The 123,793-nt window shown below is 39.3% G+C and overlaps 2 protein-coding genes across 9 annotated transcripts; one reads left to right on the top strand and one right to left on the bottom strand.

Annotated features, from left to right (window-relative positions):
• Window positions 1–3,356: 3,356 nt before the first annotated feature.
• LOC131937848 (protein lev-9) lies at window positions 3,357–17,541 on the top strand. The gene is made up of 13 exons (XM_059295525.1): window positions 3,357–3,498; window positions 4,111–4,177; window positions 4,742–4,872; window positions 6,701–6,898; window positions 8,008–8,187; window positions 8,429–8,614; window positions 10,455–10,631; window positions 12,042–12,215; window positions 12,980–13,064; window positions 15,377–15,468; window positions 15,742–15,918; window positions 16,622–16,798; window positions 17,221–17,541. Exons 1-13 carry the CDS (start codon window positions 3,357–3,359, stop codon window positions 17,508–17,510), a joined length of 2,076 nt encoding a protein of 691 aa, XP_059151508.1. The 3' UTR covers window positions 17,511–17,541.
• A 5,163-nt stretch (window positions 17,542–22,704) lies between these two features.
• Window positions 22,705–80,947, bottom strand: LOC131937814 (retinoic acid receptor RXR). Of its 8 annotated transcripts, none has more exons than XM_059295462.1 (7): window positions 80,624–80,947; window positions 26,947–27,319; window positions 25,244–25,401; window positions 24,888–25,045; window positions 24,474–24,573; window positions 24,116–24,340; window positions 22,705–23,292 (listed from the first exon to the last, which is right to left on the bottom strand). In XM_059295462.1, exons 1-7 carry the CDS (start codon window positions 80,841–80,843, stop codon window positions 23,039–23,041), a joined length of 1,488 nt encoding a protein of 495 aa, XP_059151445.1. In that variant the 5' UTR covers window positions 80,844–80,947; the 3' UTR covers window positions 22,705–23,038. The 8 variants fall into 8 exon arrangements, with proteins under 8 accessions (XP_059151445.1, XP_059151443.1, XP_059151444.1 ...); XM_059295460.1 differs by having other exon boundaries at window positions 24,474–24,600; window positions 80,624–80,944; XM_059295461.1 differs by having other exon boundaries at window positions 24,474–24,600; window positions 24,888–25,036; window positions 80,624–80,942.
• Window positions 80,948–123,793: the final 42,846 nt, after the last annotated feature.

Below are 123,793 nucleotides of genomic sequence, written 5' to 3'. Positions count from 1 at the left end.
ATGATGGTATTAAGTGAGGTGACGGGCTAATTTAATCAAGATTGGGAAAAGATTAAAAGATGACTAACACAAAATAGATTAAATTAGGTGATTAGCTGACAAAAAAAAAGCACATCCTAAAATATTTTTTGAACACCCGACGGAATTGATTGTAGCTCATGGTAAGTTCGAAATTCTGAATCGACCAAATGTAGCTTACGGTTGGAAGCTTGAGGTAAAACTGGGTCCTACCACCTCCCCCCTCCCCCTCCCCCTCCCCCCCTCCCCCTCCCCCTCCCTCCCCCCTCCCCCCTTCCCCCCCCCCTCCCCCACGGTGAGACGAGTGTCAGAAGCAACAGTGGCCTGAGATCATACACGGTCGACCAATCACCGAGCGTGAAATGGCCGACTGGAGTTAGCTGGCCTGTCATAAATGACTCAGACCTCTCTGACCCCGACTACCGCTCAGATCATCTGGAAATGATCTTTACGCTCGAGGCGATCGAGCTGAAATGATCTAAAGATCATAATCATTTATTCCCATCCGCCTGCTCCTCACAGAAGGCGTTCATCTGCTGCTCTTTCAAATCTCGTTTTGATTTACTTCCGGTTCCGGACATTTTTTGGGTCAAGTTTTTTTTTTTTCTTACAGCAAGGCTAAAGGCGCTGTAGTTACACTAGTGGACTAGAGTTGCTGTGGTACACTGGACCAACCTTATACGATACAACATCAACCAACCCTGTACAATACAACATCACCAACCCTGTACAATACAACATCACCAACCCTGTACAATAAAACATCAACCAACCCTGTACAATACAACATCACCAACCCTGTACAATACAACATCACCAACCCTGTACAATACAACATCACCAACCCTGCACAATACAACATCACCAACCCTGTACAATACAACATCACCAACCCTGTACAATACAACATCACCAACCCTGTGCAATACAACATCACCAACCCTGTACAATACATCATCACCAACCCTGTACAATACAACATCACCAACCCTGTACACTACAACATCACCAACCCTGTACACTACAACATCACCAACCCTGTACAATACAACATCACCAACCCTGTACACTACAACATCACCAACCCTGTACAATACAACATCACCAACCCTGTACACTACAACATCACCAACCCTGTACAATACCAGAGCAGTGTTTCTGACCAACCCTTTAAACTACAACATCCACCAACCCTTAGGTTACACCATTGAACAACCATGTACGCTACCAAAGCAGTGTTTCTTTCATACATGTTTTTTTCTATTTAAATTTACATTTTATTTCCTTCGTGTGGGGTGTTGGGCATTCTTCTCCCCCCCCCCCCCCACCCATAGAGATGCCTGACATCCATAGGCTGACAGAGATAACACGTCACACATAAGACGTCACTTCCTGTCACCCCCCCCCTCCGCAAAACGACACGTCACACATATTCCACTAGCAGACGTCCGTGTATCCAGCACGGCAACCGTTTTCTCACCCCCCCCCTCCACAGAAGCATTTAAGTATCACGTGATCTCGACAAGGGAATGACGCGACTACTGACATACTCTGCTCATAGTAGTGCCTTACTCACTGCCCCCCCCCAACCCCCCCCCTAGGTGTTCTTTCCCTCCTCCCCCCCCCGTGTACTTTAAGAATTACTCTTAATTTACCCCTTCTCTCCATCCCCCACCCCTCACCCCACCTCCATACAATCTCTTACTATCTAATCACATGACCCAACTACTACGGTAGAAAAAAAAACCGATTCCCTCCCTTAGATGGCTACATGCAAGCAGCTTCACCTAATGCTATGTTAATTATCTCCCATTGGCCTTATTCAGTGCGCTTATGTCCCTTGTATAGCTCAATAAATGCCAGCCCGCGGGTATGAAAACACGTGTTGGAATAGACGACACTACGTACATTTGATCGTCTGCTGGTGGCTGGGGCGGGGTGCAGGTGGGGGTAGAGACGGAGAGAAAGATGGGGGATGAATGAAACTTGTTCGTGGGGAGGGGGGGTAGAGACGGAGAGAAAGATGGGGGATGAATGAAACTTGTTCGTGGGGAGGGGGGATGCGCAAGGGACGGATAATGAAAACTGGAGCAGGGGAATTAATTCCTGGAAAAATAGCGTTACTTAAATACACCGCTGTGTCTAGAGAATCCGTGAGGGGAGGGAAGCTATTGAAAGACAACCAGCCAGGGGAGGGAAGCTATTGAAAGACAACCAGCCAGGGGAGGGAAGCTATTGAAAGACAACCAGTCAGGGGAGGGGAGCTATTGAAAGACAACCAGTCAGGGGAGGGAAGCTATTGAAAGACAACCAGTCAGGGCAGGGAAGCTATTGAAAGACAACCAGCCAGGGGAGGGAGCTATTGAAAGACAACCAGAAACCTGTTGCTCGGAGTGTGAGAAAACTGTGACCGGAAAGATGCGCATCGTAAAGTTGCGCAACTTAAAGTTGCGCAACAGAAAACTGCGCAAAAAGCAAGGGCAGTTTTTGTTCTTAAATCGAGCATTTATAGACATTAACAAAGAATGGCTACTCTATAGCATAATAAAATATATTTCCACGAAATATAGCAAAATTAATTTGTATTATACATTTTTCTATAAACCGTGCTGTGTCCAGTAAGATTTCGATCTCTTCTAAAGTTGTATTTTCTTTGACGCTTTGTGATTCAAAATACTGGGTTTTACACTTACCATTACAATGACCTTTGGGGTCGTCCATAAATGACATCACACTCTTAGGGGGAGGGGGGTCCGTAATTTTGTGATGGTGTGTGATGAGGGGGAGGGAGGGGGGGTTCAGATGGTGGGACGTCACACTTTTGCATTATAAAAAAGCAATGTTTAGCCGTTATTTCGCGTTTTAGAAAACTGTTTTAATAAATTGTAATAGGAGTTCAGACAAGATTTTGGAAAAATATCGATGTTTTAAGAAAAATTAAACAGCAATTTCGAGGGGGGTTGTAGGCTGAGGTGTGACGTCATTTTAGGGGGGGGTCTGGCTTTTTGTGGCGACGTGTGACGGAGGGGATGGGGGGGGGAGGTAAAAATCGTCAAAAAAAGCGTGACGTCATTTATGGATGACCCCTTTTACAATGACCTTTTACAAAGACCTTTTACAATAACCTATAACAATGACCTTTTACAATGACCTTATACATTAGCCTACCTCGGTAAAATTCTAATATGTACCTGTCTAGAGGCCAGGCCACGCCTCAAAAACCCAACACAAAATCGTCATTTAAAAAGTGTTATGGTGGAGGGGAGGTAACTGAATAAATTATGCTGGTATTAGTTTGACATGAGTTTTTTCCCTTGAACATCTCAGCTGGAGAGACGATGAGCTGCGAGCAAGAGAGGAAGACGGACGAGCTGGGGTCCAAGCGCTGCTCCAAGAGATGCACGTCTGATCTCGACTGTATGAGTGCCAGGAAAAAGTGTATGTGTGACGGCAGGTGCGGCAAGAGCTGTATCAACCCCAGTAAGTCTAGTCTGTCACGTCTAGTCTGTCACGTCTGGTCTGTCACGTCACGTCACGTCTAGTCTGTCACGTCACGTCTAGTCTGTCACGTCACGTCTAGTCTGTCACGTCACGTCTAGTCTGTCACGTCTGGTCTGTCACGTCACGTCACGTCTAGTCTGTCACGTCACGTCTAGTCTGTCACGTCACGTCTAGTCTGTCACGTCACGTCTAGTCTGTCACGTCACGTCACGTCTAGTATGTCACGTCACGTCTAGTCTGTCACGTCTAGTCTGTCACGTCTAGTCTGTCACGTCTAGTCTGTCACGTCACGTCACGTCTAGTCTGTCACGTCACGTCACGTCTAGTATGTCACGTCACGTCTAGTCTGTCACGTCTAGTCTGTCACGTCTAGTCTGTCACGTCTAGTCTGTCATGTCTAGTCTGTCACGTCGTCTGTCACGTCTAGTCTGTCACGTCTAGTCTGTCACGTCGCCTGTCACGTCACGTCTAGTCTGTCACGTCAAATCAAGCCTGTCACGTCTATTCTGTCACGTCTAACATGTCACGTCTAGTCTGTCACGTCTAGTCTGTCACATCAAATCAAGTCTGTCATGTCACGTGTGTCCACAGATCTCAGATGCTACCCTACCCCACAAGACATCCCACACGGTCGCGTAGAGATCAAACCTTACAACAAGTGAGTACTGTGTGAGTGTGTGTGGGGGTGTGTGTCAGGGTGTTTGGGGTGTGTGGGTGTCAGGGGTGTGGGTGAGTGCGTGGGGTGGGTGAGGTGTGCGGGTTGGGGTTGTATGGTGGGTGTGTGTGTGATGAATGAGGTTTGTGGTACGATTACTGACATGATGACAGTGTGACTGACATGATGACAGTGTGACTGACATGATGACAGTGTGACTGACATGATGACAGTGTGACAGTGTGACTGACATGATGACAGTGTGACTGACATGATGACAGTGTGACTGACATGATGACAGTGTGACTGACACGATGACAGTGTGGTGGTGTGACTGACATGATGACAGTGTGGTGGTGTGACTGACATGATGACAGTGTGGTGGTGTGACTGACATGATGACAGTGTGGTGGTGTGACTAACATGATGACAGTGTGGTGGTGTGACTGACATGATGACAGTGTGACAGTGTGACTGACAAGATGACAGTGTGGTGGTGTGACTGACACGATGACATGATGACAACCCACCCCCCCTAACCATCAGAAGTCCCTGTACGACCTGCAGATTTGAAGCAGTCGCCGCCTACACGTGCAATGAGGGCTACACACTTGTGGGTCTACCTGCACGTGTTTGTCAGGGGGACGAGACCTGGATGGGACCAGAGCCGCACTGTGAGCCAAACCACGGACTTATGGGTAATGTCATTTCTTTATGGCGGCCAATGGATGGGTGAGAACTAGAACACACCTAGAACACACCTAGAACACACCTAGAACACACCTAGAACACACATAGAACACACCTAGAACACATCTTGAACACATCTAGAACACACCTAGAACACATCTAGAACACACATAGAACACATCTAGAACACATCTAAATGACACCTAGAACACGTCTATAACACATCTAGAACACACCTAGAACACATCTAGAACACACCTAGAACACACCTAGAACACGTCTATAACACATCTAGAACACACCTAGAACACATCTAGAACACACCTAGAACACACCTAGAATACATCTAGAACACACCTAGAACACATCTAAATGACACCTAGAACACGTCTATAACACACCTAGAACACACCCAGAACACACCTAGAACACATCTAGAACACACCTAGAACACACCTAGAACACACCTAGAACACGTCTATAACACATCTAGAACACACCTAGAACACATCTAGAACACACCTAGAACACACCTAGAACACACCTAGAACACATCTAAAAGACACCTAGAACACGTCTATAACACATCTAGAACACACCTAGAACACACCTAGAACACATCTAGAACACACCTAGAACACATCTAGAACACATCTAGAACACACATTGAACACATCTAGAACACATCTAGAACACATCTAGAACACACCTAGAACACACCTAGAACACGTCTATAACACATCTAGAACACACCTAGAACACATCTAAAAGACACCTAGAACACGTCTATAACACATCTAGAACACACCTAGAACACATCTAGAACACATCTAGAACACACCTAGAACACACCTAGAACACGTCTATAACACATCTAGAACACACCTAGAACACATTTAAAAGACACCTAGAACACGTCTATAACACATCTAGAACACACCTAGAACACATCTAGAACACATCTAGAACACACCTAGAACACACCTAGAACACATCTAGAACACACCTAGAACACACCTAGAACACATCTAGAACACATCTATAACACATCTAGAACACACCTAGAACACATCTAAAAGACACCTAGAACACGTCGATAACACATCTAGAAAACACCTAGAACACATCTAGAACACATCTAGAACACACCTAGAACACATCTAGAACACATCTAGAACACACCTAGAACACATCTAGAACACATCTAGAACACATCTAGAACACACCTAGAACACACCTAGAACACATCTAGAACACACCTAGAACACATCTAGAACACACCTAGAACACACCTAGAACACACCTAGAACACATCTAGAACACATCTAGAACACATCTATAACACATCTAGAACACACCTAGAACACATCTAAAAGACACCTAGAACACACCTAGAACACACCTAGAACACATCTAGAACACATCTAGAACACGTCTATAACACATCTAGAACACACCTAGAACACACCTAGAACACACCTAGAACACATCTAGAACACATCTAGAACACATCTATAACACATCTAGAACACACCTAGAACACATCTAAAAGACACCTAGAACACACCTAGAACACACCTAGAACACATCTAGAACACATCTAGAACACGTCTATAACACATCTAGAACACATCTAGAACACACCTAGAACACATCTAAAAGACACCTAGAACACGTCTATAACACATCTAGAACACACCTAGAACACATCTAAAAGACACCTAGAACACATCTAGAACACATCTAGAACACACCTAGAACACATCTAGAACACATCTAGAACACACCTAGAACATACCTAGAACACACAGATCATATTTTTTCTGTTTCTCACAGACAGGAACAAAGACTGCGGGCCGCCACCCCCCGCCCACCACGCCAAACACAACGGCTCCCCGGGCCAGCTCCGGTTCCAACTGGGCACCTACCTGCTCTACATCTGTGACCAAGGCTTCACCCCCCTCAAAGACAGCGTCGACAGGGCGTGGTGTGTGGGGGGAGGGGTCTGGGTGGGGCCAAACCTAACATGCACAAGTAAGTTGGTTAAGTTAAGCTTTGGAAATGACTTGCCTTTATAGGTGAAATTGAAAATAAGTATATAGGACACTAGCCGTCCCGGCCAGGCCCTGCACTGGCCTCTATGAAAAACCTATAAAGGTCCATGACTTTTGTGTTTAGTAGACAAACCCAATATCCAAACGAAAAAACAAACACAAACGCAAACCCAAATGAAAACCCAAACACAAACGCAATTACAAAAGCAAACGCAAACACAAACGCAAACTTAAACGCAAACTATAACGCAGAACATAAACACAAACTTAAATGCAAATATAAACGCATAGTGCTCGCAGTCTAGCCCGGACGCCAAAATCGCACCCTGTCGGGGCACCGGCGGAACCACCTGATTCAACTCAGTAAACGACTGTAATACACTGTAATACAGCATCTTATCCATAGTCTATTGCACAGTTTAAACCGAACGTAGGCGCTAAAGCGCTCAGGAGGCGCCAAATAGCACTCTGGTGGGGCGCCGGAGGAAGCATTGCTTTCGATTTAGTGAAGGACTATGCTAAAACCATGAATTTTAATATTTTCTTTTAAAAATCACAAATTTAGATAATAAACACTTTAAGAGTATTACACTATGGCGATCGAGTTTTTTTTACTACATGCATGTCTACCACCGGTCCGTTCGTCACACAGCAACAGAATCCGTTTGAGCTTTATATTTTAGATTCGGAAGAATATATTAGTGATGGAAAAACTATTTAAAATAGTGGTAGAACTAGCGGCCGCAACCGATGACGGTTCAAATGTGACAGCATAACATAGCAATAAAGTGGGCCAGAGCGAGATAACAGGTATCGGTATTGTGATTTCTATATCGTGGAACCCTTGACGTCACGACACACATACGTCACGAAACATGTTAACGCCACCTATACAGGCGCGCGTTAATCGTGTATGTACGTGCTTTTTATTTGTATGTCGTAGCTTCGTATCCCAATATCAAGCTCATGGGGTACAGTACATAAATTTATCCGAGTCATGTTGGGTATTCTTTAAAGCTGGACGGACTCGACGACTTGTCCTCCTGTTAGTTCCAGAAATATTTTAACCTGGTGCCCCCCCCCCCCCAGCTGCCGGCTGTACCGTGCCCCCAGACATCCCCAACGGCTTCGTGCACATGGTGGGGCAGAACGTGATGGGCAGCAAGATCAAGTACTCCTGCAGGATGGGCTACTACCTGGCTGGCATCGCCGAGAGGACCTGTCTCAAGGACGGCACGTGGGACGGGACGGCACCCACCTGCGAGCAAGGTCAGTCACGTGACGATGACGTCAGTGTAAATATACAGGTCACGTGTGACGTACATGAATAGTTGTGACGTAGATGTTTAGTAGTGACATACATGTCTAGCTGTGACGAATGTGATTTTGCAAGTAAGATGTGTATTTATGAAGATGTGTAGTGGTGACGTAGATGTGTAGTTGTGCTGTGCTGAGTTGTGACCTAGATGAGACACACCATAAAATGTAAACACCTTCCATCTTCTATTAGTGGTGTGCGGCCCCCCGCCCTTTATTGAAAACGCTTACCATGACCTTCCCAAAGAACAGATGACCTTCATGACCGGAACTCAGCTGGTGTACGAGTGCTCGTTCGGCTTCTACAGGGAGGGGGCGCCCCGGGCCATCTGCAGCGGTGCCGAGGGCAAGTGGATAGGGCCCAATATGTCTTGCAAAGGTGAGTCTATGGGAATATCTGAGGTAAACATTTGCCGATACACTGTGGTCTAGCCACAAGATACACTGTGGTCTAGCCACAAGATACACTGTGGTCTAGCCACAAGATACACTGTGGTCTAGCCACAAGATACACTGTGGTCTAGCCACAAGATACACTGTGGTCTAGCCACAAGATACACTGTGGTCTAGCCACAAGATACACTGTGGTCTAGCCACAAGATACACTGTGGTCTAGCTGCCTAGCCACAAGATACACTGTGGTCTAGCCACAAGATACACTGTGGTCTAGCCACAAGATACAGTGTGGTCTAGCCACAAGATACACTGTGGTCTAGCCACAAACACAAAACAAAACGAAACAAGATAATCTATCCCCATATATAAAGCCCGTTTACGCACCTCTCTCTCTCTCTCTCTCTCTCTCTCTCTCTCTCTCTTTCTCTCTTTCCGCAACATATTTTCCGAGGCTATGAGATCAGTATGTTAAGCAATACATGGGGAACTTAAAGATACGGACTTTGTTGAAAATAATATATTGGTTGTATTAAATGTATAAACTAAATTTTATTTTAAGACAGACAAAAAAATAGAGGCATATTCAAAATTAGAAACACATTTTTAATAATGGTACTGTAAAAGTTTTATCGTTGTGACAAGAACGCTGTAGAGATTATATAAGTAGCACAAAAACTATCACTGGCAAACAGAATGACGTCACATAAAACTGTAGTCAGGATGTAGAGCGATCGACAGCTAGCCCGTAAGTCTCGAGTTCGGGAAAATCAAACTGTTTCTACAATCAGGAGGAAAGAATTTGTTTCCTGACTTAAGTCATCTTGACTTAAGTTTCAGAATTTTTTTTTTTGACTGGTTCACGTCTTGTCATTTAGAACCTGGGTCAAATGTCCCATGCTGCATCACTTCCCACGTGACCGCGCATGTGCAGAAAGCACCAGCCAATCAGTGATGATGTATTCTATGATTTTATTCGCCATGTTTTTATTCTCCAGAATAGTTTTATGTTGCCATGGTTACAGTGTAAATGAACTACTGACGGCGGTAGATAGAAATAAACTAAAGATAGTACACTGACGTTTGGTAAAGTTTAGCTTAGCACCAGAACAACCAAACTAACACAAGTTTGTGTCTCACACGCAGCTAGCGACCCTCACGGGACCTACTCACACCCAGCTAGCGCCACCCACAGGACCTGGCTGTTCCCACCCACCCCCACACCCCCACAGCCAGACACACTGATCTGTGTGCAGTGTGCACAAGTGTACACCTGGCCGCTGCAAGCAAAAGGTAGTTAGATCAGATGGTTCTTAAATAACCGCGATCTATTTGAGCTGACTGGTCACATGACGTCATGGTACAGCAAGATGACGTCATCCTACAGCAAGATGACGTCATCATACAGCAAGGTGACGTCATCCTACAGTACGATGAGGTCATGCATTTAGTGGTGTGGGTTCGAGTCCAAAATGGTCCTGCCACCTGGTGTCCTCTTGAGTTGTTGAAGGTCAGGGTTCAAGTGCATTAGGCGGAGGTCAAGGTAAGTCTGTGTGGAGGTTAATTCTAATCAGCAGTCGGTCAAGGTCACACGGATTCAATCAAGGAGGGAGGTGAACTAAACAACGTCTCATAGAAAAGGTTGGATTTTGTTGGCCTTGACCTATCAACATGACCTTGTCAGCATAACTTGCTTGTGACCTTGTCAGAATGACCTCTTGGTTATGACCTTGTCAGCATGACCTTATAGCCATGATATTGTGGCTACATCCGGCTAAGCGTGTCCGGACCGGATGTTATGTTTAACCTTTGACCTTGACTTTCAGCCCGAGACTGCGGGGACCCAGGGGAGATCGCTCACGGCTGGCGTGACCCAGGCTACAGGTTCGTGTACCCCACCCGTGTGACGTACCACTGCTCTGAGGGCTACGAGCTGAGGGGGAGGCCCTACAGGGAGTGTAAGGCCAACGGCGAGTGGTCGGACGGGAGGCCGGAGTGTGAACGTGAGTAGGGGCAGATGGGAGGGGCAGAGGGGGAACGTGAGTAGGGGCAGATGGGAGGGGCAGAGGGGGAACGTGAGTAGGGGCAGATGGGAGCAGAGGGGGAACGTGAGTAGGGGCAGATGGGGGCAGAGGGGGAACGTGAGTAGGGGCAGATGGGGGCAGAGGGGGAAGGTGAGTAGGGGCAGATGGGGGCAGATGGGGGGCAGAGTGTGAACGTGAGTAGGGGCAGATTGGAGGGGCAGAGTGTGAACGTGAGTAGGGGCAGATGGGAGGGGCAGATGGGGGCAGAGGAAAACGTGAGTAGGGGCAGATGGGGGCAGAGTGGGAACGTGAGTAGGGGCAGATGGGGGGCAGAGTGGGAACGTGAGTAGGGGCAGATGGGGGCAGAGTGGGAACGTGAGTAGGGGCAGATGGGAGGGGCAGAGGGGGAACGTGAGTAGGGGCAGATGGGGGCAGAGGGGGAAGGTGAGTAGGGGCAGATGGGGGCAGATGGGGGGCAGAGTGTGAACGTGAGTAGGGGCAGATTGGAGGGGCAGAGTGTGAACGTGAGTAGGGGCAGATGGGAGGGGCAGATGGGGGCAGAGGAAAACGTGAGTAGGGGCAGATGGGGGCAGAGTGGGAACGTGAGTAGGGGCAGATGGGGGGCAGAGTGGGAACGTGAGTAGGGGCAGATGGGGGCAGAGTGGGAACGTGAGTAGGGGCAGATGGGGGCAGAGGGGGAACGTGAGTAGGGGCAGATGGGGGCAGAGTGGGAACGTGAGTAGGGGAAGATGGGGGGCAGAGTGTGAACGTGAGTAGGGGCAGATGGGAGGGGGCAGAGTGTGAACGTGAGTAGGGGCAGATGGGAGGGGCAGATGGGGGCAGAGGGGGAACGTGAGTAGGGGCAGATGGGGGCAGAGGAAAACGTGAGTAGGGCAGATGGGGGCAGAGTGGGAACGTGAGTAGGGGCAGATGGGAGGGGCAGATGGGGGCAGAGGGGGAACGTGAGTAGGGGCAGATGGGGAGCAGAGTGTGAACGTGAGTAGGGGCAGATGGGGGGCAGAGTGTGAACGTGAGTAGGGGCAGATGGGGGCAGAGTGGGAACGTGAGTAGGGGCAGATGGGGCAGAGTGGGAACGTGAGTAGGGGCAGATGGGGGGCAGAGTGTGAACGTGAGTAGGGGCAGATGGGGGCAGAGTGGTTACGTGAGTAGGGGCAGATGGGGCAGAGTGGGAACGTGAGTAGGGGCAGATGGGGGCAGAGTGTGAACGTGAGTAGGGGCAGATGGGGGCAGAGGGCGAACGTGAGTAGGGGCAGATGGGGGCAGAGGGGGAACGTGAGTAGGGGCAGGTGGGGCAGAGTGTGAACTTGAGTAGGGGCTAATAAAGAACCCTCCTACGTTAACCCCCCCACCCCCTCCTTATGTCCCCAGCCATCCGCTGTAGTGAGCTGAGTCCTTCCTACCTGGCTACGATGATCGGGACAGGCACCAGCTACGGCACGGTCATCAGGTTCGCCTGCCCCAGCGGCTACAAGATCGTCGGCTCCAGCGAGAGGTCATGTCAGGCGGACAGGACCTGGAGCGGTCAGGACGCCACGTGTGAAGGTGGGAGGTGGGGGGGGGGGGACTGGCATGGGGGGGGGTAGAACTATGGGGGGGGGGCATGGGGGTGTTGAGCTTTAGAAAACTGATGATCAGAGACATCAACTGTGTGGGTCATTATTTTATCTAGACATCAACTAATTAATTATCTAGACATCAACTAATTAATTATCTAGACATCAACTAATTAATTATCTAGACATCAACTAATTAATTATCTAGACATCAACTAATTAATTATCTAGACATCAACTAATTAATTATCTAGACATCAACTAATTAATTATCTAGACATCAACTAATTAATTATCTAGACATCAACTAATTAATTATCTAGACATCAACTAATTAATTATCTAGACATCAACTAATTAATTATCTAGACATCAACTAATTAATTATCTAGACATCAACTAATTAATTATCTAGACATCAACTAATTAATTATCTAGACATCAACTAATTAATTATCTAGACATCAACTAATTAATTATCTAGACATCAACTAATTAATTATCTAGACATCAACTAATTAATTATCTAGACATCAACTAATTAATTAATTATCTAGACATCAAGTAATTAATTATCTAGACATCAACTAATTAATTAATTATCTAGACATCAAGTAATTAATTATCTAGACATCAACTAATTAATTAATTATCTAGACATCAAGTAATTAATTATCTAGACATCAACTAATTAATTAATTATCTAGACATCAAGTAATTAATTATCTAGACATCAACTAATTAATTATCTAGATATCAACTGCGGAATGCCAGAGCCTCTGTGGAACGGGAAACTTGACGGCCACCGAACCAACGTAGGCGCCATTTACTTCTTCACGTAGGTACCAGCTATTTTTACAAGCTTTTATTTAACTCACTTCCTCGTCAGTCGTCAGTCGTCAGTCGCCAGTCGTCAGTCTAGACCGAAACGCAGGAGAGAAAATTCGGAAACTTCTACTTGACCGATACGATTCACACTTGGCACGTGGGTCAAGACATGAAGACAATGCAATCTGAAACTAAATTTGACTTAATTGGATGCCTAATTAATTTTTTATGAATTAATTAAAATTTGGACCGAATCAATAGGCATGTCTATCCAACCACACCACACGCGTCATCGCATTCCATAGCTGCGCCATCACCTTCAGTAGGCGCGCCATCACGTTCAATAGACGCGCAATAGTTTTTAGTCATGTAACACTATTGTAAATAAAACATGTAAAGTACTGAAATTTTTTTTCATAAAAAACGTTTTAATAACAAGCTTTTATGTAATGATGCACTAAAAAGTAGAAAATAAATTATACACTAGTATTTAAATTACTATAAAGAAAAGCGTGGGTCTCTTCTCAAATATTAGTAAAGGTATCCAATAGGCCTAGGTACTAAAGTACTAAAGTGACCCACGCTTTTCTTTATAGTTATTTAAATAGTAGTGTATAATTTATTTTCTACTTTATAGTGCATCATTACATAAAAGCTTGTTATTAAAACGTTTTTTATGAATTTTTTTTTACAAGCTTTTATTTAACTCGCTTCCTCTGTCGTCAGTCGTCAGTCGTCAGTCTAGACGGAAACGCAGGAGTGAAAATTCGGACAGTTCTACTTGACCGATACGATTCAAAGTTAGCACGTGGGTCAAGACATGAAGACAATGCAATCTGAAACTAAATTTGACTTAATTGGATGCCTAATTAATTTTTAATGAATTAATTAAAATTTGGACCGAATTAGTCTAGCCAACCACACCACACGCGTCATCACCTTCAATAGCTGCGCCATCACGTAATGGCTGCGTTCAAAAACCATTGCGCGCCTACTGAACGTGATGTTCAGTAGGCGCGCAATGGTTTTTAGTCATGTAACTCTATTGTAAATAAAACATGTAAAGTACTGAAAAAAAAATTCATAAAAAACGTTTTAATAACAAGCTTTTATGTAACGATGCACTAAAAAGTAGAAAATAAATTATAGACTACTATTTAAATAACTATAAAGAAAAGCGTGGGTGTCTTCCTTAACATTAGTAAAGGTATCCAATAGATACTAAAGTGACCCACGCTTTTCTTTATAGTTATTTAAATAGTAGTCTATAATTTATTTTCTACTTTTTAGTGCATCGTTACATAAAAGCTTGTTATTAAAACGTTTTTTATGAATTTTTTTTTTTAGCGCAATTTCCATTCTGGAGAATTGCGTTTATTAACTCGTCTTTTCTGGGAATGAATGGATGAATGGATGGATGGATGTGTGTCCGGGCTTTAAGTCGTATCTCCTCCTCAACGAAGCAATATCGAGGACTAGTTCCAAAAGCAATTATGTTAAGCAAGTTACGAGGATGAACATAGGCCATAAAAATTCCGGGTTTCTTTCATGGATTTCCCGGAAAAGCCAAAAAACCTCGAAAAAATGTAGTTTTTGGCCCATAACTCGGCAACCAGACCACTTAGCGACTTGAAACATGTACCAATCGATTCCTGCCATAATTTAGAACAATATTGCCGAAGAAAGTTTTCAAAAATATCCTTTCGTTTGGTCACAAAATTTTTTTTGAATTAATTAAAATTTGGACCGAATTAGTAGGCATTTTATGCAACCACACCACACGCGTCATCACGTTCAATAGCTGCGCCATCACGTTCAATGGCTGCGACGTCACGTTCGGTAGCTGGGCGCGCAATGGTTTTTAGTCATGTTACTCTATTGTAAATAAAACTTGTAAAATACTGAAAAAAAAATTAATAAAAAACGTTTTAATAACTAACCAATGGTTTTACTAACCCTGCTCTTGATTTACGCTACGACAGAGCTATTTTTAGATAACACAAGGAAATTGCGCTAAAATTGTCACTAGACTTTTTTTAATTACTTGTTTTAATAACATCATTTGGTTTGGTTTTTCAACAATTTGTTCAGTAGTCGTATCTAAAGAAATAATACTGATTCTGAACGTTATTTGTCGAGTCTAAAAGAAAAGAAAATCCACCTATAACTCATATCGGGAATTTAGATGTATTCGAACTTATCATAAATTTTATTGTAATTTTTTTTAAATAATGGAAAGGAGATAACTGGAATCATTTTAATACTGCGAACAAAAAATAGAGTTACTTCCCTTTATCTATAAATTATTTCTCGTTGTTTTAGCTGTTTTGACAACACCAAGTTCGTGGGGACGTCACAAACGACGCAGTGTTTAGAGACTGGGCAGTGGTCAGAGCCCACCCCCAAATGTTTAAGTAAGTTCAAACTTTTATCAACATAAAACGTTTACCGACTTTTTTCTAAGTCTATAAACATATTAAATGTAGGCCTAGTGCCAAAAACTTGCATTAAAAAAAGTTTCCCGACAAAATTGTTTGCTTATAACTGAAAAAATTTCGACCTACATCACGATTTGAAAGAAAATTATAAATAATTTTTTTAAAAAATCCGTTGGCAACCTTATCTTCACAGTTTTAAAACATTTTTGAGAGGTCCCCAAGATATTGAATGTAATATATCTACCCCAGGGCATTGTCCCCTACCGACGATAGCAAACGGCACCATCGCAGGTGTCGGGGGTCGGGCCTTTGTTGAACATGGCACCGTGGTGGAGCTGAGGTGTCTCCACGGTCTGGTGCTGAGTGACCTGCGTCCAGTCGAGTGTGACAACGGCAGCTGGGCACACATCCCGCGCTGTGTACCAGGTGAGTGAGTCGCTAGTGGTGTATGTGTGTGTCTCTACTGGTGTATGTGTGTGTCTCTACTGGTGGATCTGTGTGTCTCTACTGGTGGATCTGTGTGTGTCTCTACCTGTGTATGTGTGTGTCCCTGTGTGTCGTGTGTTGTGTCTCTGTTTACTATGTACCTAAGGTCACCTGTTTATTGCGTAGGCTACATACGGTCACCTGTGTATGACGTAGTACATTACGTACATACGTTCACCTGTGTGTGACGTAGTTCATGACGTACATACGGTCAGAGGCGTAGCGAGGGGGGGGGGGCGGGGGGTGCGGACCGCACCGGGTGACACCATTTAGGGGGGTGACACCAAGGGAAGAATTGAAAAATATATAGAGAAAAACTTGAGGGGGTGCAAATCGAAAGTTTGAGGGGGGGGGGGGGGGTGCAAATCGAAAACTTGAGGGGGGTGCAAATCGAAAGTTTGAGGGGGGGGGGTGCAAATCGAAAGTTTGAGGGGGGTGCAAATCGAAAATTTGTCCCCGTGAAGGGTCTCTACGCCTCTGGGGGGGTGACACCATTAAGTGCCGCACCGGGTGACACCCGACCTCGCTACGCCACTGCATACGGTCACCTGTGTATGACGTAGTTCATGACGTACATACGGTCACCTGTGTGTGACGTAGTTCATGACGTACAAACGGTCATCTGTGTATGACGCTATTCCAGCCCCCTGTAAAGACCCCCCGCCCACCATCGAGAACGGACACCGGACATTCTTCGAACAGAGCCACGGCACCCGTGTCCGGTACTTCTGTATGGCCGGCTACAAGCTGGCGGACGGTCACCGGTTCATGGTGTGTGAGAACGGCCTGTGGCAGGGGCAGCTACCCGTGTGTGTAGAGAGTGAGTACACAAGTGGTCACGTGAGAGTATAATTTTTTTTTTTGCAACACATTTACATAAGGTTGCATTTTCTGCATTAATAAGGAAACAAGTTAACCTAGGCCTAGAGTTCAACCATAAACGACGTCACGTTTGTTAAACGATTTTACCCCCCCCCCCCCCCCCATCGTTACACAAAGCCACCCCCCCCCTTTAAAATGACGTCACAACTCCGCCTACCGGCCCCCTAAAGATTTCAAACTTTTTTGTTTTTTTCGATCACCACCCTACAACGCCATATGTAGATTCATTTTAAGTTATATGTGCACGATCTCTAAAAAGGGCTACAAGGTCAAGAAATCACCTTTAATATATAAAGCCTTTAGAAAAATTAAAAAGGCCTACAACAGTGAAGCTAAACTATTATTTTAACATTTGTCCAGATTACTGCGCAAATCCTGGCAGCCTCCAAAATGGCAGCGTGTATAAAGTGGGTAAACACGGCAAGTTCCTGTTCCAAGACTACATCACCACCATCAAGCACGGCGACAGGCTGGTGTATGAGTGCAACAGGAACTTCAAACTGGTAGGGCCTAAGGGCGCAGCTTGTGTCAATGGAAACTGGAGTCCCAAGGAAAAGCCCGTCTGTGAAAAATCCAGTCATCCTCTCTTTAGGAAGCTCTGGAAGCCGTATGAGGAAAATGGGAATTCTCGAGGAAATTTATTTTATTGATTCGCATCTGCATTTTATTAAATCTTATATTATAAAATAATATATCTAAAAACATCTAGAGGTCTAGGAAAATCTAGATCTAGATTTCTAGATCCTAGACTCCAGGTCCAGACTTTTACAGTAAAGGTTTTACTGTTTATAATTTCAATGGACACGAGCGAGAAAACTCTCAAAGGTATTTGAGAGGTGTATAAATTAGTTTAAAAATCAGGCACGGCGTAGTTACAATTAATATGGTTATAAAATCCTGTCTGTCTGGTTTATTTCGGACTTTACTAAAGAATAAAGATTGGGTCTATTTGATGTTTTAAAAATTTTCGGTAACTAATTGAAAATTTAAAAACAAGCCAAAACAATTTGGTTTTCACGTGTAATGGCGACATAAACAATGGCATCCTGCTATTGGATAGGCCGACATTGATTTTATTGTACACATTGTAAGCTAAAAATAGAAAACTAGGTCATGGGTTTTTTAATTTGCATTGTTATTTAAAAACTTGATCTGCAAAGTTTTGTAAACAAATAGTTATCGATCACTAAGTTACTGTACAGCCAATCAATATTTGTCTTACGAAAGTGAAACATCCGGTTTTAACTTAGGCTTGATGAAAATAAATAGAAATGTAGCCTTAAACTCAACAAATTATTTTCAAGTTCTCTGGATTTGCAACTTTTATAGCATTTATTCTAAAAATATAAAATTTCTAAATTAATTTTAGGCTTAAGTTTTTATTTTTTATTTTTTTTTACGGTCTAAATCTAAAAAGCACGTTTTTATTCCATGTCAACAATATTATGGAAGGAATCTCGTCAACTCGCTCGCCTCCATTGCTAAACTTAATTACTAAACTAAGATAAATTTAATGATTTATGGTAAAAAAAAAAACATAGAAATTAGAAATAACCAAAAAAACATAGTGGAGTAATTGCCAGTGACATTCAGAATTTCTTTTTGATAAGATAGACTTTTTCAACATATGAAAAAATCAAATGTCAAATAGTTAAGTTCTGATCCAGATCTACCTGTATTCAAACAATTTGGATAATGTGAGTGGTGTGATAAAAAATGCATTCCGCTCCAGACTTTGATCTTTATTGGGTGAGCTTTTGCTTACATTTAGTTCTAGATTCTATCTGCTTGAATGTAAAATGATCTAATCAGCTGCGTAGCAGGGGGGGGGGGGTGGTACATATGTTCCTGAGCGCCGACCTTAGGGGGCGCCAAAATGGGTTGTAAAAACAAATTAAAATTTCATTTTAGCTGCAGTTTTGTATTATAAGTATAAAAAGTATATGGGGGGCTGCAAATTGAAAATTAAAAGGTTGTTCCCGAGGGGGACGCCAAATTGAAAGTTTGTCTCCGGGAAGGGTTGCTACGCCTCTGGATCTAATACTTTATTAATATTTAGAAGTTATAAATATGATGTTCACATCAGTGTGAAGTGGCATATGATGTTTACAATGATGTTCACATCAGAATGAGATTATCTCTGACTTAGTGGTTTTGTTTTATTTTACTAAAGCTACAAGACACATCATTCCATACATAATTTTTGTCTCTGCTTTTTTCATCACTAAATAGCTTTCATCTAAAAATGATTTCCTCACTTTTACTTTAGACTGGTGGTGAGTTTTGGTTCTAATGCTACTGAGTAGGGCCTAGGTTTACTATGCAAGTCATTATTGCCTTCTGTTTTTATGATACTTTCACTAGAGTACAGACCCAGCTATCTGATGTTCTCTTAATAAATAACTGGGTTGTTGGTTTAGTTAAGAAGTGGTTTGATTAGATTTCTTAGACACTAATGGCTAGGCTAAATTTCTTGGATTAGACAGTAAAGACTATGCTCAAATGATGATTACAAAGAATGCAGTCCAATCAGTAAGATGGATTTAAATGTTTAAAACAGAAGATACACATTTTTGTTGTTGAGCCATGATGGAACTTTAAAGACATGCAGGGAGAGATGACTAGTGTTGTACACAAAGGCAGAGGTGTACTTAGGGAGAATATAGCAGCAGAATTATATCAAGACACTGACAGCACTCAAGAAGGCAGGCTCCAGTTATACATTCTATTTATTTATTTGTGTGTATCTAAGTTAGGGTACTTAAAGGAAAATATAGACAGGGACATATAGACATACAACAGGCACTCGGTTGAAAATATAGTTTTAATATTAAAAAAAAAACTAATATATTGATCCTTTTTTTTTACTAACACTAATAGTCAGCTGGCTAGGTTTTGTAATGGAAAATGTTTTAGAAATATATTTTGGATTTTCAAAATTTGGTATGGTGAAATACCATTAGAATTAATGCTAAATTTAATGGTATATCAACATAAAAAAAACTTATAAAAAATGTTTCTAGTGATTTTACAGTGCTTAGGGACAGTGTATCATAATGTTGACCACTGGAATAGTGGGCCAACCCAATATCCTAGTGACTGTTTCGGCCCAACTCAATATCCTAGTGACTGTTTCGGCCCAACTCAATATTCTAGTGACTGTTTCGGCCCAACTCAATATCCTAGTGACTGTTTCGGCCCAACTCAATATCCTAGTGACTGTTTCGGCCCAACTCAATATCATAGTGACTGTTTCGGCCCAACTCAATATCCTAGTGACTATTTCGGCCCAACTCAATATCCTAGTGACTGTTTCGGCCCAACTCAATATCCTAGTGACTGTTTCGGCCCAACTCAATATCCTAGTGACTGTTTCGGCCCAACTCAATATCCTAGTGACTGTTTCGGCCCAACTCAATATCCTAGTGACTGTTTCGGCCCAACTCAATATCCTAGTGACTGTTTCGGCCCAACTCAATATCATAGTGACTGTTTCGGCCCAACTCAATATCATAGTGACTGTTTCGGCCCAACTCAATATCGTAGTGACTGTTTCGGCCCAACTCAATATCATAGTGACTGTTTCGGCCCAACTCAATATCCTAGTGACTGTTTCGGCCCAACTCAATATCCTAGTGACTGTTTCGGCCCAACTCAATATCCTAGTGACTGTTTCGGCCCAACTGTAAATAACTGGTGAGGCAGCAGAGGGTCCACCCTGGTCACTTGCTTGGTGTATTTATTCTTGTTTAGATTTTAGAAACATTTCTTTTTCTGCCACTAGATTGTGAAGGGATGAAGCTGAAGTCTTCACATTGTTTTTTTTTTTGTTTACTGTGTATATTTTAGTGTTAGCTACCATTTTAACTCACACATTGTTTGAAATTTGGTAGAGCTATCAGTCATTGATATTTGGTATCTTAATTTTGTCCCCTCATTGTAGCATGTAGCCAAACAATCTTGGACCTGGGTTTAGTACTAACATCCACAATGCTGTCTGTAGTTTTCTCTTTGGTGTAGCTATGACTCCAATTATCTGTCCTCTGATTACTTGACATGAAAAATCTTCCAAAACTTGGCCTTAAGTCCCCACTAGTGATAGTCTAGAAACCAACAGAATATGGTTGTGATAGGTTTTCATTGTACTTGCATGTCTTTCTCCATTGTGAAATATTCCTGTTTCATGTATTATGTAAATAAAATAGTGGTCACACAAGCTGCCAAGCTACAAGTGTTTGATCTTGTATACTCACTACTCAGTCAATCTGTTCAATGAGTGAGTAAGAAAAACTTTCATATGTTGAAGTTTAATCAGTTACATTCTACTTCCATCATTGCCATCATTAAAGGTACAAGCACTGTATTTTATTCAACAACAGAATAATGTTCAATTTACAAAGCAAATCATATACAGATGAAATAAAGGGCAAAAATATGACACTATGATAGAAATAAGACAGCCTACTGCTGCCGATGACACAAGTAGGATCATCTGACACCAGATACAGAGCTAAGTTGGTCAGTTGATGCCCAGGTTAAAACAAATCTGTCATTCCCACAAGTTGAGATCAAGTCAGACAAACACAGCCAACAACAACAATGTGACAGACCCACTAGAGGAGGGTGTCCATTTTGTCATTCAGGACCAACTCAGACAGTTTTGTACACACATTCACATGCTTAAACAAACTACACAGCTGACAATGATATTGCATTCTTTTAAAAAGACCACCGGATCAGAATATATGAATTGTTTTTTCCCTTGAATTTAAAGAATCTGCTAATTAAAAAATAAAGGGTTCAGTATAAGAATAAACTTAGCCTTCTTTCAATAATTCAGTCATCATTTAGCATTAAAAAAAAACCTACATCTAAATACATTGCCTTATAAGGTTGTCTCAACTTTATGTTTAGCTATTTATTTATCCAGCTGAGCTGGGAAAATATGGATGGAGCCAACTAATCATTCAACACCACACATCCCACATATTAATGTTGAATGATGCTCAGTCAACAAAAACATCCCACATGCTGAGATGTTCCAATAGGTAAGTCTAATGTGTACAGAGTTGAACTAATATGTTTTAAAGTTTAACAGTACAAGACTTCCTGAACAGATCAAATGGTGTTGCAAACAAAGCTGCTTCAATATATGTACAATGACCACAGAATACAATAATTAAAAAAAAATTAGGTTTATATTTATATAGAATTATTAGAATGGTATGAACTTTAGACTTGTACGCCTATCAAGTCATTATGTTGAATGATTGGTCAACTTCTTCATGTACTCAGTTGAGCCAGGCCAACACAACCTGATCAAACATTTACCCACAAGTCATTGCTACGGAGATCAATATAGAACTGTGTGCTTTTTTAAAACAGTTCCTCTATGTACAAAGCATCCAGTCCATCCACACAACAGGTCTTACTAAACACTGAGAGCAAGAAATTTAACCAATTGTAAACATTGTGTGCAACAAAATCTTGGCCACAACTTGTTATAAAATAAAGCAATATAAATTTTCACCATTATAATTTAAATAAATGATTTAAAAATTTCAACTGTACATAATCCAGGTACAACTATATACACTTGTGCTGGCCACACTTGGGAGATAGGTGGGCCATCATGCTAGCGAGGTGGCCCACCCCTCCAGCGTGGTGGCCCACCATCCTAGAGTCCTGGTGAGCTGAGAAATCTTCCCTGTAAATATTGAATTTCAATTGTGTTTCACAAAACCAAGTCTCTGAACCATGGTCGTTTCATTGATTAAAAAAATGCAGAAAGTGAGTGTCACTGTTAAAAACCAGTTTTTAAAAAATGGCAGCTGTTTTTAAAAAAAAAAGTTTTCCCAAGTAGTCAACAGCCAGAAATTTTATGTGGTAGTAGCTGCACAATGACAGTCCACTTGACACTGCTGCTGGTTCCCCCCCCCCCCTACCAATGATAGAGACTATCACAGTAAAACCATAGCAGCTGGTGTCAACTAAAGACTGCCATTAATACTTTAAAGAACTGCTATGTATAGCACCTGTCTGCCCCACCTGCAGCAAGCATGGAGTGACAAAGAAACCAGCCAGTGAGGAAATAAACAGAAGAAGCGCCCTGATATTTTCCTGTCCAGTAGAGTCCTAGAGCTGAGCCTTATTACAAGAGTTGTGGCAGTGAGTTGTGCTATGTGCTGGGGCTAGGGTTCTCCAGCATCTCCATGAGGAAAGTGTCTATAGGCTGGTCACCAATCAGCTTGAAGAAGAACAGGTGTTCCAGGCACTTGAGCCCAATGGAGCGAAGTGCTGGCAGTCGTAGAAGCAGCTTGGCAAACCTGCCTGGCTCCTCTGGGTACCTGGTTTTTGTGTACTCCTCCAGGGAGGCGTAAACTTTCTCCCTCAGCTGCTCCACCTCCTGGACAGCGGTCAGACCTTTGGCATCTGTGGACACAATTTTAGTTGTCAACAAACAATGCCAAAACAAAATAGGCCTACATGGTAACTTTTTTTTTCATTGGAAATAAGTTTTCTTTAGGTAATTTCTTATTAGCTATAGCAGGGGTCTCCAAACTAAGGCCAGCGGGCCGGATGCGGCCCGAAGTCCTATCATCCGGCCCGCTGAGATCTTTTTGTCCACGGAAAAAACGTTTGTTGGTGATGGCTGAGGAACTTTGCCAAGAAAAATCAAAGACATGCCTGGAAGAAACTGGCCCCCGAACTGAAATTTGATAGTTAATGCGGAGACCCCTGAGCTATAGCAATAAATTTTCTATGTATTTAAATTTTTGTTGTTGTGAAATTACAAGTGATTAAAATTAGTTGGGCCTTCAATTATACTTAATGATGTTGGAAATAAAACTAGTTCACTTGTTGAATTGGTCTTGGCAATTTACATTTTTTGTAATGAAGTAACTTTTTTGGTATTATTTATATATCATCAAGTGTATCTAAGCTGCATAAAATTGCCTTCATCTAGTTAGTTAACCTATAACAATGTAGGTGATTTCATCAACTTTAGATAACCACATACAAAATGAAGTATTTAAATTATACAGGGCTTGTAGAATTGAGGGACAGCTTGAACACTACTATGTTTGTATGGTCTCCTCAATGTGAGAGTGACCAAGGCTAGTAGATCAGCTGTAGGCTAGGCTTAGGAGACTTGCATCTGGCTGTAAAGCTAAACTAATAGCACAAGAACTGTGCAAGCCTTGGTACTTCTGTTTCATACTTGAAGAAGTCCTACTTTGTTACCAAAAGTTACCTGGGTTAAAGAGGACAACTGCCCTGAGACATCCCAGCTCTGTCTTGTCCATCTTCATCTCTCTCATCTTAGCAACAAGTTCTGTCAGGACTCTGTCAAAGATGGTGCCAACACCTGCTTGGTGGGCACTGCTGCGGTGGACATGGAGGCCAGTGGCCAGGAGAATTCCATCTTTGGCCATAATGGAACGATGGGAGAAGCCAGCGATGAGAAGCTCATTCCACCCTGAGGAAAATGTTTTTTTTTATCAACATACCCTACTCTCACAACAAGAGAAAAACTTCCTAGTCTATTAATAGCTAGAGGGGTACTCAACAACATAAACTTTTTACTTGTGGCCAATGGAAGTAAGACTTACCAGCTCTCAAGAGAATGACTTGATCCTCTAGGGGAAGTTCTGTAAAGTGCGGGATCCTTTTGGCCCACTCCACCAGTGTGAAGAGCTGCTTGTCTGCTGCCTGACAAATGTTGGTAACTGGATCTTTCTGTTAGTGCCACAAGGAAAATATGCGCATCTGGGTGTTTGTTTACAACTCATACCAGTACGTGTGGGTGTTTGTTTACAACTCATACCAGTACGTGTGGGTGTTTGTTTACAACTCATACCAGTACGTATGGGTGTTTGTTGTTCAATTGCTAATTTATACATGTGGATGTCAATACTTGTTTAATGAAAATTACTCCTATTTGTGAATGTGAGATGCTTACTACTGATTCTACCAATATAAAAAATTAATCAATGGACAGTACAAAAAAATAATTCTTAACTTACCTGGGCATCGATGTAGGTGTCAATCTTAGGGTCTACAGCTAGCTCCGCCTCTAGAATTTGTTCCACTGGCATGTCATTATTGGCGCCACTGGTACTCTCCACCTCACCATCCCCCTTCTCTTTCACTCTCTGCCTCTCCTCTTGGACGGCTGTAACAGCTAAAAGAGTGTTAGGGGCAGCTATCAACATTACTTATCCAGCTAGCTCAGCAGAAAACTGAAACCTTTACTGCAGGAACTAAAGCCTGAGTAAAGATTTCATTTTTCTAGTCTTTCAAGGGAGCAAACACACAATGGTTAAACAGCATTCAAATCTATTGTTAACTAGAAATAAAAAAATATTTTTGAAATATTCACCTTCTCTCTTCATGCCCATAGAAAGACACTTCATGTAGCGACAATACTGGCACCTATTGCGCTGTCGTTTATCTATCATACAGTTCTTGTCATCTCTACAGGCATAGGTTAGATCTTTCCTCACCGTCCTCTTGAAGAAACCTTTACAGCCTTCACAGCTGTGGACACATGCATAATTAATTGTAGCTTTAACAAGGATCAGTTTTTATAGGGCCTATCAATGCATACACAATTAATTATAGCTTTAACAAGGATCAGTTTTTATAGGGGCTATCTACACATACACAATTAATTATAGCTTTAACAAGGATCAGTTTTTATAGGGCCTTTCAACACATACACAATTAATTAGTAGGGATATAATTACATCCAGTATTTATGGTCTCATTTACACATACATTAAGTACTTCCATTCCTAGAATAAAATTTTAATAACATTTAAAATATATTTTATTGTTTCATAACTGATTAAGAAATAATTTTTAATTTAGCGACAGAGTAAAGCAAGTTTTTATATTTATAGGTAGATGTAGATTTATATAGATGTAGCCCACATGGATACAGTACATATGTTGAGAGTGGATCAAATTTCAGCACAAACTATTTTCTGATAAGCAGAAGCATAGGTTTAAGAGAAGCTGACTAGAGGCATATGTTGAAACTCTAGGTGCTATCTGTATGTGACTTTATGTGGTGGTGTTGTGTTTCTGCTACAAGGTTTACAGCATCATCACATTTTTTTACAGGGGGGGGGGGGGTGGGGTGGGTGGGGGGTGGGTGGGTGGTCTTTATCTCTAAACACACTGCTAAGTATCCACACACTAGCAGAGATTTGAAGAGAGATAAGTAAAAGTTTTAACTGTGTCTAGAATCTGGGCTTTAGTGCGGGCTGTAATAGTTGCACTTTCCAGGCCAGCAGGGGAAGAAATCAATAGGCCAGTGCCAGACACATCACCCACATCAGCCCAGCTGATCAATACTTCTTTGTCTCCTCTATCACAGCCCCCCCCCCCTCCATCCTGTCCTCAAGGCTGGGGACTTTAAACACCAGTGTTCATCTACCAACAATGGTTTCATGTACTCAACACATTTTTCTAGTTTTATTGCAATACAATTGTTTAATCAAGATAGAGATGGATACCTGAACCAAAGTTTAGCCCTTATAAAAACAAATTGCTAAGACTAATTAAAAACAAATTATAAAAAATTTATCAAAAAAAATTTCCACTAAACTTCAGGAGCTAAGAAATGAATTCATTTAGATTTGTGATGATATTTCTTAGTTACACTATGTGACAATGGCTATCTTTAACTATAAGATATTATTTGAGGTCACTAGTACCCTAATGATAAAACTTGTAAGCATTCAATGGAACAGAACAAAATCTAAACAAAAGATTGTACTAAACAGTTATATGAATGATGTGGTACTTAACTATTGGGTGTCTCGTAAATTCTTGATCAAACAATTTTCAATGACCAGATGAGTTTAAGTTAGTATGGTATTTTTAAGGAAAAATTGCTTCTTGTTCTTCAACATAGTACATATTGAGCTTTATGTCAGAAAGGCTTTATCCTAACTTACAGTAACTAGTCACTTACCCATGTACATGGTCTAGATCAGAAAGGCTTTATTCTAACTTACAGTAACTAAGAGCTCATCTAAATTGGTCAGGTAAAAATCGTAGTAAGTATCAGCTTACCTATAGACGCCATAGTGTTTGCCTGAGGCCCTATCCCCACATATAGCACATATGTGCTTGGTGTGTAGAGATGAATGTGGTAGACCAGGGGAGGGGCTGGGGTTGGTGGGGCTCAGGCACAGCATGGGGGGTGAGCCCATGGATGAGGTGGGGGAGTGCATGCCGGGGGAGTGCATCTGTTGAGCACTGGGGGACTGCTGGCTGGAGGTGGCCATGCCTGGCATGCCACCAAAGCCGTAGTAGCCTCCGTGGGTGGAGGTGGGGGAGGTCAGGGAGGAGATGTCTGGCTTGATGTCTGGTGGGGGGTGACCTGGATGGCCACCCATGGACATTCCCATGGACATTCCACCTGGCATACTGTTCTCAAGAGTGTCTGCCAAAGAAAAAAAAAATAGGCTAAAGGTTACATACATTCAAAGCTTAAAGGTTACATAAACTAAAAGCTTAATAAAGGGTACATACATTTAAAAGGTTATATAAATTCACATGAGTTAAACAAGCATCAACAGGCAAGGTGCCAGTCTCAAGAAAAGTGATATTCCCACATCTAGTCAACAAAAAGTTTGACACCAATAAGCACTCATCCAATCAACAAGTCCAAAAGTTTGACACCAATAGACCAAATGTGTGACAAGTCACAATAAGAAAAGATGGCTTCAATGAGAGACTTGTTATTTAAGCAGGATGGAGCAGCTTTTTATTTTAATACTCTTTAGGCCTACATATAATTATTCAAGCACTAGTAATACAGTAGAGAACCAAAGTATACACAAACTTTACATTACACAGACATGTGACACTTTAGAATAGTCACCCCCCCCCCCCCCATCTTAACAAGGACTACCCCCCATCTTAACTACAAGGACTAACCCCCCCCCCCCCCCATCTTCCTTAAGCAGACCTTCAGCCTACCGTCAATATTTTGGCCATCAAAGCCACAGCGTTATTTGCTTCAACAAAATCTATATTTACACGTCTTCTCAGTCCATCGGTTTTCTTCATCTAAGGCGGGTCAATACGTGTGGGTGAGGGTATGGTGGGTCAATACAGGGTGGGGGAGGGGGTGAAGAATGCGATCACGAGGGTAATAATCTGTTTTTAACCAGGCCAGAGCCTGTGAACACCCCACGCCTGGGTGAACACGTGAGCCACGGGACAGCCAGCGCTGTCAACAGTGGGACGGTTCTCAGCTGGGGGTGGCACGTACCCCAAGCCGTTCATCGTAATCTTTAGGCGATGTGTACTACTGAGGGACGCGTCATACAACAACGGTACCACTGGCTCGCGCTACGGTAGCAGACGGTCCTCTGTACACTGGCCCCACACATGCACAAAGACCACACGCACACACCACGATTGAGAACCACTGTGCACAGTGAACATAACCTGGGACGGTGGTATCCGTAATGGGACCGCAACAAAAAAAAAAACCCAGCGATTTTTATGTCGACTTGCCGCAACTATGTACTAACTAGGTCACAAGCATGCGAGCGACTGATCAGCGAGACGATTCTATCGTCGTAACTAGGTCACTATACACACCTCGTCGTGGCTGAATTTTTTAAAGTGGTCCAACAGACTAACGGGGTGGGGTGGTTTTTAGAGGATAATGGCAAAGAGGGTTCGTCCGGGTGGACGTACACAAGCGCAGAAAATAGCAAGACGGCTAGCCAGCGCAATACTAGATCTAGGCTAGATGTAGAATCGAAAGATCTAGCAACAAACAAATATGGTGACCTTACACATTGAAAGTTAAAAGGCGAAAAAATACATGTACTTTTAGTGAGCTAGACAGCAGTGTTAACGTCACTGGTAGAGTCCGATCGATACAACGAAACAACATGAAATACAGGACCGGTTCGTTTGGAAAAACAATTCATGTATGTGTTCTGTACATACGAAAACTTTACTCGCCATACTAAGTGGGTGAGTGGTACGTTATTAAATAAATTCTGAATCGAAGAAAAAAAAAGAATGTATCGCCTACCTACAGGATGTCTGGAGTTAGTAGACCTATCACGTGACATGCAACCAGCAGACCCCACCAAACCCAGCACTCACCCATATCGTCGAGAAAATCCGCCATGGCCAGTAGTGAGCGGTTCTAGTCCCAGAACATACAGACGTGGGCCCGAGGCTACAACACACAACCCAAAGGTCAAACCAAGTCAAATCATTCAACCCGCCCGACGTATGGCAGCCACACACAATGTCAACTGCCAGGAAAAAAAACAGCTCAAGAGGCCAAGCTTTCAAGAGTAAATACAAGCCAGCTAGCCTAGACAAAAAATGGTACCAAAGTTTTCAAGCTATCTCCCCTGTGTACACGACAAGAGCCCAAGGAGCATCAGTGATGAGAATCTAAAACACTGGTCGGAAAAACCGTTAGGGTTACAGTTAAAGGGAAAACAAAACAGTACATGTTACACTTTGGTGTGGGGGGGGGGGGGGGGGGGAGAAATGTAAAACATGTCACGGATTTATTCCCCCCCCCCTCGCTCATCGATTAACTGCTTTAAGACTCCTGTATCCAGTTGTAAGGCCAATGTAAGCATATGCCATTAATCCTTACAGATTGGACTATTTGCTCGACACTTTAAAACTCATGTAATACTGGGATTTAACAAATCGATAACTACTGAGACAATCGATAACTACTGAGACAAATGAATGCGAATATTGATTACTAGCCCACGTGACCACATTTTTCGCCTCATCTGGCTATATCAATTTGATAACTGTTTTGTTCAGCTGAATATATGCAAACATAGTATTTGTTTCAGATTCGTGTTGTTCAGTTGAATATATACATACATAGTATTTGTTTCAGATTCCTGCCAGACAAACTACCAAGCACACAACGTCTATTCACAAGAACGTGTATAATAAATGTGTAGATTTAAACCCAAGACGCCAGGCAAACATGTGTCATTAACTAGGCTGTAGTGGCCCACAATACCATGCAACACCAGCGTACGTCGGCCGGAATGTTTTTACAATACCGTCGGAAAACAAGACAAACGGATGCCTTCGGGAGGGAGTTGGGGAGGGTGGTGTATGGACAAATAAACCGCGCAAATCGGATCAGCAGGAGAGACGCGTAAGTAGGTCACGAGAAACACGGCATGTGTTCACCGCTTGAGGCGTTAGAGTACACGACACTGATCCCAGCGGGAGGGTGAGGGGGAGAAAATCTCGCAGCCGAGATCTTGTGTAACACAGAGCGTAATGTCATTGTGTGACTACTTGTACATTAGCCGTACCCACAGAAATGTTACCATACACCAGAACATGATACGGTGCATCGTTATGGATGCTGTCAGATTTATTCAGATAAGGAAAATATTGAATATGTAGGCCCTATACACCAGTTTCTTCCAGGCATCTTTCTGGGAGGGGGGGGGGGGCTCTGTCGTCCGTCCCCACCCAAGAAAACCTACCGCCCAGCCCCCCCCCCCCCCCGAATGAAATGGAATTTATATAGAAAATATAAACTTTTAACAGTGTCCACCCCCCATCCCCAGGGGAAAGTCTGGAAGAAACACTGCTATAAACACCGATCATGTATTAAACAGGTCCCTGGTATAGCTGGTGCTAATGAACTAAGTGCAGCTAAACTGCTAAAGGTGTTAGTTTACATGATCTAGTAGAGCTGCAGGTTCAATACCCACAAGGAACACATTTCTCCAGTGCTCTACATACAGTGGCCTAGAATTTTTTTATGTGGCCAAGTGATTAGGAAGAACTGGTGCAGGTGGGGAAGATAGACAAACCAACTAATGACTTTCAGCTCATTGAAATACCAGAATGGATATATTAGCTAATGACTTTAAGCTCAATAATATACCAGAATTGTCCTATCAAAAATATAAAAAAAAAAATATTCCCCATTTCAAATTAAATATATGTGGCATTATGATGCCATACTATGTCCACATATGTCAAGAGGTGGCAATATATGTCCGGATATTAATGGTGTTGCCAGGTTGGGTGCCCCCCACCATCCAAAGATTTTTTTTTACATATACACATGTGTGTGTAAAGGCCTATAATTTAAATATATGCCATATACATCATACATGTAGATGTGTATGAGCATGTATTAATTTATTTTTATATTGTTTGTTTTTTTCTTCTTGATGTATTTAAAATTAGTAATTGTATGCACTTTTGAGCTGAATCTATGTTTGTATTGTATAGGTAAATGAATTGCATGGTGACCAAGGAGATTTGTCCAACGTTTGAATTCACTAGGAGTTTTACCTTTTTTCATTTTGTTTTTACCAGCAAATTGCTTGTCTGTGAAAGTTGCAAATGGAGCCACCCCCTCCCATTTGGCTTAAAATGGCATCAGTTTATGCAAGTAATTATATTAATCCACCTATTAATTAAAGTAACAATGTTTATCTATAGGCGGTTATTAATACAGCATTGTCTTCTCAATGGTTAAATAATCTACTTCATCGTGTCACCCCTCCCTCCTTACAGGGTTTGTCAATTTGTACTTAAAAGACTGTTTAACTTTAATTAACCATTAATTTAACATGCAAAAACCAATTTTCTTCTGTGGACTTTGCATTTTTTGCCTTGGTGTCACCCGATATGACTGCATCCCCTGCCCCGTGACACTTCTGTCACATTTGACAAGTGGTAGCATTACATGATGCCATGTTATGTCCACCAATAACTAGTGGTGGCATTATGATGTCATGCAATGTCCACATATGACAAATAGTAACATTATGCCATATCAACATTATATAGAAGAATGATGAGTGGTTATGTATGAAGTGAAACTTAAAGTAAACAAAGTTTATATAACAGAACTGTATTATATTAAGATCTTCAAAACTATGAATTTCAAGAAATCAGTTTCCCACCCCCTCTCCATACATCAACACAAAAAGCCAAACGCTCTACACACCTCAGCCTACAAACTAAATCCCCTTCAAATTTTTTTTAAAACATCTATTTCTTTCTAAAACATTCACAGAGCTTCATGAGTATAGGGCCTATTTAACCAAGTTTATATAGGCCCTGTGTATTCATTTCTAATCCAACTAATACAAAAATAACTTCCTAAAACCCAAATTATTAAAAAAGAATCTCGTAAAAAAAAGAATTGCACACCAAGTGAAGGTCAAACAAAATGTGTATAATAGTGCGGGATATTATTAGTACTTTATAAATTCACATGCCTTTTTTTTAGAAATCGGAAATAGCATAAAGACAAAATTGCAAAACTTTGTTTTACCGACTCATGCGTAAAGAGTCGAGATATGTGAAGATCTCAATTTTTTTTTGCACGATTACAATACTTCCTCTATCAGGGATGTGACCAGACCAGGAAAAAATATTAGGAAATTTTTCTTCAGACAAGAACTCAACGTTTTATCTATTTTTTTAATCGCAGTTAAAAGCAGTCTCACATCGTTACTGTACTAATTAAATGTTTAATGAAGCTAATATTTTAAATACAAGGAGTTGATGTTACTCTTACACTCTAACATAACAATGAAAGTCTTGTCTAATTGCAATTTAATGTTTACCTTATAAACAACCTTTAAAAAATTTACAATTTTATTTTAACATTTAGCTAATTTAAACTGTACTAATCTAGTGAAGTTGTACACTTGTTTTCAATTTTAAATTATGCCTTATATTCTTTTAAAGATTGGCATGGTAAAAATGTTAGTCTTCAACAGTAAACAGCCTAGATTTAGATGAAACCATTTTAATAGCCAAACCACATCGTTATTTATGTTTTTGAAATAGCTGCACATCGTTAGGGGGTCATCTATAAATGACGTCACGTTTTTTTGACGATTTTTACCTCCCCTCTATGCTCCGTCACAAAAGACAGACCCCCCCCCCCCTAAAATGACACACAATCCAGCCAACAACCGCTACACCTCACCCCTCCTCAAGATTGAATTTTTTAATCACCGATTTTTTTTTCTAAAATATTGACTGAGCTCGACCAACACAGGGTATTTCAATCAATTTCTATTAAACTTTTTTAAAAGCAGTTTTCTAAAACGCGTAAAAGCGACTAAAATTAAGTTTCTACTGTTACTTTTATTAAAAACATAAAAATAAAATTATGACGTCACACAAGCTGAACCCCCCCCCTCCCCTACGATTGTGACGTTACTTATGTAATCGCGTTGGGTTCAGTTTTTTTTTTAAACTGTTAGCCTACAGCTATTAGAAATCGACTGTGACGTCATTTTTATCCCCCCCCCCCCCCCCACAAGCAGCACCAAACACGTACACGGGGTCATGGTGAGGTCACAAGAGCCACCGTTGCTACAAGCAAGGGCGGGTTAGCCTTGTCCTCATAGTCACCTTTTGCAAGGATTTCAATATTAATTTGAGATTACTAAATAAAATAGAATCAGAGAGAAACTAGATTTGGGCAGGTTAAAATACCAATAGATAAATTATGCAACATCGATAGCTAGATTACCAGGCTTGGGCGATGCAAGTTTCATTTGAGCAACGGCATTATTTTAGAGTACTTTTTCCAGTGTTTTTTTAAAATAAATATTTAACTGACAATATCAGCGGAAAATTTGGACTAAAAATGTGCGTTCTGAAAAAATTGTAAATCCGCCAAAACTCTGAATCTTGACCTAGATCTACATTTCATCTTAATCTAGCACCATCACACCAGTCACACATAGCGCATATTTGAGTGTCCGTTAGACCTATGTACTGAAAGTTACTTTAAGTCTCGATTTAAATACGAACTTGTGGAAAACGCACGTCGGCCTTTTCCGTAGAGGTCGTTTCCGTTTTTTTCCTAATTTTTAAAACTTCGTACAAAATCGGCAAAAATCGAAAATCGGCGGAAAAATTCGGTGAAAATGAAATCCTCGGAGGAAAATTGCAGCTGAAACGGAAAAATCGGATTTCCGATAAAATTCGGAAAAGTCACATCCCTGCTCTATACTTCAAATACGAGAAAGTAAAAAAACCAAAACAGTATGACGTCACATTTTCTAGACCCCACTCCCTCTTGTCACTATATTCTTAACCCTCACCCACCCTGAATGCAATGTCACTTATAGACCAACCTTACAAAATAAATATCATTCTGCTCATTAGTAGGAGAGTCATGAGTTTAAGAAATTAGATCTAAAAACTAGAAACTCTAGATATTTAAGTTCTAGACTAGACTACCACTAATTAACTACACTCTAGAATTAGATATATTATAGAATCTAGGCCTAGAGATCTATAGAATCTAGGCCCTATTCATTTCTAGGTCTAGCAATGAATCTTGACTTGGATGAAGATTAAGGGGTCAGCCATAAATGACGTCACGCTTTTTTTGACAATTTTTACCCCCCGCCCCCCCATCCGTCACAAAAAGCCAGACCCCCCCCTAAAATGACATCACTCCTCAGCCTAAAAGCCCCTCAAAATTGCAGTTGTATTTTTTTTTAAATCGATATTTTTTTCTAAAATCTTGTCTGAACTCTGTCAAAATAGAGTATTTTAATCAATGAAGTGACTACTCGGAAGAAGATTTTTCTCCTCAACGTCTTCACTTAGTCGGCAAAAGATAGCTCTGCGCATGCGCAGTGACCTATGGCTAGGGCTAGAATTAGGATTACTGGTTAGGATTAGGGTTGGTGTAAGGGTTCGGCGGTTGTAAACACGCATGCGCAGTACCATAAAAAATATCGCCGCGATGGCCTAAGTCGTAGTTTCTCTCCATTGCGCATGCGTATCTTTTTCCGGCTAGCATCGGCCTTTAATCAATTCTTATTACAATTTATTAAAACAGTTTTCTATAACGCGAAATAACGTCTAAAATTAGTTTTCTAACATTGCCTTTTTATAACGAAGTGTCTACTCGGAAGAATATTTTTCTCCCCAACGTCTCCACTTAGTCGGCAAAAGATAGCTCTGCGCATGCGCAGTGACCTATGGTTAGAGTTAGGGGTAGGATTAGGGATAGGGATAGGATTAGGGCTAGAGTTAGGGCTAGGATTAGGGATAGGGTTAAGGATAGGATTAGGGTTGTTGTTAGGGTTCTGCGGTTGTAAACACACGCATGCGCAGTACCATCGAAAACATCACCGCTAAGGCAAGTTGTAGTTTCTCTCCATTGCGCATGCGTATCGCATGCGTATCTTATTCCGGCTAGAATCGGCCTTTTTATAATGCAAAAGTGTGCAGTTGCACCATCTGAACCCCTCCCCCCATCACACATCGTCACGTCACAAAATTACGGACTCCCCCTCCCCCCTACGAGTGTGACGTCATTTATGGACGACCCCTAAGTGCAATAAACATAATCTACATTTTTTTAATTCTACATCCTAATCCACTAAATCCAGATCCCTAGATCTAGAAATCTAGAAGATTAGACCTGTAGATCTGTTGCATAAGGCATAAGACAATTCTTAAGGACTTAAGACGATTAAGTCTAGATCTAGATATATTATATCTAAATAATAAACTTATAATAAACTAATAGACTAATACTAATACTAGTAATAGGCCTACCTAAATCAAATAAAAACAGGCAAAATGGCGGCACGTTTAGTTTTTCTTTTACAAATTTTTAGCGATACAACATGGACGCCGCTGCCAATGTAATTTAAATGCATAGATCTAGATGGCCATTAAATTAAGAAATGCAGCAAAATGTAGTTACCCATTCCTTCAGAGCGATCCATTCATGGAGCTCTCTAAATGAATGATAGACACTCAAAATAAATTCAACTCTTGTTGTGATAGCTCGTTTACCTCGAAACTGCTGTGAAACTTAGTACCCAGAATGCAACTCTAAGCATAATGTGGCCTATCCTGCTCAAAATTGATTTAATTTTCACACTTCGACTAACACTGTTCTTTTTTTTTACTTCAGAATAAATATTTTATAATAGCGTTAGGTTTAGGTTAGTTGTATTTTCTATCTTATTATCAGCGAATGATAAAAATCATCATTTAAATCAGCACAAACGTATGGGCGTGTCCTACACCGTTCGCTCTGTCAAAACCTAGACCAACTTCCTCCGTCATGAAACTGGGGTCACTAGTTCAAGGTTCGTAGGGTTCAAAATGACGTATACAAGGCTACAAACTGCACTAGGTCAAATCCCATAGAAATATTATACTCCTAGGTTGCTAGGAATTAAAAATGATATGTTATATATTTAGTTAGATTGAAAGATACATTTCTATCTATTTTAACCTCTTCGTACTTTTATTTAAAAAAGATTAAGCAATTTGTTAAATAGCCCATCACTGTAGTAGGCCAAATGAAAAAAAAAAACCCTCATAAAAACGTTTTAATAACAAGCTATTATGTAATAATGCAATAAAAAAATGAAAATAAATTATACACTACTATTTAAATAACTATAAAGAAAAACGTTGGTCACTTTAGTATCTATTGGATACTTTTACTAATATTTAGGAAGATATTTCCTCCACTAGATCTAGATCTATACTAGCGTCCCCGTCCCCGCGCGTTGCCGCAGGAATAGAAGAAAGTCCGACAAAATATATAAGAAGGGTTTAATCTAACTATGCGTTACCAATCCTATATTCTTAGAAGCATGACTGTGTTTTCTAAGTGAGTTATTTAAATGTAAACAATGCCTGCGCTTGGATCTTAAATATCGGGACACGGGTGTACTTACACTACTTCGTAAAAACCTTGAGTGTACATTAATAACTCACCGAAATAATCAGATAGAACACACTTTGGTCACCGCCCATGTGTCAGGGACGTAGAGGGGCGCTCTCAGGAGCCCCCCCCCCGATTACACTGAGCCCCTGGCTCCTTAAAACTAACAGGCGCCATAGTGCCAAAAAGCATCCTGTTAACAATGATGCAGATTGCGTCATTTGCTAAAGTGACACAAATGAACAGGATTTTTTCCTCAGCACGTAAAAAAATTATTTGACGTGTTTTAAACATCAGTGTGACTGATGCAATATGTTAGCGTTACTAATGGTCTATTATTAGAAGCTCGATCTCAATTTCTCATTGGATTATCTAAAAATAGTTGCTAATTGCATCATTCGCAAAGTGACGAAACTGTTGGGATTTTTTACGGACAAAAAGAAACATCCCAGTTAATAATCTAACCTTGGTTAATTTTTCTGATTATTAAAATAAAACGTATTACATGGCCCTCAGCGGCCCATGTGAGCCTTTTGAGCCGAAACAGACATTTTTATTTGCAGTCTAATCGACCGGCAGGATGCGATTTGGCGCCCTGGTCTTTCCGGTGAGCGCTATGGCGACTACTTTCGGTGTAAACAGTGTGATAGACAATGGATAGGATGGGGCTTTACAAACGCTCACTAAATTGAATACGCTAGTACGCTAAATCTCTATACATTTTCTCTATCAAGTTCATTGCTTTAATTTTTTTTCAATAAGCGATAGCTTACAGTTTCAATAACTAATTAGTAAAATAGCATAACTGTTCACCATTAAAGCAGAACAATTGTAGCATATCCTAACTTCATATTTCGAATTAATTATTTTAGTCTGAAGCAGAACTTCACTCACCACAGTGACCTCACCATGTCATGGGTACAAAAAGCAAGATATTGTCCCTAAAACGACAAAGATATTGTCCCTAAAACGACAAAGATATTGTCCCTAAAACGACAAAGATATTTGCCATAAAACGACGGAATAATAAGAAAGAAATTGTCCCAAAAACTTTACGTCACAAGGAAGAAATTGTCCCAAAAAATAAATGACGCAAGAAAAGGAAAACAAGTTAACCCTTTATCTACTGACGGTACTTATAAGTACCACTTTAATTAAATGCCTGTATTATTTTTAATTTAATACGAATTTTAAAAAATATTGAAGTAATTAATAGTATTATCTCCCCTGAGTCGCCGGTAGTCGGAGGTATCATTGTTTTTTGAAAATTACTGGTGTGACGCCATTTTCAATGTCTTGCTATATCGGTAGTTCACAATTTTTCTGTACATTTCTCACATACGTTCTTGATTTCCCTTTGTTTTACCTTATTTTTCAAGTTTTCAACCCCAAATATTTTTTATTGGCAACTTCAATAGTCAGGCAAACGCATTTAACTTCTAGTTATACAATTTTAATCAAATTGTCTTTGTATTAGATCGATGTTTACAAGTGGACTTATAAGTACCGTCAGGGCACACGGTCATTTTTAAAGATTTTTAGAAAATGGCAGATTTTTTATGTGGAGTTACATAAATATTGTCTTGATAATTAATTATCGAAATGTACTCAAAAAATGATATTTACACATTTATAAGAAGTTTAGCATATGGTTTACCTAAGAAATATTGTAATTATATGTTAATTTCTAGTAGTAAAAAATTAACAAGAATAAAGGTATCAGTTGCAGACTCATTTACAAGGTTTAGTTTACTTCATTTGTATACCAAAGCCTAGTTCTAGTTGTAAGATTTAATTTGTTAGTTATAATTACTGCACTAAACTGTCTTGCCTACAACAACTAGCATTTACGTAATGTATACATGTAGGCTAGTAATAGTCCATACTTCTGCATATAGTATTGATCTATATGGTAAATTTTAATCAGTAAACAGAAAGGAGTAGGCCACTACGGCAATCCTAAACACATTGAGCTCACTTCTATTTATGAACTTTGCACTGTAGTCTAGACTTGTCATAACATTCTAGTAGGCTACAATTATACTAGTATTACTTGTAGTTGCGTGCTGAATGACTAGGCTTTTGTTTGTTAATGCTGCTCATTGTACTAGCTATTGGAAGCTTCCAGCAAAAGCATGTTCATTCCGGCAACCGTTGCTACACCAGAAAGACCATAGACAAGATTGAGGGAGCATGACATGTCGACTACTTTTGCTGTGTTTGAGGTCTAAGATGTGTTCCGATAGAAAATCCAGTAAAAATCATACTCAAAATATACTTTTGTGCTGTATTTATGTGTGAAAATTACAAAAAACGATTGTTATAATGATTGCCATGTTATTAGTTAATAGAATGTATCGTTTGTTCCTGTTTTGTAAAAAAAAAATTTTTGAAAAAAAATGTCCTAGTTTACTGACGGTACTTATAAGTACCAATATCTGTTTGGGCCATTAAAAATTTATGAAACGAAATTTCCTTTGATATATGCTTTGAATGTGCCAAAAGCAATATAGTAACACACTGTTTAAGTAAAAATCTCATTCAGAACATAATTCCGTAAATAAAGGGTTAATTAAAAAAGTCTAGTGACATTTGTGCGCAATTTCCTTATGTTATCTAAAAATAGCTCTGACGTATAATGTTGGGGTGCGTTCAAGCTAGAAGAACGATCGGTTTGTAGGTGTTTATGTAATTTTAAAATTTGTGACCGAACGAGAGGATATTTTTGAAAACTTTCTTCGGCAATATTATTTTAAATTATGGCAGGAATCGATTGGTACATGTTTCAAATCGCTAAGTGGTCTGGTTGCCGAGATATGGGCCAAAAACTGCATTTTTTCGAGGTTTTTTGGCTTTTCCGGGAAATACATGAAAGAAACCCGGAATTTTTATGGCCTATGCTCATTCTCGTAACATGCTTAACATAATTGCTTTTGTAACTAGTCATCGATATTGCTTCGTTGAGGAGGAGATACGACTTAAAGCCCGGACACACATTCATCCATACATTCATTCATCCATCCATCCATTCCCAGAAATGACGAGTTAATAAACGCAATTCTCCAGAATGGAAATTGCGCTAAAAATCCATTTATAAAACGCATCGACAGAAACATGACATTTTAACTAAAAAGACATCAAAAGAGAGAGGACATTTTCGCTAAATATACATTAAACGAGACAGGACATTTTCACTAAAACGACATCAAAAGAAACCGGACATTTTCACTAAAACGATATCAAAAGAAACAGGACATTTTCACTAAAATGACATCAAAAGAAACCGGACATTTTCACTAAAACGATATCAAAAGAAACAGGACATTTTCACTAAAACGACATCAAAAGAAACATGACATTTTCACTAAAACGACATCAAAAGAAACAGGACATTTTCACTAAAAAGAAGCCTTAACAAGGAAGACAGTCCTGATTTCATAAAAAAGATATGGTCCTACTTTAAAGTAGCCTACACAGAGATTAGCTCTATGTTGCTGATATAATGTAATCTATACTGGGACACCTGTTGTTTGAGTTTGTTACCCACCCCCACCTCATTAGCCAAATACAAGATTTTAATTAAAGACCTTAAAGTGAATTAGGTCACAAATAAAAGCAAACAAAGTCGATGTTATTTTTGTGAATTTTGATTCAAAATTTGTAGCTACTTTTTACTGAGTCTACTAAATATTTATAATACTGTTTTAACATCTACTCGTATTCACTGCAAAATATCAATGCCAGGGGAGAAAACCAACAATTTATTTTGCCTGTCAAGGGAGAGTACCAAATTAACAGTAACTATCAAAGGCTGCACAGTTTTCTCCCTTGAAAAATTGTTTTTCTATTTCATAAACTGGAAAGTATGTTAGCTTTGTGCTTTATGTTGACAAAAACTATCCTCAACTTAAAGTAAAAAAACAATAAACAAACAACTTTGTGCAAATGCTAGTGCATGAGGGAAATTATTTTATATGGAACTTGTCTAATCAAATATTTTTAGAAAAAATGTTTAAAATTGTCAAAAAAAGTATTTTGAAATGCAATATTTGTGATAAAATTCAGTTTCATTTTTAAACGTTCATGCGTGTGATGTCATACTTTCAAACAATCCACTGACTATTGGAAAAATAGACTAAAACAATCCACTGACTAGTGGAAAAATAGACTAAAACAATCCAATCAGAGGAAAAAATAGACTAAAACAATCCACTGACTTGTGGAAAAAATAGACTAAGACAATCCACTGACTTGTGGAAAAAATAGACTAAGACAATCCACTGACTTGTGGAAAAAATAGACTAAGACAACCACTGACTTGTGGAAAAAATAGACTAAGACAATCCACTGACTTGTGGAAAAAATAGACTAAGACAATCCACTGACTTGTGGAAAAAATAGACTAAGACAACCACTGACTTGTGGAAAAATAGACAAAAAACAATGGCATTAATAGTGAATTTTTTTTACTATAAACAATCCACGGAATATTAAAAAAAGAACGAAAATCAATCCTTTAAATAGTGAAAAAATATACCTAAACTCAACCCAAAAAATTATACAAAAACAATCCACTGAATAAAAATATACTAAAGATAATCCACTTAACAAAAAAGAAATACTAACAAAAAAACCCCCAAAAAAACCTAGACTATATAAATAATCCGCAGACTATAGAAACGTAAAATTGGCCTTATTATGGAGCCTTTATGTTTGAATATCTCGGGTACTGTGTGGGCGTGTTTCCTTAGATTATTAGACAAAATGTATTTAAAATGGATTTAAAATTAAGAAAGTAATTTTAAAATGTGCAGGATCAAAAGTTGACCACAAAAAGAAAACATAGTTTTGAAATGTGCAGAGTAGAAAGTCGACCACAAAAAGATGACAAGCTAGCAGACGAGTGAACATGATGACGCACCAATGTGGCCAGATTTTGTCCTGTCACTGATCCAAATGTTGAATTTTATGTCTAGTAATTCTAAAATCGGAAACTAAATTTTTGATTACCCAGCAATCAGTCTAAAAATGCAACATTTCCTAGTTTGTTTTGTAACTTTTCAAGGATTAAAACAATCCAAAGTTCAACAATTTAACAGAAAGTAAAAAAAAAGGAATTGGAAATCTTCCAAAATGCCTTGTAAATGTTTAAACTCGTGTGCGCTGTATCAAAACAGATGTTATAAAATTATATTGTGAGGTTTTTGTTGGACTTTAATTAAATATACCATAGAATACACTTAATTCACGATTTTAGTGTTTTCGGGGATTTACTCAATAAAAATTAATTTTAAATACAATTTAGTTTTTTCTCATTTTTACCTGAAAAATGTAAACAAACTTCGTGTAACTTCGCCATGTTGTGTCCGAAAGTATAAATGTATGACACAATTTACCAGAAACATTTTGAGTAAAGAGTGGGTCTGCACAAGTATAACCCATGAGCTATCAAACAGCCAATCAAAGTTTGTCTTACAAAGGTGAAGCTTCAGATAATCCATGAACTATCATACAGCCAATCAAAGCTTGTCTTACTAAGGTGAAGCTTCAGGTTAAAAACTCGGGTTGGTGTACATAAATAGAAATGCAGACTACAGAAAAAAATGTTTCAAGTTCTCTGCATTTGAAATGTTTATAAAATTGATTTACAATAATAAATGTCTGATTTTTGTTTCATCTTGAAGTTAAAAAATTATGCAGACGCTAAGGAGGCATAGGCTACTCTATACAGGTTCATCATAAAAAAAATGATCGTGTGTGTGTGTGTGGGGGGGGGGGGGGAGAGGGGGTTGGGGGCGGCATCAAACTTGGCGGATGTCGTTGAAAAAATTTCAAACGAACATTGTTGATTTATTATAGTAAACAACATAGTTTTATTTATGCTGAGATTTCTGTAAACGTTCACAAAGAACTTCGGAACATTCTTAAAAGATTATAAAGTAGTTTTTTTTTAATTTAAATTGTGACGTTCGACGTGTTTGACCCAGGGATGTGTGACTACAAATTGTACCTGGGTCGTTAAAACACAGATCTACGGGACTATACACATTTACTTTTGTTTTTTACAAGTTGGGTGTAGGCCTATTCATATTTGCGGCAAGAGAACAAAATTAGAAAACAATTTGGTTAATTAAAATTAAAGATAAATGTAAATAAACAGCTTAATAAGGCCAGGCGAACATTAAAAAATCTGAAATTAATCTGGATTGATGCGAGTAGTATTTTTTAAATTTAAAATAAGTGTAATCAATCTACATCACCGACTAGAGCAGGGATGTAAGCAGGGATGTAAGCAGGGATGTAAGCAGGGATGTAAGCAGGGATGCAAGCAGGGATGTAAGCAGGGGTGCAAGCAGGGATGTAAGCAAGTGTTTTAAATACCATGAACAACTTTTATTCAACTTTATTTAATAACGGTAACAACAGTAGACACGGAGGCCTTTTTTTATACATTGGCCGGTTAAAAAATAATAACAAGTTAACAACATTTAAAATAAAAGCATTTAAGTAAAGACATAGCAGAATCACAGGATTCAAAATTTTAGATTAAACAAATAATATTACATAGTTATAATACACAACGGGGTAGAATCAGAATATAACAGATGAATGAGAAATGTTGCAATGAGTCAGTTAAAGGAGTTCATTAAATAATTTTTGTTTTAGTTTAGTTAGGAATATATTTTCAAATGTACTTAGAAGATGAATAATGTTATGTATAATGTTTTACTTTATATGACGACAAATCGCTACAGATATGGTTGTAGGCGCTATATAATGTTTTGTATAATGTTATGTATAATGTTATGTATAATGTTATGTATAATGTTATGTATAATGTTATGTATAATGTTATGTATAATGTTATGTATAATGTTATGTATAATGTTATGTATAATGTTATGTATAATGTTATGTATAATGTTATGTATAATGTTATGTATAATGTTATGTATAATGTTTTGTATAATGTTTTGTATAATGTTTTGTATAATGTTTTGTATAATGTTTTGTATAATGTTTTGTATAATGTTTTGTATAATGTTATGTATAATATTTTGTATAATGTTTTGTAAAATGTTACTTCAGTTTGTTACGGATGTATGTCTGTGTGATATTTTCTAGTAATAACATACTGATTACATATTTGTACTATATTACATATTACATAGAGTTTATTTACTATTCGCCTGTTACATTTTTTTGTTCAGCATGGAATAATAAACCGGGAGTGATCTCCCCTAAACTTTCTCGAATATTCTTATATAAAACAACAGGGGATGGGAACTCGGGATATAGTTATGATTTTTAATCAATTTTAAATACATAAACTTTTTAAAATAAAATAGAATCTCATAGAAAAAAGTATTGCACGCCAAGCGAACGCCGAATAAAGATGTTCATAATGGTGCGCAATATTATTAGTACTTTATAAATTTAGATGCGTTTTTGAGAAATCGGAAATAGCGTAAATTAGTACTTCCCGTCAACGGAAATTACTCAAAATTTAACAGAAGGTAGAGAATTAGATCTTTTACTTACATGTGAAATTTCATTTATCTATCTGAAATAGTACTCAGGTTATAGGCTTTTGAAAAATTCAAAGTAGGAAAAGTACCACTTCCGGTTATCGGAAATCGCTTAAAAGTTGATACGGATCTACGATTTTGATAAAATACTTATATATGAAATTTCATCAACCTAGCTGTAACGGTACTCAAGTTATCGTGTTTACACACGGACACACAGACAGACAGACACACAGACAGACACACAGACATACGGACAAGATTGCAAAATTATGTTTTTCCGTATCAGTGAGGTGTAAAACGTCGAGATTTCTAAAAATCTCGATTTTTTTTTTTGCACGATTACAATACTTTCTCTATACTACGTATATACGAGAAAGTAAAAAAGAACTATTTTATTATCTTTAATTTCTAGATGCTAAGAAAAAACCCAAGAAAGAAACAAATAAATGTTTTAAGACGGCAGACATGAGACTAGCACACACTGACGTTAATGAACAGAGAGAGGGGTATTAACATATAGGCTAATTATCGTGAATATGGGGAAGGTACAGACTTTATAACTGAGGGTTACAATTCGGTAACTTTTGATCGGTTACAAGAAAAAGATTCAAACAATGCTTTAGTCTGCCGTAGACATCTTGGTAGCCGTCAAATATTTCAGAGTGTAATTAGCAAACTGTAATCAAAGCTAGGTGTCAACACCGGCTTATTCTTTTCTTCGTACTTTTGTTTACAACTGTATGAAGACTATCGATTTCTATTTAATGAGTCGCTGCAGTAAGGCAGGTTTTAAGTAGAAGGTCTACCCTTTACCAAGTCTAGCGATCTTCAAGTCTATCATTGTCCCCCTTTTCACCCCTCCCCATTTCAACTCCATAGCTCCGCCCCTATGATAGAAAAATGCTCGAAGAAAAAAAAAACGTAAAAATTCAATTACACCGAAGTACAAAAACTTATGAACAGACGGCTTTTAAATAGCAAGAACATTAGAGTAACCGCCCCTTGCAATGGCTTCCAGTGAGTTTGAAACTATAATCTTGACGAGAGGGGCCGTCTTGCTGATAGACTGTTAAGCGTTGAGATAACTCTAATGAGATATAGGGGGCGTTGAGGTGTACGGCTTGTTTGCGGTACCCCTGGCTAGAAATGGCGGGTCTGCGCACCCCGTCAGCCGGCGTATCATGTGGCCTAGTCTCGATCCCCTACAATTCTAGTCGGCCATTATCACGGAAACACGATTCTTATTACTGCTTACAATTTTTGTACGAACTAAAAAAAAAGTCAAAAGGTTCTTTGCAAGTCGAGTGCGTGACCCTGGTAACGGTCGGAGTCTTTGAAGGCACGCAGGAAAACAAATCAGAAACGGCCCAAGAAAGACAACTGTGTAATTTACGATCTCCGAATTCTCTCCCGTATGCTGCCCGGGGTACCAGCCGACTGAGGAGAGCGGGAGGGTAACGGCGGGAGGGGGAGGAAAATATTACACGCATGTGCACATATTAATAATTGCTGAGCGTGGGGCGGGGTTTGAAAGGGGTTCATGAGGCGTGTAGACAGTGACAAATATCTTTTTTCAAAACGTTACAGCGAATAGGGTTGAAACACATAAGTGACGACAGAACAGGGGAATCGTGTTGTATGGCAGGCCATCAAACCACTTTTCACATAGCTGACGGCTGTTCAATGAGTATAATATACAGTTTAGTACTTTATTAATTCATAATTTTAAACAATCGAATTGTTTAAAATCAGATTAAATGTTTTTAGCTCTCAAAGCCGACATGAATGAGTTGTAGTATCATGTTGTAGGAAATATGTAGCGACACAAATATTGTGTGGTAGCGACACAAATGTTGTGGTAGCGACACAACTACGGTTTGGTAGCGACACAAATGTGGTAGCGACACAACTACTGTTTGGTAGCGACACAAATGTTGTGGTAGCGACAAAAATGTTGTGGTAGCGACAAAAATATTGTGGTAGCAACACAACTACTGTGTTAGCGACACAAATATTGTGGTAGCGATACAAATATTGTGGTAGCGACACAACAACTGTGGTAGCGACACAAATATTGTGGTAGCGACACAAATATTGTGTGGTAGCAACACAACTACTGTGTTAGCGACACAAATATTGTGGTAGCGATACAAATATTGTGGTAGCGACACAACTATTGTGGTAGCGACACAAATATTGTGGTAGCGACACTATAGCGACACAAATATTGTGGTAGCGACATAAATATTGTGGTAGCAACACAACTACTGTGGTAGCGACACAACTATTGTGGTAGCGACACAACTATTGTGGTAGTGACACAAGTATTGTGTGGTAGTGACACAAATATTGTGTTAGCGACACAACTATTGTGGTAGCGAAAAAAAATAGCCTCAGGTCACTTGACAAGGTCAACAATAATCCTGTCGATCATTAAGATCTAATTATGAAAAGCAATTGTCGTTCTTTTATAAGACAAATTTAAAAATCAAAACTTAAATAACTAGTTAATTATAAACATTTTTTAATTAAGTGTTTTAAAAAAAATATGTGATCAGCACCATAGTAGAAGTGTTGTAGAGTTGGGTCGAACGGAAATGTAAACAATGGCGACCTAATTCATTTTTAAAATTTACTTTTAACATATTTTGTTTATCATTCTGTCTAGATGACTTATAATTAATTAAACAAACTAATGAACTTTTGTCTAATGAGTGAACCAAACTAACGTAGTTTTGTAAGCAAACATGCACAGATTGCATGCCTGTTAAACAAAGATTGACATTGCGAACGTTTGAATGACATCTATTTACATAACAGCTAGGCATGATTGCGGTACATGTTTGGGATAATTGCCTCAAGTGCAGATTTAGTCGAGTTAAAATATTTACTTTTTGCACAAATGTTAATTATTATAGAGGCTAATTGCTAGTTCTGTAGTTTAGCTATGATTTGATTTACTTATGCCGGTAATGGCTGTAATATTTGAGTATTTATTAAGCGTACACACACACGCGCGCGCGCGTAAACACTCACACGCACACACATACACACATGACGTGCATGTAAATATAAAATAATCTCTTCAAATAATTGTCAACATTTACATCAGTGTTGGCGGGGTAGGGTGTTGGATCTAGGGAGGGGGGGGGGTCTTTGTCAATTATTGGGCGTAAAAAAAATTATTTGATAATAAAATATTGAATATTAATAACACTCATGAGAAAAGTTCTGCTATTGTTTCCGGCTTGGTCTGTGTGTAATTTGAAATAGCACCAGATGACAGGGACAGGGTGGGGCTTAATCTCTCTAGATAGGTCAAAACATGTCATCTTCTCGGTGTAGGGCTACCGATGTCATTGTCCGGGATACAACTACAGAGGTCATTGACTGGAGTAGGGTTACAGATGTTCATTTAATCGGAGATAAAACACCACACCACCAACATCACATCGCCATCCTACCACCACACACCACACACACCGTGTTGTGTGAGCACACTGTTGAGACACGTGACTTCAATGGCCGCTCCCATTCCCCCTCCCAGCAGACAGCAGAGATAACTAACATAAATCTACATAATTAATTCACGCATTACTCTAGCTAATTAATGAGCCACTGGTCGCGTGAAATTGGCGCGTGTCTAGCCGCACGTGCATGGAGGTAGATGCTGGACACCCGGACCAATGTGTCGGACACTCGGACGTCGGCGTGTCGGACACAAAGTTGTGTCTGTGTCTGAGTTGTAGACTAGACGACACACTGACCAATGTATCAGAGACACACATACAGACAGAAAAACAAAGACAGACACAGATGATACCTAAGCTTATAATGTAAACACAGTCCGGACCTCAACCTAGAACATTTAAAACTACGTTCTACCACACGTCCAATAAAGCAATATTACTAGTATTGTTGTTGTTACCTTAATTTACTATTATTAACTGTATTTTTATTATTATTCGTAGTATTTTATCATTATTATTATTTGTTATCACTAAGCATAATTACTATTAATAATAATGAATAACAATTAATATTATACTAATAATTAACTATTGTTATTGTTAATTATTATTACAGTTTCTTCTTCATCTTCTTATGTATATTATTATTGTAATTTTATCATATTTCTGCTTTTGCTATTATTATTATTATTATTTCCCTGCTATTATTATTATTATTATTATTATTATTTCCCTGCTATTATTATTATTATTATTATTATTATTATTATTATTATTATTATTATTATTATTATTATTATTATTATTATTATTATTATTATTATTATTATTATTATTATTATTATTATTTCCCTGCTATTACTGTTATTACTATTATTATTACTATTATTATTACTATTATTTTTATTATAATTATAATAATAATAATTATTATTATTATTATGTTCAAAAACTGTTTTAAAATCTGTTAGTGTTAGATTTATTAATGTATTAAAATTATTGAAATAATTCGAATGTTAATATTCATCAAAACTATAATAAATAATATAGCAAATAATACCAGTAATACTAAAAGACTACTAGTAACAATTATAGTAAAAAAACTTTAAAACACATTTTTATTTTTTCAGCGAATTAAATACTGTTAGCCAAAAAATAATAATAATAATATGATGATGATGAATATCATAAGTAATGACAAAATAATGATAATAATAATAACATATTATAATATAAGTATAATAATTATAATAATTGTAATAATAAATATTATAATTATCATAATTATTATCTTTATTTTTTATTATTCATCACATTATTATAATTATCATTATAATTATTATTATAATTCTTGTTAATGCTGTATAAAAAAAAAATTCTATATAAAAAAAAAATTAAAAAAAAAACCCCAAAAAAATACGAATAACAAATTAGAATAATAAATTTTTTGTTTTTGTTATTTTAACCTTAAAACAAACAAAATAACTTACAGATATGTTATTAATATTACTGATAACAGTTGTAACAATAACAATCGTTTTGTCCTATATGTAAATTCAAGAATACTTTTTGTACTAAGCATGTTACTGATTACTCTCATTACAATCGTAACAAGGTTTAGTTTAAGATTTATAATGTTTTTTCTAAATCACCTGAAATATGCATCTCTATAATTCTGTCAAAAAGTTTTTCTAGATTTGCCGTCTAAAATATGCATCTATGCAAGTCTGTCAAAATGTTTTTCTAGATTTGCCGTCTAAAATATGCATCTCTACAATTCTGTCAAAAACGTTTTCTCTAGATTTGACGTCTAAATATGCATCTCTACAATTCTGTCAAAATGTTTTTCTAGACGTTTAAAATATGCATTTCTACAATTCTGTCAAAAATGTTTTCTCTAGATTAGCCGTCTAAAATATGCATGTATACCGGCCTGTCAAAATGTCTCATGATCCAATCAATTAAACACCTGCGGCTAATTTTCTCCAATCAAACCAGCGCGTGCTAGCTCGGACCTGACTCTGTTTTTAACGAATAAATTCTTCCCGTCAGTCGGCGGCGACTACAAAGGCTTACATTTGGCTAATTGCCTCGGCACTTTGTCACATAATTACACCAATCGTCGCCCCAATTCATTTATTGTTAATAAGGATATGAACGGCGATAGTTTAGCGGCGTTAATAGCATTACCTCCCTTGGGACTAGAGATATGGTGTTTGATCTTACTTTCGACATAATTGTTGCATACATACATACTGGCTATATATAGACGCCTAGATACATACACATATTATATACATTTTATACAGTTGATCGTAAATCATCCAAATAAAAACAAATTATACAAAGAAATATTTTTTTAAAGAATTGGAAAGTTTTCTGTATAGAGCTGAGAAAAATAAAATGGTAGTTACAGTAAGGTTTTGTAAAGGTTCGGTAAATTCTAAAAGTTTTTACTTGATCCAGATTTTTTTTTGGTAAAGATTGTAACAATGACGCAAGAGTTTACAATACAACTAATGACAAACAATTATTTACATCCCATAATAACTATTTACATCCTATAAAAACTAATTAGACAGCTCGCTGAAAAAAATCTGAAATTATTCCAGCTTGTAACACATTTTGTTTGTGTCTGCCCGAACCATTACAAACTTGAAATATTTGTTTGGCCAGAGATCAAACGAAAAACAAATAACAAACATTTTTTTAAAAAAGTAACAGTTTTATAATTGGTACTTCGAATGATTTCCTATTACACATTAAAAAACAAAACAAACACAAGCTAAGCGACCAACACATCAAACAGTAGCGAAGTAAATTAGTGGTCAAAACACATCTTGTGAACAGTTGATGCTATTTACTGGTGTCACTAATTGATTAAATAAATTGATGTAAATAAGTAATGTGAACATTTGATGGAAATTATTCATGTAAAGAATTAATGTAAGAAATTGACGTGAAAGAATAATGACAATAACAAATTATGTAAAATATTGACACATAAATTCTCGAAAATAGTTGATGGAAAATATTAATACAGTTGTTGATATAGATAGTTGATTAAGTAATTGATGTAAAAAGCTGATAATTGCTGAAAATGGTTGATGTAAATGATTGATGTAAAAAGTTGATGTCAATATTTGATGTAAATAATGATTGCTGTAAATAATTTCAAATTTGGTTCAGTGGTGGAGATAGCTCCTAGAATGAGACAGCCAGTACGAGATATGACATACAGCAGCCATATGACATACGGCAGACAAATGACATACGGCAGAAAAATGTCATACAGCAGACAAATGACACACAGGAGACATATGACATAAGGCAGACATACGACATACAGCAGACAAATGACATACGGTAGACAAATGACATACAGCAGACATATGACATACAGCACATGACATACACCAGACACGTACTTATGTGGTTGTTTCCTTTGTTCAATGTCTCCTGCCTTTAAAATAACGTGGCATGTGTGTGTGTGTGTGGGGGGGGGGGTTGTTAAATCATCTGATAGATGAGTTTAATTACTTGTCGCGTCATAGATGTTTCATCAACGCAAATAAAAGCTGTCAATTAGAAGGTGGATATTGGCGTGTGCTTAGGTGTGGCACTTCATGTGGTTAGGTGTGGCACTTCATGTGGTTAGGTGTGGCACTTCATGTGGTTAGGTGTGGCACTTCATGTGGTTAGGTGTGGCACTTCATGTGGTTAGGTGTGGCACTACATGTGGTTAGGTGTGGCATTTCATGTGGTTAGGTGTGGCACTTCATGTGGTTAGGTGTGGCACTTCATGTGGTTAGGTGTGTCACTTCACGTGGTTAGGTGTGACACTTCACGTGGTTAGGTGTGGCACTTCATGTGGTTAGGTGTGTCACTTCACGTGGTTAGGTGTGGCACTACATGTGGTTAGGTGTGTCACTTCACGTGGTTAGGTGTGGCACTTCATGTGGTTAGGTGTGTCACTTCATGTGGTTAGGTGTGTCACTTCACGTGGTTAGGTGTGACACTTCACGTGGTTAGGTGTGGCACTTCATGTGGTTAGGTGTGTCACTTCACGTGGTTAGGTGTGTCACTTCACGTGGTTAGGTGTGGCACTTCATGTGGTTAGGTGTGTCACTTCACGTGGTTAGGTGTGTCACTTCACGTGGTTAGGTGTGGCACTTCATGTGGTTAGGTGTGTCACTTCATGTGGTTAGGTGTGTCACTTCATGTGGTTAGGTGTGTCACTTCATGTGGTTAGGTGTGGCACTTCATGTGGTTAGGTGTGTCACTTCATGTGGTTAGGTGTGTCACTTCATGTGGTTAGGTGTGGCACTTCATGTGGTTAGGTGTGTCACTTCATGTGGTTAGGTGTGTCACTTCATGTGGTTAGGTGTGTCACTTCATGTGGTTAGGTGTGTCACTTCATGTGGTTAGGTGTGTCACTTCATGTGGTTAGGTGTGTCACTTCATGTGGTTAGGTGTGTCACTTCACGTGGTTAGATGTGTCACTTCATGTGGTTAGGTGTGTCACTTCACGTGGTTAGATGTGTCACTTCATGTGGTTAGGTGTGTCACTTCACGTGGTTAGGTGTGTCACTTCACGTGGTTAGATGTGACACTTCATGTGGTTAGGTGTGTCACTTCACGTGGTTAGGTGTGTCACTTCACGTGGTTAGGTGTGGCACTTCACGTGGTTAGGTGTGGCACTTCATGTGGTTAGGTGTGTCACTTCACGTGGTTAGATGTGACACTTCACGTGGTTAGGTGTGGCACTTCACGGGGTGGTTATGTTGTAAACTGACATTGTGAAAACAGAGCTCGCAACAAACAGGCGACAAAAAGGATAAACAGACCACATAATAAACAGACCACATAATAAACAGACCACAAAATAAACAGACCACAGAATAAACAGACCCCAGAATAAACAGACCAAAGTATAAGAATAAACAGACCAAAGTATAAACAGACCATATTGTTGGGTAGAAGATAATAATATTAAAAAAAATGTTTTTCTTTTCAATTAAAAAACCCATTAATCTAGATTCAAACATTTTTATGAGGTTGATTTGACAGATATGGTTAATTAAATGTAAAAATGCACTAATTAATAAGTGCTAAAAACGTCTGAAGTTTCTTACATGAAGGTAGCGGCTAGAAAAAAATCGTATCGAACTAGTTGTCAAATATTTGATCTCAACCTTCTCAGTGGGGAAATAGTTTATGCTTGTGTGTGTGTGTGTCTACTTTTGTATAGTAAATACGTCATGCTTGTGTGTGTGTCTACTTTTGTATGGGAAATATGTTATGTTTGTGTGTGTGTGTGTGTGTGTCAGTATTGTATCGTTAGCATTTATGTTAGTTGATTGTAAATATTTTCATGTAACTTACTATTCTGTTAATTTTTAAATGAGTGCTAATGTTGCGTTTATATCGACGTGTGTGTAAGTGTTGTGTATGTATTTACGTGTGTATTGGTGTTAGTGTTGTATATAAATGTATGTGTGTGTTGTGTGTTAGTGTTGTGTATATATTTACGTGCCGGTACTGTATCTTTATTTACGAGTGTGAAATACAACACATTGCCAACGTGTAATTTTAGTTTTCAATAGAAATATTTTACCTGCATGGGATACTGAAAAATCCCCCCTCCCCCCCCCCCCCGCTCCTACTTCATCCATCACCCCCATTCACTACACCCCATCTCCATTTACTACACATTCCCATTGACTATACCCGACCCCCATTCACCAAATCCCCCCCCCCCCCATTCCCTCTACCCCCCTGCTACCCAACCAAAAACCCTCAGATGGACGGTAGAAACAAGGCAAGCAGCGAGGTGTGATTATTCCCCTTTGACCCTGCTACATTCCCCTCGACTTGCCGAGGGTTGCGTTGTTCAGGTGGGGGGGGGGGGGGGGGAGGGGGAGCACCACGGGTCATGTGAGTACACCGTGCCTAGGCCGATAGGCTGGGAGTTAGGCTGTCCCACAGACAGGCTAGAGGAGAGAGAACCTTCCAGATTCTGCCCAGTTCTGTTTTACAACTTTAGACAATGTTCGTTACACTATCTTAGACATGTATTTATACATATCTCTATATATATACTTTAATATATAAAATATAAATAAATTAAATATATATTTATATACGTTAATATACAAATATAAATAAATAAATAAATAAATAAATAAATAAATATATATATATATATATATATATATATATATATATATATACATATATATATATATATATATATATATATATACATATGGAGATCAGTGGCGGAACTAGAAAAAATGGGCCACCCCGCAAAAAAATTTTTTGGGCCCCCCATATATGTATATATATATATATATATATATATATATATATATATATATATATATATATATATATATATATATATATATATATATATATATATATATATATATATATATATATATATATATATATATATATATATATATATATATATATATATAATATATAAACACACAATACGAACATAGGATACTCATTCCTGGCCTGATCGGGTTTTGAAAAAAAAAATTCAGTTAAATCTAATCACAACAACATGTCATGTGTATCAGTGGCGGAACTAGAAAAAAAGCCCCCCCCCCCCCCCCCGAATAATTTTTTTTTGGGCCCCTATATATATATATATATATATATATATATATATATATATATATATATATATATATATATATATATATATATATATAGAGAGAGAGAGAGAGAGAGAGAGAGAGAGAGAGATATAGATATATATATATATATATATATATATATTATATATATATATATATATATATATATATATATATATATATATATATATATATATATATATATATATATATATATATATATATATATATATATATATATATATATATAAAACAAGGTTCGCTCTCAATTTTAAAAAAAATCCATCTGGTACACGAATAAATCAGAGGTTTTCCAACACACGAGCTGGCCCCTTTCTAAATCTAGTCCAACACACCAAAATGAGGCTTTCATCAAAACGTTACTAACCGTGTGCCCTGTTTTCCAGAAGTTGAATTAAATGTTAACAATGTCGGCAGTTCATTTCTTGGATCTTAGGGCACGGGTTTGTCCACACTACCAACTAGACACGCCAAAGCATGCTGTAAATCCCTCGGCGACGGCCCAGGTGTCAGGGGAGTCACGGGGCTCTTGGAGCTACCGGTTACATTACTGCACGGGTGATGGGTGTGACACATTGTTTCTTCCGGCAGAGCTCCCCCCCCCCCCCTCCCCTCCCCCGAAAACAGTCTACCCTGGAAGAAACATTGGTGCGAGACCTAATTAGATTTAGTCATCGAGTGTAGTAGCGAGACTTATTCCTAGTGTTGTGGGAACTTTTAAACGACTGTCTGTGGGGGCCAACTTGCTCATATGTGATGCGCTCAGGATGACACTGACGCCAGTTGTATTCAATATGTCCCCGGGCGCCGACCTTAGGGGGCGCCAAATCGAAAGTTTGAGGGGGAGGGGGTGCAAATCGAAATCTCGAGGGGGGGGGTGCAAATCGAAAAGTTTGTCCCCGGGCGCCGGGAAGGGTCGCTACGCCTCTGCCTATGACAGAAACCTTTGCGGTGCTGTACTCAACAGCTTCCCAAGTTTTCATGGCGATTGGGTGAATGATGCAGTAATGCATAATAATAATAGAGAGAAAAATGTTTTTCACATGTACAACTGTATGTGGCCAGGTCACGCGTTGGATAACCTTCTGATTTAGGGGAGGGGGGGGGATTAACAAAAAGCCAGACCCTCACACACCCCCACCTCAATGACTATTAATAATGTTCAATTAATTCTAAACGTTATAATTAATTTCTAAATAATTATATAAAAAATAATCTTACCTGCCCTGTTTTGTGAATTAGATGTGCCTAATACTATGAAAGTAAATTAATATGTGTTGACTAGATCTAGTGCTGTCTAGTGTCTGACAAAATGTGCTGAAGTGGTGAATCGTACGGTTAGGAAGTAGTTCATAAACGATACATGTATCTCCTCGATACTTGTGAGGTTGAGAAAGAGGGATGGGACAGGGGTCGGCTCGGGAAAAAACTTGAAAGGGACAACAAAACGCCTTGATCTATGTACGCCAGCATCGCCCATTGTAAAACTTACTCAGGGGAGATAATTTGAAGTATAGGCCTTAAAAGTTTACTATATTTCTTGTAAAATCAAAAACAAGTAAACGTATATAAAACTGAAGTTTCTAGTATTATATTATTTTTTAAAAATTATTTGTACGATACAAGATAGTACAGGATACAAATTCAACCACTATCACAAACACATATTAACATTGAAAAATGTACAATGGATTTCGGGTCCCCTACCAATGCCGCAATTAAGAACCGCGCATCATGAAAGTATTGAAAGCCCACTTCATATGTAGCGGCTTTTCGTGCTATGGACTTTGTTGTTTTTTTAAAAAGAATTTTGCCGGCGACAGCGTGTGTTTGATTGTAGGGAAATAGAACTCGGCCTTGACGATGGTTAAAAAATACAACTATAAATAACTGTTTTAAATATGTAAAGAATTTGTCGACAATTTTTTAACCCCCTTTTTGGTCCCCATCCCCTGCCCCATCCGCCACAGTATACTTTGGAGGATCGGTCAAACAGTTACGTGTCCTCTATTTAGCTATCAAAGGGAGGGGGGGGGGGCAACGAGTCAAAGAAGTCATTCAAAATTTGAAGAGTTGCCTATATTTTACACTGTAGTTTGTGTAATGGATTTTATCTTTTGCGGAAGAGCGTGGTATAGTGACTGTAAAATAAAGATAATCGTACCGCAGCTACAGTGTTTTTCTTTTACAAACCAAATATTAAGGCAAAAATTAAATTCAAAATTAAAAAAAAAAATTTTTTGGTCAGCCGTGGGCCCCTAAACGGCCTTCCCCCCCCCCCCCCCCCCCCCGCGCATTGCGGGGTCTAGCAGGACTGTAGTTCCGCCCCTGTTCATCAGGTAAATGAACAACTACTGACTAGTGTCTTTAACAAAATGTGCAGAAGTGGTCCGTTTACAGTTCATAGACGGTTCGTTAATCTATGCATTACATCTTATTGTAAGAGTAAGGGTGTGGTGAGGGGTAGAAGGGAGGGGGGGGGGGGGGAGAGTTGGGAAGGGAAGGGGACAAGAAAGCGCCGATAAACATCTACATCAATAGTGCCGACTTTTTCCGATCGTCTAGAAAGACCAGGATAGTCGCCTCGCCGCAACATTTCCCCAGCCCGATTTCAAAGCGTACCGGCACAGTCAAATTTCAGATGCTTCGTCTTTGAAGTTGTCTATATGTCTGGCGGTCTCTCGAGCTATAGTCAGTGCATTTTTCTCAAAGACGTTTGCCGACTATCGTGTTTGTTTGTAACTGTAGAAGAAGATAACTCGACCTCCACCTAATTTTTTTTATTTTTTTTAAATAATTTAGCCAGGATATTTGGGCCCCCAGTTGGTCTGGGCCCCCCCCGCATTGCGGGGTCTGGCGGCACTGTAGTTCCGCCCCTGATGGAGATATATTGTACAAACATAAACAAGCCTACAGCCTGTGCTATATTTAACATAGAGCAATAAAGAGCGGAGTAGACTAGGCACCGTTGAAATGTAAAATTAATAAATAAAATTCGTCTAATTTCTCTTTGACCGGTATACTTTACTTGAAACCTGTACTTCAGACCACGTCAATGTGTCTAGACCGCTATGTATTGAGGGGTTGCCCAGTGCATTTGTTTTCTACAACACGCGAGTCCAATATAGCTCCGCAAATTGTGGAAATTTTATTAATTTTAGCTCAAATATAACTGTCGCAAATTTAAAAAAAAAAAACCTCCTAAATCGTATTATTATATTATTAATCAAAGGTTTATTTTTTTTTTCAATTATGCTACAAATGATATTACACATTTATATTAAGTTAACCAACGACAGTTTCTTATATTTCTTACTTTAATATTTTACCTCTAGATTTCATTTTTTAGACAATAAAGAAAAAAAATTACATTTTATTTCATGGAATTGCACTATTAATGAAAATAAGTCTTTTAATTAGTTCTCTAATTAAATAGAGTATCCAGCATATTATTTTTTGTTTTTAATTAATAGCACTTTTTTTTCAAATGTATTACATTAGATTTCAGATCTTAAACTTGAACAGAGAATTAAATTTCAAAATCTTAGATTTAAAATCTTACACTTTGCCAAAAAATTAAATTGTAGTAAATAAAATTCAGTAAATAAATGTTAAGATGGAATGACTATGACGAGAATATTGAGGTATTTTTAAATACACGTGATTACGTGAGCTAAGATTTAAAGAAAAACGGCAGAATGAGCTTAAATGGAGGAACTTACAAGAACGTATTTCTTCATCAAGAATTTGTCGTAGAAGTTAGTTAATCGGGACAGGCGGGGGAGGGGGTAGTATTTAACCAGTTGTTCAAATTATCCTATAGAGTTTTCTCTCGATTGTATTAGGTTCGATATTCTTATTCGTGCCCCCCCCCCCCCCCCCCACCCCATACAATGTTGAGAGCGACAGCTTATGTCTGCGTCAAACGAACTGCGTCGTTTACAAAATTATGAATCAACAAAACAAACGGAAAACTAACACGGATATTCCTGACTAAAAGAGAGGCATGAATGGTACCGCATTACACATGACAGACACAACATTATATGACAGACAATACATTCGACATGACAGACACAACATTACATGACAGATACAACATTATATGACAGACACAACATTCTGCTGTCTGTCCTAAATTCTTGACAGTTGTCAAAATATTGACATTACACACTCGTGATACTTGCGCTTAGTTTTTTATAATCAATTTGAATATATATATATATATATATATATATATATATATATATATATATATATATATATATATATATATATATATATATATATATATGCGCATATAGAGCGTCATATAATAGTTAAACACACCACGATAAAACACCCAATAACACTTCCGACAACACACCAGACACAATCGGCAACACACCCTACAACACAGCTGACACACATGATAGCACACCTGCAGGTAAGTGTCAATATGTCGACATGTAGAGCTGACACATATGATAGCACACCTTACACGATACTGCAGGTAAGAGTGTCAATACGTCGATAGCAAGAGGCGGAGACTTGCAGAGCTGACACGGTCATAGGGTGGTAGGTATGTCGGTACGTCACAGTGGTCAACACAGTCACGTTTTGGGTATGTCGTGACGTCTACGTCAGAGAAACTTTGTGACTGTCGTGATGTCATGTAGATGAGTACACCAGACCAACAGACGCCAGCGATGGTGTGTACTGTGTACCACCACGACAGACGTCAACAACTGAAGGTTTGATGGTGTGTGCTGTGTACCACCAACAGACGCCAGCAGCTGATATGTTTGATGGTGTGGACTGTGTACCACCAACAGACGCCAGCAGCTGATATGTTTGATGGTGTGTGCTGTGTACCACCAACAGACGCCAGCAGCTGATATGTTTGATGGTGTGTGCTGTGTACCACCAACAGACGCCAGCAGCTGATATGTTTGATGGTGTGTGCTGTGTACCACCAACAGACGCCAGCAGCTGATATGTTTGATGGTGTGTGCTGTGTACCACCAACAGACGCCAGCAGCTGATATGTTTGATGGTGTGTGCTGTGTACCACCAACAGACGCCAGCAGCTGATATGTTTGATGGTGTGTGCTGTGTACCACCAACAGACGCCAGCAACTGATATGTTTGATGGTGTGGACTGTGTACCACCAACAGACGCCAGCAGCTGATATGTTTGATGGTGTGGACTGTGTACCACCAACAGACGCCAGCAGCTGATATGTTTGATGGTGTGGACTGTGTACCACCAACAGACGCCAGCAGCTGATATGTTTGATGGTGTGTGCTGTGTACCACCAACAGACGCCAGCAACTGATATGTTTGATGGTGTGTGCTGTGTACCACCAACAGACGCCAGCAGCTGATATGTTTGATGGTGTGTGCTGTGTACCACCAACAGACGCCAGCAGCTGATATGTTTGATGGTGTGTGCTGTGTACCACCAACAGACGCCAGCAACTGATATGTTTGATGGTGTGTGCTGTGTACCACCAACAGACGCCAGCAGCTGATATGTTTGATGGTGTGTGCTGTGTACCACCAACAGACGCCAGCAGCTGATATGTTTGATGGTGTGTGCTGTGTACCACCAACAGACGCCAGCAGCTGATATGTTTGATGGTGTGTGCTGTGTACCACCAACAGACGCCAGCAGCTGATATGTTTGATGGTGTGTGCTGTGTACCACCAACAGACGCCAGCAGCTGATATGTTTGATGGTGTGTGCTGTGTACCACCAACAGACGCCAGCAGCTGATATGTTTGATGGTGTGTGCTGTGTACCACCAACAGACGCCAGCAGCTGATATGTTTGATGGTGTGTGCTGTGTACCACCACGACAGACGACAGCTGAAAACTTTGATGGTGTGTGTTGGTGTACAGACTCTATCAACTGAAGGTTTGATGGTGTGTGTTGTTGTACAGAAGACAGCAACATAATTTGTTGATGTTGTGTACCACCATGGTCTCATTGATCTACTGCACAAGATGTGAAATTTGTTACCTTTCGATATCTTTGATCTTCAAATTATCGATACCCTCGTCCCCATCTGTTTTCACATGCTGGTATGCTAATGTGTGGCTAAATTTAGATACACTTTTCAAAGCAAGCACAATGTTATGATAACATAACTTTTATGTTTTGAAATTTTGTGTTTTCTGTTGCTGTGTCCTTTCAGCGTGTCGGCTAGTGTTTCTACATCGATGTTGTGATGTTTGTGTAGGATAGACCAAGTATTTAAAAAAAAAAAAAAATTGTTGCTCGGGTGAATTTTAAAATTTTTTTTTTTAAATATCATTTTTATCCCATCTACTTAATCTCATTTGATCACTACAACTAAAAATAAATATTTAATCACTACAACTAAACATAGATATTTAATCACTACACCATAAAATAAATATTTAATCACTACACCATAAAATAAATATTTAATCACTACAACTAAACATAGATATTTAATCACTACACCATAAAATAGATATTTAATCACTACACCATAAAATAAATATTTAATCACTAAAACAAAAAATAAATATTTAATCACTACAACAAAAAATAAATATTTAATCACTACAACTAAAAATAAATATTTAATCACTACACCATAAAATAAATATTTAATCACTACAACTAAAAATAAATATTTAATCACTACAACTAAACATAGATATTTAATCACTACACCATAAAATAAATATTTAATCACTACACCATAAAATAAATATTTAATCACTAAAACAAAAAATAAATATTTAATCACTACAACAAAAAATAAATATTTAATCACTACAACTAAAAATAAATATTTAATCACTACACCATAAAATAAATATTTAATCACTACAACTAAAAATAAATATTTAATCACTACAACTAAAAATAAATATTTAAAACGGCTTATATTAATTTTTTATTTATGTATTAGAAAGGAGAAACATGTAAGTTAATTAACATCACGACTTATAAAACGCAATAAAAGCGTGATTAAACTAGCAATTTGAACAACACTTCTCACTTTCAACTAAATATTAATACCCTCCACTTTAAGCATTACTTGAGTGCCGTCTAATTCTATATGAGTGTTTTTAATACATAACTCGCAGTCTTTAGCGCATATATAATCGTATGTAGGACTGTTGATGTTTTCAGATGTGCCTAGCAATGGAGCAGGAAATTCTAGAAGATTCCATTAAATTTTTTTGAAATCATTTGCGGTGTTTTGAAACTCAATGTGGTTGTAACAATATTGCACTATCTGATGTCTTGGTTTATTTAACTAACTAAGCAAATCTTTTAGAAACCATAAAAACAATTTTGTACCTGCTCATTCCCCGATTAAAAGCGTAAATAAACTTGTCAAATGGTTTGAAAAGGTATAATTATGTATGGTTTGAAAAAGTATAATTATGTATGGTTTGAAAAAGTATAATTTTCTATGGTTTGAAAAAGTATAATTATGTATGATTTGAAAAAGTATAATTATGTATGGTTTGAACAAATATAACTATGTATGGTTTGAAAAAGTTTAATTATGTATGGTTTGAAAAAGTATAATTATGTATGGTTTGAAAAAGTATAATTATGTATGGTTTGAAAAAGTATAATTATGTATGGTTTGAACAAGTTTAATTATGTATGATTTGAAAAAGTATAATTATGTATGGTTGGAAAAAGTATAATTATGTATGGTTTGAAAAAGTATAATTATGTATGGTTTGAAAAAGTATAAATAAGTATGATTTTAAAAAAGTATAATTATGTATGGTTTGAACAAGTTTAATTATGTATGGTTTGAAAAAGTTTAATTATGTTGGTTTGAAAAAGTATAATTATGTATGGTTTGAAAAAGTATAATTATGTATGGTTTGAACAAGTTTAATTATGTATGGTTTTGAAAAGTATAATTATGTATGGTTTGAACAAGTTTAATTATTTATGGTTTTGAAAAGTATAATTATGTATGGTTTGAAAAAGTATAATTATGTATGGTTTGAAAAAGTATAATTATGTATGGTTTGAAAAAGTATAATTATGTTAAAATATTTAAATACAGGCAAAGTTGTGGTCACACGTTACTACTACCAAAAGATTTGTCAGAAATACAGACAGAAAGTCTCTGTACAGTCTATCAATGCTTGTCTTACTAAAGTAAAACTTTAAGGTGCATTTTTGGCTCGATGAAAATAAAGAGAAATCTAGCATTAAACGCAAACGATTTTCAAGTTCTGTGCATGTGTAACTTTGATAACATTGATTCTGAAATTCTGAAATTTCTAATTTTTTAAGGTACAAGCTGTTGTCCTTTTAGCGTCGGCTATGACGGCGAAATCGACAAAACCCCGTTTTTTTTTTTAATCTGTCAGCAACAGTGATCGGATGTGTCGTGTTAAAGTCACTGGAAGACATAGCTAAACCTCTTCAATACACAATTCACTGGGAGACATGGCTAAACCTCTTCAATACACAATCTAGCGTTTACTAAAAATTATTGAAATAGTAGTGCATAATAATAGGGTTGCATATTAAATCATTTTTTCTAGTGCATTAAAATAAAAGCTTTTTATTCAAAAAGGTTCCTACAAATTTGTATTTGCTTTGAAATATTTAGAAAATAGTAATAAATAAAAAGTCTAATTATGTTAAAGTTTGGTTATATACTATATAGTCATCGGATCTTGAAGTAGGAGTCAAGTTTGAAACAGAGCGGCTGAAGTGGGTGAAAGATTTACTCGCAATGTTCGACCCAATGTTCGACATATAATTGACACAACTTTTCCATTTCAGTCTGAGGACAGTAAAAATTCAACTTCTTCTTCTTCTGAAGTCCTTTTTGTCAATAAATTTGAATGTTGGGGAAATAGCATGTAGGCCTACATAATTTTGTCGTTTGAATTTTTGGGAAATAAAATGTAAATAGTTTTATTTTCGGTTAACGTACAAATAAATTCCCATAAATGTTAACATTTGAATATAACCATTGAAATTATATTTGTATACATTTTAAAATATTTTTATATTGGAAATAATTGTTGTGTATCTGATTATATATATATATATATATATATATATATATATATATATATATATATATATATATATATATATATATATATATATATATATATATATATATATATTAAGGATTATATCAGATATATCTGTTTTAAGAATTACATCTGATATATTAGTATTAGTGGCAAATCGCTTACAGTTGTAGTCACACGATGACTTGTCGTCATGGTAACGTGAGATGTTTTCATGGTAACGTGAGATGTTGTCATGGTAACGTGACTTGCTGTAATGTTGCCCCATCTAGAACCCAGTTGACCCTCCCCCCCCCCAATATCATGATGACCAAGCAAGACCCGTGGGGGCGTGGCGGGTATCTGATGTCATTAAACTAATTCCCATTAGCGGGGGGGGGGGGGGGCAAGCAGGTGACGATCAAAGGAGAGATTTTATTTTAAAAATGTTTTCTGCTCCAAGTATTGAAGCCGCGCAAAAAGCGTAGCGCCGGCTAGCGGGAGCTTGGATCTTATCATCTCTAGCACATCGTGGGGGGGGGGGGGGGGGTGTTAGAGATCAGCCCATCATGGGGGGGGGGGGGTGCTAGGTGAGATCAGACCCTGCTGATACCCGCATGCTTAACTGTAATGAAATCTACCGCAGATAATGCCCTTATTGTTTACTAGACGCAAGCGCTACAGTGCGCTACAGTGCGCTACAGTGCGCTAGAGTGCGCTACCGTGCGCAACCTTATCAGCACGGTGCGCCATCTTTCACCACGAACTGACTTCACCCCGCTGGCGAAAAAACTCAACTCTTTCAAAAAATAAAACTGAATTAAGAATCGCTTTGTATTTATTTGTCGGCTTTCAATGAGAAATTAGGTTTTAAATTTGGCTTGGCGAAATAAATACCCCATCAGCGGGTGGCTGAACAGATGCAGGGCGAAATTAAACGCTTTCATTTAGACACAATTTAGTTTTTGTCGGGTGTAAAAAAAATGGGAGCTTGTTAGGCCGATCTCACGAGAATAAACGAGATGTTAACGGTACAAAGGGGCGTGGTTTGATGCGTGCTACATCATGGGGAAAGGGGGGGGGGTAGGGCTACAAGTGCAGGTAGCCATGGCAACACAAATAGCTGACCACAACTAGCTACACAAATAGCTGACCACAACTAGCTACACAAATAGCTGACCACAACTAGCTACACAAATAGCTGAACATAACCAAAGCTACACAAATAGCTGACCACAACTAGCTACACAAATAGCTGACCACAACTAGCTATACAAATAGCTGACCACAACTAGCTACACAAATAGCTGACCATAATCATAGCTACACAAATAGCTGACCACAACTAGCTACACAAATAGCTGACCATAACCATAGCTACACAAATAGCTGACCATAACCATAGCTACACAAATAGCTGACCACAACTAGCTACACAAATAGCTGACCACAACTAGCTACACAAATAGCTGACCATAACCATAGCTACACAAATAGCTGACCACAACTAGCTACACAAATAGCTGACCACAACTAGCTACACAAATAGCTGACCACAACTAGCTACACAAATAGCTGAACACAACTAGCTACACACATAGCTGACCACAACTAGCTACACAAATAGCTGACCACAACTAGCTACACAAATAGCTGACCACAACTAGCTACACAAATAGCTGACCACAACTAGCTACACAAATAGCTGACCACAACTAGCTACACAAATAGCTGACCACAACTAGCTACACAAATAGCTGACCACAACTAGCTACACAAATAGCTGACCACAACTAGCCACCCCTATATTCTGCCCACCATAAACTTGTCCGCACTATGTCCAACCGTTAATGTTTCCCTACAGTGTGTCAGGCACCCAGTGGTCTATGAGACGTCTGAAATTCTAGAACCTGGGATCCGAACTCGGGACTTTAGTGTTAGCAGCCATAAGCTCTACCACGCCGACCCGTAAGTCACGGGGTAGATAGGTCTAAATATCTACAGATATCTACAGATATCTACAGATATCTACAGATACCCGACACTTGTTGTCGAACACTACAATTTATTTACGTCAATAGACTTGTATATACATTGTTATACCGCCAATATACCATACTAAAACAGCAGGATAACATCCAAACTGAACTAGATGAAATGTTCCCTTCACACAGAACTAGATGAAATGTTCCCTTCAACTGCTGTTGTCTGCTCCCTATCATTTCCTTGTCGGCGTCATCTTACCCGGCGCGAAAGATTGGTTTTAAATTATTGACGATAATCCGATAATCTGATAATCTAATCGCAACTCAATTCTCCCACTCAAGAACAAGAAAATGTAAGCCCCAGCACAAAGACAAACCAAGTGCTATAAATAAATTTAAATCGGCTAACTAGAGTAGTCTGCCGCTGAATTATTTCTTTAGGGTTTCTTGCAATCAGAGAGTTTCACGTCATTGTGCTGGATGTGAGGTCACAATTCCGTTAGGGGGTACAACTGCCCCTCTCATAGAAGTTCGACTCAGTGTTATGTAAACACGTACCCAAGATGTCTGCTGCTTGAGTTAATACCCGTGGACATAATGGGTCTTCACTGAAGGCAACACGGCAAGATTTGCAATGTCCAAACATGGGTAAAGTTTCAAATGTCGAGTCAATGAAATTAGACGCAGTACACAGTAACAAATTTAACAATTAGACGCAGTACACAGTAACAAATTTAACGATTAGACGCAGTACACAGTAACAAATTTAACGATTAGACGCAGTACACAGTAACAAATTTAACGATTAGATTCTGTACACAGTAACAAATTTAATGATTATGTGCCGTACACAGTAACAAATTTAACGATTAGATTCTGTACACTACACCGAAACTTCAAGATTAGATTCCGTAAACAATGACAAAACCACTCAACCGTAGAGATGGAATCAACATGAGAACACATGACGTCATACCTCGGTGAATCATTTCAAATATTTAATTAACGGAGCAAATTAATGAGATCAATAATTGCTGTAATTACCGCCGTGTTTAAGAGATTATCGAGATACTGTGTAAAGAAATCAGCCATTGAGATATGATCTATTTATTTTATTTACTCTATTTAAACATAGCGGAGTGAGTAGTTTTAAATTTTTGTTTAACTTGATTCGTCGTCCGTCATGTACTCAGTGGTGGGAATTAGCGATCTAAATTTCATCAACTCTACCGTACCGATTTTTTTCAATTTTAAAACCGCAAGTCAAGATCCTATGGCGATACTATGAGATACAAACTTTGGCACAATGACATACGTTACTAATGGAGGCGAGCGAGTTGACGAGATTCCGTCCCCAATGTTGTTGACATGGAATAAAAACGTGCTTTTTAAGATTTAGACCGTAAAAAAAAATAAAAAATAAAAACTTAAGCCTAAAATTAATTTAGAAATTTTATATTTTTAGAATAAATGCTATAAAAGTTGCAAATCCAGAGAACTTGAAAATAATTTGTTGAGTTTAAGGCTACATTTCTATTTATTTTCATCAAGCCTAAGTTAAAACCGGATGTTTCACTTTCGTAAGACAAATATTGATTGGCTGTACAGTAACTTAGTGATCGATAACTATTTGTTTACAAAACTTTGCAGATCAAGTTTTTAAATAACAATGCAAATTAAAAACCCCATGACCTAGTTTTCTATTTTTAGCTTACAATGTGTACAATAAAATCAATGACGGCCTATCCAATAGCAGGATGCCATTGTTTATGTCGCCATTACACGTGAAAACCAAATTGTTTTTGCTTTTTTTTAAATTTTTATTTAGTTACCGAAAATATTATAAACATCAAATACATCCAATCTTTAGTAAAGTCCGAAAAAAACCAGATAGACAGGATTTTATAACCATATTAATTGTAACTACGCTGTGCATGATTTTTAAACTAATTTATACACCTCTCAAATACCTTTGAGAGTTTTCTCGCTCGTGTCCATTGTAAAGAAGTTAATTGAAAATTGCTATGTAAAGCACTAATAGCTTCATATGTTTTAACACAAAGAAACAAACACACACACACAAACACACACACACAGACACATAAACACACACGCACAGAATCACACAGACATTTGGAGCCTTCAATTTGGGTACAGTTTGTAGTCAAGCGATTTTCTGATGAGAAAAAAAAACAGATTTAGTTAGAAGTACGCGCCATTGTGCGTCGCTCGCACATCGGCACCAACACCATGACGTGGTTACCGTCAATCGTTCACGAGACAGACGAGGCGACACACCTCACCGTGACACCATCACCGTGACACCATCACCGTGAGACCATCACCGTGATACCATCACCGTGAGACCATCACCGTGAGACCATCACCGTGATACCATCACCGTGACACCATCACCGTGACACCATCACCGTGACACCATCACCGTGACACCATCACCGTGACACCGTGACACCATCACCGTGACACCGTGACACCATCACCGTGACACCGTGACACCATCACCGTGACACCGTGACACCCTCACCGTGACACCCTCACCGTGACACCCTCACCGTGACACCATCACCGTGACACCATCACCGTGACACCGTGACACCATCACCGTGACACCATCACCGTGACACCGTGACACCATCACCGTGACACCGTGACACCATCACCGTGACACCCTCACCGTGACACCATCACCGTGACACCATCACCGTGACACCGTGACACCATCACCGTGACACCGTGACACCATCACCGTGACACCGTGACACCATCACCGTGACACCGTGACACCATCACCGTGACACCCTCACCGTGACACCATCACCGTGACACCATCACCGTGACACCGTGACACCCTCACCGTGACACCATCACCGTGACACCGTCACCGTGACACCATCACCGTGACACCATCACCGTGACACCATCACCGTGACACCGTGACACCATCACCGTGACACCGTGACACCATCACCGTGACACCGTGACACCATCACCGTGACACCATCACCGTGACACCATCACCGTGACACCGTGACACCATCACCGTGACACCGTGACACCATCACCGTGACACCCTCACCGTGACACCATCACCGTGACACCACCGTGACACCATCACCGTGACACCATCACCGTGACACCATCACCGTGACACCATCACCGTGACACCATCACCGTGTATCAGACAAACCCTTCATACAGCCCAGCCACACATCAAAGCCATTGTAAAAAAACTGGTTTTTACAGGAAATGTTTTTTTGTGGGGGAAATTGTTTTCATCCACTGTCACGGCAGTCTGGTGACACAAAGCTGGCGTGACACTTGATCACGTGGCTGTCACGTGGCTATCACGTGGCGTGCTGGTGGCTGGGCACAACAACCACTTAAGGAGGTGTTGTACCGACTGCTGTACCGACTGCTGTACCGACTGCTGTACCGACTGCTGTACCGGATGTTGTAAAATGGATGCACGTGTGCAGTGGTCCAGTGGTCCATAGCCAGTGGTCCATTGGTCTGTGATCTATGGTCAAGTGGTCCAGTGGTCCATGGGTCAAGTGGTCCAGTGGTCCAGTGGTCCAGTGGTCCATAGGTCTGTGATCTATGGTCCAGTGGTCCAGTGGTCCATAGGTCTGTGATCTATGGTCCAGTGGTCCAGTGGTCCATAGGTCTGTGATCTATGGTCAAGTGGTCCAGTGGTCCAGTGGTCCATAGACCAGTGGGCCGGTGGCCATGTTAACGGTGGCCTATCTCTAATGTGGCCACCTTCTGATGTGTGGCGGTGGCCACATTCTCTGTGACTTAATCAAAAACATTCCGTGGAGCAAAAAAAATACAAAAAACAACAACTGGGGTCAAGGTAATATTTGTTTTAGAACCCTCGGCACGTACCCGTGTAACTTATAAAATAAAAAGTCATTTAGGACAATAATTAATTATCAATTAGATTCGTCAGTCGAATTTTAAAATGTAATTACTTCCGACAAAGCGGTTAATTCGAAAATTAATATTTGAAAATTTCACTCGATATGAAACAAATATTTTAAAAAACTTGAACTATTTGTTTTAGCGTTAAATATTTATACTTCCTAATGAGATCTCTTAATTAATTACGATTTGAAAATAAGTACGGAAAGAAAAAAAAAAGCAAAAAAAAAGCAAAAAAAAAAAGCAAAAAAAAAAAAAAAACATGAACGCAAATTTAAAATATAAAAAAATATCTCTTTCATAACTTTCTCAAATGCTTCACACACGTCCCCCCCCCCCCTTTCTCTCCCACCTTCCCCCACCCCATACCCTGACCACCAGTTTAGCCTTTGAAAGTTTGAAATCGATTCATTGAAACCATGCACCGAATGAACCCGCGCAGAGAAAGAAAGCTAAAGAAACCCCAGCGTGACGACACAGCTGGGGAAATGGTGCCTGGACTAAGGGAAGACTACCCGCTATTCACGGGACTTCGGTAGCCTCCCTTCACTCAAAGTACATTAGTAGCGTCCCTTGGCTGAAGTACATTAGTAGCGTCCCTTGGCTGAAGTACATTTGTAGCGTCCCTTGAGTGTGCCTCGTCAAATCATAATGTAAACAAAATTAGCGCTTAACTTAAAATTTTAATAACCAACGATTTGTCGTAATAAGAATTTTATTACTGACCATGCAACGCGTATTTCAACTCGTACATGACGTAATGGGCAAAATATGGGGAAACTTAACTCATGTTAACATTTTTTGTAAGTCTTGAATTGATGTTAACATTTTTTGTAAGCCTTCAATTGATGTTAACATTTTTTGTAAGCCTTCAATAAAGAATCAACGTTGTTAACTATTGTGTTATATATCAACTGATTTATTAACACTGTTAAATTTTCAGTACAAATAGTAATATTTGTAGCTTACGGTAATTTCTGAATTAACGGAAACAGAAATGCATGGCTTATGACTGAACTCAAGAAAACTTTACAGTAATTGACTTACAACAGGAAATCTAGACAGTAATTGACTTGAAAGACAATGTAAATTACGGAAAACTTTTATCGTCGGGAAATATTGTCGACTGTTTCAGCATGTTGACAACAAATTTCAAGAACAAAGAGAGAGGTGACTGGCGGTAATCAAGTTGCACTAACTCACCTCACTCGGAGATTGATAATTGGGGAAATTTAATTTACCGGAGTTGTCATTTCTTTGATGGAATAGCAGGCGATTCGTTGCTGCCGGTTTGAAGTTCTTCGTTTGGGAGAAAAGTGGCTGTAATTTTGTCAATGTTGAATTTTAAATCAAGTGTTCACTTTCAGCGCGTGAGCTGATTGTGATGAGTCGGTGTAATTAGGTCATCAACGTTTACATTTATCAACATGCCCACATTAAATTTGATCAACTTTGATAAATATTTATATTTGTATGAACGTAAAATAAATGTATTAACATTTGATAAATATTCGTGTTTTATGAATGTTAACATATTTATTAACTTTTAATAAATATTGATAACGAGCCGACCCGCGGCGTATCATACGCCGCTATTTAGTTGTTTTATTTTCTACTTTTCAGTAATTCATAATTTGTGAATTAGACAGTGCCAATGCTGCCACTGAAAATATTTGCTTTAAAACACTACCAGATGGTCGTTAAGGACGATACCCCCCCCCCCCCTTTCCCTCAACCCCCACCTCAACCCCCCCCCCCACCCCTTGAAAGCTCTTTGTTACCTCCCCTAAGTTTAAAATCGTTTCAAACTACATTATCTGCCCCTAATAGCCGTCACTAAACCCGGCTCTACGATTGTAAACATTTAGCATTAACCACAGTTCACCAGACCATGTAGGGGTGGGGGTGGTAGGGATCTCGCTTACAGCTTGGTTTTTTCTATCGTCTCCAAGAAGAGAATTATATATATATATATAGATTATATAATTTCATTTTCACTGGACGGTGGGGTACATGTCTACCCTGCGTTCAGAAGGGTGGAATAAATGCCTGGTGAGAACCAAAAGACAGAAGCGAACGATACAAGTTTTTCAAACCGATATCCAAGACAGTTAGTCGGCATTTGCCGTGTTGAGGACTGCCTGGCTAATGGGAGACACCTACCGAGCCGGTGTTATTCTTTAAAAAAATAAATAAATAAATAAACAGCTTCTAAACTGGATTGGGATAGTATATTGTTTGATTAATAATTTTATTATTCTGTTGAAACATGTGTATGTTTTGATATGAATTAATGTTATTTCATATTTAAAAGCTATATATTTTAAATAACCAATCAAATGTATTTACATAATACTAATCAAATATCAAATGTTGAAATAAAAATGTTAGTGGCTCTTTAAGAACTGCTAAATTTTGTAAACTGAAAATTTTGGCTCTTCCGTCTCAACAGGTTGCCTACCCCTGTCCTAACTGAAAATTTTGGCTCTTCCGTCTCAAAAAGTTGACGATTGGACCTAGGGACTACATACTACGAAGGCTTGCTACTGACAAAGATGAATGGACAAAAATTTAGTACGATTAAATAAACATTTCATACTTATTATCCAAGTACCGTTGTAAATACTGCGCATCTTGGCAGGTTAAGTGATCGTAAGACGCGATCATACGTCGCTGATATAGGATGGAAGTCATACAAATATATGATAACATAGAACAGCGATGTATTTAATTATCTGATTATGAAATTAAAGTTTATCCAGAAGATTTCACACCAATTTGCGCAATATTTTAATGTTGCGCGTATTTTTTTTTTTTTTGCCTTTGCTTTAGTTTAGCTAACTCCTATTAGGCGTAATACTAATTAAAAATTAATAAATTAATTTGTTTTTCTTAGGAAATAATCGAAATGGAATAAAATAGTTTTTGAAACAAAAGATGTTTAATTTATTTAGTGTGGTATAATTCTTTCACTTTACCATTAACAAAACAAAATAAATGTCTACTTTTTATTACAACATTCAAACACCACACATTTCTTACATCATACTTACTTTATAACTCATAACAAGCTTTTCCAGCTGGTTTAGAGTCTTAAAAAGATTAAATCAATTATCTAGAGACTTGAATGATCAAGTCGAAATAAACCGAACCTAGTCCAGCGGTCGGCAACCTGCGGCTTGCGAGCCGCATGCGGCTCTTTTGATGTCAAGATGCGGCTCTCCAGCTACTTGCACAAATAATAATAACGAGCCGATTCGCGGTGTATCATACACCGCTATTTAGTTGTTGTTTGTTCTACTTTTCAGTAATTCATAATTTGTGCCACTGAAAATATGTGCTTTAAAACACTAAACCCCCTCCCCTCCCCCCCCCCACCCCCGTGAAAGCAGCCTCCTCTTAGTTACCTCCTCTAATTTTAAAATTGTTTGAAACTAAATTATCTGCCCCTAATAGCCGTCACCAAACCCGGCTCTATGATTGTAAAATGTAAACATTTAGAGTGAACTACAGCTCACCAGACCAAGTAGGGGTGGGGATGGGGGGGGGGGGGGGGGGGGGGAGAGGTAGCGATAGAGAGGAAGAGAGGGGACTGTAAGGCGCGCTTGCAGCTTGTTTTCTATCAGCTCCCAGAAGAGAATTATATATATAGATAGATTTTTTGAATGTTTTTGTTAATTAAATAAATTTGAATCAACACTGTGCAATTTTCGATATGAAAACAGTCAACATATTTTATAATTAAAATGTCATAATTTATGATTGATTTGTATGTTATGAGTTTTATCTTTTTTTGTTATGTCATATTTATGTTATTAAAATTTTTAAAATATGTGAACTATATTTTGCATAATTTTAGTCAGATCTTCAAAAATCGTAAGACATAAAAACAGTTGATAAACAAAATACCATTTTTCTTTTAGCCTCAGTAGTATACCATTTTTAAAGGGGTGGATCTATTTTATATTACACACACACACACATCCACCCACACACACACACACACACACATACACACATGTATATATATATATATATATATATATATATATATATATATATATATATATATATATATATATATATATATATATATATATATATATATATATATATATATATATATATATGCCTATATAATGCCTACAGACAGACAACTCTAGAAATTCCTAATTGTGCTAGCATTAAGATTAAATTAATAACCTAAATAAAACTTTTATAATAAAAATGTGTATATGCACTCTAAAATAAAATAAAATAAAATAAAATGATTAAATTAAAACATAATATAACAAAACTGTTTATAAAATTATAATTGTAAGTGCTATTATATGACATTTAAATGTTTCTGATTTGGTAGGCATATATATATATATATATATATATATATATATATATATATATATATATATATATATATATATATATATATATAGGCCTATATATATATATATATATATATAACTTATGTACTATAAAGATTCTATATATTTATTATAATATAATTTTTAATATAAAACTGGCGAACTAGACAAGTGAAGACTAATTGTATACACAGTTTGTACATAGACCGACACTAATAATATTTTATATTCAAATTATCTTTTATAAGATTGTATAAATATGTAAATGTTCTAATTATGTCAACCATTATGTCAGAATTCTTTTCGCATTTCATAGTTATCGGATCTATAGAGGGAGGAATGTAACGGCTATGGAAGGAGGAATGTAACGGCTATAGACGGAGGAATGTAACGGCTATAGACGGAGGAATGTAACGGCTATAGACGGAGGAATGGAACACACGGCTATAGACGGAGGAATGTAACGGTTATAGAAAATAATTTTGCAGTTGATAAGTTGTTTGAGTTAAACTTTACATCATTTGTTGCCCTCATTATATTATGAATCGTTTAGTTTGCCCTACCTTCCTCTACAGACAGACACACATATATTTATACTTAAAGTTTGTTTTATGTTTTTTGTACATTAAAACCAACAATATATTTGCCCGGGTAACAAGCGATTAGCCCAAAGTGATCTAATCAATGAACTACCTTAGGCCATCTTTCACACAGACAATAAAAATAAATAATTGAATACGTTATAAACCAAATGATAAACTTCAAACAGTACGGATGTCGTGTATGTTCACTGTAAGAACTAAACTCAAAGCTGGAGTATACTAACATCGCTGTTAAAAATATTTTTTTTTAATTATGCACATTATCACAATCAAGAAAGATACATGATACATCTATTTTTAAAGGTCATTAAATATATTTTTAGAGATAGGTGACTACCTAACTTTTATTTACACCCCCAACAAATGTTTGGGTGTGTCAGGACTTACTATTATTCTAAGGACTCACTAAGGAGCACTGATATGTATCTGAATATTCACACATTAATTATCCAAAACATTCACACATTAATTATCCAAAACATTCACACATTAATTATCCAAAACATTCACACATTAATTATCCAAAACATTCACACTTTAATTATCCAAAACATTCACACATTAATTATCAAAAACATTCACACATTAATTATCAAAAACATTCACACATTAATTATCCAAAACATTCACACATTAATTATCCAAAACATTCACACATTAATTAACCTAAACATACACAAATTAATTATTCTAATTAATTACATCGCAATCGAAAACAGTGAACGATACAAAAATATATATTACAAGTGTATTCCGTCCCCCGCCGCCCCCCCCCCCCCCCCTCTCCCCATCTTTATTTTTCCGTCACACATCAACATCTCAATTGTTGCAGCGATACAAATTATTAATGACATAAGTCATTATCGGTTCTTGATTAAAGGAGTTAAAAATTAAATTTAGGTTTTTTTTTTTTCCATGTGTTAAAACATTTGAAAAATATAAAAATAAAACAGATCAATGGAAGTTTATTTAGGGTTAAATTTAAGCCGAACTTGGGCTTTAAATTATTAATATTTTCTTTAAAGTTAAATGTATCTAATCAATATTTTTAAATTAACAATTGCTTCTTTAAAGTTAAATGTATGTAATCAATATTTTTAAATTAACAATATTTTCTTTAAAGTTAAATGTATGTAATCAATATTTTTAAATTAACCATTGCTTCTTTAAAGTTAACAGTATGTAATCAATATTTTTAAATTAACAATTGCTTCTTTAAAGTTAACTGTATGTAATCAATATTTTAAATTAACAATTGCTTCTTTAAAGTTAACTGTATCTAATCAATATTTTTAAATTAACAATTGCTTCTTTAAAGTTAACTGTATGTAATCAATATTTTAAATTAACAATTGCTTCTTTAAAGTTAACTGTATCTAATCAATATTTTTAAATTAACAATTGCTTCTTTAAAGTTAACTGTATGTAATCAATATTTTTAAATTAACAATTGCTTCTTTAAAGTTAAATGATGTATTTAATCAATATTTTTTAAATTAACAATATTTTCTTTAAAGTTAACAGTGTGTAATCAAGATTTTTAAATTAACAATTAGCAATCGTTTCTGTAAAGTTAACAATATCTAAACTGATGTTCCTGATGTAAACAATAAGTATCTCAATATTTAAAAAATGTTTTATTTGTTAATTAGTCCAGCTACTATGTAACAGTTACATTAACTTAATTAACTAATTAAAGTTTTAGAAGTTTTCCGAAGAGTCGAATCAGCATTTCCTTGGATAATTTTTTTACCACTGAGAATATTGGGACATTTTTTCCAGTTTACAGAAGACATTTGTTGGAACAGCTCAGTCGATGTTTTAAGTTCGCTACTCCGGTCTCGCTCTGATGGGTACTTAGATGTTTTCATCTGAGGGGCGTGGCATCCAGTTCATTTAAAAAGTTTACTCTTTCCAAACACTAATTAACCGCAACAAAAACGAAGATCTTTAGACTTGCACAAAAGCATTCAAGCGGTTTTAATTACATTCGCAGATGTCAACAACAGAAGTCGAAACACAAAAATTTAATAAAAAAAGCGAAACAGCGACGCCTCTGTTAAACAATCCGAAAATTGTCAGTCAACACAACATTTCGACTTCAACACAAAAATAGCATTTTAACTGAAACCGAAAATTATCATTTTGACTTAAACTAAAAAAATGCATCTTTTAAATTTAACCGCATCTGATTTATATGGTTTAAGAATACTAAGTTAAAGCTAAACTAAGGTTAAGTTAAACTAAACAATAGCTAACAAAAACATAACAAAAGCCAACTAAAACTAATCAAAATCCAACAAAAACTAATCAAAAGCCAACTAAAACTAAACAAAAGCCAACTAAAACTAAACAAAAGCCAACTAAAACTAAACAAAAGCCAACTAAAACTAAACAAAAACAAAGTGAAACTAAACAAAAGCCAACTAAAACTAAACAAAAACAAAGTGAAACTAAACAAAAGCCAACTAAAACTAAACAAAAGCCAACTAAAACTAATCAAAATCCAACAAAAACTAATCAAAAGCCAACTAAAACTAAACAAAAGCCAACTAAAACTAAACAAAAACAAAGTGAAACTAAACAAAAGCCAACTAAAACTAAACAAAAACAAAGTGAAACTAAACAAAAGCCAACTAAAACTAAACAAAATCCAACTAAAACTAATCAAAAGCCAACTAAAACTAAACAAAAACCAACAAAAACTAAACAAAATCCAACAAAAACTAAACAAAAGCCAACTAAAACTAAACAAAAGCAAAGTGAAACTAAACAAAAGCCAACTAAAACTAAACAAAACAAAGTGAAATTAAACAAAAGCCAACTAAAACTAAACAAAAACAAAGTAAAACTAATCAAAAGCCAACTAAAACTAAACAAAAACCAACAAAAACGAAACAAAATCCAACAAAAGCTAAACAAAATCCAACTAAAACTAATCAAAAGCCAACTAAAACTAAACAAAAGCCAACTAAAACTAAACAAAATCCAACTAAAACTAATCAAAAGCCAACTAAAACTAAACAAAAGCAATGTGAAACTAAACAAAAGCCAACTAAAACTAAACAAAATCCAACTAAAACTAATCAAAAACCAACTAAAACTAAACAAAAGCCAACTAAAACTAAACAAAAACAAAGTGAAACGTAACAAAAGCCAACTAAAACTAAACAAAAGCCAACAAAAACTCAACAAAAGCCTAACAAACAATACACTAAATTTAAGCTAACTAAACAAAAGCTAAAATAAATTAAATCTAAAATAAACAGGAGCGAAGTAAACTAAACCTAAATTAAACCTAACCTAAACTAAACTAAAGCTAAACAAAAACTAGACTTAATCTACGGTTACTAAAAACAACTATACTGATTCGAAATTTCAACTGAAACAATCAGATGACGTATAAAACTGAAGTAAACAAACAATCATAAGCTAACGATTGTAAATGATCGTGCTAATTAAAGAGCTCATTATGACGGTCGCAGAACAAACCAGTTTACAACATGCAACAGTTCCAGATGTGTTTACTTCAACACATCGGCCGGCACACACAAGATCGGGAACTACAGATCTATTTTTAGCTGGTTTTACTCAATCTATTGCCTTATCTAAGGGTGTTCAATAATTTTCTTGGGTATAATGTAGACAGATGGTAGTTGGAATGATGTAGTGTACCAGCTTCATTAGTTCATCATGATGTTTAGTACACGGAAGTAGTTACATAAGTACATCTCGATGTTTGGCCTACGGTACTAGCACAAAAAACATCATGATGTCTTGTTCACGGTACTAGCTACATAAGTTCATCACTAGCTACAAAACATCATCGCTATCAAATCAAATCCAAATATATATTTTAAATCGTGACAAAACAAAATGTTCATGAAACAAAGATTTCACCTCCGGTAAAAACAAAATGTTCATGAAACAAAGATTTCACATCAGGTAAAAACAAAATGTTCATGAAAACAAAATGTTCACGAAACTAAGATTTCACCACAGGTAAAAACAAAATGTTCATGAAAAAAAGATTTCAAATCAGGTAAAAACAAAATGTTCATGAAACTAAGATTTCACCTCAGGTAAAAACAAAATGTTCATGAAAAAAAGATTTCACATCAGGTAAAAACAAAATGTTCATGAAACTAAGATTTCACCTCAGGTAAAAACAAAATGTTCATGAAAAAAAGATTTCACATCAGGTAAAAACAAAATGTTCATGAAACAAAGATTTCACATCAGGTAAAAACAAAATGTTCATGAAACAAAGATTTCACCTCAGGTAAAAACAAAATGTTCATGAAAACAAAATGTTCACGAAACAAAGATTTCACATCAGGTAAAAACAAAATGTTCATGAAACAAAGATTTCACCTCAGGTAAAAACAAAATGTTCATGAAAACAAAATGTTCACGAAACAAAGATTTCATCTCAGGTAAAAACAAAATGTTCATGAAAACAAAGATTTCACCTCAGGTAAAAACAAAATGTTCATGAAAACAAAATGTTCACGAAACTAAGATTTCATCTCAGGTAAAAACAAAATGTTCATGAAACTAAGATTTCACCTCAGGTAAAAAAAAAGTACTACTCTATTTAGTTAGAACCTCTAAGTAAAAAGGTAGAGGGATTTGTTATTTGATTGTCAATTGTTCTCTCTTATAATAGAGATTATGTACTATATATATATATATATATATATATATATATATATATATATATATATATATATATATATATATATATATATATATATATATATATATATATATAGTACATAATCTCTATTATATATATATATTTTCCATAAAATATACTATAATATATATATATATATATATATATATATATATATATATATATATATATATATATATATATATATATTCATTGTTTAAATATTGAAATGTAACTCTAGTAAATATTAACTTAATATTATCTTGGCATATACTACACACTATTCGCTTGTATTTGTTTTGTTAGATTTAAGTGTTATGACAATAAGAAACGCTTAACTTTAGCGTAGAATTACTTTCAGAAATGTCCTGAACATTAGCGTAGCAAGCCTTAAAACGAAGCGCTCAGATTTAGCGGTATAGAAACACAATTTGGATGCTAAACAAAAACTAATCCCGAATGTGACCACGGTCTTATCGTGTAGACGAGGTAGACGACGACCAAAGTTCCAACCATTGATGTAGCTCATAGGTATGTTTGTGTTTACCCAAACTTGTGTCAGTCAAATGTGAAAATCACACGATTAGATCTCGCATTTCTAAAGATTTGGAACCACATTCAGATCACATTTCGTAATACTAGACCTATAAGCCCACTGTCTTGCTAACTTCATAAAGTTGAGACTAATTCACAAAATGTAACTGACATTCAAGAGTCACGCCCAATGTGACACTTGTCATAACAATGAAATGTGACATAATATGTCATAACGTAAATAAATGAGACAAATATCATAGCACAGAGAAATGTGACATATAGCACAACAATGTGATATGTTATAGCGTAAACAATTGTGACACATGTTAAAGTCAAATCTCTCGCATGCAGGAACTACAATTATGTATTTTATGGGCACATAGGTTTGGTTAGGTTGGGCTAGAGGTTTGGTTAGAGGTTTGGTTAGGTTGGGGTAGAGGTTTGGTTAGGTTGGGCTAGAGGTTTGGTTAGGTTGGGGTAGAGGTTTGGTTAGGTTGGGGTAGAGGTTTGGTTAGGTTGGGGTAGAGGTTTGGTTAGGTTGGGGTAGAGGTTTGGTTAGGCTGGGGTAGAGGTTTGGTTAGGTTGGGGTAGAGGTAGAGGTTTAAAATCAACTGTATATGTGTAAGACTATACATATAATGTGTTGATTATGTAAGTAGTTGATGTGTTTCGTATGGTTACTCATGACATCATTGAAATGAAGCAATAGCTTACAGTAGAAGACATTTGGACAGCGAGAAGTTTTGTTTAGCAGAGATCTAGATCTAGATGTCCACAGTTACCACATAGAGACAATGTCTAGCAGTTCACAACACACGATTTAAATCTACTAAGGTGGTAAACTTTCTAGTCACGTCCTACCCCTGGTGCATGTCCTACATGTCCTACCCATGCTATTTGTCCAAAATGTCCTACATGTTCTAAATGTCCTATATGTCTTACATATCCTACTCATGCTACATGACCAACCGGTGCTATAAGTCCAACATGTCCTACCCGTGCCACATGTCCTACCCGTGCTACATGTCCTACCCATGCTATTTGTCCAAAATGTCCTACATGTTCTAAATGCCCTATATGTCTTAAACATCCTACCCATGCTACATGCCCAACGTGCCCTACCCGTGCTATAGGTCCAACATGTCCAACATGTCCTACATGCCCTCAAATGTCCTACATGCCCTCAAATGTCCTACATGCTTTACAATGTCCTACCTGTGATGCTGGGGATGTAAAGCCCATTGAGTGTACTCTCCGTCTGACGGGGGTGGAAGTTGGCCACCATTTCTCTGTTGACGTTCGCCGTTGTGACGGGTCGGGGGGTCGAGGCGAGGGGTCGGGGGGTCGAGCCTGGCGCTACGGGGGTCTCCGAGGTCTCGAGATCAGAGAGCGATGAAGAAGAAGATGAGGTTGAGTAATGAAGCGATCGCTTCATACCATTGGAAACCCGTTATAAAATCCTGCTATAAAATCCAAATATTCGGTAGGCGAATGGTTCGGCTCGGATAAGTTGAAAAGTATCCAAAATTGTTGTAAAGTATCCAGCTAAGTTGTAGAGTATCCTGCTAAGTTGAAAAGTATCCAGCTAAGTTGAAAAGTATCCAGCTAAGTCGAAAAGTATCCAGCTATGTTGAAAAGTATCCAGCTAAGTTGAAAAGTAACCAGCTATGTTGAAAAGTATCTAGCTAAGTCGAAAAGTATCCAGCTATGTTGAAAAGTATCCAGCTAAGTTGAAAAGTATCCAGCTAAGTTGAAAAGTATCCAGCTATGTTGAAAAGTATCTAGCTAAGTTGAAAAGTATCTAGCTAAGTTGAAATTTATCCAGCTATGTTGAAAAGTATCCAGATAAGTTGTAGAGTATCCGGATAAGTCCACGCAAGTTGCGGTGCTAGACGGATGACATCTTACAAACACAACATAAACTATCGGAACTCGTTGCGTTAGGAAAACTCAGCCCGCTACACACGGCGGACGGGGCGGGTGGGGGCGGGGTGACTGGGTACACCTCGCGCTATAACCCCGGCTTGCAGTCAACATTTCAGCGGCCGGTAAGGCCAACTACGGTACACCGTTTTGGTCAGAGTTGGGTTTTACGCCTTAAGTTCAGAATTTTGTTGTTGGTTTTCCTTGGCTGCAGAGAAATATTCGTTTTAATATTTAATTTCGATGGCGAGTAAAAGTAAAATGTGTTTTCATGGATACTGCACACACGTCTTAAATAAATACTCTCCCCCCCCCCACCATAATTTTCTATACAATAAGATGAGTCAGAACTATTCACTGAAAACCCCGCACACTGAGTGTGTGGACCGTAAACCCCGCACACTAAGTGTGTGGAAGCAGACGGCTGGCTTAAAGTTTGAGTTCAATGAAGATGTGTTGACTCGACCAACACGAAATGTAAAGTTAGCGGGTGGGGAGGTTTTGTTTAACATCGCTGTACGGGTGTCTACAGTACCATACAGTGCACCATTGTACTCTAAAGTACCCTTCAGTACCCCACAGTACTCTAAAGTACTATACAGTGCACTACAGCACCATACAGTACACCATGTACTCTAAAGTACCCTTCCGTACCTCACAGTATTCAGTGTTTCTTCCAGACTTTTTTCTCCGGGGGATCGGGGGGGGGGGGGGGGCACTTGATATTTTCGGGGGGGGGGGGGGTGCGGACATTTCCCAGGGAGGGACGGTAGACTTTCTTCGGGGGCAGTTCCCCCCCCCCCCCCCCCGAAAAGATTACTGGAAGAAACTCTGACATTCTATAGTACCCAGCAGTACCCCCACAGTACTCTAAAGTACTATACAGTACACCATAGTACTCTAAAGTAGCATACAGTGCAGGCAGTGACTAGCCTGAAGACCCAAATGTGCCCAACGTTATGGTCTCCCGCTATACAACCCGCCGGTATGTTCTTATATGTAACATATGGTTGTCCAGACTGTCACAACCCTCGGGTTGTCCAGACTGTCACAACCCTCGGGTTGTCCAGACTGTCACAACCCTCGGGTTGTCCAGACTGTCACAACCCTCGGGTTGTCCAGACTGTCACAACCCTCGGGTTGTCTAGACTGTCACAACCCTCGGGTTGTCCAGTATATAAGTCGTGAATGGATTAAGGTAAACCCCAGGCAAAAGGTAAACCCCAGACAAAAGGTAAACCCCAGACAAAAGGTAAACCCCAGACAAAAGGTAAACCCCAGACAAAAGGTAAACCCCAGACAAAAGGTAAACCCCAGACAAAAGGTAAACCCCAGACAAAAGGTAAACCCCAGACAAAAGGTAAACCCCAGACAAAAGGTAAACCCCAGACAAAAGGTAAACCCCAGACAAAAGGTAAACCCCAGACAAAAGGTAAACCCCAGACAAAAGGTAAACCCCAGACAAAAGGTAAACCCCAGGCAGAAAGAATCGTCTGGTCAAATGTGCCTGGACATCAGAAAGTCTGGCACCGGGAAGTGTGACGTCATACTTTGTAGGACCATCTCATCTACGTGACTGACGTGCGCCATAGCACCGCCCCATCGGTAGGCGTGGCCTGTCATCGCCGACTTGTAACTTAACAATGACAACAATAATTTACCCGCCGATGACGTCACACCTCCTTAGGAGTCGACGTTTCCACAGCGTCTACAGTACAGGGAGGGGGGGGGAGGTCTTACCGGGCTGTAGGGGGGGGGGGGGTGGTGTTATACGATGGGGGGGGGGGAGACACATCTTAGGCTCTGGGGTGGGGTCCTGGTGTAATCTGGTTGGGTCCGGGAGGGGGAGGGGTGGGAGGCTAACAGAAGAACGACAGGCAGGAACAGCTGGGGAACTAAGGACAGGGAACAACATCAGGGGAACTAAGGACAGGGAACAACATCAGGGGAACTAAGGACAGGGAACATCAGCTGGGGAACTAAGGACAGGGAACAACATCAGGGGAACTAAGGACAGGGAACATCAGCCGGGGAACTAAGTACAAGGAACATCAGCCGAGGAACTAAGGACAGGGAACATCAGCTGGGGAACTAAGGACAGGGAACATCAGGGGAACTAAGGACAAGGAACATCAGCCGGGGAACTAAGGACAGGGAACATCAGCCGGGGAGCTAATGACAGGGAACATCAGCCGGGGAACTAAGGACAGGGAACATCCGCCGGGGAACTAAGGACAGGGAACATCAGCCAGGGAACTAAGGACAGGGAACAATGTGATGCCATGTCAGGTATTGCACCATTTCCTCCCAATTACTCCCAACCCGCTACATGGGCAGTTGGGTTAAGTCACGTGCTTACTAGGGTGGGGGGTGGGGTGGGGTGGGGTAGGTTTATTAGGAGTGGATGGTAGAGAGGGTAAAACGATTGGGAGTTCTAAAAAAGTGAACAGTCAGACGAAGTTAAGTTTGTTGTTAACAACACAAGCAGGTAATTGGGTTGGATGTTTTGGAGTTAAGAGAAACAAACGAAGGAAGGAGCTGTTATAAATTGTAATGTAACTGTAATGTAACTAATATAATTGTAATGTAATTGTAATGTAATTGTAATTGTAATGTAATTGTAATGTAATTGTAATGTAATTGTAATGTAATTGTAATGTAATTGTAATGTAATTGTAATGAAATTGTAATTGTAATGTAATTGTAATGTAATTGTAATGTAATTGTAATGTAATTGTAATGTAATTGTAATGTAATTGTAATGTAATTGTGATGTAATTGTAATGTAATTGTAATGTAATTGTAATGTAATTGTAATGTAATTGTAATGTAACTGTAATGTAACTAATATAATTGTAATGTAATTGTAATTGTAATGTAATTGTAATGTAATTGTAATGTAATTGTAATGTAATTGTAATGTAATTGTAATGTAATTGTAATGTAATTGTAATGTAATTGTAATGTAATTGTAATGTAATTGTAATGTAATTGTAATGTAATTGTAATGTAATTGTAATGTAATTGTAATGTAATTGTAATGTAATTGTAATGTAATTGTAATGTAATTGTAATGTAATTGTAATGTAATTGTAATGTAATTGTAATGTAATTGTAATGTAATTGTAATGTAATTGTAATGTAATTGTAATGTAATTGTAATTGTAATGTAATTGTAATGTAATTGTAATGTAATTGTAATGTAATTGTAATGTAATTGTAATGTAATTGTAATGTACTTGTAATGTACTTGTAATGTACTTGTAATGTAATTGTAATGTAGTTGTAATGTAATTGTAATGTAATTGTAATGTAATTGTAATGTAATTGTAATGTAATTGTAATGTAATTGTAATGTAATTGTAATGTAATTGTAATGTAATTGTAATGTAATTGTAATGTAATTGTAATGTAATTGTAATGTAATTGTAATGTAATTGTAATGTAATTGTAATGTACTTGTAATGTACTTGTAATGTACTTGTAATGTACTTGTAATGTAATTGTAATGTAATTGTAATGTAATTGTAATGTAATTGTAATGTAATTGTAATGTAATTGTAATGTAATGTAATTGTAATGTAACTAATATAATTGTAATGTAATTGTAATGTAATTGTAATGTAATTGTAATGTAATTGTAATGTAATTGTAATGTAATTGTAATGTAATTGTAATGTAATTGTAATGTAATTGTAATGTAATTGTAATGTAATTGTAATGTAATTGTAATGCAATTGTAATGCAATTGTAATGTAATTGTAATGTAATTGTAATGTAATTGTAATGTAATTGTAATGTAATTGTAATGTAATTGTAATGTAATTGTAATGTAATTGTAATGTAATTGTAATGTAATTGTAATGTAATTGTAATGTAATTGTAATGTAACTAGTGTAATTGTAATGTAATTGTAATGTAATTGTAATGTAATTGTAATGTAATTGTAATGCAATTGTAATGTAATTGTAATGTAATTGTAATGTAATTGTAATGTAATTGTAATGTAATTGTAATGTAATTGTAATGTAATTGTAATGTAATTGTAATGTAATTGTAATGTAATTGTAATGTAACTGTAATGTAACTGTAATGTAACTAATGTAACTGTAATGTAACTGTAATGTAACTGTAATGTAACTGTAATGTAACTAGTGTAATTGTAATGTAATTGTAATGTAATTGTAATGTAATTGTAATGTAACTGTAATGTAACTGTAATGTAACTAATGTAACTGAAATGTAACTGTAATGTAACTGTAATGTAACTGTAATGTAACTGTAATGTAACTGTAATGTAACTGTAATGTAACTGTAATGTAATTGTAATGTAATTGTAATGTAATTGTACATTTTTATTTGAAAATAAAAACTTTGTTATCTTTTATTCTGTGATGGGTCGAGATGAATCAGATAAAATATCAATAAAAACAGAGTTACAGCCCCTGAGATTTTACAACTTAGAGTGATGTTCAGAATAGGAAGGGGGGGGGGGGTAATGTAAACTATACGGAATACGATTAGAGGGAGGGGGTGGGTGGGTAGATGACAGTGACTGGACGGGGTGGGGTAGGGGTTACAAAATTTCACCAACACTGGTTAGTCACCTAGGATGTTTTAGGTGGTTAAAACACCATCAGGTTCTTTCGTGCTCAGGGTTTCTTTCAGGCATGTCTTTGGGGGACACACATTCAAGCGCATCTAACGGACCAAACCAGACAGTTAAAGTAACTTTGATCGACCAAAGTTTGATCGACCAAAGTTTGATTGACCAAAGTTTGATCGACCAAAGTTTGTATAGACCAAAGTTTGGATCGACCAAACTTTGATCGACCAAAGTTTGATCGACCAAAGTTTGATCGACCAAAGTTTGGATAGACCAAAGTTTGATCGACCAAAGTTTGATCGACCAAAGTTTGATGGACCAAAGTTTTGATCGACCAAAGTTTGGATCGACCAAAGTTTGGATCGACTAAAGTTTTGATCGACCAAAGTTTGGATCGACCAAAGTTTGGATCGACCAAAGTTTGACCAAGTACAGTGTGCAGACTTGGTGGGTTTAGAGCAAACAGATGACGTCACACCTGGTTTTGTTGTCTTGCACTTTCACACCTTTAAAATTTTAATTGATTAGTGTCCTTTAATTAGTGTCCTTTAATTAGTGTCCTTTAATTAGTGTCCTTTAATTAGTGTCCTTTAATTAGTGTCCTTTAATTAGTGTCCTCTAATTAGTGTCCTTTAATTAGTGTCCTTTAATTAGTGTCCTTCAATAAGTGTCCTTTAATTAGTGTCCTTTAATTAGTGTCCTTTAATTAGTGTCCTTTAATTAGTGTCCTTTAATTAGTGTCCTTTAATTAGTGTCCTTTAATTAGTGTCCTTTAATTAGTGTCCTTTAATTAGTTTCCTTTAATTAGTGTCCTTTAATTAGTGTCCTTTAATTAGTGTCCTTTAATTAGTGTCCTTTAATTAGTGTCCTTTAATTAGTGTCCTTTAATTAGTGTCCTTTAATTAGTGTCCTTTAATACGTGTCCTTTAATACGTGTCCTTTAATTAGTGTCCTTTAATTAGTGTCCCAATGCGACACCCACTGATTGAGATGTTGACTGTGGCCTCATCAACCCCAGATCAACAGAAGGAAGATTTTCATAGAAGGAAGATTTTCATAAAAGTAAGATTTTCATAGAAGGAAGATTTTCATAGAAGTAAGATTTTCATAGAAGTAAGATTTTCATAGAAGTAAGATTTTCATAGAAGGAAGATTTTCATAGAAGGAAGATTTTCATAGAAGGTAGATTTTCATAGAAGGAAGATTTTCATAGAAGTAAGATTTTCATAGATGAAAAATTTTCATAGAAGTAAGATTTTCATAAAAGGAAGATTTTCATAGAAGGAAGATTTTCATAGAAGGAAGATTTTCATAGAAGGAAGATTTTCATAGAAGGAAGATTTTCATAGAAGGAAGATTTTCATAGAAGTAAGATTTTCATAGAAGTAAGATTTTCATAGAAGTAAGATTTTCATAGAAGAAAAATTTTCATAGAAGTAAGATTTTCATAGAAGGAAGATTTTCATAGAAGGAAGATTTTCATATAAGGAAGATTTTCATCGAAGGAAGATTTTCATAGAAGGAAGGTTTTCATAGAAGTAAGATTTTCATAGAAGGAAGATTTTCATAAAAGTAAGATTTTCATAGAAGGAAGATTTTCATAGAAGGAAGATTTTCATAGAAGGAAGATTTTCATAGAAGGAAGATTTTCATAGAAGTAAGATTTTCATAGAAGAAAAATTTTCATAGAAGTAAGATTTTCATAGAAGGCAGATTTTCATAGAAGGAAGATTTTCATAGAAGGAAGATTTTCATAGAAGGAAGATTTTCATAGAAGGAAGGTTTTCATAGAAGTAAGATTTTCATAGAAGGAAGATTTTCATAGAAGTAAGATTTTCATAGAAGTAAGATTTTCATAGAAGGAAGATTTTCATAAAAGTAAGATTTTCATAGAAGGAAGATTTTCATAGAAGGAAGATTTTCATAGAAGTAAGATTTTCATAGAAGTAAGATTTTCATAGAAGGAAGATTTTCATAGAAGGTAGATTTTCATAGAAGGAAGATTTTCATAGAAGTAAGATTTTCATAGAAGAAAAATTTTCATAGAAGGGAGATTTTCATAGAAGGGAGATTTTCATAGAAGGAAGATTTTCATAGAAGGAAGATTTTCATAGAAGGAAGATTTTCATAGAAGGAAGATTTTCATAGAAGGAAGATTTTCATAGAAGGAAGATTTTCATAGAAGTAAGATTTTCATAGAAGTAAGATTTTTATAGAAGGAAGATTTTCATATAAGGAAGATTTTCATCGAAGGAAGATTTTCTTAGAAGGAAGATTTTCATAGAAGGAAGATTTTCATAGAAGGAAGATTTTCATAGAAAGAAAATTTTCATAGAAGGAAGATTTTCATAGAAGGAAGATTTTCATAGAAGGAAGATTTTCATAGAAGTTACAAATAACCTAAAAATGGGTATAAAAAATATACTGTCTGTCATAGCCTCACCCCCCTCCCCAAGCTATGACGTCATGTCCTGCCCTCCATTATTAAAGAAGAGCGTAGAGTAAATCTGTTTGCACTAGCTTGAAACCAAGGGCTGCAACTACAACGTCACAAGTTGTGTTTGCACGACAGCGAATTTGAACGAATCAACTTTTCGAGTTGTCAGAAAAGTTGAAAATCTTACCAGTGGCTTTCATACTGGTTGACTTCTAATAGGTCTCACTTTTTATATCAGTTGCACGTTGGACTTTGTGATATTTTACCAAGTTGAACTTTGTTATATTTTACCAGTTGAACTTTGTGATATTTTACCAGTTGAACTTTGTTAATCGATTTGAAAGTTTCACTTTTTTGTTCCAACAATCATGGCGGTTAAACCACTGGTAGAGCCAGCTTGTACTTTCTCCATTTTAATCCTACTAATGCCCTAACTAATGCCCTGACTAATGCCCTAACTAATGCCCTAACTGATGCCCTAACTAATGCCCTAACTAATACCCTAACTGTGACGGAGTGGTCTAGCGGTAGAGAGCTGGACTGCTAACCGTGAGTCTCGAGTTCGAATCCAGGTTCAAGTCAGTAGACCGTCCACCCAACTCTGATATGTACCTAACTCACGTTGGGGAAAGTAAAGGCGGCTGGGCATAGTGCTGACCACACTATCTCTTCATATGCCCTACAGACCGTCAGGTTTGAAACGGGAACTTTTACTTTTTTATGCCCTAACTAATGCCCTAACAGACGCACTAAAGAATGCCCTAACTAATCACCAAATGCTCTAGCTAACGCTCTAACTAATGCCCTAGATAGACGCGATTCAATGACTCACCAGACGCGACTCACTGACTCACTAGACGCGACTCAATGACTCACTAGACGCGACTCAATGACTCACTAGACGCGACTCAATGACTCACTTGCCGCGACTCAATGACTCACTAGACGCCGCGACTCAATGACTCACTAGACGCCGCGACTTACTGACTCACTAGACGCGACTCAATGACTCACTAGACGCGACTCAATGACTCACTAGACGCGACTAAATGACTCACTTGCCGCGACTCAATGACTCACTAGACGCCGCGACTCAATGACTCACTAGACGCCGCGACTTACTGACTCACTAGACGCGACTCAATGACTCACTAGACGCGACTCAATGACTCACTAGACGCGACTCAATGACTCACTAGACGCGACTCAATGACTCACTAGACGCGACTCAATGACTCACTAGACGCGACTCAATGACTCACTAGACGCCGCGACTCAATGACTCACTAGACGCGACTCAATGACTCACTAGACGCGACTCAGTGACTCACTAGACGCGACTCAATGACTCACTAGACGCGACTCAATGACTCACTAGACGCCGCGACTCAATGACTCACTAGACGCCGCGACTCAATGACTCACTAGACGCGACTCAATGACTCACTAGACGCCGCGGCTCAATGACTCACTAGACGCGACTCAATGACTCACTAGACGCGACTCAATGACTCATTATTAGTTGTATTAGGTTGTGTTGTATTATGTTAAGTTGTATTATGCTATGTTGTGTTGTATTAGATTGTGTTGTATTAGGTTGTGTTGTATTAGGTTGTGTTGTATTAGGTTGAGTTGCGTTAGGTTGTTTTGTATCTAAAATTTGGTATGGTACCTTAATCAGAAAACACACCTAAATATGTGTGTGTGGGGGGGACGGGACATGGACGAACTACACTTGGAGTGATTCCGTCACGGTATTGCTACCCCCCCCCCCATACATACACCATCAGGCCCCAGGGCGTCTGGTGCTCCCCCTGAGCCCCCCCCCCAACTTGTTAAGAGTTTGAGTCAAAGTTTGAAGTACTCGTCTGAGTACTTGGACCACGGCGTCAAGATGGCCGCACGTGTTATGTAACACCGGAAGTTGTCTAGGGCTTATAAGGTCACGGCGCTATGCATTGTGGTCGCTCTTCTAGCGGACGGGGGTGGGGGTGTGAGGGGTGGGGAGTGAGGCAACAGATGAACGAACCGCATGCCCGGTCGTGTACTCTAGGTTTATTTATTCTGTTATGAAAGAAATTGAGAGTGGGGTGAGACGGGTGCTCAGGCAACTAATTGAAATTCTCCTCAACTCGAGGACTAAAAGATGTTGGTGTCAAATACAATGTCAGATTGTCGGGTACACAATAATCAGTTTGAGAAAAACAAAAACACCACCACATTATTTATTATAGCCTAGACTATTTATAGCTCGACATTGAGGTGAAGATCTTAGGGCAGAATAAAATAATTACTTGCGGCTGTCAATACCAGATCTGGACAGTCTGGGAGTGTAGACTTACAATCTACACGAACACGGCATCAAGTTTCTCAAGTTCTACATCAGCATTATAATTTTTATGTCTTGTTATGGTTTATGCTTTATCCAAACATCGAGCTAAACCCACTTATCTAGCCAATTTTACACCATGTAGCCATTTTTACACCCATCCATGTAGCCATTGCTACACCTGTTGCTACCGGCGCTTGTGGCTAACATAAAACACAGACCACGCTGTGGTGCAGGGTTCGAATCCCGATTGCTTCAGTTGAGTCGTGGAGTAGTGTCAGAACGTTTGCTACTCGACCATCAAACATCGCCGTCAGTTTTAGCTGGTGGGAGGAGGGGGGAAGTGGGTGACATACCCTGACAGAACAAACGTAACAAACTAAATTTTCACACTAAGATCGAACTCTGTTATACAAAAACCGAATATTTTTCTACTAAAATATCTCCGTTGGTCTAAAACTGCGCAGTTAACGGGATCGGGCCATTGTGTAGCCTATCAATGTGGCCAGGTTTACCTCACTGTATCGTGAGGCCGTTAGAGTTTGGCCACTTGGCCACCACAGACGTGCCATGGTAATGAGATCTTGACGCTGTCGTCGGGTGACGCCACAGTTCTGCGCAGTGCCGCTGCGCACCCACGTGACAGGCTATTGGCTTTCTCTCAAACAGCTCAGTCATTTCCCCGTTTTACGTCGTTGGCACCCCTATACACCCACCCCAGCACTTTCCCAGCTGGCGCCCCATCACCCCTTTCCCTTGTCTAGCACTAACTTATTTACAAGGGAAACAACAATCCATTCAAATAAGTCACTAAGGGGCAGTAATTGTGTTGAAACAGGAGCGGTAACTCCATCAACAAGTGTTGTTAAACTAATTAGACCCCCTCCCCCCCCCCGGGCAACTCACTCAGGCGGGCTGTGTGGGGCACTAGACGGGCACTAGACGGGCACCAGACGGGCATTAGGGTGAGAGCAGGACTCCAGACTGCATATGACAGTGGACGTGAGATAGTGCCCAGGAAGTTGACCGGATGTCCGACGATAGTAGGAAAAATGTCATAGGATCTCCCCTAAACTTTCTCGAATATTATTATATGAAACAACAGGGGATGGCAACTCGGGATATAGATATGCTTTTAAATCCATTTTAAATACTTAAACTTTTAAAAATAAAATAGAATCTCGTAGAAAAAAAGAATTGCACACTAAGTGAACGCCAAATAAAATGTGTATAATAGTGCGGAATATTATTAGTACTTTATAAATTCACATGCATTTTGTGAGAAATCGGAAATTGCGAAAATTACTACTTCCGGTCAACGGAAATTACTCAAAATTTGACAGAAGGCGGAGAATTAGATTTTTTACTTACATGTGAAATTTCATTTATCTATATGAAAAAGTACTCAAGTTACAGGCTTTTGAAAAAATTCAAAATAGAAAAAGGTCCACTTCCGGTTATCGGAAATCGCTCAAAAGTTGATACGGATCTACGATTTTGATATAATACTTACGTATGAAATTTCATCAACCTAGCTGTAACGGTAATCAAGTTATCGTGTTTACACACACACACACACACACACACACACACACATCCACACACAGACATACGGACAAGATTGCAAAACTATATACGAGAAAGTAAAAACGTTCATATTGTGTACTGTCGACTTTTTGCGTCTATGTTGAGCTTAGTACTGTGTCGGCTTTCTGTCTAGTTATGGAATGAGTGGATACATTTGTGGAGCAAAACTGGTCGAAATATTGTTGCGCTGAAGTGATTCCATAATCCATGCAAATACACATTTGTGACTTTTCCCCTGCTACTCTCCCCCCTACAATCGTAAAAATCCGCGAATTCCTTCGTTTGAACGTCTTGGCCAGGTTGAGAAAACTAGGGTAGATTAGTACAGGGTTGAATGAGTTTGGACGGCAACCCCCCCCCCCCCTTATCTTGCGACCAACCCTATACAACACTACACAATGACGTCCCCCCCCCCCAATAGTCCCCTGACCCCCCCCCATAGTCCCCCGACCCCCCCCCCCTTCCCGTACCAACAACAACAGCAGTGTACCCATTGACCTTTAGGATAAGGTGACCTTAAGTGTTGTCGCCGTGGCGTCAGGTGACCCTGCTAGAGGGGTGGGGGTGTGAGGGGGTGTCACCCTAACGTGGAGAGTTGAGGAGGGGGGGCACTTTGTTCAGGGCTGGGAAAGAGTAGGGGGGGGGACCGTTTGTTTACCACCTAACCATGTAAGAAAATCTACTGAAATAGGTGGTGGGGGGGCGGGGGGGGGGGGGCTTGACGCCGTTGTGTAAATACTCAAATTCTCCGCTAACTACCCACGTGATCAGGACGTCACGTGGTCTAATTGCTTGCACTGACCACATCCAACACACCACAGGAGGTTCTAGCGGTAGACCACAGCACTGACCACAACACCGACCACAATATGACCCCCACACTGTGTAGTCAGACACTGTCGTACGACATACCCATATGTCCTACAAGCTGATGCAGCTACCCCATATGTCCTACAAGCTGATGCAGCTACCCCATATGTCATCCAACACAGACATACACGACACATACACCTGTGCTCACGGCGCCCAACATTTACCTTCGTGTAGTTTACTCACGTCAAAGGTCAAATTGTTCCACACGACGTGGCATTCTGGGAGGTACGTGCAGGTCAGGTAGGTCACACAGGACATACATAAACACAGGACATACATGAACCAGCACAGGACATACATGAACCAACAGGACATACATAAACACAGGACATACATAAACAACAACAGGACATACATGAACCAACATGAACCAACACAGAACATACAAGGACCAACACAGGACATACATGAACCAACACAGGACATACATGAACCAACACAGGACATACATGGACCAACAGAGGACATACATGAACCAACATGAACCAACACAGAACATACATGAAGCAACATGAACCAACACAGGACATACAAGGACCAACACAGGACATACATGAACCAACACAGGACATACATGGACCAACACAGGACATACATGGACCAACACAGGACATACAAGGACCAACACAGGACATACATGAACCAACACAGGACATACGTGAACCAACACAGGACATACATGGACCAACAGAGGACATACATGAACCAACATGAACCAACACAGAACATACATGAAGCAACATGAACCAACACAGGATATACAAGGACCAACACAGAACATACATGAAGCAACATGAACCAACACAGGACATACATGAACCAACACAGGACATACATGAACCAGCACAGGACATACATGAACCAACACAGGACATACATAAACACAGGACATACATAAACAACAACAGGACATACATGAACCAACATGAACCAACACAGGACATACATGGACCAACACAGGACATACAAGGACCAACACAGGACATACATGAACCAACACAGGACATACATGAACCAACACAGGACATACATGAACCAACACAGGACATACATGAACCAACATGAACCAACGCAGGACATACATGAACTAACACAGGACATACATGAACCAACACAGGACATACATGAACCAACACAGGACATACATGAACCAACATGAACCAGCACAGGACATACATGAACCAACACAGGACATACATGAACCAACACAGGACATATATGAACCAACACAGGACATACATGAACCAACACAGGAATACATGCACCAAAATAGGACATACATGAACCAACACAGGACATACATGAACCAACACAGGACATACATGAACCAACACAGGACATACATGGACCAACACTGGACATACATGGACCAACACAGGACATACATGAACCAACAGTACATACATAATTCAAAACAGGACATACACGAATCAGCACCTGAACCAACAAAGGACAAACCGAACATTCTAGAAGTTCCGTTCCCCCGCCCCCCCCCCCCCCCCCCACTGTAGATGATGGCACCCAATGAACCGGTGGCTCCGCCTTTGACCAAAAGGTCACAGAGTACATCTCCCCCCAGCTCATCTAGAGAGAGAATTAAACGGTCATTAAATCGCTGTAACAGCGGATTAACGGATTAACTGAGGAACAGTTAAAATGTCATTACGGTTTTCATCAGTCGACGTCAGTAGATTAGAAACTTGATTAAAACTTGATTAAAACTTGATTAAAACTTGATTAGAAACTTGATTTTAAACCTGATTAAAACATTATTTTAAACTTGATTTTTAACTTGATTTTAAACTTGATTTTAAACTTGATTTTAAACTTGATTTTAAACTTGATTTTAAACTTGATTTTAAACTTGATTTTAAACTTGATTTTAAACTTGATTTTAAACTTGATTTTAAACTTGATTTTAAACTTGATTTTAAAATTCATTTTAAACTTCATTTTAAACTTCATTTTAAACTTGATTTTAAACTTCATTTTAAACTTGATTTTAAACTTCATTTTAAACTTGATTGAAAGAATTTTTTGCTTGTCACTAGACACGCCGTGTGAGTCTTGTTACAATGGTGATGTGTTTGGTTGTCTGTTTTGTTCTTTTTGACCTATTTCTAAAAGACAACAGTCTTCCCATCATTTGTCGGTCAAGGTCATACCATCATGGTTACAATCTCAAGGTCACTCTGTCAAGGTCACTCTGTCAAGGTCACATCGACAAGGTCACACTGTCAAGGTTACTCAACTTATAACTCGGACATCCAACAACTCTCCACCTTCCAAGAAAAATAAGTGACTTATGAACCGAAAACTTTAAAAATGACGTGTGAATCTGTTGGATTGTGTGTCCTACAATAAGTCTGCTGGATGTGTTTGTTGTATGTTGCCAGAAGTCCAACAAACAAGGAGATTTTATCGTTGTATGTGGCCAGAAGTCCAACAAACAAGGAGATTGTATTGTTGTATGTTGCCAGAATTCCAACAAACAAGGAGAATGTATTGTTGTATGTTGCCAGAAGTCCAACAAACAAGGAGAATGTATTGTTGTATGTTGCCAGAAGTCCAACAAACAAGGAGAATGTATTGTTGTATGTTGCCAGAAGTCCAACAAACAAGGAGAATGTATTGTTGTATGTTGCCAGAAGTCCAACAAACAAGGAGATTTTATCGTTGTATGTGGCCAGAAGTCCAACAAACAAGGAGATTGTATTGTTGTATGTTGCCAGAATTCCAACAAACAAGGAGAATGTATTGTTGTATGTTGCCAGAAGTCCAACAAACAAGGAGAATGTATTGTTGTATGTTGCCAGAAGTCCAACAAACAAGGAGAATGTATTGTTGTATGTTGCCAGAAGTCCAACAAACAAGGAGAATGTATTGTTGTATGTTGCCAGAAGTCCAACAAACAAGGAGAATGTATTGTTGTATGTTGCCAGAAGTCCAACAAACAAGGAGAATGTATTGTTGTATGTTGCCAGAAGTCCAACAAACAAGGAGAATGTATTGTTGTATGTTGCCAGAAGTCCAACAAACAAGGAGAATGTATTGTTGTATGTTGCCAGAAGTCCAACAAACAAGGAGAATGTATTGTTGTATGTTGCCAGAAGTCCAACAAACTTGGAACTGCAAACAATATCAGGTTCTGTTGATGTGTTTACCCTCGCGTTATGTGGGGTATGGGGAGGGGGGGGGGGTGGTGGGGGGGGGGATAAGTCACTCTAGACAATATTCATCCCCAGAACTTTTCAAGGTGGAATCAACTTTGTATCTGTATGTTTGTTTTTGTTCGTGTTTATGTGTGTTTGTGTGTGTGTTTGTGTGTCTGTTTGTGTGTTTGTTTGTGTGTGTAATTGCGTGTTTTGTGTGTTTGTGTGTATTTGTGTGGTTATCTGTGTGTGTGTTTGTGCTTCTAACTCATGGCCACGATGTCATAAATAATTCTAAATACGTCCCAAATATCCTTACAACGAATAAACGTTAGAAACATGTCTTATTCATGTCCTTTCTTCATCCTACCCTTGTCCTATGAAGGACCTACCTTTGTCCTACCTGTCTTACCTTCGTCCTATGAATGTCGTACCCTTGTCCTATGAATGACCTACCTTTGTCCTACCTGTCTTACCTTCGTCCTATGAATGTCCTACCCTTGTCCTATGAAGGACCTACCTTTGTCCTACCTGTCTTACCTTCGTCCTATGAATGTCCTACCCTTGTCCTATGAAGGACCTATTTTTGTCCTACCTGTCTTACCTTTGTCCTATGAATGTCCTACCCTTGTCCTATGAAGGACCTACCTTTGTCCTACCTGTCTTACCTTCGTCCTATGAATGTCCTACCCTTGTCCTATGAAGGACCTACCTTTGTCCTACCTGTCTTACCTTCGTCCTATGAATGTCCTACCCTTGTCCTATGAATGTCCTACCCTTGTCCTATGAAGGACCTACCTTTGTCCTACCTGTCTTACCTTCGTCCTATGAATGTCCTACCCTTGTCCTATGAATGTCCTACCCTTGTCCTATGAAGGACCTACCTTTGTCCTATGAATGTCCTACCTTTGTCCTATGAATGTCCTACCTTTGTCCTATGAATGTCCTACCTTTGTCCTATGAATGTCCTACCTTTGTCCTATGAATGTCCTACCTTTGTCCTATGAATGTCCTACCTTTGTCCTATGAATGTCCTACCTTTGTCCTATGAATGTCCTACCTTTATCCTGTGAATGTCATACCTTTGTCCTGTGAATGTCCTAACTTTACCCTCCATTACACACCCAATCTCTTCATATGCCGAGGTCACAGAAACAAGTGAACTCTACTTCACTTGCCCCATGGACCGTCTGGTTTGAAAAGAGAACTTTACTTTTACGCACCCAATGATTCAATCACTCCAATTTTAACATTATTTTTCTCATGTTTTACACCCATCAATCATTAGCAATCAATCAATCAATCATTTAATCATTTCAGACATAAAATCCCAATCCGAACGAGCACATTAGCCGGTCGATATGTTATGGGTGGCATTATCGACCGGTTCCGGCTGATTGATAGCGTCACGCTGCCGGCCCAACGTGTCGGCTTCAATGGCAGCCGGCAAGGCGCTCAAGCGGATGATAGTATTGACCGGCACACAGGAAGTGCCGGCATCTGAGGAATGCTGGGATCATTTCACGGGTGTCACGTGGTCGAGTGGAGAGAGAGAGAGAGAGCAATCACCTAGATAGGTATAGGGGGGGGTGGGAATAAGTCTAGGGGTGTTGGTGTGGGCATAAGTCTAGGGTTGGGCATAAGTCTAGGGGTATTGGTGTGGGCATAAGTCTATGGGTGGGCATAAGTCTAGGGGTGGGCATAAGTCTAGGGGTGGGCATAAGTCTAGGGGTATTGGTGTGGGCATAAGTCTATGGGTGGGCATAAGTCTAGGGGTGGGCATAAGTCTAGGGGTGGGCATAAGTCTAGGGGTGTTGGTGTGGGCATAAGTCTAGGGTTGGGCATAAGTCTAGGGGTATTGGTGTGGGCATAAGTCTATGGGTGGGCATAAGTCTAGGGGTGGGCATAAGTCTAGGGGTGGGCATAATACTAGGGGTATTGGTGTGGGCATAAGTCTATGGGTGGGCATAAGTCTAGGGGTGGGCATAAGTCTAGGGGTGGGCATAAGTCTAGGGGTGGGCATAAGTCTAGGGGTGTTGGTGTGGGAAGTCGAGGAGTACTGGCATGAATTTAAGTCTAGATTGGGAGGGGGGGGCTGGTGTTGGAGGTTAGGAGGTGCTATGACGTATGCCCCTGATACAGGCAGTACGCCCCGAACCTGTGGTGTACGCTCCTGACCTACTGACCTAAACGCTACTTCTGTTTACCATTAACCTTTCTACCAGATAATCCGTTAATCCAGGCTTTACGAGCTTATAAGCTCTGTGTCGGTTACCTTTTGTTCAGGTCTCGCTTTAAAACCCCACTCAACCTCAACGATAAAACACATTCAGGTAAAACACAGGTAGATCACATCAATAAAACATATTCAGGTAAAACACAGGTAGATCACATCAATAAAACATATTCAGGTAAAACACAGGTAAATCACATCAATAAAACACATTCAGGTAAAAAAAAAACAGGTAGAACACAAAGAAAAAACATAGAAAAACAAAGAACAAATCAGCTAAAAACTGCGAGTCGACTAGTGAACGGCCTGGGTTCGAATCTCCTCACCAGATAAAACTCCGAGAATGAGAGAAAGTTGAGCAGGATCGGGTCAAGGATAGACAAAAGTCAGACAAAAGTCAGACAAAAGTCAGACAAAAGTCAGACAAAAGTCAGAAAAAAGTCAGACAAAAGTCAGAAAAAAGTCAGACAAAAGTCAGACAAAATCAGACAAAATCAGACAAAAGTCAGACAACAAAAATATGCCATCTAGCGCTGACACTGACCCAGTTCCTCGTGATGACAACTGACATGTCACTAGCTGTCATATGACATAAGCTGACGTGTCACTATCAGCGAGTAGACCTGACGCCATCACCTCGCCCACAGATGAGAACACCTGACTGTAGGTAGGGAAGATATGGACCTGTTCACTCGACCGTGACATATTGATGCTCTGATCTCACTCGAGCGTGACGGTGGTGTCACATCTGGCAGTTGTTTGTCAGGGAATCAAAGACCCCCCCCAACCACCCCTCCTCCCCCGATAACCCCAACACAATGCCGACACAACCCCTACTCAACCCTAGCTCAATTATTTATCCCGTTTAAAAGATGGGAGATTATTTTACTCTCACCCTACACCAACCACACATCCACAACACACCCCACACACGAACAACACATCCACAACACACCCACACCAACCACACATCCACAACCCATACACACCCCACACCCAGAACATGTGATTTTTTTTTTACATATCTCTGTAATATTTTCTCACCTTTGCAAGCCAAACATTTTTTTTTTCTGTTGAGTATCACATCTCTGCTACACAACTGAGTAATATGGTGTGTGTAATTCACATTTTTTCATACATCTGTTACACAACGTTATAAGTTGTGTGTAATTCACATTTTATATCATGTCTATTATATCATTCATAGTTCAATGAAGGAAGGAATCGAAAAAAGAAATTTTGCCCCACCCTCCCCCCATTACAAGTCATACTGAAGCCCCCCCTCCCCATTACAAGTCCTACTGAAGCCCCACTCCTGCCATTAGTGAAGTGACATAACAACAGTGTTTTGACACGCAGCATGGGTGTGTGTGTGGGTTTGTAGGTATGAACATGTGGTGTGTTGTATGTGTGTATGACCGTGTGATTTGTGTGTACATTTTGTAAATGTGTTGCTGTTCGTATGATTTCTGATATAGACCTACGGGCCTACGTCATTGCTTCATTATATATATATATATATATATATATATATATATATATATATATATATATATATATATATATATATATATATATATATATATATATATATATATGTGTGTGTGTGTATGTGTGTGTAGGCAAGTGTGTAATGTAGGACCACCAAAATACGGTCTGGGTATAATATACTTTAAAAAGTGGCGGGTGGGGGGGGGGGGGGGAAGAGGAGTTTACGACTTGCTTGTGGTTTGGGTTCCATGGGGTGTAACTGTTGTTTGATGGGAGGGGTGGGGGCGTAGTGTTTGCGGTGAACGGATTGTGAAGGGTTAAGTGTTTGTGGTTGGGTTAAATTTAAAACGCTAACACAAACTAAATAGAGAATGCTGCGCTAGCTGTTAAACAATGGGTGGGTGGGTAGATGGGTTTTTTTTTGGGGGGGGGGTGTTTGGTGGGTGTGTGGGTGTTTGAGTGGGCGGGTAGTTTGGTGTGTGTGTGGATTGTTCTGTTTCAATTGGAGTCACATGTTGGCCAGTTAACGAGAGCCATGAACCGCTAACTTTTAAATTTAACTCTAAGACACAATCTGACAGGATGGAGGGGGTGGGGGAAGCACCTGTACCTGACGACCTATCTTTCCCGCCAACAAATTGTAGTTTCGTTTACACCCCTACCCTTACCCCCCGCACTCCAGAATAAGTAAGGTTTACCCGCCCGCCCCACCCCCTTCTCCCCCTCCCACCCTTCTCCCACGTAAAAAAAAAACGAAATAGCTTAACAACCTCGCACTATGGGCGCCCTAGTCAAGCGGTAACACAAGCCCAACTGGGCTAACAGCTAGTCATTTGCCACTGACACATAACCCAGTTGGCCTGTAGCGGCGTAGAATGCATGTTCCCATAATAGTTTCTCGCGAGGTGAGCCGGTGCAGGGAAGCTTTTTCATGGTTCACCTCCCTCCTTCCTCCCTCCTCCCTCCCTCACACCCCTCCCCGTCCTACTGGATGAGAGGTTTTTTCAAACAGCCGGAGGTGGCGGGACCTAAGAAAAGCTGGGACGACTGGCGAACAAACGAATCGTAAGGTCTCAGGTGTTAGGTCCCATCAAGTTGAGGGGGAGGGGGGAGGAGGGCGTGACGAAAGTATGAAGACCCTAACTATTATTGATGTTCATAGTTGCTGTGGATTTCTTTAATTAGAAGCCGTTTGCCTCCAAGTGGTTGGAGGCTACAAAAATGTTTGACGCTATACAACAAGAGCCAGGGGCCATAACCCGACGTACGGGATGAAATAATTTAATTAACTCGTCATTGGCATATGAAATACGGCAAATTAATGCAGTTTGTTTCATTTTATTTGAAATACGCATGACTTTATTACCAGATGTTATTTTATTATATTTGAATTTTAAACTTTTGCTTAAAGTTTGAATAGTTGATTGTGGACACAATAATTGTTTTGATAGCGTTGTGTTTGCTGTGTGATGTAATGTGCAGTTATTTCCCATCATGAATGGTTTTCTTCCTTGGCTGTGTGTGTAAACATCACGAATGTTGAGATGAAAGGAAATGTGTTTCTCATCACATCTAATTCATATCACATATCACGTCTGTTTGTGTCATTACAGAGCTTTGTGGAGCGTTACATGGGTGTCATTACATGTGCCATTACATGTGTCATTACATGTGCCATTACATGTGTCATCACATGTGTCATTACATGTGTGATTACATGTGCCATTACAATTGCCATTACATGTGCCATTACATGTGTGATTACATGTGCCATTACAATTGCCATTACATGTGCCATTACATGTGTCATTACATGGTTAATTTCATGTGTCATTTCATGTGTGTCATTTCATGTGTGTCATTTCATGGGTGTCATTTCATGGGTGTCATTTCATGGGCGTCATTTCATGGGTGTCATTTCATTGGTGTCGTTTTATGGGTGTCGTTTTATGGGTGTCATTACATTTAGAATTATGTGAAACATCACGACACACCTTAGTCATTACACAAAAGTCATTAACAAAACAAATTACATAAAACATAATTATGTTAAGAATTACATGAATTATTACATAGACAAGTTATTACACACAATAAATTAATCATGTGACTAGATTTACTTTTTCATAGTTTCTCACAGTCCACAAACCCAATCGGCCAACTCGCCGTCGGCACAGCTCAGAACTTGTTTAGGACCATCCACGTTTAGATTAACATGTAAGAATAAAGGACCTCTTGATGTTATGTTAAAATGGGCAGGTGGTTCAAGAAAAAAGGTTAAATAAGGCAGCAGTTCTTTAAAGGAAATCGCCGTATTCAGAAGACAGTTTTCAGATTTCTTACGCTTTGATTAATTAAAAAAAAAAAAAAAAAAAAAAAAATCATTATATATTGTAAGCTAAATAAAATTCAAATGTGTAAAATCTTGATAAGGTTTAGTTTTAGTCAGATTACGTCTTGGAACTTTGATCAAACCCGCTATCGTCCGGCAATCATCCGGCGATGTCCTTGTAAAGTCTAGTAATGGTGAGCGGGAATATGTGTGGGGTGGGGGGAGGGGGGAGTGGAGGTGGGGGGAGGGGGGGGGAGAGTTGTAAAATAAATGTCACATTGAGCGGCCATTTCAAAACTTCACAGATTCTAATGCTTCAGATCATGTTTCAGATAAGGCTAGAAAAAAATGGAGTTAAGGTAAGGGAGGTAAGGTTAAGGTTAAATGATATATTAGCTCCTCGCTAAGATTATCACGTGACCGTGTTGACAGACCTTGAGTGTTACCTGCACTAGCCGCGCTCAACAGGTGACTGCAAGATTTGTCGTCTGCTTCATCTGTCTCACAGGGTGGCTTCTTGTCGGTCTGTCACACTGTCTTGTGGGTCAGTAAGTCAGGTGGGTCAGGTGGGTGGGTCAGGTGGGTGGGTCAGGTGGGTGGGTCAGGTGGGTCAGTCAGGTGGGTGGGTGGGTCAGTCACGTGGGTCAGTCAGGTGGGTGGGTCAGGTGGGTGGGTCAGGTGGGTGGGTCAGGTGGGTCAGTCAGGTGGGTCAGGTGGGTGGGTCAGGTGGGTGGGTCAGGTGGGTCAGTCAGGTGGGTGGGTCAGGTGGGTCAGGTAGGTGGGTCAGGTGGGTGGGTGGGTCAGGTGGGTGGGTCAGGTGGGTCAGTCAGGTGGGTGGGTCAGGTGGGTCAGTCAGGTGGGTGGGTCAGGTGGGTCAGTCAGGTGGGTGGGTCAGGTGGGTGGGTGGGTCAGGTGGGTGGGTCAGGTGGGTCAGTCAGGTGGGTGGGTGGGTCAGTCACGTGGGTCAGTCAGGTGGGTGGGTCAGGTGGGTGGGTCAGGTGGGTGGGTCAGGTGGGTCAGTCAGGTGGGTCAGGTGGGTGGGTGGGTCAGGTGGGTGGGTGGGTCAGGTGGGTGGGTGGGTCAGGTGGGTGGGTGGGTCAGGTGGGTGGGTCAGGTGGGTCAGTCAGGTGGGTGGGTCAGGTGGGTCAGTCAGGTGGGTGGGTCAGGTGGGTCAGTCAGGTGGGTGGGTCAGGTGGGTGGGTGGGTCAGGTGGGTGGGTCAGGTGGGTGGGTCAGGTGGGTGGGTGGGTCAGGTGGGTGGGTGGGTCAGGTGGGTGGGTGGGTCAGGTGGGTGGGTCAGGTGGGTGGGTCAGTCAGGTGGGTCAGGTGGGTGGGTGGGTCAGGTGGGTGGGTCAGTCAGGTGGGTCAGGTGGGTGGGTGGGTCAGGTGGGTGGGTGGGTCAGGTGGGTGGGTGGGTCAGGTGGGTGGGTCAGGTGGGTCAGTCAGGTGGGTGGGTCAGGTGGGTCAGTCAGGTGGGTGGGTCAGGTGGGTCAGTCAGGTGGGTGGGTCAGGTGGGTGGGTGGGTCAGGTGGGTGGGTGGGTCAGGTGGGTGGGTGGGTCAGGTGGGTGGGTCAGGTGGGTCAGTCAGGTGGGTGGGTCAGGTGGGTCAGTCAGGTGGGTGGGTCAGGTGGGTGGGTCAGGTGGGTCAGTCAGGTGGGTGGGTCAGGTGGGTCAGTCAGGTGGGTGGGTCAGGTGGGTCAGTCAGGTGGGTGGGTCAGGTGGGTCAGTCAGGTGGGTGGGTCAGGTGGGTGGGTCAGGTGGGTCAGTCAGGTGGGTGGGTCAGGTGGGTCAGTCAGGTGGGTGGGTCAGGTGGGTGGGTCAGGTGGGTGGGTCAGGTGGGTGGGTCAGGTGGGTCAGTCAGGTGGGTGGGTCAGGTGGGTCAGTCAGGTGGGTGGGTCAGGTGGGTCAGTCAGGTGGGTGGGTCAGGTGGGTGGGTCAGGTGGGTGGGTCAGGTGGGTGGGTCAGGTGGGTGGGTCAGGTGGGTCAGTCAGGTGGGTGGGTCAGGTGGGTCAGTCAGGTGGGTGGGTCAGGTGGGTCAGTCAGGTGGGTGGGTCAGGTGGGTCAGTCAGGTGGGTGGGTCAGGTGGGTGGGTCAGGTGGGTGGGTCAGGTGGGTGGGTCAGGTGGGTGGGTCAGGTGGGTCAGTCAGGTGGGTGGGTCAGGTGGGTCAGTCAGGTGGGTGGGTCAGGTGGGTCAGTCAGGTGGGTGGGTCAGGTGGGTGGGTGGGTCAGGTGGGTGGGTCAGGTGGGTGGGTCAGTCATTTAGTTGGGTCAGTTATGTAACTTTATCTAATTAACAGTTTATATTCTTTAAACGTCATTGAAATAATGGTTTTAATTATCACCGTTAGTATTTTAAAAATGGAATTAGTAATCAATTTATTAATTAATATCCACATTAATCAGATTAAACTTGCCGCGAGCTAATAATAAATGTCAGTGATGAAATAAAACATCAAACGTTAATTGGTAAAATTAAGTCAATTATCAGCGTAAGATGTTATTGTAGAACTTGCCAGTGTGAGCCCAGTCTTGTTTGATTTAAGGTCATCACGCATGCGCTGTCACCTGGTGAAGACTGAAAGCCAATATTAGAAGAGGGCATCACGTGACCACATTCAAACAAAACATCAGCCGGGGAAGAGTGGTGGATTGGATACATACGGGGGGGGGGGGAGAGATAAAGGCTATTTCTTTGTTGGTGTGATGGTGTGGTGGGCGTTATGGCATAGTTTATGGGGGGGGGGGGGGAGGGATATAGATTATGTGGATGTGGATGTGTGGGTATAGGTGGGGTGCATGTGTGTGTGTATGTGTGTGTATGGGTGAGGTGGGGTGGACAGTTGAGCAGTGAGTATCACGTGTGTCCCGGATGGATTTGAACCCGTGACATTTACATTGATGAACCCAGTCAGTGCCCCCCCCCCCCCCTTGCCACCAGGATAGGACAAGAATTGTCCTCACATCATTCTCTCCAGTCGTCCTTGTCTACATCATCAAGCCCAGTCATCCGTGATAAAATCTATATTTAGCTGTCGAAGATGACAGCACTTTAATTGTGGCAGTAATTAGAAATTAGGAAAGACGGGTTTCCGTTATCTGTCCAGTTCTTTTGTTTTCATGTTTTGTGCGAATTTTCGTTTTCATACGATTGTGGGAGGGGTATGGGGTGGATGGTTGACTCATTACATTGTGTGTGTATGTAGGTATGTGTGTGTGGTAGTGAGGGGGGGGGGGGGGTAAATCAAAAGTGTGGAGTCCAGCTAGACCACTCCCTCCCATAACATCATTCAATTTAATAAAATTAAACTGGTGTCACCTTTACATCTCGCTTAAAGCAAGATGTACAGGCAACCACGCATACACACACACACACACACGCACGCGCACACGCACGCGCACGCGCACGCGCACGCGCACACACAAACACACACACATACACACACGCGCGCACACAGACACACACACATATACATGCATACACATGCACACACACACACACACTCACACACACATGCACACACAAACACACACACACATAATTCACCAGAGTGAGTGGAGACATTCTGTGAGCAGAACGAGCCTGGGCTGGGTGAGTCCATCGGATGGCAGACCACGTGACCACAGAAACCAGTCATGCGCGACACCTCGTTATCTTCAGCTCGCGCTGGATGAATGGCCGCGGCACACGACCTTGACCTGAGATAGAGACAGCCATTGACAGTTGAAGGATCTCCATTTGTTGAACCTCGCGTCAAACCTAATTCATATTCTACCAGTTTGTCTCTCGTTGTACTGTGGTACAATATTCTACCAGTTAGGCTCTCGTTGTACTGTGGTACACTATTGTGCCAGTTTGTCTCTCGTTGTAGTGTGCTACAATATTCTACCAGTTAGGCTCTCGTTGTACTGTGGTACAATATTGTACCAGTTAGTCTCTCGTTGTACTGTGGTACAATATTGTACCAGTTAGTCTCTCGTTGTACTGTGGTACAATATTCTACCAGTTAGTCTCTCGTTGTACTGTGGTACAATATTCTACCAGTTAGTCTCTCGTTGTACTGTGCGTCAAACCTAATTCATATTGTACCAGTTAGGCTCTCATTGTACTGTGGTACAATATTGTACCAGTTAGGCTCTCGTTGTACTGTGGTACAATATTGTACCAGTTAGTCTCTCGTTGTACTGTAGTACAATATTGACAAACTGGTACAATATTGTACCAGTTAGTCTCTCGTTGTACTGTAGTACAATATTGTACCAGTTAGTCTCTCGTTGTACTGTGGTACAATATTGTACCAGTTTGTCTCTCGTTGTACTGTAGTACAATATTGTACCAGTTAGTCTCTCGTTGTACTGTAGTACAATATTGTACCAGTTAGTCTCTCGTTGTACTGTAGTACAATATTGTACCAGTTAGTCTCTCGTTGTACTGTGGTACAATATTGTACCAGTTAGGCTCTCGTTGTACTGTAGTACAATATTGTACCAGTTAGTCCCTCGTTGTACTGTAGTACAATATTGTACCAGTTAGTCTCTCGTTGTACTGTAGTACAATATTGTACCAGTTAGTCTCTCGTTGTACTGTAGTACAATATTGTACCATAGTCTCTTGTTGTACTGTGGTACAATATTCTACCAGTTAGGCTCTCGTTGTACTGTGGTACAATATTGTACCAGTTAGTCTCTCGTTGTACTGTGGTACAATATTCTACCAATTAGGCTATCGTTGTACTGTGGTACAATATTGTACCATAGTCTCTTGTTGTACTGTGGTACAATATTCTACCAGTTAGGCTCTCGTTGTACTGTGGTACAATATTGTACCATAGTCTCTCGTTGTACTGTAGTACAATATTCTACCAGTTAGGCTCTCGTTGAATCTCGTGTAGGAGTCCTTTATTCACTTGAGTTACAAAAATAAAAATAAAAAAGATAAAAAAATAATTGACAAAAACAACAGACGTCTAATGAAGGTGTGTGAGGATGTGTGTGTGTGTGGGGGGGGGGGGGTAAGGGATGGGGTGGGGTGGGGTAGATAGAGTTAACTTCTAACCACAATCCAACAGTTATAAGTTATAACTCTATGACAATATCCCACTGTACTATGACAATACCCCACTAAACTATGACAATACACCACACTAAACTATGACAATACCCCACTAAACTATGACAATACCCAACTAATTTATGACAATACCCCACTAAACTGTGACATACCCCACACTAAACTATGACAATACCCGACTAAACTATGACAATACCCCACACTAAACTATGACAATTCCTCGAGTAAACTATGACAATACCCCACTAAACTATGACAATACCCCACACTAAACTATGACAATACCCCACACTAAACTATGACAATACCCCACACTAAACTATGACAATACCCCACACTAAACTATGACAATACCCCACACTAAACTATGACAATACCCCACACTAAACTATGACAATACCCCACACTAAACTATGACAATACCCCACACTAAACTATGACAATACCCCACACTAAACTATGACAATACCCCACACTAAACTATGACAATACCCCACACTAAACTATGACAATACCCCACACTAAACTATGACAATACCCCACACTAAACTATGACAATACCCCACACTAAACTATGACAATACCCCACACTAAACTATGACAATACCCCATTAAACTATGACAATACCCCACACTAAACTATGACAATACCCCACTAAACTATGACAATACCCCATTAAACTATGACAATACCCCACACTAAACTATGACAATACCCCATTAAACTATGACAATACCCCACACTAAACTATGACAATACCACACTAAACTATGACAATACCCCACTAAACTATGACATACCCCACACTAAACTATGACATACCCCACACTAAACTATGACAATACCCCACTAAACTATGACAATACCCCATTAAACTATGACAATACCCCACACTAAACTATGACAATACCCCATTAAACTATGACAATACCCCACACTAAACTATGACAATACCACACTAAACTATGACAATAACCCACTAAACTATGACATACCCCACACTAAACTATGACAATACCCCACACTAAACTATGACAATACCCCACTAAACTATGACAATACCCCACACTAAACTATGACAATACCCCACTAAACTATGACAATAACCCACTAAACTATGACATACCCCACACTAAACTATGACATACCCCACACTAAACTATGACATACCCCACACTAAACTATGACAATGTCTCTATGGACGAGGACGAGCCCGGGGCTAGCGGACTGCAGTCAAGCGTGACGATACGAAATAATGGACCGTAACGCTTGTTATATGGTGACGTCACGTTAATCAATAACAGGCCTGGGTGTTTAGATCATGTTGAACTGATCACGTGACATGTTCCATATAAATCACGTGACATGTTCCATATAAGCTGATGGGAACATGTGTACACAGTTAGTTTTACTTCGTCACCCCCCCTCACCCTCACAACCAAATGGAAAAAGTGTTGCAAACTATATATATATATATATATATATATATATATATATATATATATATATATATATATATATATATATATATATATAGTTGCAATACGTCGTCCCTCTTCCATTTTGCCAATTTTGTGAACACATTTTAATTCAACTGGAAAAAGCAACAATTTCAAAGTAAATTATTAGATATGGTGTCAGCACGTTGTTGATTCACTAATCAGTTATACTGATAATATTCAAGTACACTCATTTTTTCCTCTGTAAATTTTGCAGTTAGTGTCACTCTCACCCCAGGGTGATAGCTTCAAAGCATGCACAGTTAATAGTTATGTTGTTTATCTATAATTGATTATTAATACAGCTAGATGTAACATTTTTTTCTCTACAATTAGCAGGATTACGTCATGGTGTCACACCCCCCCCCCCACCCCCATCCACCCACCTTTCCCCTCCTTGTCGGCATCGTCAATTAGTACTTAAAAGACTTTTTAAATCTAATTATTCATTAAATGAACTGGCAAAAAGCATTTTTCTTCTATATATTATGTAATGTTTTGTCTTGGTGTCACCCCTAAGTGGTGTCACCCGGTGCGGTCCGCACCCCCACGCCCCCGCCTCGCGACGCCTCTGACAACATCAATAGACCAAACGCGATGGATATGTGAGCTCACACAGATAGGATCATCACGAAGATGTCATCACATTTTGAGTCGAGTTCATCGACCCCAGCTATTGATATTTTTAGAACAAAGGCCCTGTACTTATGCTAACGAAGGGAGATAATTTAATTAATGTAAGGACAACAAATATCAATTTGAATGCCTTTAAAATAAAACAACAAAATTAATGAACCACAACGTAAAGCATCATGCGGAAAGGCAGAAAAAAATCTTTCGTCATAAGCTGCGATGTTTAACAATTTTTTGGTTTTGTTAGAATTCAAGTAAACTTGGAGGCATACAATCATCGAATCCTCAAAACGTCCACTCATTAAACGATGAAAATATACAGTCATTAAAAAAATCATTAAGTCTCTCGAGAAAATAAAATAAAATAAAGCTGGAGTGATCTCCCCTAAACGTTCTCTAATATTCTGAGATGAAACTAAAGGGATGACAACTGGGGATATAGACATGATTTTTAATCATTTTAAAAATACTTAATTTAAAAAAAAAACAGAATAGAATCTCGTAGTTCTTTTCAAAGAGTTAATTACTCAACTAATTAAGTAACGTTTATGTCACAATACATTGTCTTCGAGTCTCGTATGTTTTCGAACAAGACGGACGAAGGACAGACGTTTCAAGTTAAGAATAAATTCTTATACGGTTTTTTAGAAATCCGAAATAGCGTAAAGTGATATTTCCGGTCACCGGAAACGACACAGAATTAACAGAAACTAAAGAATTAGATCTTCCACTTATACGTGAAATTTCATCTACCTAACTGAAACAGTACTCAATTTCTAGGCTTTTGAGAAACCGAAATTAAAGAAAGTGCAACTTTCGGTTACTGGAAATGGATTAGAAGTTGATATAGGTCTACACATTTGATATAATACGTATGTATGCGATTTCTGTAGCGGTACTCAAGTTAACGTGTTTACAGACACACAGACATACAAACACACAGAAAGATAGACATACAGACATACAAACATGCATGTATACAGACATACAGACATACAGACACACAGAAATACAGACACACAGACATACAGACACTCAAAACAATAACTTACAATAGTTTCTCTATACTTGGTATACGAGAAAGTAAAACCCGTTGTCTAACAACATCAACTAGACCGAGCAGTTGAAAATGGCTCGGCTGATCAAGAACAATCTGGCATTTAAACACAACACAACACAACACATACAACGCAACACATACAACACAACCCATACAACACAACTGTCAGGACCAGAGCAGACTAAACTACCAGGGTACTGGGCGTAGTGCTGACCACAACATTCCTTCTTATGCCGCGGTCACAGAAACAGGTGAACTCTACTTCACTTGCCCCATGGACAGGCAAGCTCGAAAAGTGAACCTTAGCTTATCCGCCAACCTTTATACCTCAGCACAACTACCCCAACCCCACCCCTTCACACCTCAGCAAAACTACCCCAACCCCACCCCCTCATACTTCGGCAAAGCTATCTTCAACTTCTCCAATGAATCTGTAAGCAATACATAATGTTGACATTCGCTAATCTCTGTCCTAACCCAAACTCAAACAACTTAACTAAAACATCGAGCTGATTCAAATAAATCTCTTAACGTCGGCTGATTACGGGCGATGAGTTGAGGTTTGCGTTATCAACAACTCGAACAGAAATATGAACTTCTCAAGAATAAATTCATCAAACTGTGGGTGGGGGTGTGAGGGGTGGGGGTGTGTGGAGGGTGACTGGGGGTTTGTTACTGGTGTGTGTGTGGTGTGTGGGCGTGTGTGGGTGAGACAAAAGACATCTTTCTATGGCCTGTGTTGATGGGGGTTGTAAGAAATGTTTGTTTTGTAAGTTAGGTAAGGGGGGGGGGAGTTAGTTGTGGGAGGGTGGGACGGGTGTGGGAGGGTGGGACGGGTGTGAGGGGAGGGTAGGATGGGTGTGGGGGGGGGGACGTCATCTCCCTGTTCCCAGGGTCTGCCCCCTCAGCTGGCGGCCCCTCCCGATAGCGCCGAGCAACGCGCCCCCTGATTGGCTGAAAGCCCCGGTACGTTGAGTGCGATGCTCGCGGTGGTACAACTCACCTGATTGGTCCGCTGGCTCGCACCGAGTGCCCGCGCGAGAGGTATGCGCGAGAGGTATGCGCGGAGAAGATAAATGGCTGCTGTCTCGCACGGCCCACAACTCTTCAAGGTAATTAAGAGGGGAGAGAATTGCCAAGGAGTCTTACAGCAGAAGACAAGAAATATCCCCCCCCCCCCCACCAGCCTCCCCCGAATCCTATTTCTTTTTCTGATTAAAGTTTCACATACGTTTTCTGCCGTCAGGGGCGGCGGGTTTATTTAGGGCCACTCACGGTAGGGCCACGTCGGGGGGGGGGGGGGGGGGGGGAGAAGGGGGAGGGGGTATTTAGGGCCACTCACGGTAGGGTCACGTCAGGGGGGGGGAGGGGGGGAGGTGGTATTTAGGGCCACTCACGGTAGGGCCACGTCGGAGGGGGGGGGGAGAAGGGGGAGGGGGTATTTAGGGCTACTCACGGTAGAGCCACGTACTTCACTAGACTTAGGATTGATTGATTTATCACATCAAACAAGTGATGTAAGCTACATACAGTCATACAGCACTGTACTACATACGTGTTATAATATAGCAAATTGGTTAAAGACAAGCTTTCATAAAAAATATTCTTATCAATTATTGTAAGTTTTAATTTACAAATTAAAATAGATGATCGCCAAAAAAAAAAACGTTCTAAATCTTATTAGTTCTAAGCCTTAAATTTTATGTTTGAAAGTCACATTTGTTATAGTCAAATTTGTTACACTCATACTGAACCTAATCAAGGCCCTTACGGACTTGAAGACAGCTAGTGTAAATGAAAACTGAAAGCGGAATGGTTTTTTTAGCGCAATTTCCATACGGACAATTGCGATTATTTCATGCTGAACGTAAGATATGACGTCATTTCATGACGTAGAATACTGTGACACGGTCACACACCCACACACACATTCACGTACACACACGTACACGTACCCATACACACGCAGACCAACACACACACACGTAGATCCACACACATCGATCTACCCCACAGAAGTGTGAAAAAGACAACAGCCTTTGAATGAAAACGTGTGGACGTCTTGTGCTGAAGTGGGCGCCACCTGCTCAAGGGGACCAAACCCTTTTCTAAGTTTCCTAATTGCCTCCAGTTATGGTTCTTGTGTTGACACAAGCCGTGGTTGTTGATACAGTCATACAACGGTGGGGGGGGGGGGGGAATGGAGGGGATGGAGGTATGGTGCTCATGACAATACCAAAATGTTGGTTAAGCTCAGATGTTCGTGTTTATGACAACGAATCAACTAATGATGTAGAACATTTCTCTAGCTCCGTACCCTTCATTGTGGAGCTGTTAAACATCTTGACTTGCAAGTTGGCCGACGAATTTAATCTTTGACAAGATTTTAATTCAACGTTTCAAGTTATTCACAATGCTAATGTTATAATAAACTTGACCTAATAAAGCGGTCATTCTAACAATAGTCATTTTGGAAATATACACAACATAATGGAGGAAATATTAATTAAATAGACATCTAGCAAGTACTAAAACACTAAAGCAAACGTGTATATAGCCGACTATTTAACTTTAGCAGTTACTTGAAATATATATATATATATATATATATATATATATATATATATATATATATATATATATATATATATATATATATATATATATATAAAGTTATGTTGATTTAGAAGGGAATATTATTGAGCCTAGTGATGAAGCACTCACTCTCAGAGGTCAAGGAAAATTCGGACAGCGAGCATCACGTGCAGCATCACGTGCAGGTCGACATTGACGGCTCTTATCTCTGTCAGATAGGCTGGAGGTCAGGTCAGGTGGGTACTGAGAGGGTTGCGGCAGGTATTGACAGGGTTGCGGCAGGGTTTTTGGAAGGTATTGGCAGGGTTGTGGCAGGTACTGGCAGGGTTGTGGCAGGGTATTGACAGGGTTGCGGCTGGGTTGTGGCAGGGTTGTGGCAGGTACTGGCAGGGTACTGACAGGGTTGTGGCAGGGTTGCGACAGGGTTGTGGCTGGGTTGTGGCAGGTAGTGGCAGGGTTGTGGCAGGTATTGGCAGGGTATTGGCAGGGTTGTGGCAGGTATTGGCAGGGTATTGGCAGGGTTGTGGCAGGGTTGTGGCAGGGTTGTGGCAGGGTATTGGCAGGGTATTGACAGGGTTGTGGAAGGGTTGTGGCAGGGTTGTGGCAGGGTTGCGGCAGAGTTGTGTTAGTGTTTTGTCCGTAGACACCTTGTCAAGATGGTGTGTTGTCAAGGTTGAGGCAGGACTTGCCTGTAGGGCGACACCGACGTCACGCAACACGCACCTGATGACCTCGGGTACCGGGTAGTAAGGCTTTGTTGTATAGGTGACATTTGGTGGGCCACACACAGAGTAACACATAGAGCCACACACAGTGCCACACACAGAGCCACACATAGAGCCACACGCTGAGCCACACACAGAGCCACACACAGAGCCACACACAAAGCCACACACAGCCACACACACGGGCCACACACAGGGCCACACACAGGGCCACACACAGGGCCACACACAGGGCCACACACAGGGCCACACACACGGGCCACACACAGGGCCACACACAGAGCCACACACACAGAGCCACACACAGAGCCACACACAGAGCCACACACAGAGCCACACACAGAGCCACACACACAGGGCCACACACAGGGCCACACACAGGGCCACACACACACAGGGCCACACACAGAGCCACACACAGAGCCACACACAGAGCCACACACAGAGCCACACACACAGGGCCACACACAGGGCCACACACAGGGCCACACACACACAGGGCCACACACAGAGCCACACACAGAGCCACACACAGAGCCACACACACAGAGCCACACACACACAGGGCCACACACAGAGCCACACACACAGCCACACACACAGCCACACACAGGGCCACACACAGCCACACACAGGGCCACACACACACAGAGCCACACACAGAACCACACACAGAACCACACACAGGGCCACACACAGGGCCACACACAGGGCCACACACAGAGCCACACACAGGGCCACACACAGCCACACACACAGCCACACACAGAGCCACACACAGGGCCACACACAGAGTAACACATAGAGCCACACACAGTGCCACACACAGGGCCACACACAGCCACACACACAGCCACACACAGAGCCACACACACAGAGCCACACACACACAGGGCCACACACAGAGCCACACACACAGCCACACACAGGGCCACACACAGGGCCACACACACACAGAGCCACACACAGAACCACACACAGAACCACACACAGGGCCACACACAGGGCCACACACAGGGCCACACACACAGCCACACACAGAGCCACACACAGGGCCACACACATAGCCACACACAGGGCCACACACAGAGCCACACACAGGGCCACACACAGCCACACACACAGCCACACACAGAGCCACACACAGGGCCACACACATAGCCACACACAGGGCCACACACAGGGCCACACACACACAGGGCCACACACAAGTAGTATATTAGGTCCCTTTTGGAGCGAAGGCGCAGGCGCTGGGTGAGCAGGAGCAGGAGGTGGAGCAGGAGCAGGAGCAAAGGATATATAGTAAAATACTCCCCCAGCCTGGGACAATGACATATAGTAAAATACTCCCACCACCAGGCGCAGCCTGCCGCAGCCTGGGACAATGAGATATAGTAAAATACTCCCTGGGGGAGGTGGAGGTACACCGACATATAGCAAAATACTCACCCATCTGGGTGAGGGTGGGTGAGCAGGTGGCGCAGCCTGGGACAACGAGATATAGGAAAATACTCACCCACCTGGGTGAAGGTGGGTGAGGGTGGGTGAGCAGCCTGGGACAATGAGATATAGTAAAATACTCACCCACCCTAGGGTGGGTGAGCAGGAGGGGGAGTAGGTCAGTAGGTCACCACCGGTGACCTTGTGACGTAATTAGTAACATTATGACGTAATCATTGACCTAGTTACGTAATTTTAACGAGTTTTTTAATGAGTTTTAATGAGTTTTTAAAATTTTAATTAATTTTTGACCTAGTTACGTAATTTTAATGTTTTTTAATTAATTTGATTTTAATTACTTTGTGTTTTGTTTGTTTATTTTTAATAAGTTTAATTAATTCGATTTTTATTTATTTTGTATTTGTTTGATTTTAACTTTTTAATTATTTTTATTTTGTTTATTTTTAATTTAATTATTTTATTTTTAATAAGTTTAATTAATTTGATTTTTATTTATTTTGTATCTAGTTACGTAATTTTAATTTTATTTTATAATTAGTTTGAATTTTTATTGACTAGTTATGTAATTTAATTACTTTGATTGTTTAATTTGTTTGTTTACTTGTTGTTTAATTTAATTACTTTGTTTATATTGTGTAATTTTTATTAACGAGTTACGTAATTTGATTATTTGTTTACTTTTTAATTATTTTTATTTTGTTTATTTTTAATTTTATTTTATTTTATTTTATAATTAGTTAAATTATTATTAACTTGTTACGTAATTTGATTTTAATTACTTTTGTTTATTTATTTATTTGATATATTTCTTTTCTTTGTTGTTTAATGTTGTTTATTTATTTGAATGTATGTATGTTTTAAATAAAAGACTAACACTATCATGTACTAGAACAGTCTTTGTATAGGGACCATCGGTTGACAGGTTATGGTAATTAACGACGTACATTAAGTGCCTCTCCGTGAAGTACGTAGGTCATTATGCAACAGCTGTTGTGCGACAGCTGGTGGTGTAATTAGGTTGAGCAACCGGACATTACCTTGTTGGTTTTCTAGTACGCGTATGCTACACGTATATACACACACACACACACACACGATTATTTGTTTACTTTTTAATTGTTTAATTTGTTTGTTTACTTGTTGTTTAATTTAATTACTTTGTTTGTATTTTTATTTTGTTTATTTTTAATTTTATTTTATTTTATAATTAGTTTGAATTTAATTACTTTGTTTATTTTGTGTAATTTTTATTCAAGAGTTACGTAAATGGATTATTTTGTTTATTTTAAATTTTATTTTATAATTAGTTTAATTATTTTAATTAGATTATTAGTTTGAAATTCATTTTATTTCTTTGATTTTAATTACTTTGTTTAATTTAATTACTTTGATATATTTCTTTTCTTTGTTGTTTAATTTGTTGGTTTGTTTATTTGTTTGTATGTATGTTTTAAATAAAAGACTAACACTATCATGTACTAGAACAGTCTTTGTATACCAACCTTTAACCAGCCGTCCTACAGCTGTTACTTATCGATCCGCCCGTGAACCTCCCTGCCCGGGGATTTATGGGTTTTATATTGATCGCAGCTACAGGCCCATCACACCTAATTAAAGTTGGTCATGCATCGTGGATTTATGCCGGGTTCGCTGGCAACAGCTGGTGCTGTAATTAGGCTGCACAAACGGGCTTTTTTACTACCTTGTTGTAACTATTCGATTATAGCGAGGGTCAGCAAAAACAAAATATATTTAAGGGTTGGAATTTTCTTTCAACCACCGTTAAGTCAGGTTTGAGACGAAACGAAGTCTCGATAGGTTCGTGTTTTTTAATGGGCGACAGGGCGACTTGGTGCGTTGGTACGTAGGTATGCGGGGTTAAGGTTCTATAACTCTATATATTTAAATACACATACGCGCGCGCGCGCGAAATTCATACTGGGTCAATAAAGGCGGAGAGAACTTATAGGTATACATTATCATGGTGACAACAAAAGCGATCCTTATTTTATTTATATGAAAGCGTGTTTTCCAAAAAGTGATGCGAAGCACTTAGGTCATTATCCAACAGCTGTTGTGCGACAGCTGGTGGTGTAATTAGTTTGAGCAACCGGACATTACCTTGATGGTTTTCTAGTACGCGTATGCTACACGTATACACACACACACACACACACACACACACACACACACTAAAATTAGAACAAAAGTCTTCTTATATTTTATTTGTTTATTAACGTTTTTCCAATTCATCAAAGGCTTTTAAAATTTCATCCTGTAAACTTAATAGGCGCTCAAAGCAGACGCGACTCATACTAACACCAGAATTTGTAGGAAAATTAAGATCGGTCCCATCTATAAGCTCTCTAAGATTTAAAGTGTTTTTGTTCATGAATTGGCTGACAATCGCCAATTTAAATCCGGTGTGATTCATCGTTCGTATTTCCGTCACTTTATTGTTACCTCTGGCCACAAGTATCCAATCTTCATTAGACATCTTGAAATAATCTTTTATAATTAGTTCCAATAATTTGAAGTGTTAAACGTAATATAATACGATCGTTAATATATTGACGATTCGCTGACGCCGAAAAGGGTTGTAATATAACTTTTAAATTTGCACCGCGCGTTTAATCGAAAGAGCTAAGTAGTTAACCGCAAAGCTACCGTTAAGTGTGGCGACAGATGTTACCAAGCGGGTGGTGGTGGTGGTGGTGGTGGTGGTGGTGGTAAATTTGCTTAAGATTATAAACTTCAAGTTTTAAAAAGCAACAACGTTATAGTACGTCGTGTCAAATGACACACAGTTTAAAATGTCTACATTTAAATTTCACCAAAATAAGGATGTATAAACTAAATATGATATGACGTTAGCATACATATCATTCAATCTAATCATTCTAAAGTACAAATCAATAATTTTTATTGATTAAGGGGCTGGGTGAGTTATTTTTATTCGGGTGCGCAGGGAAGGTTTGGAGTTGGTTGGGACAGATTTTATACACGAGTCGGTGACGTTTTCACCGAGCCAGGGTTCGAGGCTAGTCCATGTATGTTTTAGAATTGTTAGGGAGAGTTAAACTAAGGTCGGTGAAGTTTTCACCGAGGTTGGTTTTGAACTCGGAACATGCATGTTTTGGAATCGGTAGGTGTAGAGTCCATACTAGGGTCGGGGGAGTTTTGTTAGCACTGAGGCAGGTTGGAACGTTGGTACATGGATGTTTGGGAATTGTCGGTAGCCGAGTTCATACTAGTGTCGGTGAAGGTTGGTTTTGAACTCGGACCATGTATGTTTAGGAGTTGGATGCGGTAGAGTTTACACTAGGGACGGATGTGTTTTGGTTACACCGAGGGTGGTTTCAAAGTTCGTACATGCAGCATTGGAATTGTTAGGGGCCGTGTTCATACTAGGGACGGTGAAGTTTTCACCGAGAGTGCTTTCGAACTCAGAACATGTATGTTTTGGAATCGGTAGGTGTAGAGTCCATACTAGGGTCGGTGAAGTTTTCACCGAGGCAGGTTACAAAGTTGGGACATGTATGTTTAGGAATTGTTGGCAGTCGAGTTCATACTAGGGTCGGGGGTAGGTGTAGAGTCCATACTAGGGTCGGTGAAGTTTTCAGGTTACAAAATTGGTACATGCATGTTTAGGAATTGTTGGTAGCCGAGTTCATACTAGGGTCGGGGGAGTTTCAGAGTTGGTGCATGCATGTTTAGGAATGGACAGGGGCTGTGTTCATACTAGGGTCGGTGAAATTTTCACCGAGGGTGGTTTCAAAGTTACTACATGCATGTTTAGGAATTGTTGGCAGTCGAGTTCATACTAGGGTCGGGGGTAGGTGTAGAGTCCATACTAGGGTCGGTGAAGTTTTCAGGTTACAAAATTGGTACATGCATGTTTAGGAATTGTTGGTAGCCGAGTTCATACTAGGGTCGGGGGAGTTTCAGAGTTGGTACATGCATGTTTAGGAATGGACAGGGGCTGTGTTCATACTAGGGTCGATGAAATTTTCACTGAGGGTGGTTTCAAAGTTACTACATGCATGTTTTGGAAGTGATAGGGGCCGAGTCTTTACTACTGTGGGATGGTTTTATTTTCACCGAGGCAGATTTCAAACGTGGACCATCCCTGTTTCGGAGTTGGTCGGGGTAGAGTTTACACTAGAGTGGGACGGTCTTTGTTTTCAACAAAATTGGTACATGGATGTTTGGTACAGGACTGTTTTGGAATCGGTGAGGCAAAATTAAACTAGGGTCAGGGGAGTTTTCAACGAGGCTAGTTTCGAAATTGGGGCATGGATGTTTCGGAGTTGGATGGGAACGTTGTCACTTGTGACAGTAAACGAAGGGGGATAAATGTTTGTCTGTTACTTTGTCCTTTGTCTGTCCAAGGGAATAGTGTGGGTAGTGGTATGGTGTGTTTATCAAGCGGGTGTTTAGGGATAGGGCGAGGGCGGCGGACAAAGTTGTCAATGTGGGTAGGGTGCAAGAGATATTCAACGAGGAGTGGCGTCTACAAGTTACATATCCCAGTCTGTTGGAGTAGTGTCTAGGGGTTGTGATATTAGTTGAATAAATATTTGTCTTTAGGATTGTCATACAGCCTTTGTCTCTTAAATGGAATAGAATGGGTAGTGGTACGGTCTGTGTATCTATCGGTTGGTATTGAGGTTAGGGATGGGAGAAGGGGGAAGGGGTTGCGGACAAACGGAAGGGGAAGGGCGAATAGTGATAAAAATAACTCACCCAGCCCCTTAATCAATAAAAATTATTGATTTGTACTTTAGAATGATTAGATTGAATGATATGTATGCTAACGTCATATCATATTTAGTTTATACATCCTTATTTTGGTGAAATTTAAATGTAGACATTTTAAACTGTGTGTCATTTGACACGACGTACTATAACGTTGTTGCTTTTTAAAACTTGAAGTTTATAATCTTAAGCAAATTTACCACCACCACCACCACCACCACCACCACCCGCTTGGTAACATCTGTCGCCACACTTAACGGTAGCTTTGCGGTTAACTACTTAGCTCTTTCGATTAAACGCGCGGTGCAAATTTAAAAGTTATATTACAACCCTTTTCGGCGTCTGCGAATCGTCAATATATTAACGATCGTATTATATTACGTTTAACACTTCAAATTATTGGAACTAATTATAAAAGATTATTTCAAGATGTCTAATGAAGATTGGATACTTGTGGCCAGAGGTAACAATAAAGTGACGGAAATACGAACGATGAATCACACCGGATTTAAATTGGCGATTGTCAGCCAATTCATGAACAAAAACACTTTAAATCTTAGAGAGCTTATAGATGGGACCGATCTTAATTTTCCTACAAATTCTGGTGTTAGTATGAGTCGCGTCTGCTTTGAGCGCCTATTAAGTTTACAGGATGAAATTTTAAAAGCCTTTGATGAATTGGAAAAACGTTAATAAACAAATAAAATATAAGAAGACTTTTGTTCTAATTTTAGTGTGTGTGTGTGTGTGTGTGTGTGTGTGTATACGTGTAGCATACGCGTACTAGAAAACCATCAAGGTAATGTCCGGTTGCTCAAACTAATTACACCACCAGCTGTCGCACAACAGCTGTTGGATAATGACCTAAGTGCTTCGCATCACTTTTTGGAAAACACGCTTTCATATAAATAAAATAAGGATCGCTTTTGTTGTCACCATGATAATGTATACCTATAAGTTCTCTCCGCCTTTATTGACCCAGTATGAATTTCGCGCGCGCGCGCGTATGTGTATTTAAATATATAGAGTTATAGAACCTTAACCCCGCATACCTACGTACCAACGCACCAAGTCGCCCTGTCGCCCATTAAAAAACACGAACCTATCGAGACGTCGTTTCGTCTCAAACCTGACTTAACGGTGGTTGAAAGAAAATTCCAACCCTTAAATATATTTTGTTTTTGCTGACCCTCGCTATAATCGAATAGTTACAACAAGGTAGTAAAAAAGCCCGTTTGTGCAGCCTAATTACAGCACCAGCTGTTGCCAGCGAACCCGGCATAAATCCACGATGCATGACCAACTTTAATTAGGTGTGATGGGCCTGTAGCTGCGATCAATATAAAACCCATAAATCCCCGGGCAGGGAGGTTCACGGGCGGATCGATAAGTAACAGCTGTAGGACGGCTGGTTAAAGGTTGGTATACAAAGACTGTTCTAGTACATGATAGTGTTAGTCTTTTATTTAAAACATACATACAAACAAATAAACAAACCAACAAATTAAACAACAAAGAAAAGAAATATATCAAAGTAATTAAATTAAACAAAGTAATTAAAATCAAAGAAATAAAATGAATTTCAAACTAATAATCTAATTAAAATAATTAAACTAATTATAAAATAAAATTTAAAATAAACAAAATAATCCATTTACGTAACTCTTGAATAAAAATTACACAAAATAAACAAAGTAATTAAATTCAAACTAATTATAAAATAAAATAAAATTAAAAATAAACAAAATAAAAATACAAACAAAGTAATTAAATTAAACAACAAGTAAACAAACAAATTAAACAATTAAAAAGTAAACAAATAATCGTGTGTGTGTGTGTGTGTGTATATACGTGTAGCATACGCGTACTAGAAAACCAACAAGGTAATGTCCGGTTGCTCAACCTAATTACACCACCAGCTGTCGCACAACAGCTGTTGCATAATGACCTACGTACTTCACGGAGAGGCACTTAATGTACGTCGTTAATTACCATAACCTGTCAACCGATGGTCCCTATACAAAGACTGTTCTAGTACATGATAGTGTTAGTCTTTTATTTAAAACATACATACATTCAAATAAATAAACAACATTAAACAACAAAGAAAAGAAATATATCAAATAAATAAATAAACAAAAGTAATTAAAATCAAATTACGTAACAAGTTAATAATAATTTAACTAATTATAAAATAAAATAAAATAAAATAAAAAATAAACAAAATAAAAATAATTAAAAAGTAAACAAATAATCAAATTACGTAACTCGTTAATAAAAATTACACAATATAAACAAAGTAATTAAATTAAACAACAAGTAAACAAACAAATTAAACAATCAAAGTAATTAAATTACATAACTAGTCAATAAAAATTCAAACTAATTATAAAATAAAATTAAAATTACGTAACTAGATACAAAATAAATAAAAATCAAATTAATTAAACTTATTAAAAATAAAATAATTAAATTAAAAATAAACAAAATAAAAATAATTAAAAAGTTAAAATCAAACAAATACAAAATAAATAAAAATCGAATTAATTAAACTTATTAAAAATAAACAAACAAAACACAAAGTAATTAAAATCAAATTAATTAAAAAACATTAAAATTACGTAACTAGGTCAAAAATTAATTAAAATTTTAAAAACTCATTAAAACTCATTAAAAAACTCGTTAAAATTACGTAACTAGGTCAATGATTACGTCATAATGTTACTAATTACGTCACAAGGTCACCGGTGGTGACCTACTGACCTACTCCCCCTCCTGCTCACCCACCCTAGGGTGGGTGAGTATTTTACTATATCTCATTGTCCCAGGCTGCTCACCCACCCTCACCCACCTTCACCCAGGTGGGTGAGTATTTTCCTATATCTCGTTGTCCCAGGCTGCGCCACCTGCTCACCCACCCTCACCCAGATGGGTGAGTATTTTGCTATATGTCGGTGTACCTCCACCTCCCCCAGGGAGTATTTTACTATATCTCATTGTCCCAGGCTGCGGCAGGCTGCGCCTGGTGGTGGGAGTATTTTACTATATGTCATTGTCCCAGGCTGGGGGAGTATTTTACTATATATCCTTTGCTCCTGCTCCTGCTCCACCTCCTGCTCCTGCTCACCCAGCGCCTGCGCCTTCGCTCCAAAAGGGACCTAATATACTACTCACACAGCCACACACACAGCCACACACAGGGCCACACAGAGCCACACACACAGAACCACACACAGAACCACACACAGAACCACACACAGGGCCACACACAGAGCCACACACACAGCCACACACAGAGCCACACACAGGGCCACACACAGCCACACACACAGCCACACACAGGGCCACACAGAGCCACACACACAGAACCACACACAGAACCACACACAGAACCACACACAGGGCCACACACAGGGCTACACACAGAGCCACACACAGGGCCACACACAGAGCCACACACAGGGCCACACACACTCACACACAGAGCCACACAGGGCCACACACGGAGTCACACACAGCCACACACAGGGCCACACACAGGGCCACACACAGGGCCACACACAGCCACACACACAGCCACACACAGGGCCACACAGAGCCACACACAGAACCACACACAGAAC

Source organism: Physella acuta, unplaced genomic scaffold, assembly GCF_028476545.2.
Source record: "Physella acuta isolate Inbredline_101_S28 unplaced genomic scaffold, ASM2847654v3 ptg000223l, whole genome shotgun sequence".
In the NCBI taxonomy this organism is placed as follows: Eukaryota; Metazoa; Mollusca; class Gastropoda; family Physidae; genus Physella; species Physella acuta.
The sequence above is the reverse complement of the archived record's forward strand: the minus strand, read 5'-3'. Positions and strand labels throughout refer to the sequence as shown.

Bases quoted from the DNA above. Each gene is read 5' to 3' on its own strand.
- LOC131937848 (XM_059295525.1), top strand. From the start codon at position 3,357: ATGAGCTGCGAGCAAGAGAGGAAGACGGACGAGCTGGGGTCCAAGCGC. The intron at 4,178-4,741 runs GTGAGTACTGTG...TACGACCTGCAG, and splicing joins GAGATCAAACCTTACAACAA to ATTTGAAGCAGTCGCCGCCT. The intron at 10,632-12,041 runs GTGAGTAGGGGC...TTATGTCCCCAG, and splicing joins CGGGAGGCCGGAGTGTGAAC to CCATCCGCTGTAGTGAGCTG.
- LOC131937814 (XM_059295460.1), bottom strand. From the start codon at position 80,843: ATGAAGCGATCGCTTCATTACTCAACCTCATCTTCTTCTTCATCGCTC. The intron at 27,320-80,623 runs GTAGGACATTGT...TTTCTTTGGCAG, and splicing joins TTACATCCCCAGCATCACAG to ACACTCTTGAGAACAGTATG. The intron at 25,046-25,243 runs GTGAATATTTCA...ACACTCTTTTAG, and splicing joins TATGGGCATGAAGAGAGAAG to CTGTTACAGCCGTCCAAGAG.